The 125,137-nt window shown below is 43.9% G+C and overlaps 1 long non-coding RNA gene across 1 annotated transcript; it reads right to left on the bottom strand.

The window, feature by feature from the left end:
- Nucleotides 1-3,809: 3,809 nt before the first annotated feature.
- On the bottom strand, nucleotides 3,810-66,605 carry LOC130293945 (uncharacterized). The gene is made up of 3 exons (XR_008848329.1): nucleotides 66,386-66,605; nucleotides 53,220-53,252; nucleotides 3,810-4,413 (listed from the first exon to the last, which is right to left on the bottom strand). It is a non-coding gene; the product is annotated as an uncharacterized LOC130293945 (long non-coding RNA).
- Between the last annotated feature and the right edge of the window lie 58,532 nt (nucleotides 66,606-125,137).

Here is a 125,137-nt window from a genome sequence, read left to right as displayed (position 1 = left end):
GGCAGGGGGAGAGAAGCGGGCAGCCATGACCTCTCTCCCCCTGCCTTTCCTGGGGGTGTATCGGGGTATACGCATGCTCACACACGCACCCTCATTTTACCAAGGATATTTGGGTAAAAAAACTTTTTTTACCCAAATATCCTTGGTAAAATGAGGGTGCGTGTTATAGGCCGGTGCGTGGTATACCCCAATAAATACGGTATATAAGGTATATATAAGAGTAACAATGTATACCTAGGGTATATACAGGAAAAACATTGTTTATAAGAGAATAGATAGTGTATACAGGAAAGGTGTTGTATATATGAAACACCTTTCATCTTTTGTTTTCATTATTCATATCTGTTGTCACCTTCCGGGATTTGTTCTATTGGAGTGACCAGAAATTTTTTAAAACATTGTTTAAAGTAACGTGGCGAGATATGCTGTGTAGAGCAAAATTATTCTTCACGTTACTTCTGTGTTTGTTGATGCAGTTTCTCAGGGATTGTGTTGTACGGCCAACGTATTGAAGACCGCATTCACATTCAATTACATAAATAATGAAAGATGATCCGTAATTAACAAATGTATCAATTTTAAATTGTTGCTTTGTAACATTAGAGTGGAATATATTTTTTCTGTGTGTGATATGATTACAGAATTTGCATATCGATTAGCCACATTTACAAGCACCTTTTAAGATTTCTTTGGATAATAAAATAGTGGGGTTACTTGTATTCTTAGAATTTGTGGATTCTTTAAAATGGCTGGGAGCCAAGATATTTTTTATAGAGCGAGCTTTTTTGAAAGTAATTCTAGGTTTGGCTGGCAATAGGGGGCACAAGTAGGGATCTTGCAAAAGAATGTGCCAGTGTTTTTCCAGTATTTGTTTTATTTTACGGGGATCACTGGAAAAGGTAGTAATGAAATTACGTTGCCAGTCCATTTCTGCGTTTTGTTTATTTCTTTGAGTGAGGCAATCATCCTGTGTTAGCAAGCTTGCCCGGTTTTTAGAGGCTTTAGTTAGTGTTTTTGGGTAATTTTTAGCTCTGAATCTTTCAGCTATAATCTTGTTCTGTCTTTCGTAATCGTTTGAGGTTGTGCAGTTTCGCCTGATCTTTTTAAATTGGCCGAATGGCACATTAGTAAGCCGTTTTTTATAATGGTTGCTGTGGAAATGTAAATAACTGTTATTATCAACATTCTTGAAGTATCATTTGGTGATGATAGTTTTATCTGGAGTGAGTGAAATTACTACATCCAGAAAGTCGGCATCATTCGAAAAGGTAGATTGTGTGAAGGAGAGACCCCAATTATTATTATTAATATTAGTAAGACAAGTTTCTAAAAATGTACTGGATCCTTTCCATACAATAAAAATATCCTCTATATAGCGTTTATAAAATAGACAGTTTTTAAAAAGTGGATGTTTATAAATTATAGTTTCCTCAAATAGTCCAACAAATAAATTTGCAAAACTTGGGGCGATACGTGTCCCCATCCCTGCAAGTTTTGCGAATTTGTCAGACTATTTGTCGGACTATTTGAGGACACTATCATTTATAATTCACGCCCCCTCCCATAGGCTTGCATTGAGGGGGCGATCACGGGGCCGGAGCATTATGATGTCACGGCTCCGCCCCCGTGTGACATCATAATGCTCCGGCCCCGTGATCGCCAGTCATCAGACCTGGAGCTAACATGCTCCGGGGAGTGATGGTAACGGGGTGCTGTGTGAAAGATCACGGGGGTCCCCATTGGCGGGACCCCCGCGATCAGGCATCCTATCCCCTATCCTTTGGATAGGGGATAAGATGTCTTAGCACAGGAGTATCCCTTTAATCTCCATTTGTTCATCGGCCCTCGTTCGTTACTTAGCGATATGTCAGAATTATTCTATTTTCCATTTTAGTATTGTTGTTCTGTACCTGGGAAAGCCATGTTCCGCAATCTTACATTCTGGAGAACACCTATTGCCATCCCTACGTGCACCGCAAGCCTCGTTTCTGTATGCGTTCAACCTCATGTTACCATCCTTGTGCTGGCCAAGACTCCCTTTCAAGATCGCTCACGGAAACTTTTCAAATTCTGGTTGCGAAAATTGATTCAACATATTTTTTTAAACCAGAAATGACAACCCATTTCTATTTTAACTTAAATATGTTACCCTTAATGTTTTTTACTGTTGTGTTTTTCATGACATATTTTAATTATATGCAGTGACTGTCACGTGTCTATACTCGTCCCCCAAATTTTAAATAGTTTGGCGGTCTTTTTCTGTAAATATACTTCATATGTATGTCTGTGTAACTATGCCAATCTGAGAAAGGGTTATTCCCGAAACGCGTCATTGGTCAATAAAGAACATTTTCCTTTAGACATTTCCTGACTATGTAATTTTATGGGGAAAGCAGCGCCTAAAGAGGGACCATTTTTTGGTTTCTTTCTCCAGAAGAGGATTGGAAGAATGTCATATGGTCAGATAAAACCAAAGTAAAACTTTTTGGTAAAAACTCAACTCATCGTGTTTGGAGGAGAAAGAATGCTGAGTAGCATCCAAAGAACACCATACCTACTGTGAAGCATGGGGGTGGAAACATTATGCTTTGGGGATATTTTTCAGCAAAGGCACCAGGACGACTGATCTGTGTAAAGGAAAGAATGAATGGGGCCATGTAGCCTGAGATTTTGAGTGAAAACCTCCTTCCATCAGCAAAGACATTGAAGATTAAATGTTTCAGCATGACAATGATCCCAAACACATTGCCCGGGCAATGAAGAAGTGGCTTCGTAAGAAGCATTTCAAGGTTCTGGAGTGGCCTAGCCAGTCTCCAGATCTCAACCTCATAGAAAACCTTTGGAGTGAGTTGAAAGTCTGTGTTGCCCAGCGAAAGCCCCAAAACATCACTGCTCTAGAGGAGATCTGCATGGAGGAATGGGCCAAAATACCAGCAACAGTGTGTGAAAACCTTGTGAAGACTTACAGAAAACTTTTGACCTCTGTCATTGCCAACAAAGGGTATATAACAAAGTATTGAGATGAACTTTAGTTATTGACCAAATACTTATTTTCCACCATAATTGGCAAATAAATTCTTTAAAAATCAGACAATGTGATTTTATGGATTTTTTTCATTCATTATGTTTCTCATAGTTGAGGTATACCTATGATGAAAATTACAGGCCTCACTCGTCTTTTTAAGTGGGAGAACTTGCACAATCGGTGGCTGACTAAATACTTTTTGCCCCACTGTACATCATATTTTGATAGTTTGAACATTTACGCATGTGGCAATACCAAATATGTTTATACATTTTTTTTATTACACTTTTTTGGGGGCAAAATGGGAAAAGGGGGGGATTTACATTTGGGAGAGGGGCTTATGTCTCCATAGGGGACTATTTATAGCAATTATTAGATTGCTAATACTGTTCAGTGCTATGCATCGGCATAGCACTAATCAGTGTTATTGGCGATCTTCTTCTCTGGTCTGCTCAGTGTCAAACCGGAGAAGATCCCAGGATGACGGCCGGACCAGGTCAGAGCACCTCTGGCCACCATGTTGGATTATTGGATCCGATCATCCATTCAAATTGTCGCATTACCACAGATGCAGTGATCTGTATTTATCACAACATCTGAGGGGTTAATGCGGACATCAGCACAATCATTGATGTCCGCCATTACCAAAGGGTCCCTGGTTGCTGATAACAGCCATGACCTGTTGTGCATGTACAGGACGTAAATGTAAGTCTTGGTGTGCTATGTCCCATCATATTGACATAATGATGATAAAAAAAAAACATGAAGAACATTGCAACCAAACTTTTATTTTTTTTGTAGTATTTTATGCAAAGACGGTGGCAAACATGACAGATTTGAGCTGTGTATTTTGGAGCTGAAGGTTCACTAATCATCTGTACACTTCTCAAGAAGGTTCACCAGATATCGGTGCACAGAAAAAGGTGGGGCTCTAACAATCCCTACAACTTTGATCCTGTTAGGGTCCCAAATACAGTCTTCTTCTAATCCACTGAAAACCATGCCGCAATACTTTGGCACCCATGCAGTATCATACCCTTTGTTGCGCCATGTTTTCTGCAATGGATGGCCCTGATGATCTATCATCTTTACTCTACCTACATTTACTCTCAACTTTAAGATAACCTGATTCCAACGTTCGAATGGAGGATACCCAGCTGCTTTCTCTATATCTCTGCTGACATAGATACCTTCCCCTAACATTCCATCAATTGACCTCTTAAAACCATTCTCAATAATCTGGATGGCGGCATCTAATGTGGTGCCATGGAACATCACATAAATCCTTCAATTTTTTGGTTTATCATTACTGCGAAGTAAAATTTCACAAAAGTTGGGCAGACTCTCTTCCTCCCAAAAGTCTTCATTATATCCATAGGCCATGTCCTCTGTAAAGAAAAATATGTATAAGTCTTGGTTTACACAACATTTTTTTGATCTTATTTTGGTGCAAACACTATTATGCATGAAAATACCCTTAAGGACCACGGGTTTTTCCATTTTGCACTTTCGTTTTTTCCTCCTCACCTTTTAAAAATCATAACCCTTTCAATTTTGCACCTAAAAATCCATATTATGGCTTATATTTTGCGCCACCAATTCTAATTTGCAGTGACATCAGTCATTTTACCCAAAAATCTACGGCGAAACAGAAAAAGTAATCATTATGCGACGAAATTGAAGAAAAAATGACATTTTGTAACTTTTGGGGGCTTCCGTTTCTACACAGTACATTTTTCGTTAAAAATTACCCCTGATCTTTATTCTGTAGGTCCATACAATTAAAATGATACCCTACTTATATAGTTTTGATTTTGTTGAACTTCTGTAAAAAATCATAACTACATGCAGAAAAAATGTATACGGTTAAAATTGTCATCTTCTGACCCCTATAACTTTATTATTTTACCGCTTATGGGGCGCTATGATGGCTCATTTTTTGCGCCATGATCTGAAGTTTTTAGCAGTACAATTTTTGTATTGATTGGAGTTTTTGATCGCTTTTTATTCATTTTTTCATGATATAAAAAGTGAACAAAAATACGTTATTTTGGACTTTGGAATTTGTTTACGTGTACGCCATTGACCGTGCGGTTTAATTAATGATATATTTTTATAGTTCAGACATTTACGCACGCGGCGATACCACACATATTTATATTTATTTTTATTTTTATTTATATGTTGTTTTTTTTTATGGGAAAAGGGGGGTGATTCAAACTTTTATTAGGGAAAGGGTTAAATGACATTTATTAACTTTTTTTGACACTTTTTTTTTTGCAGTGTTATAGCTCCCATAGGGACCTATAACACTGCACACACCGATCTTTTACCCTGATCCCTGCAAAGCCATAGCTTTGCATTGATCAGGGTTATCGGCGGTCGATTGCTCAAGCCTGCATCTCAGGCTTGGAGCAATCAATTGCCGAGGGGACACGCCGGAGGCAGGTAAGAGGACCTCCGCTCATGTCCCAGCTGATCGGGACACCGCATTTTCACTGCGGTAGTCCCGATCAGCCCCGCTGAGCAGCTGGGCAACTTTCACTTTCGGTTTAGACGCGACGTTCAACTTTGAACGCCGCGTCTAAAGGGTTAATAGTGCGCGGTACCACGATCGCTGCCGCGCGCTATTAGCCCCGGATCCCGGCTTCAGATACATGCTGGGACCGACCCGATATGATGGGGGGTCACCACGTGACCCCGCGTTATATCCCGGGAGCCGGCCAAGGACGTAAATATACGTCCTTGGTCATTAAGGGGTTAATAAGAACATTTTATTAACTTTTTATAGAAATCATGGCTTATAAAATGATGGCTTTGTCCCAGCTGAAGCACAGGCATGGACAAAGCCCAGTAAGTGAGGGTGGGCTAGCACTCCTCTGTGCTCTCTCCTGTCTGATAGAACTCCTTTGTGCTTGTCTAATAGTACTCCTCTGTGCTCTCTCCTGTCTTAATGGACTCCTCTGTACTCTCTCCTGTCTGATAGGACTCCTCTGTGCTCTCCCGTCTGATAGCACTCCTTTGTGCTCTCCCTTGTCTGATAGCACTCCTCTGTGCTCTCTCCTGTCTCATAGTACTCCTCTGTGCTCTCTCCTGTCTGATAGTACTCCTCTGTGCTCTCTCCTGTCTGATAGCACTCCTCTGTGCTCTCTCCTGTCTGAAAGTACTCCTCTGTTCTCTCTCCTGTCATGGACAAAGTCCATTAAGTAAGGTTAGGCTACCACTCGTCTGAGTCTGATAGTACTCCTCTGTGCTCTCTCCTGTGTGATAGCACTCCTCTGTACTCTCTCCTTTCTGAGAGTACTCCTCTGTGTTCTATCTTGTCTGATAGCCCTACTATGTGCTCTCTCCTGTCTGATAATACTCCTCTGTGCTCTCTCCTGTCTGATAGGACTCCTCTGTGCTCTCTCCTGTCTGATAGCACTCCTCTGTGCTCTCTCCTGTCTGATAGCACTCCTCTTTGCTCTCTCCTGTCTAATAGGACTCCCCTGTGCTCCCTCCTGTCTGATAGTACTCCTCTGTACTCTATCCTGTCTGAAAGTACTCCTCTGTGCTCTCTCCTGTCCTATCAGACACAGTGGAGTGCTAGCCCACCCTTCCTTATTGGACTTTGTCCATGTCTGTGCTTTAGCTTGGATAAAGCCTTGATTTTATAGGTCATCATTTCTATAAAAAGGAAATACAATTTTCTTATGAAGTATATTACAAAGGTTAATGTTTTGCTAAGATTTACAACAAGAAGGTTAATTTCCATAAGAATATTGATGAATCTACAAACTTTATGAAACCATGCTAACAAATGTCTGTATCCGGTTTAACATCCGGCTTTAATAAGCACAATGACCTTTGTACTAATAATGGACATGTGTAACACTTGAGCATATAAATATGTATCACAGTTTTGCTCAAAAGTTTGCCTATCTATATATATATATATATAACTCAATGGCCCTCATTTACTATTTCAAACCCGAAATGTTTTGTCGGTTTGTGTGCCAGATTCTGTCGCATTGCACCAGAAATTCTGTCTGCGCCAGAATTTAAAAAAAACATTTTGCTAAGAAAAGCTGAAGAAGGGGTGTGGTCACTTGGGAAAGGGGGCGTGGTCTCCGAAAAGGGGCATGTTCCAGACATTTTCACAAAAACCCAACATATTTAATAAGGTTTCCACATAACATGTGGTGGATTTCAGCTGAGGAAAACCCTACAGATCAGGGAATGTGTAAAAAAAAAAGCAAAGTGGAAGGAAAGTGGAAAATGAAGGAAATCTTAGTAAATACCGTGGAAAATAAATTGTAGGGAATTAAAACCCACAAAGAAACCTACACTCCACTCTTAGTAAATAAGGGCCAATGTGTGTGTGTATGTATGTGTGTATGTATGTATGTGTGTATGTATGTGTGTGTGTATGTGTGTATGTATGTGTGTATGTATGTATGTGTGTGTGTATGTATGTATGTGTGTGTGTATGTATGTATGTGTGTGTGTATGTATGTATGTATGTATGTGTGTGTGTTCCAGCATCACGTCCAAACCGCTAAAGATATTAACATGAAACTTGGCACACATGTGACAACAATATATGAGAACGGGATATGAAGTCAAAAGCTTCCTCTGTTGATTTTCCTCCACAACAAGGATTAGGAAGGAAAAACCGGGCAACGCCGGGTACTCAGCTAGTTTATATATATAAAACTCAACATGTGTGTGTGTATGTATGTGTGTATGTATGTGTGTATGTTCCAGCATCACGTCCAAATGGCTAAAGATATTAACATGAAATTTGGCACACATGTTACTTATATGTCAACAACAAACATACCCCCATCTGCCGGGGTCAGGGTTTTCGTTTAAAGTCCCATACAAGTCCATGGGAAATATATTTTACCGCATAACTTCCAAACGGCAGGAGATATTTCGATAATACTTGGTCACATGTTACTTATATATCCACTTAAAATATAGGATAGTTAATTTAACCCTTAACTACCCCCATTTGTGAGGGTCTGGGTTTTTGTTTAAAGTCCCACGCAAATCTACAGGAAATGTATGTGGAGGATACGATATGAGGATGGGACATAAGGACAGGATATGAGGTTGGGATATGAGGACGAGATATGAGGACGGAATAGGAGGTCGGGATATGAGGACGGGATAGGAGGACGAGATAGAAGGAAGGGATAGGAGGACGGGATATGAGGACAGGATAGGAGGACGGGATAGGAGGTTGGGATAAGAATGGGATAGGAGGACGGGATAGGAGGTCGGGATATGGGGACGGATATGGGGTCGGGATAGGAGGACGGATAGGAGGTCGAGATAGGAGGACACGATAGGAGGTTGTGATATGAGGATAGGATAGGAGGTCAAGATAGGAGGACGGGATAGGAGGTCGTGATAGGACGGGATAGGAGGTCGGGATAGGAGGACGGGATATGGGGACGGGATATGGGGTTGGGATATGACAACAATATATGAGGATGGAATATGAAGTCCTCCTTTGCTGATTTTCCTCTCCAACAAGGATTAAGAAGGAAAAACCGGGCAATGCCGGTGTTACGATTCGGCAGACTGGATGTGGATCCTCTGTGTCAGCGAGGGATTGGCGTGGACCGTACCGGTGGACCGGTTCTAGGTTGCTACTGGTATTCACCAGAGCCCGCCGCAAAGCGGGATGGACTTGCTGCGGCGGTAGCAACCAGGTCGTATCCACCGGCAACGGCTCAACCTCGCTGACTGCTGAGAAGGCGTAGGACAGAAGGACTAGACAGAGGCGAGGTCAGACGTAGCGGAAGGTCAGGGCAGGCGGCAAGGTTCGTAGTCAATGGTGATAGCAAGAGGTCTGGAACACTGGTATGGCAAACACAGTAAATGCTTTCTCTAGGCACAAGGGCAACAAGATCCGGCAAAGCAGGGAAGGGGAAGTGAGGTTATATGGACGTGAAGCAGGTGGAAGCTAATTAGACTGATTGGGCCAGGCACCAATCATTGGTGCACTGGCCCTTTAAATCTTAGAGAGCTGGCGCGTGCGCGCCCTAAAGAGCGGAGCCGCGCGCGCCAGGACGTGACAGCCGGGGACCGGGACAGGTGAGTAGCTTGGGATGCGATTTGCGAGCGGGCGCGTCCCGCTATGCGAATCGCATCCCCGCCGGCAGTGTCAGTGCAGCGCTCCCGGTCAGCGGGTCTGACCGGGGCGCTGCAGAGAGGGGAACGCCGCGAGCGCTCCGGGGAGGAGCAGGGACCCGAAGCGCTCGGCGTAACAGCCGGGAACTCAGCTAGTTATTAATAAATAAACCATTTTTTTTAAGAAAACATAAGTAAACAAGCAAAACACATTTCTATCATTACTTATGGAATTCATAAGTTATAGGTTATAACAGAAAGACACAATCATAAAAAAAAGACACAATCATAAAAAATAAAAAAAACAGCAACAAAGATGAAGATGAAAAATGACCCCTGTTCAAAAGTCTGCATACCCTTATTTCTTGATACTGTATATTGCTCCGTTAGCATAAATGACAGTGTGCAGTCTTTTGTTATGGTTGTATATAAGGTGTCAAATTCTTGCAGATCGTATAGCTGCCAATTTGCATCCTGTTCATGCAAAGTCTTCCTGCATGAATTGCCTGTTTGAGATTCCCTCAGAGTGGCTTGATGATATTAAAGGAGTACTTTAATCTCCGAAATTCATGTTTCTGGTCCCTCGAGCCTGTTTGAGGCCGGGAAAGTTAAAGTGCAACTGTGATGAGTTTTTAGGCCCCCGACTACTACAATGTTGTTACAGATGTCCATAATGTGAGTGTAACCATACCTTTATTGCTTTTCCTCCTTCTTTTATAACTTATATAATACATTTATCCAGCGGTCAGGCACAGTCGGATATGCTTGGCTCCGCCGCCACGCCTATCCTCTCCTTTCAGTGCTGGGATCGCTGTGTAGTAATACACAGCGCATGCGCCCCTCCCTTCCTCTAGTACTGCACCTGCGCAATGTGCACATAGGCCACGGGAGCGAGCGCTTGCTCTATTAATGCAGGGTGGTAGTGCGTGCACATCAGTAGGGGCGCTTGTGCTGTGGATGCACTGTGTCTTACTACACAGCAATTCCAGCGCTGAAAGGAGAGGATAGGAGTCGTGGCGGAGGGGCTTTGCGAACCCCAAGCCACGCCTATCCGACTGTGCCTGACCTCTGGATAAATGTATTTTATAAGTTATAAAAGAAGGAGGAAAAGCAATAAAGGTATGGTTACACTCACGTTATGGACATCTGTAACAACATTATAGTAGTCTGGGGGGCTAAAAACTCATGACAGTTGCACTTTAAAGGTGTATTCCAGGTTAAAAACATTTATATATATATATATATATATATATATATATATATATATAGATAGATAGATAGATAGATATATATATATATATATATATATATATATATATCAACCGGCTCCACAAAGTTAAACAGATTTGTAGATTATTTCTATTAAAAAAATCTTAATCCTTCCAGTAGTTATCAGCTGCTGATGTTGAGTTGTTCTTTTCGTTCTGACAACAGTGCTCTCAGTGCTGTCACACCTCTGCTTGTCTCAGGAACTGTCCAAAGCATTAGAGGTTTGCTATGAGGATTTGCTGCTACTCTGGACAGTTCTTGAGACAAGCAGAGGTGTCAGCATAGAGCACTGCTGTCAGAAAGAAAAGAACAACTCTACTTCAGCAGCTGATAACTACTGGAAGGTTTAAGATTTTTTTTTAATACAAATAATCTACAAATCTGTTTAACTTTGTGGAGCCGGTTGATATATATATATATATATATATATATATATATATATATATAATGTTTTTAACCTGGAATACACCTTTAAAGTTTTTTAATAGAAGTAATTTACAAATCTGTTTAACTTTCTTGAGCCAGATGAAAAAACATAAAATAAAATAAAAAAGTTTTTTCCTGGACAGCCGAAGTGGAGAAGTTATGAAATTTTCAAAACTTCAATTGACTTAATGTGAGTTGCCCAAACGGCTTTGCTAAGTTCGTGTGACTATAAAAGAATGTGTACCAACAACAAAGTATAGAAACAATATATAGGTAAAAGGTATAGTGGAGAGCAGCACACCTTATCTTAGATGCTGGTGCAAGCAGCCGAATAGACCTCGGTCACAGGTCTCAAGGTAGAGGCAAAAAAATGGTTGCAGCACTCAAATACAGTGAAAAAAATAGTGGTAGCTTTAATCCATCAAAAGTTACAGATGCAACGTTTCTGCTGCCAGTGCAGCCTGTTTCAAGCATACAGAGTGACTGAACAATCTAATATATATGTGGTATTCAATTAACAAACAATTACAATCAATATTAAAAAAAAATTAATATAACATACAAAAATGTGAATCATCAAAAAGTGCAAATATAGTAAAGTGCATTCCATAGGGACAACAACTGAGTCGTCAGTATAATACAGTGGTTAAAATCTCTGTGCACATTAAAAACACATGGTAATAACCATAAGAACGCTTGATAAGACAAATATACATATTCATATCACCTGGAGGGCAAGGAATGGCGGAATGGGCGCTCACCTGGATGAATTTTAGATCTTTCTCACTATGTTGTGCCTCTGCAAAATGTTTCGATACCAGGAGGTCCATACGTCTCTTTCTAATAGTGTAACGGGGTTGATTGAGTCTCGTCTTGAAGTCCCATGTGGTCTCCCCAACATATAGGAGACCACATGGGTACATCAAGACGTAGACCACAAAACTAGAGAAACAAGTCAAATAATGTTTCAAATGATATACTTTTCCTGTTAATGGATGTGTGAAACTAGAGCCTTTGATCATGTAACTGCAATTGACACATTGCCTGCAAGGGAATGACCCCCTGCTAGCGACGGTCAAGTACATCTGAGAATCCGGTTTTAATGATACATTCGATTTTACCAATTTGTCTTTGAGATTTGAATTTCTGCCATAAGACATCAGAGGTCTAGAGTGGAATTCTGTAACATTGGGAAAGCTGAGTTTCAGCAAATCCCAATGTTTATTGAGTATCTTAGATATTTGATTAGAATCTTCCCCGTATGTAGATACAAAAGGGATTCGAACATTGCTATTTTTAGTTGTTGATTTTTTAATCAGAGATTCCCTATCAAGTCGTAGCGTCTTGTTTTTGCACTCTTCCAATAAACGTTTGGGATAACCCCGTTTACGGAAATTTTCAGACATTTTAGTTAAAGATGGTTCTATTTGTTCTTCCAGGCCGATGATGCGTCTCGCCCGCACCATTTGACTGGCCAGGAGAGACCGCACCATCGGCCTGGGATGACAGCTGCTATAGTGTAGCACAGAGTTACAATCGGTTGGTTTAACATACAGACTAGTCACCAGTTTGTCACCCACTATTGTAACGTTGGTGTCCAAAAATTGTACTGTAGTCTGTGATGATGTCAACGTAAATTTAATGTTGTGGTCAACTGAATTCAAATGTTCAAAAAAAGAGTCAAGTTCAGTGCAGGAGCCAGACCAGATAAAAAAAACGTCGTTGATATAGCGCCACCACCCCAGCACATGGCTGGAGTGGTGGGACGCATATACCGACTTTTCCTCCACCACCGCCATGTACACGTTAGCATATGTGGGTGCCACATTTGTGCCCATGGCGGTGCCGGAGGTCTGCAAAAGAAATTCCTCATTAAACGAAAAATAGTTGTTATAAAGGATAAGTTTCAAAAGTGAAATAATAAACTCAACTTTAGTAGGTGAAAAATCTTGGGAAACAGATTCCCTAATAGCCTGCACACCTCCATCATGCGGGATGGAGGTGTACAGGCTTACAACATCCAGGGTTGCAATAATGGTGTTTGAGGGAATTGTAATGGAGGAGATTTTTTGCAGAAAGTCAGAAGTATCATGCAAGTAAGATTTAGATGTCATTGCATACGGTCTTAGAACCTGGTCGGCAAAGATCGATAAGTGACTGGTAGCCGAACCCCGGCCGGAAACAATCGGTCGGCCGGGTTTTTTTTTCCAGTGACTTATGTATCTTAGGTAATATATATAGTAAAGGTATTACTGGAAAAGATACATATAGATAATCATACAGAGTTTTATCGATCACTTTCTGAATTAGAGCATCATCAAGAACATTTTTAATCCTAAGATTAACTTCCTTAGTATGGTCACGAGGTAACTTAGAATAAGTATGACTGTCTTGTAGCTGTCTATGAACTTCTTGTATATATTTATCCCTGTCCATGACCACGATCCCGCCACCCTTGTCAGCTGGCTTGATGACGAGACCGTGGTCATGGACAAGGGAATTTAGAGCTTCAATTTCTCGTCAAGTTCGGGTGTTTTAGACGGGTTTCTACTGATCTCAACTGTTGGATCTCACGTTGTACAGTTTGACATATGTATCTAAAGTACATCATCAGTGTGAGAAATAGTTAGGTCTAGAAAATTGATTCTCTCTGATGAGGCCTCCATTTTTCTAAACCTAACTATTTCTCACAGTGAGAATAAAATTATCACCTCTACATTCTTCAAAACAGTCGATGTTAACAGTTATTTGGACTTTAATAGTGGACATTACAGACAGTGGCTAAAGAACGTACCATACAGTCAGTTTCAGCGTATCAGGAAAATTTGCACAGAAGATCTCACGTTCATGCAAGAAGCTAAAATTCTTGAAAACAGGTTTAGAAAAGAAATATCCAAAACCCATTATCAAGCAAACATTCAAAAAAGCATCCAGCAAATCGCAATCTAACTGTCTGATCTCTGCTAGGCCAAATAATAAAAACCAGAAAAGCATGAAGAAATGCAAAAAACCAACTTCATCGCCACATATAGTGATTCTGCTAACAAAATTCGGAAAGCATTAAAAAAGAATTGGCATATCCTACTAAATGACATCCATCTGAAAGGCAAGATTCCAGAACAACCGAGAATTTCTTTCGGTCGAGCCCCCACCTTAAAAAACCTTCTAGCCCCTAGCCAGATCCGGCAACATAAAGAGAAAAATCGCTTACCTGTTGGAAGCTTCAGATGTGGGCAAAAAAGATGCAAATGCTGCAGGGAAATACAACATAATGTGAAAGTAATTACATCAAACACAACAAAAGAGAAACACCAACTCAAGCACAGACTTACCTGTCAGTCGTCTTATATCATCTACCTCATCGACTGCCTGTGTGGCCTACAGTATGTGGGTCGAACAATACAACCGTTGCACTGCAGAATGAACAAACATAGACAGAAAATAAAGAACAAATTTCAATTGCACGGCCTCTCTAGACATTGTTCTATGGCTCACCCAACCGTATCAGAACCAATCAAGATAACCCCCATTGACGTTATATCTGAAACATGTTCAAATCGATTTGAGACACTCAAAAAACGAGAAGTGTTTTGGATGTATAAGCTAGAAACCATCTCCCCTCGTGGTCTTAATGAATTTGTTGAAACTATAATCTAATTACAAGATTATCCTCCCTCCTTCACTCCCCCACCCTCACGGAAGATGAGTAATACGGGCCTCCAGCGCTGTCTAATCCTCATCCAACCCGGGAAGGACCGGACCAGTAAATAGAGCATGCAGACCAATGCTTCACACCAAATTATAAATTTAATAGGGGCACCCTCAGATAGAGAAGAAAACCGTATATCTTGCTAATGTAACTCCCAAGCAACATTCCCACCAGATACAGAAAATACTCGCCTGCGCTGTCCACATTGTTACCGATCTATTTGCCCTCTATGGATACAATATTATCTATGCACTCCCTACATCACAAACAAATCCACACCAGATATGGATAATGTCCATTTACACTGGGAATACCGGAACCGATATTATCTGCACCCCGTCGGATATATCCGGACCTACATTATCTAAGCATGCGCGACATGCAGGCCACACACTAAGGATCTCCAGCGCTGCAAATTGAAATAAACTCCAGCGCTGTTAAGGAAATACATTAATATACTATACCTATACAGTAGCTGCAAGTCTACTGTTACACATATCTAAAATGATGCTCATACGTTAAACCCGGATCTCCGAAGCAAGAGATGGACTCCCGATCACATGACATAATACTGAAATGTGGCAGCATTATGTCAAACAACAAAGACTCAATTAAAACTCTCCCATGTACATGTTCTATTGCACAACATATCAGCATCATTAATTTTATCTTAGTTTTATCTTAGTTTTATCTTTTTTCACTGTTATATAAAAAATGTTTATGTCTATCCTTCAGCTGACCGTGACCCGCTGACCCGGTAGCACTCAGCTGTTCTGTGTATTTAAAACTGGCGCCTTGTATGTTTGTGATCTTATAGCCTGACGAAGAACCCGGTTCGGGTTCGAAACTTTTAAGTTGCACCCTAAATAAAAACAGCCTCTTTTTAACTAGGCAGTTTTTAAAATCTTTATTTCCGAATCACCATACCAACCACACCGGAGGAGGCGCCGTATCTCATCCCAGTTTTTTTCTCCCAATTTCTACACGTCTAAACCGGACCTGCCAGTCACGGTTAAGGATACAGAGGCAGCCACCTACCTAACACCGCCGTACGCTAGGATCTCAGACTCGGCATATCAATGGCATCATGCGATTCTGAAGGCAGACAAAGGTGTTGTGCCCGCAGCACAACCCGCTACGGTAAGGGGCATTAACTCGCACGTGCCCGCTATACACCGACGGTATCACACTAGGAGCGCGCCTCTTTTTTCCTTTTCTTTTCATTCCTCAGGGTGGGTACTTTCTGTAATGGTGTCACCTGTGGGTAATTTTTGTATTTTCCTCTGAATGTATGTAACCATAAGCTACTGATATGCAAACAGACCTCTATGATATCTGAGCCTTGTTGTGCGCCCACCCAGCACGTTACCCCATATGTGGATGTTTTCCATAGTCAGGAGAAAAAGCCCTCCAAAATTTGTAACCCTATTTCTCCCATTACCCTTTTGAAAATGTAAAAAATTGGGTAACCCCAGAATTTCTGTGTAAAAAAAATCTAATTTTTCAATTTACGGCCCACTGTTCAAAAAACCTGTGAGGTGTAAGTACTCACTGTACCCCTTGTTACCTTCCTTGAGGGGTGTAGTTTAAAAATTGTGGTCACTTGCTGTTTTTTTTTTTTTTTTTTAGATTTTATGTCAGAACCTCAACCATTGCAGTGCAAAGCACCACTTTAGGCCTCAAATCTCATCAGTGCTGTCTCACTTCTAAGCCCTTTTTTGCACCCGCATGATGCTTTTCCACCTTCTATGGGGTATTTTCTTATTCTGGAGAAATTGGGCTACAATTCTTTCACTTTTACAGCCCACTGTTCAAAAAACATGTGGGGTGTAAGTACTCACTATAACCCTTGTTATGTTCCTTGAGGGGTGTAGTTTCTAAAATGGTTACACCCCCGACTTCAATTCCAACAAATTTTTCACTCCAAATGCCCAATGGCGCTCCTACTATTCTGAGCATTGAAGTGCACCCGCAGAGCACTTTACATCCACATATGCGGTATTTGATTTCTCAGGCAAAATTGCACTACAAATTTTGGGGGCCTTTTGCCCTATTACCCCAATTGAAAATGAAACATTTGGGTTAACATTATCAATATAGTGCGAAAAATAATAATTTTCACTTTTACGGCACACTGTTCAAAAAAAAAACTGTGAGGTGTATACTCACTGTAACCCTTGTTATATTCCTGAAGGGTTGTAGTTTCCAAAATGGTGTCACATGTGGCGGGTTTCTGCTGTTCTGGCTCCATGGGAGGTTTGTAAATGCACATGGCCCCGACTTCAATTCCAGCTAAATTCTCTCTCTAAAAGTCCAATGGCGCTCCTTCTGTCCTGAGACCTGTAGTATGCCAGAAGAGCACTTAACGTCCACATATGGGGCATTTTCTTAATCGGGAGAACTTGGGCTTCAAATTTTGATGTTCATTTTCTCGTATTACACCATGTGAAAATGAAAAATTTGGAGTAACACCAACATTTTAGAGTTAAAAATAAAATTTTTCACTTTTACGGCCCACTGTTCAAAAAACCTGTGAGGTGTAAGTAATCACTGTAACCCTTGTTACGTTCCTAGAGGGGTGTAGTTTCCAAAATGGTGTCACATGTGGGGGGTTTCTGCTCTTCTGGCACCATGGGAGGTTTGTAAATGCACATGGCTCCCCGACTTCAATTTCAGCAAAATTCTCTCTCCACATATGGAGCATTTTCTTAATCGGGAGAAAAGGGGGCTTCAAGTTTTGGGGTCCATTTCCTCCTATTAACCCTTGTGAAAAAGAAAAATTAGGGGTAACACCATCATTTTAGTGTTAAAAAGCTTATTTTTCCTTAGAGAGTTTCAAAGTTAGAAAATGCACAATTTAGATGAAATTTTAGGATTTTTCACCAAGAAATGATGCAAGTAACGACGAAAATTTACCCCTATGTTAAAGTAGAATATGTCATGAAAAAACTCTCTCGGAATCAGAATAAAAGGTTAAAGCATCCCAGAGTTATTAACACATAAAGTGACAGTGGTCAGAATTGCAAAAAAAGGGCTGAGTCCCTAAGGGGAAAATAGGCTGAGTCCTTAAGGGGATAAAAACTACAGGCTGTGGCGCAAAAAATAAACAAAACTCTGTATGTGGAAAAATTAAAACATTATAGGGTCAGAACATAGCAATGAACAGATTTTTTTAAACTTTATTTTTTCCATAAACTAAAACATAAATTAGAATCGTACTGACAATAGAATAAAGTTAGAATGTCAGTGTTAATGTATTGTGAACGCTGAAACAATCATTGCCCCACTTTTTTTTCATTTGCCCTACATATAATTATTATTATAATTTTTTTTTTTTTTTTTTGCTGCATGATACAGTGGGGATCAAAAGTTTGGGCACCCCAGGTAAAAATTTGTATTAATGTGCATAAAGAAGCCAAGGAAAGATGGAAAAATCTCCAAAAGGCATCACATTGCAGATTAGTTATTCTTATAATATGTCAACAAAAGTTAGATTTTATTTCCACCATTTACACTTTCGAAATAGCAGAAAACAAAAAAATGGCGTCTGCAAAAGTTTGGGCACCCTGCAGAGTTAATATCTTGTACTGCCCCTTTGGCAAGTATCACAGCTTGTAAACACTTTTTGTAGCCAGCCAAGAGTCTTTCTATTCTTGTTTGAAGTATCTTTGCCCATTCTTCCTTACAAAAGTCTTCCAGTTCTTTGAGATTTCTGGGCTGTCTGTCGCGCACTGCTCTTTTAAGGTCTATCCATAGATTTTCAATTATGTTGAGGTCAGGAGATTGTGAAGGCCATGGAAAAACCTTCAGTTTACACCTCGATGTAATTCCCCGTGGATTTTGAGGTATGTTTAGGATCATTATCCATTTGTAGAAGCCATTCTCTCTTTAACTTCAGCTTTTTCTCAGATGGCATCAAGATAGCATCCAAAATTTGCTGACATTTTACTGAATCCCTTTTTCCTTCTACTCGTGAGATGTTCTCTGTGCTACTGGCTGCAATACAACCCCAAAGCATGATTGATCCACCCCCATGCTTAACATTTGGACAGAGGTTCTTTTCATTAAATTCTGTTCCCCTTCTTCTCCAAACGTACCTTTGCTCATTCCGGCCAAAAAGTTCAATTTTAATCTCATCGGTCCACAGAACTTCTTTCCAAAATGCATCAGGCTTTGTCTATATGTTCTTTTGCAAAGTTCAAGCACTGATTTTTGTGGTGAGGTTTTCTTCTGATGACTCTTCCATGAAGACCATATTTGTACAAATATCTCTTTATAGTGGAATAGTGTACCACAACTCCAGTGTCTGCCAGATCTTTCTGGAGGTATTGTGCAGTCAAACGTGGGTTTTGAATAGTTTTTCTCACAATCCTGCGAGCTGTTCTGTCTGATATTTATCTTGGTCTTCCAGATCTTGCTTTAACTTCCACTGTTCCTGATGACTGCCATCTCTTAATTACATTACGAACAGAGGATATTGACATCTGAAAACATTTTGCTATCTTCTTATAGCCTTCTCCAGCTTTGTGAACGCCAACTATTTTCAGTTTCAGATTTCTAGACAACTGCTTAGAAGAACTCATGGTGCTTTGTTGGGGCAAGGTCAGATGAGTCTGGGCATTTAAAACCTTTGAGATTGACATCACCTGCTCTTCCCAGATGATGATTGAGAACAATCCATGACACTGGCAGGTCTTAGCTTTGCAAAGGGGGCAGTGCATACTAAATTCTGCAGGGTGCCCAAACCTTTGTAGACGCCATTTTTTTGTTTTCTGTTATTTTGAAAGTGTAAATAATGGAAATAAAATCTAACTTTTGTTGACATATTATAAGAATGTCTTATCTGTAATTTGATGCCTTTTGGAGATTTTTCCATCTTTCCTTGGCTTCTTTGTGCACATTAATAAAATGTTTTACCTGGGGTGCCCAAACTTTTGATCCCCACTGTACATTATATGATAAAATAAAGCTCACCAATGAAAAGTACAGTGGTCCTTCAAGTTACAATATTAATTGGTTCCAGGACGACTATTGTATATTGAAACCATTGTATGTTGAAACCATTGTATGTTGAGACAATAACTCTATGGAAACCTAGTAATTGGTTCTGAAGCCACCAAAATGTCATCCAGAAATAGGAAAAAGTGAGGATTAAAGAAAAATATGTAGATAACTAATACAGATAAAGCAAGTCCTTACATATAAAAGTAGGAAAGAGCTGCTGGGAGCTGCAAATCACTGTCTATGTGGACAGGAGCTTCTTCAGGGTCATGTCCTAAAAAAGTAAAAATGGAGCCGCCCTTACCCGGTGTCCAAAAGGAGCAGCTAATCCTGGCACAGGTAAAGAGCTGTACAGAACATGTAGTACTTCCCTGTACTGTAGGGGGTGCTACCAGGCAGGAATTCAGTGCATGCACTTCAGTAATACAGGGGTTTTACCAGTGAAATGCCCATTCTGATTGGCCAGTTCATTTTAGATTTGGACTGTCCGTAGCATTGTATGCTGAGTCTGGCTTCAAGTTACAATGGTCCTGAAAAGATCATTGTACGTTGAAACTATTGTATGTTGAGGACATTGTAAGTTGAGGGATCACTGTACAACTGTAATTTCCTAGTACGGGATGTAGCTCCGTACTGTACTTCTGCCCTGTCAGGCAGAGTCCCTGCGTGTCCTTGTGGCTCTCCTGCAGCAAATCCCACAATTTCTACAAGTTATGTGAGGTTATGTATTATAAGTGTAATATACCTTTAAATCTTTGTACCACATGATTGTATTTTTACCCAGAAAACCCCAGTGACCAGGTGACCTCCCAGGTGACCTATGGGCTCCTTGCACAGCCCCGCTATATAATATGGGGAGGAGCTGCAATCTCCCTCTTAGCTCTCTTTCCTGCTGAGGTCCAGTGCAGTCGTCTCAGTGTGTGTGTCCGGAGCATTGGAGGCCTCAAGCCTAAAGTCTGCAGCCCCCTTGTCAATTGCAAGTAAGCTAAAGTCTTCTAATTGTCAGTCATCAAGTCGATCAAGTCAAGTGTACTGTTTAGACACCGTGGCTGCACTAAAGTCTTTCTAAGTACTGCAAGTCCCAGTAAGCCTGCGAGATCCCCCTGTGTCACTAGCCACCTCTCAGGGATATTGTCTGAACTGTATAGACTGTACCATCTGTCTTACCTCAGTAAAGCAACCGCTACCCCTAACTTGGCCTTGGAATCTTTATTGCCCCTACCTAACTTAGGATTAGTGTTACTACCTTCGGGTGGTTATAAGGCCAAACCACGCCCTGGCATCACAAGAAGGGGTTAATACCATCTACCCCTGTGGCCATAACATGTGCCCCACATCTACCTCACACTAAACCCGTGGTGGACCACACAACTTTGTCTGTGGAAAAATATAAAAGATCTTAGAATGTGAGATGGATGGAAACGTAAGCCACAAATCAAAATTCGAGGGGTTGTAACGAAGATACGGAGTCAAGCAATGACTTCAAGAATGACTTTAACACTCATGTTTCAGAAGACAGGAACACCTGTGGATGTGGATCCGCTGGACCTGTGTGGCAGGTGACTCAGACCGTACCAGGGAGCGGAGTCTAAGGTGTCGCTGGTATTCCCCAGAGCCCGCCGCAAAGCGGGATGGACTTGCTGCAGCAGGCGCCACCCAGGTTGCTACCCCTGACCACACAGGCTGCTAAGAAGATGCGAGACACGGGAGGGATAAGGCAGCTCGTAGTCAGGTCAGCAGAAGGTCAGGGCAGGCGGCACAGTAGCGTAGTAAAGACGTAGCAGGAGGTCAGTAGGCAGACGGCAGAGGGGCAAGGTCAGGTCACAGAGCAAAGGATCAGATACATGGCAAGGCAACTCTCAGGAATGCTTTCTTTTAGGCACACTGCAACTAAGATCCGGCAGGGAAATGAGGAGGGTGGAGGAATTTATCAATGAGCCACAGGTGAATTACACTAATGAACGCACTGGCCCTTTAAATCTTAAAGCTCCGGCACGTGCCCGCCCTAGGGGACGGGGACGCGCGCGCCTGAGCAGAGAGGCAGAGGCGGGGGCAGGAGAAACACCAGGTGAGTGATGCACTGGAGCTCGCATGCGGGCGTGTCCCGCGATGTGAGTCCCAGCCCCGCCGGCAGCAGCAGGTAACGGGACCATGCGCTCACGGCCAACATGTGCGGCCGGAGCGAAAATCGTAACAAAGAAATGCTAACTCCACATGGTGACAGTAGCTACTTTGCCTTCTGTGATCCACTATATTGTACCTACATTGGGGGGACATTTGTCATTGTTGCTTTGGTGAGTTCTGTAGTTAATTTTTTTGCTTTAGTTTTGCTTACGTGTGACATATGTATCATACTATCACAGGGAGTAGATAAATTTGGAGCACAGAAGCAAAACAAAAAGCCGCAGAAGAGACTTTTGTGAGACTTTTTTTGCGACTTTTAACTCCTTTACTCAATAGCTTGTTTTGACCTTAATGACCAAGGCAAATTTTCTAAATCTGACATGCGTCCACTTATTTGGCAATAACTTTGGAATGCTTTCCTTTATGAAAGTGATTCTGAGAACGTTTTTTCGTGACATATTGTACTTTACATTAGTGGTAAATTTTGATTTATATATTTAGCGGCTTATGTAAAAAAAAAATTATGAAAAATTTTCATTTTTCTAATTTGATATTTTCTGCTTGTACGACAAATATCCATGCCACACCAAATTAATGATTAATTCACATCTACAATATGTCTACTTTATGTTTCCATCATTTGGTAACATTCTTTAACTTTTTTAGAATGTTGGAAGGTTTATAAATTTTGTAGCAATTTTCCAGATTTTCAAGAAAGTTGCAAAATCTGATTTTTCAGGGACCAGTTCAGTTCTGAAGTGGAATTGAGGGGCCTGTATGTTAGTTACCCCTGTAAATCACTCCATTTTATAAACTGCACAAATTAAAGTAGTCAGAATGACATTATAGAAGTTTATTAACACTTTAGGCGTTTCACAGAAATAAAAGCAAAGTGGAGGCGGAATTTTAAAATAACATTTTTTTGTAGATTTTTCATTTTAATCCATTTTTTTCTGTAATACAGTAGATGTTGACAAAGAAATATAACTCAAGATTTAATTCCCGAATTCTGCCATACTTAGAAATATCTCATATGTGGCCTTTGTGCGCTACGTGTCCCTCACACAGGCCTCAGACATGAAGGAGTGCTGTGTGGATTTTGGGGCATCCTTTTAGTTTAGGATATTTTGTTGACATCATATAAAATTACAGGGGCGTTGGGGGGCAAAAATATTTTTGGGAGACAAGTTGATGCTTTCATTGGTACCATTCTGGGGTACATGTGACACTGATCTTTTTTTTTATTTTATTTTTTATGAGGTGGTATACATAAAAAAAATCTATTCTGGGGTTTCTTATTTTTATTTTTTAGGTCGTTCCTCATGCGGTATAAATAACATGTTAACGTTACACTGCAGGTTGATGCGATTACTGTGATACCAAATTTATATACTTTTTTTTATATTTTAGTTCATTTATGGCATAAAAACTTTTATTTTTAAATCATGTTTATAAGTCGCCGCATTCTGTGAGCTGTAACTTTTTACTGATGCAATTGTGTGAGGACTCTTTTTTTGCAGGACATGTTGATTTATTTGAGGGGACTATTTTTGGGGGTGTATTATGCACATATATAATTTATTTTATTATTTTTTTTGTTTTTTTCCCATTTTATATTTAATTTTTTAAATTTTTTTACTTTTTAATTTTTTCCACTTTTTTCACACTTTAGTTTTTTTACTATTACTACACGTAATTCAATGGAGTACACATCTGTACTCCATTGAATTATGCCTATGTCTGTCAGTACTGACGGGCATAGGATAGATGAGTCCCTACCTTAGGTAGGGACTGATCACTCATGTTGCCATGACAACGGAGGCCAGTGTAAGGCCTCCGGTTGCCATGGCAACCATTTGCGCTCTGTTTTCACTTTGCAGAGTGCCGATCAGTGACAGAGGGAGCTACCTCTGTTACCCTTATAGACGCTGCGGTCTCAGCCTCTACAGGATTAACCCAGGATCGGAGCGCAGCCCTGATCCTGAGTGCCCGCGGGTGGCCTCCTCTGATGGAGCCCCCCTCACCACCAATCGCTTCACACAGTGAAGCGACAGAGGAGAGGGGGGAAGGAGGATACCTGCACCCGATCCCTGCTATTGGTCCGTCTGCACTGACGGACCAATAGTAGCAATCGCCAGCAGTTGCAAACTGTCACAGCAGTTTATTCTCATCAGGTACATGTACGAGGTTTTGCGGGAAGTCATCCCTAATCACCACCCACATGATTTTGCGGGAAGGGGTTAAAATTTGCTCATGTACAAGAGTTTTGTACTCCAGGTCAGACCTGTGACTTTTTGTAAGGGGTTTGCAACTTATTTTTGCCTACGTGCGACTTTTGCACATCATAAATTTGTGACCACTGGAAGTGAAAATTGAAATTTGTTTAGGCTTTTTGTAACTTTTTGCTTACCCATTGGCATAAAAAAGTGCTTAGGTGCATGTGCGACTTTTTGTGCACCCGGAGTAAGACTCTAAACACCTTGATAAATGTACCCCATTGTGTTTAAAGGAAATTACAAATGTTTGTCTCACATTATATTTTTAAAAGTTTCGGATGAAACTTTAATATCAAAGAAAAATATCAGCCCCACCAAACCAGTCTTTATACCTGGGAAAAGTTAAATACAAATTGGCTGTCCTCTAAAACTGTCTCCAGTGTCACCTTATAAGGGTCTATTCACACGTACAGTATTCTGGGCAGGTTTGATGCACAGATTTGCTGTACAGGATTTCCTGCTGCAAATCGCAATGTAAACTGAATGACTGAACTCAGCTTGAAATCCTGCGCATCAAATCTGCGCAGAATACTGTACGTGTGAATAGCCCATAAAGGAGGCTTTTTTTTTAGTCAATACATAACTAGAATCCCCTCCAAAAGAAAGATACGTGTCACGATGCCGGCTGGCAGGTAGTGGACCCTCTGTGCCAGAGAGGGATTGGCGTGGACCGTGCTAGTGGACCGGTTCTAAGCCACTACTGGTTTTCACCAGAGCCCGCCGCAAAGCGGGATGGTCTTGCTGCGGCGGTAGTGACCAGGTCGTATCCACTAGCAACGGCTCACCTCTCTGGCTGCTGAAGATAGGCGCGGTACAAGGGAGTAGGCAGAAGCAAGGTCGGACGTAGCAGAAGGTCGGGGCAGGCAGCAAGGATCGTAGTCAGGGGCAACGGCAGAAGGTCTGGAAACACAGGCAAGGAACACACAAGGAACGCTTTCACTGGCACTAAGGCAACAAGATCCGGCAAGGGAGTGCAAGGGAAGTGAGGTAATATAGGGAAGTGCACAGGTGAAAACCCTAATTGGAACCACTGCGCCAATCAGCGGCGCAGTGGCCCTTTAAATCGCAGAGACCCGGCGCGCGCGCGCCCTAGGGAGCGGGGCCGCGCGCGCCGGGACAGAACAGACGGGGAGCGAGTCAGGTAGGGGAGCCGGGGTGCGCATCGCGAGCGGGCGCTACCCGCATCGCGAATCGCATCCCGGCTGGCAGCGGGATCGCAGCGCCCCGGGTCAGAGGACGTGACCGGAGCGCTGCAGCGGAGGGAGTGAAGCGAGCGCTCCGGGGAGGAGCGGGGACCCGGAGCGCTCGGCGTAACAGTACCCCCCCCCCTTGGGTCTCCCCCTCTTCTTGGAGCCTGAGAACCTGAGGAGCAGACTTTTGTCAAGGATGTTGTCCTCAGGTTCCCAGGATCTCTCTTCAGGACCACAACCCTCCCAGTCTACTAAAAAAAAATTTTTCCCTCTGACCTTTTTGGCAGCCAAAATTTCCTTGACCGAGAAGACGTCCGAGGAGCCGGAAACAGGAGTGGGAGGAACAGATTTGGGAGAAAAACGGTTGAGGATGAGTGGTTTGAGAAGAGAGACGTGAAAGGCATTAGGGATACGAAGAGAAGGAGGAAGAAGAAGTTTATAAGAGACAGGATTAATTTGACACAAAATTTTGAAAGGACCAAGATAGCGTGGTCCCAACTTGTAGCTAGGGACACGGAAGCGGACATATTTAGCGGAGAGCCATACCTTGTCTCCAGGGGAAAAAACGGGGGGAGCTCTTCTTTTCTTATCCGCGAACCTCTTCATGCGTGAAGAAGCCTGTAAGAGAGAATTTTGGGTCTCTCTCCATATAATGGAAAGGTCACGAGAAATTTCATCCACAGCGGGCAGACCAGAGGGCAAGGGGGTAGGGAGGGGGGGAAGAGGGTGACGGCCGTACACCACGAAAAATGGGGATTTGGAGGAAGATTCAGAGACCCTGAAGTTATACGAGAATTCGGCCCATGGAAGGAGATCTGCCCAGTCATCCTGGCGGGAGGAAACAAAATGTCGCAAATAATCACCCAGGATCTGGTTAATTCTTTCTACTTGTCCATTGGACTGGGGATGATATGCAGAGGAAAAATTTAATTTAATCTTGAGTTGTTTACAGAGAGCCCTCCAGAATTTAGACACGAATTGGACCCCTCTATCCGAGACAATCTGCGTAGGCAACCCGTGAAGACGAAAAATGTGTACAAAAAATTGTTTAGCCAACTGAGGCGCAGAAGGAAGACCAGGAAGAGGGATGAAATGTGCCATTTTGGAGAATCGATCAACGACCACCCAAATAACGGTGTTGCCACGGGAAGGGGGTAAATCAGTAATAAAATCCATACCAATCAGAGACCAAGGCTGTTCGGGGACAGGCAGAGGATGAAGAAAACCAGCGGGCTTCTGGCGAGGAGTCTTATCCCGGGCACAGATAGTGCAGGCTCGCACAAAGTCCCCAACATCCGTCTCCAGAGTCGGCCACCAATAGAAGCGGGAGATGAGTTGCACAGATTTCTTGATGCCCGCATGACCTGCGAGATGGGAGGAGTGACCCCATTTGAGGATTCCGAGGCGTTGGCGTGGAGAAACAAAGGTCTTTCCTGGAGGAGTCTGCCTGATGGAGGCAGGAGAAGTGGAGATCAGGCAGTCAGGTGGAATGATGTGTTGCGGAGGGAGATCAACTTCTGAGGCATCCGAGGAACGAGAGAGAGCATCGGCCCTAATGTTCTTATCGGCAGGACGAAAGTGAATCTCAAAATTAAATCGGGCAAAGAACAGAGACCACCGGGCCTGGCGAGGATTCAGCCGTTGGGCAGACTGGAGGTAGGAGAGGTTCTTGTGGTCGGTGTAGATAATAACAGGAAATCTTGATCCCTCCAGCAGATGCCTCCATTCCTCAAGTGCTAATTTAATGGCTAGAAGCTCTCGATCCCCGATGGAGTAGTTCCTCTCCGCTGGAGAGAAGGTCCTAGAGAAAAAACCACAAGTGACAGCATGCCCGGAAGAATTTTTTTGTAGAAGAACAGCTCCAGCTCCCACTGAGGAGGCATCAACCTCCAATAGGAAGGGTTTGGAAGGGTCAGGTCTGGAGAGCACGGGAGCCGAAGAAAAGGCAGACTTGAGTCGTTTAAAGGAGTCTTCTGCTTGAGGAGGCCAGGACTTGGGATCAGCATTTTTTTTGGTTAAAGCCACGATAGGAGCCACAATGGTAGAAAAATGTGGAATAAATTGCCTGTAATAATTGGCGAAGCCCAAAAAGCGTTGGATAGCACGGAGTCCGGAGGGGCGTGGCCAATCTAAGACGGCAGAGAGTTTGTCTGGATCCATCTGTAGTCCCTGGCCAGAGACCAAATATCCTAGAAAAGGAAGAGATTGGCATTCAAACAGACATTTCTCAATTTTGGCATAGAGTTGGTTGTCACGAAGTCTCTGAAGAACCATACGGACATGCTGGCGGTGTTCTTCTAGATTGGCAGAAAAAATTAGGATATCGTCCAGATATACAACAACACAGGAGTATAACAGATCACGAAAAATTTCATTGACAAAGTCTTGGAAGACGGCAGGGGCATTGCACAGTCCAAAGGGCATGACCAGATACTCAAAGTGTCCATCTCTGGTGTTAAATGCCGTTTTCCACTCGTCCCCCTCTCTGATGCGGATGAGGTTATAGGCGCCTCTTAAGTCCAATTTAGTGAAGATGTGGGCACCTTGGAGGCGATCAAAGAGTTCAGAGATGAGGGGTAAGGGGTAGCGGTTCTTAACCGTGATTTTATTAAGACCGCGGTAGTCAATGCAAGGACGTAGGGAGCCATCTTTTTTGGACACAAAGAAAAATCCGGCTCCGGCAGGAGAGGAGGATTTACGGATAAAGCCCTTTTTTAGATTCTCCTGGACGTATTCGGACATGGCAAGAGTCTCTGGGGCAGAGAGAGGATAAATTCTGCCCCGGGGTGGAGTAGTACCCGGGAGGAGGTCGATAGGGCAATCATAAGGCCTGTGAGGAGGTAGAGTCTCAGCTTGTTTTTTGCAGAAAACATCCGCGAAGTCCATATAGGCCTTAGGGAGACCGGTTACTGGAGGAACCACAGAGTTACGGCAAGGGTTACTGGGAACCGGTTTTAGACAGTTCTTGGAACAAGAGGACCCCCAACTCTTGATCTCCCCAGTGGACCAATCCAGGGTTGGGGAATGAAGTTGAAGCCAGGGAAGTCCAAGGAGAATCTCCGAGGTGCAATTGGGGAGGACCAAAAGTTCAATCCTCTCATGATGAGATCCGATGCTCATAAGAAGGGGCTCCGTGCGGAAACGTATGGTACAGTCCAATCTTTCATTATTTACACAATTGATGTAGAGGGGTCTGGCGAGACTGGTCACCGGGATGTTGAACCTGTTGACGAGAGAGGCCAAAATAAAATTTCCTGCAGATCCAGAGTCCAAGAAGGCCACTGTAGAGAAGGAGAAGGCAGAGGCAGACATCCGCACAGGCACAGTAAGACGTGGAGAAGCAGAGTAGACATCCAGGACTGTCTCACCTTTGTGCGGAGTCAGCGTACGTCTTTCCAGGCGGGGAGGACGGATAGGACAATCCCTCAGGAAGTGTTCGGTACTAGCACAGTACAGGCAGAGGTTCTCCATACGGCGTCGTGTCCTCTCTTGAGGTGTCAGGCGAGACCGGTCGACCTGCATAGCCTCCACGGCGGGAGGCACAGGAACAGATTGCAGGGGACCAGAGGAGAGAGGAGCCGAGGAGACGAAACGCCTCGTGCGAACAGAGTCCATATCTTGGCGGAGTTCCTGACGCCTTTCAGAAAAACGCATGTCAATGCGAGTGGCTAGGTGAATAAGTTCATGTAGATTAGCAGGAATTTCTCGTGCGGCCAGAACATCTTTAATGTTGCTGGATAGGCCTTTTTTGAAGGTCGCGCAGAGGGCCTCATTATTCCAGGACAATTCTGAAGCAAGTGTACGGAATTGTACGGCATACTCGCCAACGGAAGAATTACCCTGGACCAGGTTCAACAGGGCAGTCTCAGCAGAAGAGGCTCGGGCAGGTTCCTCAAAGACACTTCGGATTTCCGAGAAGAAGGAGTGTACAGAGGCAGTGACGGGGTCATTGCGGTCCCAGAGCGGTGTGGCCCATGAGAGGGCTTTTCCGGACAGAAGACTGACTACGAAAGCCACCTTAGACCTTTCAGTGGGAAACAGGTCCGACATCATCTCCAGATGCAGGGAACATTGGGAAAGAAAGCCACGGCAAAACTTAGAGTCCCCATCAAATTTATCCGGCAAGGATAAGCGTATCCCAGGAGCGGCCACTCGCTGCGGAGGAGGTGCAGGAGCTGGCGGAGGAGATGACTGCTGAAGCTGTGGTAGCAACTGTTGTAGCATAACGGTCAGTTGAGACAGCTGTTGGCCTTGTTGCGCTATCTGTTGTGACTGCTGGGCGACCACCGTGGTGAGGTCAGCGACAACTGGCAGAGGAACTTCAGCGGGATCCATGGCCGGATCTACTGTCACGATGCCGGCTGGCAGGTAGTGGACCCTCTGTGCCAGAGAGGGATTGGCGTGGACCGTGCTAGTGGACCGGTTCTAAGCCACTACTGGTTTTCACCAGAGCCCGCCGCAAAGCGGGATGGTCTTGCTGCGGCGGTAGTGACCAGGTCGTATCCACTAGCAACGGCTCACCTCTCTGGCTGCTGAAGATAGGCGCGGTACAAGGGAGTAGGCAGAAGCAAGGTCGGACGTAGCAGAAGGTCGGGGCAGGCAGCAAGGATCGTAGTCAGGGGCAACGGCAGAAGGTCTGGAAACACAGGCAAGGAACACACAAGGAACGCTTTCACTGGCACTAAGGCAACAAGATCCGGCAAGGGAGTGCAAGGGAAGTGAGGTAATATAGGGAAGTGCACAGGTGAAAACCCTAATTGGAACCACTGCGCCAATCAGCGGCGCAGTGGCCCTTTAAATCGCAGAGACCCGGCGCGCGCGCGCCCTAGGGAGCGGGGCCGCGCGCGCCGGGACAGAACAGACGGGGAGCGAGTCAGGTAGGGGAGCCGGGGTGCGCATCGCGAGCGGGCGCTACCCGCATCGCGAATCGCATCCCGGCTGGCAGCGGGATCGCAGCGCCCCGGGTCAGAGGACGTGACCGGAGCGCTGCAGCGGAGGGAGTGAAGCGAGCGCTCCGGGGAGGAGCGGGGACCCGGAGCGCTCGGCGTAACAATACGCCAATCTATAGATCAGACTGGGAGGTGTAATTCTGCAACAGTTGGAGACACCCTGTTTGGAAAACACTGCTGTAGTCAGATGGGGTTCAGAGCAGGAATCTGATGCATACAGCAAACTAAAGGGCAAGTGATGGAAGAAGAAAAAGAGGGTGAGAGATAAAATAAAGGGGCGCATGAAAAGAAAAACCTCTCGGCCCTGCCCTGTGCCCACAACAGATTTTTCTGTTGGAAATAATTCAGAAACATACCCTTAGTTTTGAATGCAGAGTTTTTCTTTTCATGCCGTCGATTTTTGTTGTTTTTGACACAGATTATACCCCACTAAAAGAGGCTTGTCTACATCCTGGCCATCCAATATGGTTTCTGCTTAGCGGAATTCCGCATGACACTTTTTAAAACAATATGTGGAAAATGCCATGTATGTTTAGGGAAGTGGTTTATGGAAATGTGGAATAAAATTGGAAACTTTTAGGGGTGGGAATGGTGCCGATTTTGTCATGCAGTTTTACATGCAGATCCCATGCTGAAAACTATTGTGAAAATAATTCATGTAAAAGAGTCTGGAACCTGCTCAAGGGTACGTTCACACGCTTCTACACATGCAAGGGTACGTTCACACGCTTCTACACATGCAAGGGTATGTTCAAACGCTTCTACACATGCAAGGGTACGTTCACACGCTTCTACACATGCAAGGGTACGTTCACACGCTTCTACACATGCAAGGGTACGTTCACACGCTTCTACACATGCAAGGGTACGTTCACACACTTCTACACATGCAAGGGTACGTTCACACGCTTCTACACATGCAAGGGTACGTTCACACACTTCTACACAAGCAAGGGTACGTTCACACACTTCTACACATGCAAGGGTACGTTCACACGCTTCTACACACGCAAGGGTACGTTCACACGCTTCTACACATGCAAGGGTACGTTCACACGCTTCTACACATGCAAGGGTACGTTCACACGCTTCTACACATGCAAGGGTACGTTCACACGCTTCTACACATGCAAGGGTACTTTCACACGCTTCTACACACACAAGGGTACGTTCACACGCTTCTACACATGCAAGGGTACGTTCACACGCTTCTACACATGCAAGGGTACGTTCACACCCTTCTACACATGCTAGGGTACGTTCACACGCTTCTACACATGCAAGGGTACGTTCACACGCTTCTACACATGCAAGGGTACTTTCACATGCTTCTACACACACAAGGGTACGTTCACACGCTTCTACACATGCAAGGGTACGTTCACATGCTTCTACACATGCAAGGGTACGTTCACACGCTTCTACACATGCAAGGGTACTTTCACACGCTTCTACACACACAAGGGTACGTTCACACGCTTCTACACATGCAAGGGTACGTTCACACGCTTCTACACATGCAAGGGTACGTTCACACCCTTCTACACATGCAAGGGTACGTTCACACGCTTCTACACATGCAAGGGTACGTTCACACCCTTCTACACATGCAAGGGTACGTTCACACCCTTCTACACATGCAAGGGTACGTTCACACCCTTCTACACATGCAAGGGTACGTTCACACGCTTCTACACATGCAAGGGTACGTTCACACGCTTCTACACATGCAAGGGTACGTTCACACGCTTCTACACATGCAAGGGTACTTTCACACGCTTCTACACATGCAAGGGTACGTTCACACGCTTCTACACACACAAGGGTACGTTCACACGCTTCTACACATGCAAGGGTACGTTCACACACTTCTACACATGCAAGGGTACGTTCACACACTTCTACACATGCAAGGGTACGTTCACACGCTTCTACACATGCAAGGGTACGTTCACACGCTTCTACACATGCAAGGGTACTTTCACACGCTTCTACACACACAAGGGTACGTTCACACGCTTCTACACATGCAAGGGTACGTTCACACGCTTCTACACATGCAAGGGTACGGTCACACGCTTCTACACAGGCAAGGGTACGTTCACACGCTTCTACACATGCAAGGGTACGTTCACACGCTTCTACACATGCAAGGGTACGTTCACACGCTTCTACACATGCAAGGGTACGTTCACACGCTTCTACACATGCAAGGGTACGTTCACACGCTTCTACACATGCAAGGGTACGTTCACACGCTTCTACACATGCAAGGGTACGTTCTACACACGCGCTTCTACACATGCAACGGTTAACCTGCTGCTGGTCACCAGCATGTGAACATACCCTAAAAAGGGGAAAAAAAGGAGGCAGCTGAGACTAATGATTGTCTTCAGAGTCACATAACCCATGTACATGACCTCAGGCACTGGACTGGTGGAATTCAATTTAAGTAAGAGATTAAAAATAAATATTTTTTTTTCAGGCAGGTTCCAGCTTTTAATACATATTTATATATTCCTGAAAAAATCTTTAAAGGGGTTGTCCAAAAACAGAAAACCAAAGCTAATTTCTTCCAAAAACAGTGCTACCCCTGTCCACAGATTGTGTCTGGTATTGGTGATGAGCAGCATTGCCCATATTCCAATTCACGATATTTTGCGAATATATAGACCAATATTCATCCTATACTCATGAATTCCGCGTATTCATAATATTCGCATATGTGAATATTCGCATTTGTGAATATTCGCATATTCGACAAAGAAAACAGTGAGGGGGTGGGCAACTTTACTATTGGTTGCTAGGGATGTTGTTGACAATTTCTGACAAGTGTATTTGCATCATTTTAATTGGCCCACAAGTGAAAAGAAGGAATATGCAAATATTAACATATGCAAAAATAAAGCACATATTCGCAATTTCGAATATATTCGCAATAAAAATTTGAAATGCTAATATTCGCGCCCACCACTATCTGGTATTACAACTTGTCTCTATTCACTTCAAAGGAACTGAGCTACATTACCGCACACAACCTGGAGACATGGGTGGCGCTGTTTTTTTTTACGTAATTATCTCTGATTTTCTCTTCCTGGATAGCTCCTTTACTGAAGCAGATGATTATGGCATAGGAAACTGATGCTAGAACTGATCCTATTCATTTGAATGGGACAGTTCACCATCATCAGCGTCTCAATTTTGATGCCGGATGGTTGGACACCCCGGAGGGCACTGGACGGGGAACGCAGCTTGCCGCTGTGCAAAAACAATGGATGCAATACAGGTGATGACAACTTGTCATCAGTTGTGGCATCAGTTGTGTCTAGATTTAGGATGAGTTCACCTATGCCGGACATATGTGAACCCAGCCTTAGAGGGTTTAGAATAGAGCCATTTAAAACATACAAATTTTGTTCAAAAAGTTTGATTTATTTTTAAAGTAGTACAATAATAATAAAGCATGTAAACATTGGGTATTATTTTAATCGTATTGACCTACAAAAAAAATAAAACATGTAATTTTAACCATTAAATGCACTGCGTAAAACCAAAACCCTCCAAAAATAGCAAAATTGCGTTTTTCTTTTTAATTTCCCCACAAAAAAAATATTTTTTGGGTTGTGCCGTATGTTTTATGGTAAAATAAAAGGTGCCATTACAAAGTACAATTGGCCTTGCAAAAAACAATCCCTCATATAGGTCTGTGGATAGAAAAATAAAAAATAAGTTATCCATTTTAGAATGTAGGGATGCGTAGAAAAAAGACCTTGTATTCCAGGCGCTGCCAACTCAAACATCCAAGGTACTTTTGAAAGATCACTTTTATTAAATTACTAACTGAGTACCCGGCGTTGCCCGTTTTTTCCTTCCTTATCCTTGTTGGGGAGGAAAATCAACAAAGGAGGAAGCTTTTGACTTCATATCTCGTCCTTATATATTGGCCCTCATTTACTATTCTAAACCCGACTTGTTTTGTCGGGTTTTTTTGTCGCATCTTTGTCTGTGACATGTCGCAGACATCGTGCGCCAGTCTGCGACACGATGCAACATTTTTTGCCGACGAACCCGATTTGGATTTTCCCAACCCCGAAAAAGGGGTGTAACCCGACATTTCTGAGCTTTCCCACGTATTTATAAAGCTTTCCAACCCCAATTTGTTGAATTGTTGTGGATTTTTTCCCGACAACTCAGAGGAGTTGGAAACCAAGCCAAAAAAACGCATATGCGACAAACAGGATGCGACACAATAATAAATACCAGGGGAAAAAAGCAATCGGGTAAGAAAGCAACATAGACTTACAACCCGGTTTTCTAAGTAAATGAGGGCCATTGTTGTCATATCTCAACCCCATATCCCGTCCTCATATCTCAACCTCATATCCCGACCCCATATCCCGTCCTTATATCTCAACCTCATATCCCGTCATCATATCTCAACCACATATCCTGACCTCCTATCCCATCCTCATATCTCAACCTACTATCCCGACCTCCAATCCCGACCTCATATCCCATCCTCATATCTCGACCTCCTATCCAAACCTTTTATCCCCGTCCTCATATCTCAACCTCATATCCCATCCTCATATCCCATCCTCATATCCCAACCTCCTATCCCAACCTCATTTCCCGTCCTCCTATCTCGACCTCTTATCCCATCCTCTTATCCCGTCCTCATATACCGTCCTTATGTCCCATCCTCATATCCTGTCCTCAGGTGGGACTGATTTGTGATGAAGATATTGTAAGCTGAAAATAGAATGGGACGTGGCTTTGTGGGACTGGGCGTGATTTGCAAGCCAGACCGATGCACAAAAAGGGTAGATAATAAAAGGGTTGGGGCTTAAAATGTGGGCATGTCTTTGTGAGATGGGGTGTGGCTTACAAGCCAGATTGACACATTCACCAGGAGATGCAGAGCGGAGGAGTAAAGTACAGGAAGTCCCATATACTTGCATGGGACTTGAAACAAAAACCCATCTTTTATATAAGAGTGTAAGTAAGGGTTAATTTAAGTATCATATCTTTTTATATGACATATAAGAAATATGTGTACCAGGTATTATTGAAATATCTCCAGCCATACGGAAGTTATGTGGGAACATACATTTCCCATTGATTTGCATGGGACTTTAAGCAAAAACCCCAACACTCACAAATGGGGGTATTTAAGGGTTAAATTAATTATTCTATATTTTAAGTGGACATATAAGTAACATGTGATCAAGTATTATCGAAATATCTCAAGCCGTTTGGAAGTTATGCAGTAACATATATTTCCCATAGACTTGTATGGGACTTTAAACAAAAACCCCGACCCTGGCAAATGGGGTGAGTAAGGGTTAAATTACCTATCCTATGTTTGTATATAAGTAACATGTTTGCCAAGTTTCATGTTAATATCTTTAGCCGTTTGCCCGTGATACTGGAACATACACATACACACATTGAGTTATATATATATATATATATATATATATATATATATATATATATATAGATAAAACAATAAAAATAATAAAAGTTACAGATAATCTGTAACTTTAATTTTTTTTTAATTGTTTTATAATTTAATAAAAGCGATCCTAGCCTGGATCTTGCAAAAGAACCATGGACTGATATCTTGAGTTGACAGCGTCTGGAATACAAGGTCTTTTCTCTATGCATCCTTGCATACTTTAACAGGACAGATTATTCTAAGCCCTGCAGACCATCCGACTGAAGCAGCAAACTCCATCAGTATACCTCTACATTGAGGTGATATGCTTATACCATTTCTCTATGAGGTGAGCGGCCCCCTATAAGGGTCTTTACTACTTGTAACAATCTCTAGCCACCTTACCTAAGGGTAACACACAAGGAGCCGTACGCGGTCTTCTCTTTTCTTTCGACATTGCTACATGAATTTTAGAAGGCAAGGAGGCAAAAATTAAACTGGGCCATCCTTAAAGTGTTACTGTCATTAGAAATAACTTTATTCCATTTAATGCTTCCTTAAAAACTAAGCATTTTCCTAATATAATTCATAAAAAAAAAAATGATTTCTAAAGATGTGAAATAAATATTTAAAAACATGGCCACTCTGTTTTTTTTAATTATGAAAATGAACCCTGGTATCTAGGGCTCTTTGGTCTGCACTAACAAGAAAAGGACCAAAATTCTGAAGTGAGGGGGAGTGGGACGTGGTTTTCTCTACTCTGCTCACTCAGTACAGTGTATCAGTGCAGCTTTCAACTGTGTGAGGAGAACACCTGTGAGATCCAGACAAGATTCAGACAGCTTGCAGCCTCTTCAGGAGAAGCATTCCCATGCACAGTGACAAGCAATACAAGGTTCTAAACTATTATATAGAGCATTCTTGGCTGCATTAGAGTTATATAGAGCATGCAGAAAGCTGTACAAGTGTATAAATGTTTGTGCAGACCTCATGACAAGGGAGAAGGGAGGAGAGGGAAGCTCATCATGCTCCAGGGGAAACACCCCCAGCCTCTGAGAGGAATGCAGTAAGATTCATTACAGGAATACATAGATCAAAAGGTACTTTGCGCATTAAAACATGCAAATTATTATGCTACAGGTCTTAAGGCACATAACTACACTGAATAAAAAATGGAAATTGAGGCTCAGGGTCAATGAATATTGGATGATGATATGTTTATTATAATAAAATATATATGATAGTTAAAGTGTGTGCCGAACCTCACAGGGCCCTATTGGGTGAGCAAATACACAATAAAAATTCACAATAGATATACAAATATAATACGGTAATTGTAATTAATATCAACAGGTAATTAGTAAAATTCATAAAATTGTAAAAAATTTACAAAAAATATAATATAGTATCCGATAAAACAGCCAAAATTATCCACAGTGTCCGATAAGCCAGCCGAAAAAAATAGAGATTTTCTTGAGAAATTGATCTAATAGTTCAGATGGTGGGTACCATGAAAATAAAGTGCATATTAATCTCTTAGTAGTTTTGTTCAAATGAATCCCCTTGTATGTGAATCGTTTGTAATCCGATGTGTACGTTCTGGCTCTTTGTGAAAAGAGCCCGCTGCTAGAGACTGGGCAGTCTCAATGATATGCAGCGATGTCTGAAGTGAGCTTATAGGGAGGATACAATGTTGCTAGACAAGTGATACTATGTATGCATACAATTGTGTAAAGGGTTTAGTTCTCTTGAATGAAACACCTGCTGCTAGAGATTTTGCGGTCTCAAAATATGCAGTGGGTTTTTACACCGTGGGTATAGGTGTTATTTGAGTAGCTTGGGTCCCAGGAAACTAGTTGATAAGAGCCTCTCCTACTCTTTATACATAACTACACTGATTAAATTTTTTCTTACTAATGACAGTAAAGCTTTAAGGCCCAAATGGTGGGCAAATAAACAGGGGACTGCAGCGCTTCAAAAATACAGCATAGCTGTATACATAGTACCTGATGTGGCGCTGGTGGTCCCGGCTTGGTACAGATGATGGTTGGCTGTTAGAGACACGGCTTGTCTCAAAAGATACAGCAAATTGTAGAGGATCCGATCTTTGTAACGGCTCTGATAATTATCCCGGTGTAGCGTATCCTCATTGCTGGAGCGTTGCGCATAGGTTTGATGTGCCAAAAATTTAAGGGTTCTGCCTCTGGGATATTGGCTGTATGGAGTGGCACTCAGAAGGGAAAGCTGGATGCGTTTCAAGTCCTCCGTAGGACTTTTCCTCAGCAGCTAAAAGTTCCTCAGTTTTATTTATTGCATTTTTTACACCGTGGGTATAGGTGTTATTTGAGTAGCTCAGGTCCCAGGAAACTAGTTGATAAGAGCCTCTCCTACTCTTTATACATAACTACACTGATTCAAGCGTTTTTTTTCTTCTTACTAATGACAGTAAAGCTTTAAAGGGGTATTCCAGGAAAAACTTTTTTTAATATATCAACTGGCTCCAGAAAGTTAAACAGATTTGTAAATTATACAATAAAAAAGAGGTAGCGTGCACTCACCGCGGGTAAACAGCTGCAGGCCCAAGGTCCGGGATCACCACGGCATAGACGAAGACGGTAAGGGGCGCTCAGAGGCTACGCCGGCTGTTTCGGACGTAGGAACGTCCTTCTTCCGGCCTCCGGAAGAGGCCGGAAGAAGGACGTTCCTACGTCCGAAACAGCCGGCGTAGCCTCTGAGCGCCCCTTACCGTCTTCGTCTATGCCGTGGTGATCCCGGACCTTGGGCCTGCAGCTGTTTACCCGCGGTGAGTGCACGCTACCTCTTTTTTATTGTATTATTGGATACTTTATCTAGTGTGTGCACCCCGCAGGTGCTGCTTTGTTATTTATCGGGTCCGGAGGCTGCCAGTGTATACCAGCGGTATCGTATAACTGCACGTTTAGCTGCACGGTGTGCTCTCTCCTCCTTCAGTGGTTTTAGATTTGTAAATTACTTCTATTAAAAAATCTTAATCCTTTCAGTACTTATGAGCTTCTGAAGTTAAGGTTGTTCTTTTCTGTCTGAGTGTTCTCTGATGACACGTGTCTCAGGAACCGCCCAGTTTAGAAGAGGTTTGCTATGGGGATTTGCTTCTAAACTTGGTGTTTCCCGAGACACGTGTCATCAGAGAGGACTTAGACAGAAAAGAACAACCTTAAATTCAGAAGCTCATAAGTACTGAAAGGATTAAGATTTTTTAATAGAAGTAATTTACAAATCTGTTTAACTTTCTGGAGCCAGTTGATATATATATATATATATATATATATATATATATATATAAAAGTTTTTTCTTGGATAACCCCTTTAAGGCCCAAATGAGCTGTGTCCTTAAGAGGTTAACATTTTTTCTTTTTAAAGTATTTTAGACTTTGTTTTTTCCTTGTACTAAAATAAGTCACTTTAGGGGAGATTTATCAAAACCTGTGGGAAGGAAAAGTTGACTTGTCGCCCATAGAAGCCAATCAAATTGCTTCTTTCATTTTTGAAAAGGTCTCTGAAAGATGAGAGAAGCAATCTGATTGGTTGCTATGGTCAACTTTTTCTCTGCAAAGGTTTTTATAAATCTCCTCCTTTATTTTTAAACTTAAACTTTCATTGGGCATAGCAGTATTGGGCTATGTTCACATGGTGGAACGTCTGCACAGAAAATTTCCCAGCACGGACATTTTGCATTTTGCGCAAACATTTTGGTGCAAAAAAGTTTCCGGCAGATATTCAAAGTGTTTTACATAAGAATGATCCAAGGTTTACATTAGTCACACCAGTTTTGCAAAAGGTTATGTAAATATCATGATTTACATTATATTTTCAAAGGGGTGAGAGTCCATTTTACATTAAAAAAAATTCACTTGTTTTTTTTTCTTCTTGTTTTTTTACTTTTTGGGGGGAAAATTTGTTATTTAACCTTTATTGGAAACTGTTAAAGGGGTATTCTGGCAAAAGGCACCTTGTCCCCTATCCAAAGGATAAAGGATAAGATGTCTGATTGCCAACCGCAATCTTCGTGCAGCACCTGCATTCTATAGCGAGCTGCTTCTTCAGTCTCAGTAACCTCTTTGTTTCCGGGACTGGAAACATGAGGTCACGACATGCCCCCTCATGGCGTCACACCAGCCCCCTCCATTCATGTGTATGGGCGTGACGGCCTTAGGATAGGGGATAAGATGCCTTTGGCCGGAATAACTGTTTAATAAAAAAATGTATATATGTGTGATTTAAAGGGATACTCTGGCCCTAATACATTGTATCCCCTATCCAAAGGATGTCTGATCGCTCAGAAAGGTGGGTGCTGAATGACAGATTGCGGAGGGCCAAAGCGGCGGGACCCCTGCGATCAGACATCCTATCCCCTGTCCTTTGGATAGGGGATAAGATGTATTAGGGCCGGAGTACCCTTTTAACCCCTTCCCTAATAAAAGTCAGAATCCCCCCCCCCTTTTTCCATAAAAAAACAACAACAAAAACACTAAAACATATGTGGTATCACCACGTGCGTTAATGTCCACACTATAAAAATATATTATTAATTAAACCGCACGGTCAATGGCATACGGTAAGTCACAAAAATTTCAAAGTCACTTTTTATACCATAAATTAATAAAAACCGTTCAAAAAGTCTGATCAAAACTAAAATGATACTGATAAAAACTCTACTCCACGGTACAAAATATGAGCCCTCATACCGTTCCGTACGCGGAAGAAAAAAAGAAGCTATTAATTTTCCTGCATGTAGTTATGATTTTTTTCCAGAAGTACGACAAAATCAAACCTATATAAGCAGTGATAGGGTAGTCAAGTTGATTTGTTTTATTTGAATCTAATATATGCTTTATAATGCTTTATGTAGTCTAGTTATGTCTGAACTTATAAACCACATGATAGATATAAAGTGCACAGACAATGTTGTGGTTTTCTTTATCTTGTTTTTAACCTGAAGGAGATTGGATGTACGCTCAACCTTTTACAGAGACATAGGGAAAATTTGTACTTACCTGTAATTTTACTTTCCATGAGTCTGAAGGCAGCACAGAAGGTTAATAGCTCCTTCCAGTTCATCCTAGGACCGCCCAACTAGCAAACAATTAAGAGAATTAACCAGTCCCAGGTCAGGCCTGGCTATAGCCATCCATCAGAACCCCATCCACTTTGTGTTATTGAATAGACTCAGTTCTGATGCAAAAAGATGATATTTAGTAGGGAGGGTTTGTATGTGCTGCTTTTAGACTCATGGAAAGTAAAATTACAGGTAAGTACAAATTTTCCCTTCCATATTCGTCTTCAGGCAGCAACATAAAGGGGGGGGGGATACTTAAATGAAGTCAGCATTAAGCCCCACTGTGCCAGAGGCTCAACCGCAGTTTTGGTTGTCCAGAGAGTAGATTGAGCTCTGATGGAATCCAGTGGCTCAACTCCTGCGATTAGAGATGAGCAAAGTTATAGTAATTCAATTCGTCACGAACCTCATGACTCGGTGGTTGCTGACTTTAGCCTGAATAAATTAGTTCAGCTTTCAGGTGCTCTGGTGGGCTGGAAAAAGTGGATACAGTCCTATATGTATTTTATCCCAACCTGCTTGCGAATGTTATCGCAATCAGGAAAGAGACCTTGTAGGACAATCACTTAAGGTCGACTTACTGCAGAGGCTTAGACACTACCACTGAGGAAGACATATGACTGGTCTGCTATCCGTTAAGGAATTTATTGAGACATGGACCCTCAATGTATTTGCTCATAGGCTTTTCTTGAATCCATCTTGGAGGAAATGCAATATGACTGCAAATGAAACCTCTTCTAGACCCTCCTCCAGAACGTGAACTTTCTCTAGAGTGTCGAGTAGAGCGCATTTAAGGATGCTCTTTCGGCTGAAAGACGAGTAGATATCACTTCCTCCGATAAACCCATCATATGGAATCTATCCTTCTGAAACTCCACACAGTCAAAGACAACCACTCCAGCTTTGGATGAAGGAACTGTTCTGTGTCAGCAGGTCCCTGTGGGGAGGAAGTTTCCTTTAATTGCAACAGGAGGGAAAACAAAACCCATCTTGGCCAGTATGGCTATCAGGATCACATCTGGCTTGTCCATCAGGATATTCCCTGTGACTGGAGGCTGGAATAGATAGATGTAGAGGCCTCTCCACAATATCGTCAGGGCATCCAAGATGTCTGGTTGGTCTCTGAAATTCAGAGAAGCAAATTTAGCAACCTTTTGGTTTTCTATGGTAGCCCTTATGTTGTAATCAGGTAGACCTCTCTTGCTGACTACTTGGCAGAAGTATACTTCAGTTTTGCTCGGCTGATCCGCCTGGACATTCAGAGTGCCCTTTATGTGACCGCTGGGATACTGGACACAGGGCTAAAAAGTAGCAAAAATATCCAAGTTCACTGGCCTTATTTCCCTCAGGCTGGCTGACATCAGATTCTTCCCATGTCCAGCTCTTCTGGACTCAAAGATCCAACATATGTTCGGATTCATAGGCATCTGTTGTGAGCAGGACCACATTCACAACTTATTGGGAGATTTTCTTTTTGGAGAGCCATGATCTGAGACTCCTGCGTGTGCGACTGACTGCCTGAGCAGGGAGAAAAAATTATGGAGATTCCTGTCCCAGGGAGACAGAACTTCCTCCTAAAAATTTCTAAGGCTGTTTGTAGAATGTGACTTAGCTTCTTCAGTGAGAAAACCAGCAGGAGTCAGGTGCCCGGGTACAGTACCACATGAATCCCCAGAAGATGAAAAACAGCCACTACCACAATGGCTTTACCAGCCAGGGAGTATATACTAATGGCTGGGCCCGGAGCTGATAGTAAAGCACTCCTTTTTTTAAACCGGATGGCCACTCTGATATTCCGCTGAGGATGGATGTATGGGCACATGTAGATAGGTGTCCATAACACATGCAACCCTTTCTCAGGCTGACAGGAATCCAGAAAGTCTTGCACCAACCATGGATGGCCTTCTGACATCAAACTATGATTTGGTTTGGGAGTCATCTCCCTGGTTCCTTTATCCTGTGCCCTTTTGCAGAACACTGGCTCTTGGAGAAGAAGTTTCGCCCTTTAGAGGACCAGGACTAAGATGGTTGCCATTTGGCAGCTTTGAAAAGACCGAGTTCCTCATTTCCTTGGAGGAACTCTAGGATCTTTATATACTGCTGACCCATCAGACAACAGGGCTGATTCTCAAATGAGATTCTAAGCACATCTAAGGGGAAATCACATAGGACGTCTGATACTGACCTAAGTGATGACACTTGGGAGACAATTCTTCTCCAGGTACCTTGTCCTCAACATCTCTGCTCAGCCGGACTACTCACGGTGGTAGAGTTGGATATCTGAGGACACCAGTGACTTTAAATAGTAAAGTAACAGCAGAGTCTGTCTTACATGGATTCTACCAATGTTTGGACTCTGAGTTGAACCTGGAGTCCATCTCCAGTCAGCATAACACTGCTCAATGTAAAACAATCCATAGGAAAGTAGATACATTCTAGGGCTAGGTGAGCCAAACATATTAAACTAAATAAGAAAAAATGAAACAAGGAAAAACCCAAGGGGGCCAAGAAGAGGAGAGGGAAGAAGGACAAGGAGCAGAAGGGCTCCAGAGGGAAGAGGGAGGGGGAAAGAAGAATGAAAGGGAAAAGGAGTGTGAGACTAGGAGACCAGAGGTCTAAGGACACAAGAGAGATCACTGGGGAGGAGATATGGAGGTAGGAAGCCCAAACTGCAGAAAATGGGGAGAGGCAGCAAAATCCATCCAGAGGCACCAGCGCTTAATATACTGTTCCGAGGACCCATTCAAGTCAGCTAGACATTCCTCTAGGCCCTGGAGATAAAGGATCTCCCTAAACCAGTCGGTAGCAGTAGGGGGGGAAGCGGATTTCCATCCAACGTCTCGGTATTACTCTCCTAGCAGCCGCCAGAAGTACGCCAAGACTCTTCCGCAAGGATTCAGAAGAGCCAGGTAACATAGATAAAAGGAGAGCCTGTGGAGTATTCGCTACCTGGGTGCCAGTTATATCGCTAATTAGGGCCCGGATAGAGGACCAGAAGTTGGTTAGCAGGGGATAGGAGAACCACACATGTGACAGCGTACCTAAATCTTGGCCACACCTCCAACAAACATTGGGGACCGATGGGTAGTAGCGATGGAGCAGGGCCGGGACCGTGTACCATCTCGAGAGTATTTTATAGTTAGTTTCTTGTAAAACTACCGCTTTGGAAGCCTTATGACAAAGCATAAACGAGGTTACCCATTCCTCAGTGCTGGGGGTGTAGTCAAGCTCAGCAACCCAACCCCATTGATAGGGGAGTAGAGCACGAGAGTCCCTGGTACGGAGCATGACGTAAAGCAAGGATATCGTATGGGTGGGTCTAGCAGTAATCAAACAAAGATGTTCAAAAGGTAAAGGCTCGCCATGTGTCATAGAAATGTCAGAGTTGATGATACTGAAACACACACAAGGCGGAGGGCACAGTATCACCTATGATATCAGAGATCGATTTCAAGGAAGAGGGATGGAGGACCTTACAGGGGTACTCCGGTGGTTAAGATTTTTGGCTATATTGCATCTTCTTTTAATGTTCATGTTTTTTGCAATTGACATGTATTATATGTTTGTGTAGCATGCGTCTTTTTTTCTTACCTGTTTGTGGGCGGCATGACGTGCGTCAGAAGAGGACGGCTCCCGGGAACCTACGGAAGCCGGTAAGTTGATCTGAAGGGCTACAGTCTGAGACTGTGGTCTCTAAACTGTAGCGCTACAGATGTTGCAAAACTACAACTCCCAGCATGCCCAGACAGCTGTTTGGGCATGCTGGAATATGTAGTTTTGCAACAGCTGGAGGGCTGCAGTTTGAGACCACTATACAGTGGTCTCTAAACTATATCCCTCCAGATCTTGCAAAACTACAACTCCTAGCATGCCCACATAGCTGTTTGCTGTCTAGGCATGCTGGGATTTGTAGTTTTGCAACATCTGGAGGTCCACAGTTTGGAGATCACTGTGCACTGGTCTATAATCTGTAGCCCTCCAGATGTTGCAAAACTGCAAATCCCAGCATGCCAAGACAGCAAACAGCTGTCTCGGCATGCTGGGAGTTGTAGTTGCGTACCTCCAGCTGTTGCATAACTACATCTCCCAGCATGCACTTCGGTGATCAGTACATGCTGGGAGTTGTATTTTTGCAACAGCTGGAGGCACACTGGTTGGAAAATACTGAGTTAGGTAACAGAACCTAACTGAAGGTTTTCCAACCAGTTTGCCTCCAGCTGTTGCAAAAGTACAACTCCCAGCATGCACGGTCTGTCAGTAATGCTGGGAGTTGTAGTTTTGAAACAGCTGGAGGTTTGCCCCCCCTCCCATGTGAACTTACAGGGTACATTCACACGGGCAGGTTTACAGTAAATTTCCTGCTTCAAGTTTGGGCTGCGGCAAATTTTTCGCCGCATCGCAAACTCCTTACGGGAAACTCACCGTAACACGCCAATGCAAATGTACCCTAAAAACACTACACTACACTAACACAAAATAAAGGGTAAAACACTACATATACACCCCCTTTCACTGCCCCCCCCCCCAATAAAAATGAAAAACGTCTTGTACGGCAGTGTTTCCAAAACGGAGCCTCCAGCTGTTGCAAAGCAACAACTCCCAGCATTTCTGGACAGCCACTGACTGTCCAGGCATGCTGGGAGTTTAGCAACAGCTGGAGACACCCTGTTTGGGAATCACTAGCGTAGAATACCCCTATGTCCACCCCTATGCAATCCCTAATTTAGTCCTCAAATGCGCATGGCGCTCTCTCACTTCGGAGCCTTGTCGTATTTCAAGGAAACAGTTTAGGGACACATATGGGGTGTTTCCGTACTCTGGATTTTGAGGGGGCTTTTTCTCCCCTTATGAAAAGGAAAAGTTGGGGACTACACCAGCCTGTTAGTGTAAAAAAATAAAAAATTTTACACTAACATGCTGGTGTTGCCCCATACTTTTTATTTTCACAAGCGGTAATTAAAAGGAAAAAAAGACCCCCAAAATATGTAACTCAATTTCGCCTAAGTACGGAAAAACCCCATATGTGGGCGTAAAATGCTCTGCGGACGCATAACAATGCTCAGGAGTGAGAGCGCACCATATACATTTGAGGCCTAAATTGGTGATTTGAACAGGGGTGGCTGTTCTGACATATACGCAAAAAAAAAATACACACATGTGACCCCAGTTTGGAAACTGCACCCCTCACAGAACGTGACAAGGGGTATAATAAGCCTTAACCCCCCACAGGTGTTTGCCGAATTTTCATTAAAGTTGGATGGGAAAATGAAAAAAAGAATTTCACTAAAATGCTGGTGTTACCCTAAATTTTTCATTTTAACAAGGGAAAATAGGAAAAAAGCCCCCCAAAATTTGTAACCCCATCTCTTCTGAGTAAGAACATAACCCATATGTGAATGTAAAGTGCTCTGCTGGCGCACTACAATGCTCAGAAGAGAAGGAGCGCCATTGGGATTTTGAAGAGAAAATTTGTCCAGAATTGAAGGCCACGTGTGTTTGCAAAGCCCCCATAGTGCCAGAACATTGGACCCCTCCCACATATGATCCCATTTTGGAAATTACACCCCTCACAAAATGTTATAAGGGGTACAGTGAGCATTTACGCCCCACAGGTGTCTGACAGATTTTTGGAACTTTGGTCCGTGAAAATGAAAAATTCAATTTTTCATTTGCACAGCCCACTGTTCCAAAGATCTGTCAAACGCCAGTGGGGTGTAAATACTCACTGCACCCCTTATTAAATCCTGTGAGGGGTGTAGTTTCCAAAATGGGGTCGCATGTGGGGGGGTCCACTGTTCTGGCACCACGGGGGGCTTTGTAAACGCACATGGCCCCTGACTACCATTCCAAACGAATTCTCTTTCCAAAAGCTCAATGGCGCTCCTCCTCTTCTGAGCATTGTAGTGCGCCAGCAGAGCACTTGACATCCACATATGGGGTATTTCCATACTCAGAAGAAATGGGGTTACAAATTTTGGGGGTCATTTTCTCCTATTACCCCTTGTAAAAATGTAAAATTTAGGGAAAAAACTGCATTTTAGTAAAAAAATATATTTTTTTCATTTACACATCCGACTTTTACAAAAAGTCCTCAAACATCTGTGGGTAGTTAAGGCTCACTGTACCCCTTGTTACGTTTCTTAAGGGGTGCAGTTTACAAAATAGTATGCCATGTGGGTATTTTGTGCTGTAATGGCACCACAGGAGCTTCATAAATGCGACATGCCCCCAAAAAAACATTTCAGCAAAATTTGCTTTCAAAAAGCCAAATGTGACTCCTTCTCTTCTGAGCATTGTAGTTCGCCAGCAGAGCATTTTACGTCCTAACATTGGGTATTTCCATACTCAGAAGAGATGGGGTTACAAATATTGTGGGGCATTATCTCCCATTACCCTTTGTAAAAATTGTAAATTTGGGGAAAAAACTGCACTTAAGTGAAAAATGTATTTTTTTAATTTACACATCCAATTTTAACGAAAAGTTGTCAAACACCTGAGGGGTGTTAAGGCTAACTGGACCCCTTCTTACGTGCCTTGGTGGGTGTAGTTTCCAAGATGGTATGCCATGTGGGGTTTTCTTATGTTCTGGCACCATAGGGGCTTTCTAAATGTGACATGCCCCCCAAAAAACATTTCAGAAAAATTCACTCTCCAAAATCCCATTGTTGCTCCTTCCCTTCTGAGCCCTCTACTGCGCCCGCCGAACACTTGACATACACATATGAGGTATTTACTTACTCGAGAGAAATTGGGTTACAAATTTTGGGGGCTTTTTCTCTTATTACCACTTGTAAAAATTTTAAAACTGGGTCTACAAGAACATGCGAATGTAAAAAATGAAGATTTAGAATTTTCTCCTTCACTTTGCTGCTATTCCTGTGAAACACCTAAAGGGTTAACACACTTACTGAATGTCATTTTGGACCCTTTGAGGGGTTCAATTTTTATAATTGGGTCATTTGTAGGGTATTTCTAATATGAAGGCCCTTCAAATCCACTTCAAAACTGAACTGGTCCCTGAAAAATTCCGATTTAGAAAATGTTGTGAAAAATTGGAAAATTGCTGCTGAACTTTGAAGCCCTCTGATGTCTTCCAAAAGTAAAAACATGTAAACTTAATGTTGCAAACATAAAGTAGACATGTTGTGTATGTGAATCAATGTATAATTTATTTGGAATATCAATTTTCCTTATAAGCAGAGAGCTACAAATTTTAAAAAAATGCTAAATTTTTAATTTTTTCATAAAATTTTTGAATTTTTCACCAAGAAATGTTACAAGTATCGACAAAATGTTACCACTAACATAAAGTAGAATATGTCACCAAAAAAAATCTCAGAATCAGAATGAAAGGTAAAAGCATCCCAGAGTTATTAATACTTGAAGTGACAGTGGTCAGATGTTCAAAAAATGGCCGGGTCCTTAAAGGGGTAGTCCAGTGGTGAAAAACGTATCACCTATCCTAAGGATAGGGGATAAGTTTGAGATCGCGGCGGGTCAGACCGCTGGGGCCCCCTGCGATCTCTCTGTACGGGCCCCCGGCTCTCCGGCCAGATAGCAGCTGTCGACCCCCGCACGAAGCGGCGGCCGACACGCCCCCTCAATACATCTCTATGGCAGAACCGGAGATTGCCGAAGGCAGCGCTTCGGCTCTGCCATAGAGTTGTATTGAGGGGGCGTGTCAGCCGCCGCTTCGTGCGGAGGTCGACACGCCCCCTTCCCGCGGGCCCCAGCGGTCGGACCCCCCGCGATCTCAAACTTATCCCCTATCCTTAGGATAGGGGATAAGTTGTTCACCACTGGGTCACCACTGGATTACTCTTTTAAGGTATATTTGGGCTGTGTCCTTAAGGGGTTAAACACACCCAAAATTGCAGCAACATTTCACTACTAAAATGGAATTTCTGCCACATTTTATTGCCTGTTTTTCTGAAAGTATAAAAATGCCTTGCGAACAGAACCTGAGAAGTGCCATAATATATTTTTCCACGCTACAGCACTATGCTGAAAACATAGTGCAGGATCGCACTAGTAGGCAAAATCAATCACCGGGTGGCCCAGGATTGCAGAGGATCCTATGCTGCACTGTAAACAGGTCAGCTCTCCAGGGGGCATGGCCTAGCCAGGCTACACAGCTTCAGCAGCAGGGGAGGGGTGAAGAGATGGACAGTAACCCTGCAATAGCCGAATTCGGACTCCATTTAGGCCTGACAAGTCATGGCCATGCAGAGGGGTTCCACGAGTCAGGACCCCAAAGTCTGGCAGACCCGCAGGTTTAACGAGATGGCGCTCAGGGGGGTAGGGCTTTTCCAGTGGCCCCATCTAAGAGAATAGGAAGGAAAAAAGACAGATTAGTTGGTGGGCAATAGAAGGTATACACCTGACACCTGACTGGAGGACAGAAAAAAAAAACACAAAGTGGAAAGGGTTCTGATGGATGGTTATAGCCAGGCCTGGCCTGGGACTGGGACATATTCTACTTTTTTCTTCGATACTTGCATCATTTCTTGGTGAAAAATTCCAAAATGTCTTGAAAAATTTGAACATTTTGTATTTTTCTAACTTTGAAGCTCTCTGCTTGTAAGGAAAATAGACATTCCAAAATTTTTTTATATTGATTCACATATATAATATGTCTTCTTTATGTTGGTATCATAAAGTTAACACGATTAAACTTTAGGAAGACATCAAAGGGTTTCAAAGTTCAGCAGCAATTTTCAAATTTTTCACCAAATTTTCAAAATCGGAATTTTTCAGGGACCAGTTCAGTTTTGAAGTTGATTTGAAGGGCCTTCATATTAGAAATACTCTATAAATGACCCCATTATAGAAACTGCACAAGTATTCAAAATGACATTCAGAAAGTTTGTTAACCCTTTAGTTGTTTCGCACGAATAGCAGCAAAGTGAAGGAGAAAATTCAAAATCTTCATTTTTTACACTAACATGTTCTTGTAGACCCAGTTTTTGAATTTTTACAAGGGGTAATAGTAAAAAAAAGCCCCAAAATTTGTAACCCAATTTCTCTTGAGTAATGAAATACCTCATATGTGGATGTAAAGTGCTCTGTGGGTGCACTAGAGGGCTCAGAAGGGAAGGAGCGACAATGGGATTTTGGAGAGTAAATTTTGCTGAACTGGTTTTTGGGGGGCATGTCGCATTTAGGAAGCCACTATGGGGCCATAACAGCAAAAAATAAATAAATAAATAAAAAAACACATGGCATACTATTTTGGAAACTGCACCCACCAAGGCACGTAACAGGTGGTACAGTGAGCCTTAACACCCCACAGGTGTTTGACGACTTTTTGTTAAAGTCGGATGTGTAAATGAAAATAAAAACATTTTTCACTAAAATGCTGGTTTTTCCCCAAATTTACTATTTTTACAAGGGGTAATAGGAGAAAATGACCACCATTTCTTCTGAGTATGGAAATACCCCATGTGTGGACATCAAGTGCTCTGATGGCACACTACAATGCTCAGAAGAGAAGGAGCGCCATTGAGCTTTTGGAGAGAGAATTTTCCACAGCAAAAACTTGAAGCAGGAAACTCACTGTAAACCCACCCATGTGAATGTACCCTGTACATTCACATGGGGGGAACCTCCAGCTGTTGCACAACTCCCAGAAAGTTAGAAAGCTGTCTCACCCGCTGCCATAGACTTACATTGAGGGGGCGGAGCGTGATGTCACATAGGGGTGGAGCCGTGACGTCATGATACTCTGGCCCCGTGATCAGAAGTCATCGGACCCGTAGCGGATGTTCGCTCCGGGGCCTGATGAGAGCGGGGTGCTGCGTGCGAGATCGCGGGGGTCCCCAGCAGGGATAGGGGAAAAGTTGTCAGCACGGTAGTACCCCTTTAAGTACCAGAACGCCCTTGGTCCCTAAGTGGTTAATTGTAATCGACATATATATAATCTGCCTTTTATGCCTTATATGTATGACATAAGCACATGTGATTAAAGGAGCTTGCACAGTCTGCACAGGGGGTGAGTGTCAGAGAGCTGTAACCAAGTATTATGTGGTTGATTCTTTTCTGTCATTTAGCTGAACTCACTTTCACCACTCAGACCATATACCTCACATCACAAGAAAGTGACACCTTGTAAGAGTAGAAGCGGCCTACTCTATCAGTAGGGTATCGCTTTAATCGTATGGACCTACAGAATAAAGCTAAGGTGTAATTTTTACCGAAAAATGCACTGCTTAGAAACGGAAGCCCCCAAAAGTTACAAAATGCAAATTTTTGGTCACATCCCAGGAAAAAATGGAATAAAAAGTAATCAAAAAGTCACATATAAGCAAAAGTGGTACGAATAAAAACCACTGATATTGAGCCCTCATATTTGAGAAATGAGAAAGTTATAGGAGGTCATAAGAGGGTAATTTTAACCCCTTAAGGACATAGCATTTTTCCACTTTCGTTTTTTCCTCCTCACCTTTTAAAAATCATAACCCTTTCAATTTTGCACCTAAAAATCCATATGATGTTTTTTTTTTTTTTTTTGCGCCACCAATCAGTCATTTTACCCCAAAATCTATGGCAAAATGAAAAGAAAAAAATTATTGTGCGTCAAAATTGAAGAAATAACACCAATTTTGGACTTTTTTAAAAATATTATTGTATATAAGAGAGGAAAAACAAACCGAAAAAGGGTAACCTGGAAATGTTGTTGGTTGTTGTTTGTTTTTATGGATTTTTAATAGGTAAAATAAAATTGTGTGTTTTATGGAATATCCTGCTTGAAGTGCTGAGGATTTTTACCTTTTCTGAGGTTTCCTGTGTGCTATAATATTTATGTTTACACTGTTCACCAAACAGGGTCAGTAACATTATATTTTCTGCAGGCGACAATACCAAATATGTTTGTTTATTATAATTTTTTTTTTTACTTTTTTTTTATTTGTAACATGGAAAAGGGGAGTGATTCAATTTTATATTGGGTAAGAGGCTAATTTACATTTAAAATTTTTGTTTTTTAAACTAGGGGAACATTTATAGTCATCTATTGACTGCTATGAGCCTAAGTTTTCACTTGTTTTTTTTTCTGGCAGTCTTTCTGCCAAAGTCAGAAGTGGATCCATACGGGAGGAGTAGTGTAAGTCCTTCCTTTATATGTCCCTTTTTTTTATTTTATTTTTTTTATTATTTTCATACTCTTCTGGCTTTGGAAACTTAGCCTGACTGTTCAGTACAGACTATACAAGTAGATGGCAGCAGAGCGGCACAGAGCAGGTAGGGGACCTCCGGCCGCCGTCTTCCCTCATCACACTGCGAGGGGGTCCAATGAGTATAACCAAGTGCACAATATTTCGATGCCCTGATTACTATTAATTATGGCATCTAAAGGGTTAATGGCAGGCATCAGCATAATCACTGTTTTCCACCAATATGGCTTACTGTAAGTAACTTACTGCAGCACGATGTGCATTTTCATCCCCTAGGGCAGTGGTCTCCAACCGGCAGACCTCCAGATGTTGCAAAACTACAACTCCCAGCATGCCCGGACAGCCGTTGGCTGTCCGGGCATGCTGGGAGTTTTAGTTTTGCAACATCTGGAGGTCCGCAGGTTGGAGACCACTGCTCTAGGGGTTAAACATGTGTAATGCTGCAACAGTGTGCCTACGTAATATACTGCACAACCAACTATTCATTTGTCACATGACTAGGCAGATATGAAAGACAGACATGAGACAGATATGGGATAGATAAATATATACCCAAACACAGCAGACCAAAGTATATAAGTAACAAACGTTTGAATTTTTATTAGTACAAAAACATTTATAAAATACCATAAAAGACATGAATGGGGAGGTATATTGGATACACAGACAAGAGAAAGCGAGTGTGTCCTAATCACATAACGTTAGTACAACTAAACACATGGTAGCAAGGTGCTAAATATTATATATTAGTAGTAGTAGTATAGCAATAGTAAAAAGTCTCTAAAATCGAGTACAAAAATACAGCAATAATTAGCAAGTATATCAGCCAAAAACATAGAATGCACCCTGCCTGGACACCTCACCTTAGCCCCAAACGCGTTTCACACTTGCTTCCTCAGGGGGCGTGTCATGTGGACTAAGTCCTTATTATGTATATCCTGGATAGGCCAATAGAAACACTAATAAAACTTTCCTTACACCTGAATAAAACAGAGGTTTTATGGCGTCTGCCATATATGGTAACATACTCATGCTGACCTCCGTCATTATACTGCGTCCAGTGGCGAGGGTGTGGAGTCAGCCGGATGAACGCAATACGAGGCACTTCCGCCTCCGTCACTGCTAGGGATCATGTGACTCGTCACATGACCGGGAGGACGCCGGAGGCTGCAATCTGCCCCTCTGCGTCATAGTATACCGGTCATGTGGGGAGTCACATAACCGCGGCGTGACGTACCTGCGTGGTTTGCAGGCGTCGTTACCATGGTGACCAATCGGCTGCTGCCGGAGACCAAAAATCGCTAATACACAAACGCAAATCAACAGATAGTGACACAGATAGGTAAGAAGCAAAGCCACAGTGCAGAAAAAGTGACATGAATGAAAAAATAATACAGGTGAAAAAATGTGTGCACACTTACCACCACCAATTAGAAAACCAGCACCAAGTTAATCTGGAAAATATATAATATTAATTAGCAAATTATGCCAATAGAATGAACATATAATAATTATGTATCTGTGTATAATATAATAGTCATGTGATAAGGTGTATATAATATAAAATCTATGTGAATACAAGGTGATAGTCATGTATAATAAAGTGACAGGATAGAATACTTTGCATATCAAAAATTGCAGAAGACTATAGAGTGTAAATACTAGTGACAACATACAGATATTATATCTATAAGGAAAAAAGGTTAGACCATATCAAAGTGAAGTGTAAATCAAAAATGACGATGTGCAAACTATAGCGTGTCACATAATAACTCATGGATAGTATTAGGTTATACATAAAGTGTACCATCCATAGGTGAAATATCTATATGGAAATAAAGTGTTGACGTGATGATTACTGTCACAGACAGTGTTAAGACATAAATAGAAAATGAAAGTGTATTGTGGTAGCCCTTGGGGGGTGTATGGTAGTGGTGGTATGGTATTGGTAGATGAGGGGTTAATGTTAACCCTATAGTTCGTGACGCCAGGCTGAGGGCTGGTATGCTGAGGCAATGCTCTGGCCTATCGCCGCCCTTCCCAGTAACGATAGGTGCATGAAATGACTGAAGGTACACAAGATAATTGAACTTGAACGTGAACAACTTTACTTAAGTGCTTGCGATATATCCAAGGCACAGTAACAGTCTCATAGAAACAGTCCTTATATCGCTCAGTGACTGACAATTGTTGCGGACCTTGAGGTAAACTAAAGTCTCTGAATTTAGGGTAGATATTGCAGATCCGTCTGGATTTAGGGGTTAAATTAGGTCCGGTGATGCTGCAGAGTGTCTGGGAATTGATACACTCTCTATTTAGAATTGTTCAGTCGTTGCCGCAAGGCTCGGGCCTAACTCACTGCGATAATTGCTGCGCAGATCCTTCTCTCATGAAAGCCCGGGAACAAGAGCTGTTGCTAGCTTGCTTGCACAGGAACAAGAGAGCGAAAACATGGCTGCCGCTCCCTTATATGGGCAGGGGGCGGGGTGAATCTGATTGGTCCGAACATCTGCCATTCACCATTACACAGTGTAATGGGATTGCATACGTCATAGGAACCTCCAAAGGTCCTTAAGCAGAAAACCATAGAGTTTACCTAGTCACGTGACCCGCAGGTCCTGCAACAATATGAAAACAGGTAATTAACTATTTATTTACATATATATCACTATATTTACATTAACCTTATATAAATTACTGGACTATTAGTAGAAATAGAGGCGACAAGGGGTAGACTACATAACAGGGATCCCTACATCCTAGGGACTCTGGCTATGGGGACCCAAACACATAAAGGGACCTCATAAAATGCGGTACAGGGACACCACAAACCCCTCGGCCTCGATGTCTGTCCCCTGAGACAGAGGGACTAGGACTAAAACAGGATGCTATAAAACAGGATGATCTGTACATTTGCTATACATCCTAAGTAGACTAAACACATTTACATTCTTTTGATACCTTCCCTAGTATCTGAATTAGGCAATTAAAAAATCTATCTAGACATTTTAAGGCTATCTAGACATTTAAATGCTATCTAGACATTTGAAGAAGCTATCTATCCTTTAGTTTCTAGCTTCCTATACAACTTTATCAAACTTATTATACATTTTGAAGCTTACTAGATAATTAGGCAGCTATCTGACATGTAGTTGCTAGCTCCTAAGACATTTTATTAGCTCTCTATACATTTTTATGAGGCTAAACTAAACATTAGCACATACTTCTATACATAAGGCTAACTAGACATTAGTACAGATTTCTATACCTTTAGTTTCAAGCTGACTAGACATTTGTATTATCTCACATATTTTATTCGCCAACAATAAGTTACCTGTTAGTTAGTACACGAAAGGTATACTGGCTAGCCGGAAGCTAGGTCACAGTAAGGGTGGCTGCTAGGGTCTGTCAGCTAAACGCTACTTACCCCTAGAGCACTTTCAAAACAACCTACTAGGTTATTCTTAGAATTACGCGTTTAATTCTGTATTAGCAAGAGCACCTACTGGCCAGGCAGAGCATCTCACACACGCAATGAATAAAGAAAAGAAGTTTACCTAACAGTGGCAGGAATTGGGTATCAATATGCTACTGTTCCTAAGTGTTTTCTTGAGTGAGATATTTATTTAGATTTTTGTGTATGTACTAGAGAAATTTGAAGTAGTACCTTAAGTTAGTAATCTAGAGTACTATGAGTGCAAGTACTATTTTAAGAGGGAATCATCCCTACCATTTTTGTGGAGACAGGTGCTAGCGATGGGCGACAGCAATAATACTACCCTCGGAGGAGCCGAGGTGTCCCCTATTGAGTTACCTACTAAACACCTTTAGCTTTTTATACATTTGTATGTACAAGAATTATATATATTTTTAGTGTTGAGTGTACACATGCAGTACATCGATATTTTCTGTGTACAGCTCTGACTTACTTTGTATGTACATAGACATTTGACTATCTTTTCTATGTACAAACCTTACTTACTATTTATGTACACAGATACAAGGATATCTTTCTGTGTACAGAACCATATACATATTTACTATACATTTATCAACACTCCAACATATTTCAGGTGCATTCACCCGATAAGTGAAACATTTATCATAAGAGTTCTTATGAAGCTGGTGGTATATACATGAAATAGACGTGTAAGGATCAGCAGTCCACCTACATTAGGAGTCCATTTGAGGAAAAATATACAAAGTGGTGTGTAAGGATCAGCAGTCCACCTACACTAGGAGTTCAATGGAAAAGTGAACACAGCCTTAACCACAACTCAGCCGGGTACAGTCCTTTATAAATCTCCTACAGGCTAGGAGTCTCTTGACTTAATAGTCAGGTACAAACTTAGTGGTTACTAGTGTTGAGCGGCATAGGCCATATTCGAATTCGCAAATATTCGCGAATATATGGACGAATATTCGTCATATATTCGCGAATATTCGCATATTCATAATATTCTCGATTTATTTTCGCATATGTGAAAATTCGCGTATGTGAAAATTAGCATATGCGAAAATTAACATAGACAAAATTAACATAAGCGAAAATTCGCATATGCGAAAATTTGCACACCAGTCTCACACAGTAGTATTAGAGCCTTCTTTACACCACACAAGCTGGAAGCAGAGAGGGATGGTCACTGTGATGTGTACTGTGAAAAAAAAACAAAAAAAAAAACAAACGAATATTCGTAATTACGAATATATAGTGCTATATTCGCGAATATTCGCGAATTCGCGAATATGCGATATTCGCGAATATAATTCGCATTGCGAATATTCGCGAGCAACACTAGTGGTTACATTGCTGGACTTTGAACTGGAACAACGTAGCACAGTCCTGCTAGGCACAATTCTTGAACTTGGTTGCTGTAAGACAAAAATGGTTAGACAGAAAACAATAAGACATTACTTTAGAGTCTCTTTAGAAGATGGTCTTCTTCACTCTTGTAGTGCCTCTCCTGGTTCCCCTATATCTGCCAACATCAGGGGCAGGGTTAGAATTAACATAGCTTTGCCACACCACATTGGTGAGGATGGAGTTGTGGATGGCAGCTTGAGAAGGGGTTATAGGCTTACTAGCTGGGATCAAAGTGGGGCAATAGGGCTTGAGCACCATCTCCAAATTAGGAGCAACCCATGACCCTTTCCTTGGTACCTCAGGAACTGGCAAACTCTCACTGCTCCGAGAGGGCCTTGGTACATTGGTGGATACCCCAGGGTTAGACAAACTCTCACTGCTCCGAGAGGGCCTTGGTACATTGGTGGATACCCCAGGGTTAGACAAACTCTCACTGCTCCAAGAGGGTCTAGGTACCGACTTGGGTGGCCGCAACTTTGGCCTATTTTCTTCACCCTGTGCAGAACTTGACTCTCGACGGTATGAAGAAGATGAAGAACTTAACTCTTTGCTGTACATAGAAGATGATGCACTTGATTCTCTGCTGTACATAGAAGATGATGAACTTGACTCTTGAAGCTCCTCCTCCTTGGGTGCGCTGGTGGAGGCTTTAGGAGCAGACCTTTTCGGCCTCAAGTTGAAGGGATCAGACTCCCAATCCGTTGATGGGAAATATTTGAAAGGAAGCTGTGTTGGGGCTGTTGGTCTGGTGACCGCTGCAGCCCATTCTCTAGGAAGGCTCTGGATGGGGGTGTACTCCACAATTTCACCCACCTTCAAGGTGTTGAACTTCTTATGGATATATGACCTTTGCACTGCTCGCCGGTTTACGAGGATGGTCTGCCCAGTGTGGCAGTCAAGGAGTGTTCCATTACCTCTGACCTTGTCAAACTTGGCCACAGCTGCTCTTCTTCATTCTAATGGCTCCTCCCCTTCTCAGGGGTGATCCCATTTACGGATGTACAATGCCTCCATTTCTTTGAAATTTTCTTGATACCGCACTCTTCCTTCATAAGGCAAATGTACGTCCTTTGGAGCATGGAGTACTTTGTGTTGGGCCTTTAACTTCTCCATCAATTCGGACAGCTCGGCTTCCTGACGTTCCCTTTCCCTTTCTGCAGTTGGGATTGGTGGGAGTGGTTTTCCAGGTAACGGTTGAAGTACTCTGTGCATGTACTCGATCAGCTCCGGCTTATCTCCGAACACCCATTGCGGCAATTTTGGTGAGCACGGTCGTGCACTTGGCAAGCTTGATCGAGGAAGGACCTCAGGGCTGGAGGAGGAAGAATAGGCCGCCTCTGGCGGGGTACTCACAGCGGACTCCCGACGGGATCTCTGCCCACGAGCCCCAGGTCCTGTGGTGAGGGGACAATCTCACCGGTGACGGACCTCCAGGTGTCCCTGCACTGTTTGCTGGAGGTGACTCTGACCAATCGTCATCATCATCAGGCAGTGGGGGAAGATTGCAGGCCCCCTCTTCGTCTAATGACAACCGCTGCAGACGGTCAGCAAGCTCTTGAAAAAGTTGGGCTGCGACTGCCACAACTTTCTGTGTTTCCGGCGCCATTTTGCCAACTTGACCATGTGGAACGCTGCTCTCCGCCATGTCTGTACTCTCCGGCTCTCTCTGCAGACTGGAGAGGTTGCTCTGTGTGGCGTCTTATATAGTGGGCTTCTCTAAAATGGCGCTGGGCAGGAAGGACACTATCGGTCCAGCCCCAACTTTCGGTCCCTCCAGAAATGACTCCTGCATCTCTGAGTTCCCTTTTGGCTGGGATACAGCAACTTGGCGTCCACGCCCAGGGGCGGGGCGTGGCGTAGCGCGGGCTTTCTTCGCGCGCTTTTCCGGCAGCAGTTCGGCTCCGCCTGTGCCGACCGGACCAGAGGATCGCAGCATGAACTCATTGCGCAGTTTACACATTTCAACTGTAGACAAATCTTCGCCTCCCCCCTTACTTTTCTCTTGGCCCCCTTGTATGGTGCACCGCAAGCACCGTTCCTGTACACAGCAACACGGTTTGCAACACATGAGTAATGTTCGTTTTCTGGGGGGGAGTACACTTTCACTAGTGGCAATAGTAGGCACACACCCGAATCCTGTTCGTGACACCAAAAAGGCTTTGTGGTAGCCCTTGGGGGGGGGGGTGTATGGTAGTGGTGCTATGGTATCGGTAGATGAGGGGTTAATGTTAACCCTATAGTTCGTAACGTATGCTGAGGCAATGCTCCGGCCTATCGCCACCCTTCCCAGTAACGATAGGTGCATGAAATGACTAAAGGTCCACAAGGTGATTGAACTTGAACTTGAACAACTTTACTTAAGTGCTTGCGATACATCAAAGGCACAGTAACAGTCTCATAGAAACAGTCCTTATATCGCTCAGTGACTGACAATGGTTGCGGACCTTGAGGTAAACTAAAGTCTCTGAATTTGGGGTAGAAATTGCAGATCCGTCCTGATTTAGGGGTTAAATTAGGTCCGGTGATGCTGCAGAGTGTCTGGAAATTGATACACTCTCTATTTAGAATTGTTCAGCTGTTGCCGCAAGGCTCGGGCCTAACTCACTGCGATAATTGCTGCGCAGATCCTTCTCTCATGAAAGCCCGGGAACAAGAGCTGTTGCTAGCTTGCTTGCACAGGAACAAGATAGCGAAAACATGGCCGTTGCTCCCTTATATGGGCAGGGGGTGGGGTGAATCTGATTGGTCCGAACATCTGCCATTCACCATTACACAGTGTAATGGAATTGCATACGTCACAGGAACCTCCAAAGGTCCTTAAGCAGAATACCGTAGAGTTTACGTGACCCGCAGGTCCTGCAACACTATAAAAACAGGTAATTAACTATTTATTTACATATATATCACTATATTTACATTAACCTTATGTAAATTACTGGACTATTAGTAGAAATAGAGGTGACAAGGGGTAGACTACATAACAACAGGGATCCCTACGTCCTAGGGACTCTGGCTATGGGGACCCATACACATAAAGGGACCGCATAAAATGCGGTATCAGGACACCACAGTATTATATTATAAATATATATAAAAAATGATTCTTTAAGATTTATTAAAACAAGAAGAAGGTCTCAGGCAGGGTGCATAACAGTTTATTTATAATCTTGCACTATATATACATGTTGGCCGAGGATTCAGATGACTTTACAGGTGGGGGAAGCCTACAGAATCCGGGTCTGATGACGGGGCCGGTGATCGTGACTTCACAGCTCCACCCCCTCAGTGCAAGTCTATGGCAGGGGGCGAGACAGCTGTCATAGACTTACATTGAGGGAGCGGAGCGTGACGTCACATGGGGGCGGAGCCGTGACGTCATGATACTCCGGCCCCGTAAACGGAAGTCATCAGACCCGGAGCGGATGTTCGCTTCGGGGCCTGATGAGAGCGGGTTGCTGCGTGCGAGATCGCGGGGGTCCCCAGCGGCGGGACCCCGCACGATCAGTCAACTTATCTCCTATCCTTTAGATAGGGGATAAGTTGTCAGCACGGTAGTACCCCTTTAAGTACCAGAACGCCCTTGGTCCCTAAGTGGTTAATTGTAATCGACATATATATCCCGCCTTTTATGCCTTATATGTAGGACATAAGCACATGTGATAAAAGGAGCTTGCACAGTCTGCACAGGGGGTGAGTGTCAGAGAGCTGTAACCAAGCTAAGGAATAAAGCTAAGGTGTCATTTTTACTGAAAAATGTACTGCTTAGAAACGGAAGCCCCCAAAAGTTACAAAATGCAAATTTTTGGTCACATCACATCCCAGGAAAAAAAATGGAATAAAAAGTAATCAAAAAGTCACATATTAGCAAAAGTGGTCCGAATAAAAACCACTGATATTGAGCCCTCATATTTGAGAAATGAGAAAGTTATAGGGGGTCATAAGAGGGCAATTTTAACCCCTTAAGGACATAGCATTTTTCCACTTTCGTTTTTTCCTCCTCACCTTTTAACCCCTTCCCGCTATTGGACGTATGCATACGTCCAGGCGAATTACACGTTCGCGCAAATGGACGTATGCATACGTCCAAGCGATCTCCTGCTCTGCCGCGGGCAGCGCAGGAGATCGCGGGTGGGACTCAGCTGTCAATCACAGCCGGAGTCCCACCGCAGCTGCCGGGGCCGCGATCGCGCCGGTCCCGGCAGCATTAACCCCAGAGATGCCGTGATCAGTTCTGATCACGGCATCTACGGTGTTTGCAGGGGGAGCGCTCTCCCCCTGCCCATCAACGGCGGCGGCGCGATAAAATAAGGGGGATCGGGGGTGTCCAAGACACCCTCGATCCCCCTTGAAGAGATAGGAGTGAGGTGGCAGGGTTGCCACCCCTCCTATCCCTGCTATTGATCGGCGGAGCGGCCGACCAATAGCAGACTGGGGGCGGGGGGGTTAAAGTTCGGTTCCCCCCGCTATGCCCACCCATCGGTGTCCGGGCACAGCGGGGGGAACCGTGTAGCAGTGGCGGCGGCGGCAGCGGCGGTCACTTACCCGGCGGAGGCTGTGATCACGGCGGCGGTGGAGGTGAGTATGACGCCGCGTGTCCGGGAGTCTGTTGCCTAGCAACATCTGCAGGGCGACAGTTTAGAGAGTGGTCTCTAAACTGTCGCCCTCCAGATGTTGCAAAACTACAACTCCCACCATGCCTTGACAGCTGTTTGCTGTGTTGGCATGCTGGGAGTTGTAGTTTTGCAAGATTTAGAGGGGTTCAGGCTGGAGATCACTGACAGTGGTCTCTAAACTGTAGCCCTCCAGATATTACAAAACTACAACTCCCAGTATGCCCAGACAGCAGTTTGCTGTCTTAGCATGCTGAGATTTGTAGTTTTGCAACATCTGGAGGGCCACAGTTTAGAGACCACTGTCAGTGATCTCCAGCCTGAACCCCTCTAAATCTTGCAAAACTACAACTCCCAGCATTCAGGAACAGCAAATGGCTGTCTCGGCATGCTGGGAGTTGTACTTGCGTGCCTTCAGCTGTGACATAACTACATCTCCCAGCATTCCCTTTGGCAATCAGTACATGCTGAGAGTTGTAGTTCTGCAACAGCTGGAGGCACACTGGTTGGGAAATACCGAGTTAGGTAATAGGTTCTATTACCTAACTCAGTATTTTCCAACCAGTGTGCCTCCAGCTGTTGCAAAACTACAACTCCCAGCATGCACGTTCTGTCAGTGCATGCTGGGAGTTGTAGTTTTGCCCCCCCCCCCCCCCCCCCACCTCCCATGTGAATGTACAGGTTACATTCACACCGGCGGCGGATTACAGTGAATTCCCTGCTTCAAGTTTGAGCTGCAGCAGCCGCAGCTCAAACTCCTAGCTGGAGACTCAGTGTAATCTGCCGTCAGTGTGAATGTAACCTAAAAACACTACACTGCAGTACACTAACATAAAATAAAGAGTAAAACACTACATATACACACGTACACTGCCCCCCCCCCCCACCACCCCTTCCCCCCCAATAAAAATGAAAAACGTATCCTACAGCAGTGTTTCCAAAACGGAGCCTCCAGCTGTTGCAAAACAAAAACTCCCAGCATTTCCGGACAGCCATTGACTGTCCAAGCATGCTGGGAGTTTAGCAACAGCTGGAGGCACCCTGTTTGAGAATCACTGGTGTAAAATACCCCTATGTCCACCCCTATGCAAACCCTAATTTAGGCCTCAAATGCGCATGGCGCTCTCACTTTGGAGCCCTGTCGTATTTCAAGGCAACAGTTTAGGGCCACATATGGGGTATCGCCGTACTCGGGAGAAATTGCCTAACAAATTTTGGGGGGCTTTTTCTCCTTTTACCCCTTATGAAAAGATAAAGTTGGGGTCTACACCAGCATGTTAGTGTAAAAAAAAAACATTTTTGTACACTAACATACTGGTGTTGCCCCATACTTTAAAATTTCACCAGCGGTAAAAGTAAAAAGCCTCCAAAATTTGTAACGCAATTTCTCCTGAGGACGGAGATACCCCATATGTGGGCGCAAAGTGTTCTGGGGACGCACAACAAGGCTCAGAAGGGAGAGTGCGCCATGTAAATTTTAGGTCTAAATTGGTGATTTGCACAGGGGTGGCTGATTTTACAGCGGTTCTGACATAAGTGCAAAACAATAAATACCCACATGTGACCCCATTTTGGAAACTACACCCCTCACGGAATGTAACAAGGGGTACAGTGAGCATTTACACCTCACAGGTGTCTGACAGATCTTTGAAACAGGGGTCTGTGAAAATGAAAAATAAAATTTTTAATTTGCACAGCCCACTGTTCCAAAGATCCGTCAAATGCCAGTGGGGTGTAAATTCTCCCTGCACCCCTTATTACCTTCCGTGAGGGGTGTAGTTTTAAAAATGGGGTCACATGTGGGGGGGTCCACTGTTCTGGCACCACGGGGGGCTTTGGAAATGCACATGGCCAAATTCTCTCTCCAAAAGCTCAATGATGCTCCTTCTCTTCTGAGCATTGTAGTTCGCCCCCAGTGCACTTCACGTCCACTTATTGGGTATTTCCATACTCAGAAGAGATGGGGTTACAAATTTTGGAGGGTATTTTCTGCTATTATCCCTTGTAAAAATGTAAAATTTGGGGGAAAACAAGCATTTTAGTGTAAAAAAAATATTTATTTTTTACATATGCAAAAGTCGTGAAACACCTGTGGGGTATTAAGGTTCACTTTACCCCTTGTTACGTTCCCCAAGGGGTCTAGTTTCCAAAATGGTATGCCATGTGTTTTTTTTTTCTGTCCTGGCACCATAGGTGCTTCCTAAATGCGGCATGCCCCCAGAGCAAAATTTGCTTCCAAAAAGCCAAATGTGACTCCTTCTCTTCTGAGACCTGTAGTGTGCCAGCAGAGCACTTTTCATCCCCATATTGGGTGTCCTCTGAATCGGGAGAAATTGGGCTTCAAATGTTGGGGGGTATTTTCTGCTATTACCTTTTTTTAAAATGTAAAATTTTTTGCTAAACCAAGCATTTTTGGTAAAAAAAATAATTTTTTTTTACATATGCAAAAGTCGTGAAACACCTGTGGGGTATTAAGGTTCACTTTATCCCTTGTTACGTTCCTCAAGGAGTCTAGTTTCCAAAATGGTATGCCATGTAGTTTTTTTTTTTGCTGTCCTGGCACCATAGGGGCTTCCTAAATGCGACATGCCCCCCGAGCAAAATTTGCTCTCAAAAAGCCAAATATGACTCCTTCTCTTCTGAGCATTGTAGTTCGCCCGTAATGCACTTCAGGTCAACTTATGGGGTACCTCCATACTCAGAAGAGATGGGGTTACAAATTTTGGGGGGTATTTTCTGCTATTAACCCTTGCAAAAATGTGAAATTTGGGGGGAAACACACATTTTAGTGAAATTTTTTGTTTTTTTACATATGCAAAAGTCATGAAACACCTGTGGGGCTCACTTAATTCCTTGTTACGTTCCTCAAGGGGTCTAGTTTCCAAAATGGTATGCCATGTTTTTTTTTTTGCTGTTTTGGCACCATAGGGACTTCCTAAATGCAACATGCCCCCAAAAAACCATTTCAGAAAAACGTACTCTCCAAAATCCCCTTGTCGCTCCTTCGCTTCTGAGCCCTCCACTGCGCCCGCCGAACAATTTACATAGACATATGAGGTATGTGCTTACTCGAGAGAAATTGGGCTACAAATTCAAGTATAAATTTTATCCTTTTACCCCTTGTAAAAATTCAAAAATTGGGTCTACAAGAACATGCGAGTGTAAAAAATTAAGATTTTGAATTTTCTCCTTCACTTTGCTGCTTTTCCTGTGAAACACCTAAAGGGTTAAAAAACTTACTGAATGTCATTTTGAATACTTTTGGGGGTGCAGTTTTTGTAATGGGGTCATTTATGGGGTATTTCTAATATGAAGACCCTTCAAATCCACTTCAAACCTGAACTGGTCCATGAAAAATAGCGAGTTTGAAAATTTTGTGAAAAATTGTAAAATTGCTGCTGAACTTTGAAGCCCTCTGGTGTCTTCCAAAAGTAAACACTTGTCAATTTTATGATGAAAATATAAAGTAGACATATTGTATGTGTGAATCCAAAAAAAATAATATTTGGAATATCCATTTTCCTTACAAACAGAGAGCTTCAAAGTTAGAAAAATGCAAAATTTTCAATTTTTTCATCAAATTTTGGGATTTTTCACCAAGAAAGGATGCAAGTTACCACAAAAATTTACCACTATGTTAAAGTAGAATATGTCACGAAAAAACAATCTCGGAATCAGATTGATAAGTAAAAGCATTCCAGAGTTATTAATGTTTAAAGTGACAGTGGTCAGATGTGCAAAAAAGGGCTGCGTCCTAGAGGTGAAAATGGGCTATGTCCTTAAGGGGTTAAAAATCATAACCCTTTCAATTTTGCACCTAAAAATCCATATGATGGATTTTTTTTTTTTTTTTGCCCCACCAATTCTAACATCAGTCATTTTACCCAAAAATCTATGACGCAAATATTGTGCGTCAAAATTGAAGAAAAAACACAAATTTTGGACTTTTTTTTTTATATTATTGTATATAAGAGAAGAAAAACAAACCGAAAAAGGGTAACCTGGAAACATTGTTGGTTGTTGTTTGTTTTTATTGATTCTTTATGGATTTTTAAAAAGCTGAAATAAAATTGTGTGTTTTATGGAATATCCTGCTTGAAGTACTTAGGATTATTACCTTGTCCGAGGTTTCCTGTGTGCTATAATATATTTTATGTTTACACTGTTCACCAAACAGGGTCAGTAACATTATATTTTCTGCAGGCGACAATACCAAATATGTTTGTTTATTCGAATTTTTATTTTTTTTACTTTTTTTTTGTAAAATGGAAAAAGGGGAGTTATTCAATTTTTTTTTATTGGGAAAGAGGCTTATTTACATTTTAAGAAACTAGGGGACCATTTATAGTCATCTATTGACTGCTATGAGGCTATGTTTTCACTTGTTTTTTTTTCTGGATCCATACGGGAGGAGAAGTGTAAGTCCTTGCTTTATATGTCCCATTTTTTTTTTTATACTCTTCTGGCTGTGGCTCAAAAACTGCAGGGGCAGTATTCCAAAAATTGCCAGAAAAAAAAACAAGTGGAAATTTAGCCTGACTGTTCAGTGCAGACTAATACAAGTAGATGGCAGCAGAGCGGCACAGAGTAGGTAGGGGACCTCCGGCCGCCGTCTTCCCTCATCACACTGCGAGGGGGTCCAATGAGTGTAACCAAGTGCACAATATTTCGATGCCCTGATTACAATTAATTATGGCATCTAAAGGGTTAATGGCAGGCATCAGCATAATCACTGTTGTCCACCAATATGGCTTACTGTAAGTAACTTACTGCAGCACGATGTGCATTTTCATCCCCTAGGGCAGTGGTCTCCAACCGGCAGACCTCCAGATGCTGCAAAACTACAACTCCCAGCATGCCCGGACAGCCGTTGGCTGTCCGGGCATGCTGGGAGTTGTAGTTTTGCAACATCTGGAGGTCCGCAGGTTGGAGACCACTGCTCTAGGGGTTAAACGTGTGTAATGCTGCAACAGTGTACCTACATAATATACTGCACAACCGACTATTCATTTGTCACATGACAAGGCAGATATGAAAGACAGACATGAGACAGATATGGGATAGATAAATATGGGATGCACAGAAAGATATGGGACATATATCCAGAACTTACCGTGCACTTGTGTTAGTGGTGGAGGTGCAGTGTGGTGTACAGTCTGGCACAGAAGATGATGGTAGTGGTTATTATAGAATACTGCACACTGAGGACTGAGGAAAAGGGGGAGGCTGCAGCAAAGTACAGGACAGAGCTCTCCCCTCTATGCTCTGTGAGGTATCTGCTCTCTGGTTTACCTCTCACTACTGTGCCTGGAGAACTGGAGCAAGGAATACATGTGCTGGCTGAGCAGTAAGTAGGAGAGGGTGGGGCCTGATGGCGGGGATGGTACAGGGGGCGTGGCCTGACACTGCTGCTGCCCATACTGTGCTGGATACAGGCAGTAGAATATTTACACTGATCTAGACTTAACAATGTTTTCTATGGGAGCTTCAGGTACAGAAGGGAACTGTGCAGACTCCTTTCCTGAGTGTACTGTGTGGACTCCTCCCCTGAGTGTACTGTGTGGACTCCTCCCCTGAGTGTACTGTGTGGACTCCTCTCCTGAGTGTACTGTGTGGACTCCTCTCCTGAGTATGCTGTGTGGACTCCTCTCCTGAGTGTACTGTGTGGACTCCTCTCCTGAGTGTACTGTGAGGACTCCTCTCCTGAGTATACTGTGTGGACTCCTCTCCTGAGTATACTGTGTGGACTCCTCTCCTAAGTGTACTGTGTGGACTCCTCCCCTGAGTGTACTGTGAGTACTCCTCTCCTGAGTATACTGTGAGGACTCCTCTCCTGAGTGTACTGTGTGGACTCCTCTCCTGAGTGTACTGTGTGGACTCCTCTCCTGAGTGTACTGTGTGGACTTCTCTCCTGAGTGTACTGTGTGGACTCTTCTCCTGAGTGTACTGTGTGGACTCCTCTCCTGAGTGTACTGTGTGGACTCCTCTCCTGAGTGTACTGTGTGGACTCTTCTTCTGAGTGTACTGTGTGGACTCCTCTCCTGAGTGTGCTGTGTGGACTCCTCTCCTGAGTGTACTGTGTGGACTCCGCTCCTGAGTGTACTGTGTGGACTCCGCTCCTGAGTGTACTGTGTGGACTCCTCTCCTGAGTGTGCTGTGCGGACTCCTCTCCTGAATGTGCTGTGAGGACTCTTTTCCTGAGTTTGCTGTGTGGACTCCTCTCTTGAGTCCACACAGTACACTCAAGAGAGGAGTCCACACAGTACACTCAAGAGAGGAGTCCACACAGTACACTCAGGAGATGAGTCCACACAGTACACTCAAGAGAGGAGTCCACACAGTACACTCATCTCCTGAGTGTACTGTGTGGACTCCTCTCCTGAGTGTACTGTGTGGACTCCTCTCCTGAGTGTACTGTGTGGACTCCTCTCCTGAGTGTACTGTGTGGACTCCTCTCCTGAGTGTACTGTGCGGACTCCTCTCCTGAGTGTGCTGTGTGGACTCCTCTCTTGAGTGTGCTGTGTGGACTCCTCTCCTGAGTGTACTGTGTGGACTCCTCTCCTGAGTGTACTGTGAGGACTCCTCTCCTGAGTATACTGTGTGGACTCCTCTCCTGAGTATACTGTGTGGACTCCTCTCCTAAGTGTACTGTGTGGACTCCTCCCCTGAGTGTACTGTGAGGACTCCTCTCCTGAGTATACTGTGAGGACTCCTCTCCTGAGTGTACTGTGTGGACTCCTCTCCTGAGTGTACTGTGTGGACTCTTCTCCTGAGTGTACTGTGTGGACTCCTCTCCTGAGTGTACTGTGTGGACTCCTCTCCTGAGTGTACTGTGTGGACTCTTCTTCTGAGTGTACTGTGTGGACTCCTCTCCTGAGTGTGCTGTGTGGACTCCTCTCCTGAGTGTACTGTGTGGACTCCGCTCCTGAGTGTACTGTGTGGACTCCTCTCCTGAGTGTGCTGTGCGGACTCCTCTCCTGAATGTGCTGTGAGGACTCTTTTCCTGAGTTTGCTGTGTGGACTCCTCTCTTGAGTCCACACAGTACACTCAAGAGAGGAGTCCACACAGTACACTCAAGAGAGGAGTCCACACAGTACACTCAGGAGATGAGTCCACACAGTACACTCAAGAGAGGAGTCCACACAGTACACTCATCTCCTGAGTGTACTGTGTGGACTCCTCTCCTGAGTGTACTGTGTGGACTCCTCTCCTGAGTGTACTGTGTGGACTCCTCTCCTGAGTGTACTGTGTGGACTCCTCTCCTGAGTGTACTGTGCGGACTCCTCTCCTGAGTGTGCTGTGTGGACTCCTCTCTTGAGTGTGCTGTGTGGACTCCTCTCCTGAGTGTACTGTGTGGACTCCTCTCCTGAGTGCGCTTTGTGGACTCCTCTCCTGAGTGTACTGTGCGGACTCCGCTCCTGAGTGTGCTGTGCGGACTCCTCTCCTGAATGTGCCGTGAGGACTCTTTTCCTGAGTTTGCTGTGTGGACTCCTCTCCTGAGTGTGCTGTGTGGACTCCTCTCTTGAGTGTGCTGTGTGGACTCCTCTCTTGAGTGTGCTGTGTGGACTCCTCTCCTGAGTGTACTGTGTGGACTCCTCTCCTGAGTGCGCTGTGTGGACTCCTCTCCTGAGTGTACTGTGCGGACTCCGCTCCTGAGTGTGCTGTGCGGACTCCTCTCCTGAATGTGCCGTGAGGACTCTTTTCCTGAGTTTGCTGTGTGGACTCCTATCCTGAGTGTGCTGTGTGGACTCCTCTCCTGAGTGCGCTTTGTGGACTCCTCTCCTGAGTGTACTGTGCGGACTCCGCTCCTGAGTGTGCTGTGCGGACTCCTCTCCTGAATGTGCCGTGAGGACTCTTTTCCTGAGTTTGCTGTGTGGACTCCTATCCTGAGTGTGCTGTGTGAACTCCTCTCTTGAGTGTGCTGTGTGGACTCCTCTCTTGAGTGTGCTGTGTGGACTCCTCTCTTGAGTGTGCTGTGTGGACTCCTCTCTTGAGTGTGCTGTGTGGACTCCTCTCTTGAGTGTGCTGTGTGGACTCCCATCTTGAGTGTGCTGTGCAGAGTCAGCACTGCTATGAGGCTATGTTTTCACTTGGGTTTTTTTCTGGATCCATACGGGAGGAGAAGTGTAAGTCCTTGCTTTATATGTCCCCCTTTTTTTTTTTTTTTTTTTTTTTTTTATACTCTTCTGGCTTTGGCTCAAAAACTGCAGTGGCAGTATTCCAAAAATTGCCAGAAAAAAAACCAAGTGGAAACTTAGCCTGACTGTTCAGTGCAGACTAATACAAGTAGATGGCAGCAGAGCGGCACAGAGTAGGTAGGGGACCTCCGGCCGCCGTCTTCCCTCATCACACTGCGAGGGGGTCCAATGAGTATAACCAAGTGCACAATATTTCGATGCCCTGATTACTATTAATTATGGTATCTAAAGAGTTAATGGCAGGCATCAGCATAATCACCGTTGTCCACCAATATGGCTTACTATAAGTAATTTTATTTTTAACATTGAAGTCTATGGCTGACGGATGAGCCTTTATGTCATCCGTTTGCACCTGGTTTATAATATCCGTTATTACTTCTGAGCATGCTCAGAAGAGGAGACATCAGCAGACTCCTGCAGTGCTGAGGGACTACTACTACTCCCATCATGGAACATACTTGTTTGCAGACTCCCACAGTCAGACAGTAATTCCCTGGCTGCGGGAGTCTGCAGACAGCTGGGGAGGCTACATTAGTGTTTGTATTACTAACCCAATAATGGCACAGAGTCTGTTCCATGATGGGGGTTGTAGTACAGGGGCTGAGGGATTGATCGCAGGGATTTAAAAATGGGAGTTAAAACACACGATACATCACAGGGTTGCGGACCATGCCGCTTGCTCCCCTGATTAATAACTTCTGATCTCATCGGGTCTCAGAAGTGAGACCCGATGCAATCAATCCCTCAGCCCCTGTACTACAACCCCCATCATGGAACAGACTCTGTTCCATGATGGGGGTAGTAGTACAAACACTAATGTAGCCTCTCCAGCTGTCTGCAGATTCCCGCAGCCAGGGAATTACTACTCCCATCATGGAAACAAGTCTGTTCCATGATAGGAGTAGTAGTCCCGGAGTCTGTAGGCAGAGGTGTTAAAAAAAGTCGTACATGAGGGATATCAGGTCTTAACGGATGAATATTTTTTCAGCCATTAGCAGCCATTATTTCATCCGTTATTATACATCCGTTTTTACACAGAAAACGGATGTTTAAAGGGGTTATCCAGGAAAAAACTTTTTTTTTAATATATCAACTGGCTCCAGAAAGTTAAACAGATTTGTAAATTACTTCCATTAAAAAATCTGAATCCTTTCAGTACTTATGAGCTTCTGAAGTTAAGGTTGTTCTTTTCTGTCTAAGTGCTCTCTGATGACACGTGTCTCGGGAACCGCCCAGTTTAGAAGCAAATCCCCATAGCAAACCTCTTCTAAACTGGGCGGTTCCCGAGACACGTGTCATCAGAGAGCACTTAGACAGAAAAGAACAACCTTAAAGGGGTACTCCGGTGAGAACCTTTTTTCTTTTAAATCAACTGGTGGCAGAAAGTTAAACACATTTGTAAATTACTTCTATTAAAAAATCTTAATCCTTCCAGTACTTAGCTGCTGAATGCTACAGAGGAAATTACTTTCTTTTTGGAACACTGATGACATTACGAACACAGTGCTCTCTGCTGACATCTCTGTCCATTTTAGCAACCATGCATAGCAGATGTATAGCAGATGTAGGCTATGGGCAGCATGGTAGCTCAGTGGTAACTTCAGCAGAGAGAACTGTGCTCGTGATGTCATCAGAGAGCATTCCAAAAAGAAAATAATTTCCTCTGTAGTATTCAGCAGCTAATAAGTACAGGAAGGATTAAGATTTTTTAATAGAAGTAATTTACAAATATGTTTTACTTTCTGCCACCAGTTGATTTAAAAGAAAAAAGGTTTTCACCGGAGTACCCCTTTAACCCCTTAACGACGCAGGACGTATATTTACGTCCTGCGCCGGCTCCCGCGATATGAAGCGGGATCGCGCCGCGATCCCGCATCATATCGCGTGGGTCCCGGCGCTAATCAGCGGCCGGGACCCGCGGCTAATACCACACATCGCCGATCGCGGCGATGTGCGGTATTAACCCTTTAGAAGCGGCGGTCAAAGCTGACCGCCGCTTCTAAAGTGAAACTGAAAGTATCCCGGCTGCTCAGTCGGGCTGTTCGGGACTGCCGCGGTGAAATCGCGGCGTCCCGAACAGCTGATCGGACACCGGGAGGGCTCTTACCTGCCTCCTCGGTGTCCGATCGACGAATGACTGCTCCGTGCCTGAGATCCAGGCAGGAGCAGTCAAGCACTGATAACACTGATCACAGGTGTGTTAATACACGCCTGTAATCAGGATGAGAGATCAGTGTGTGCAGTGTTATAGGTCCCTATGGGACCTATAACACTGCAAAAAAAAAGTTAAAAAAAAGTGTTAATAAAGGTCATTTAACCCCTTCCCTAATAAAAGTTTGAATCACCCCCCTTTTCCCATAAGAAAAATAAAACAGTGTAAAAAAAAAAAATAAATAAACATATGTGGTATCGCCGCGTAGGTAAATGTCCGAACTATAAAAATATATCATTAATTAAGCCGTACGGTCAATGGCGTACGCGCAAAAAAATTCCAAAGTCCAAAAAAGCGTATTTTGGTAACTTTTTATAACATTAAAAAATGAATAAAAAGTGATCAAAAAGTCAGATCAAAACAAAAATCATACCAATAAAAACTTCAGATCACGGCGCAAAAAATTAGTCCTCATACCGCCCCGTACGTGGAAAAATAAAAAAGTTATAGGGGTCAGAAGATTACATTTTTAAACGTATAAATTTTCCTGCATGTAGTTATGATTTTTTCCAGAAGTGCGACAAAATCAAACCTATATAAGTAGGGGATCATTTTAACCGTATGGACCTACAGAATAACGATAAGGTGCAATTTTTACCGAAATATGCACTGCGTAGAAACGGAAGCCCCCAAAAGTTACAAAATGGCGTTTTTTTTTCGATTTTGTCGCACAAAGATTTTCTTTTCCGTTTTGCTGTGCATTTTTGGGTAAAATGACTAATGTCACTGCAAAGTAGAATTGGCGACGCAAAAAATAAGCCATAATATGGATTTTTAGGTGGAAAATTGAAAGGGTTATGATTTTTTAAAGGTAAGGAGGAAAAAACGAAAGTGCAAAAACGGAAAAACCCTGAGTCCTTAAGGGGTTAACTTCAGAAGCTCATAAGTACTGAAAGGATTAAGATTTTTTAATAGAAGTAATCTACAAATCTGTTTAACTTTCTGGAGCCAGTTGATATATAAAAAAAAGTTTTTTTCTGGATAACCTCTTTAATAACGGATAAATGGTCAGAGTGTGAAAGGAGCCTAAAAATCTGCACTTGTTTCTGCAGCAAAATCTTCAAGACTGCATATTTTTGGTAGGATTTAACTCCCCCATTGACTTCAAATACACAACAAACCCAAAACATTTCCAACACAAATAGAGATTTCATATCTGCAAAGCAGCGGACTTTCTATATAGATTTTGTGCAGATTTGTTTTTAAAATCTAAACCACATCCTTTTTGCTGTAAAGGCCTTTGCACACTGAGGAGGAAACTCAATGAGATTCTGTTCACTCTGAGAAAATGACTACGAGATTGAAAAGAAAAAGATGAACTCCTCTACTTCTTTATATAGATATTCTGTCAACCTCCCGTTGACAGAATATCATTTTTTTCTTAAGGGGAGAAAAAAATGATGCATGCACTATTTTTTTAAAATCCGTTAAACTCCCCGACCAACCCCACGCAAGTCGATGGGATCCGTTAGGACCCAGTGGTGACCTGGAAGAGTCAGTTGTGATCCGGCCTGTCATGATCTTGTTAAAATGTATAATCCTCCCAGTTCACTGCCCCCATCATGACAAACCACCCCCTAACTTTTTTTTATTATTATTTGTTAGTTTTATACCTTGATATTGCTCTGTATTTTCTGCTTTTCTGCATTTTCAGATTCACAGACTGGGAAGGGGCGTTAGACAGCAGGTGTGACATCATCTGAAACCATACAGGGGAGAACTTCCTCCCTCAGTCTGCTACACACAACCCAGAGCAGTTCAATGTAAGATGAGCTCTGATTGTATAAGGCTGCACACACTCCCATCAGCATTTCTTGAGTTTGGACTTCTGCCAGGCCAGCAGGAGTCCAAAGTCTGTGCAAGAGATGGGGGGAAATGTGCTCTGGACAAGTAGGGAGACACCTAGTGGCAGCTTTTTTAAACACAAATAAAACATAGAAAACTTCATTTTTTTTAAATCAAAGTACATTAGAAAGATTTTTTTCTTACCATAAGGAGTGCAATAGCAAAAATTAGTTTTAATAATAGTGCCCATTTAATCCCTATTCCTTGCCTGCATTTCGTGAACTCTCGGTTTGACCTTCTGTTTCTTGACTACCCACTGCTGAATTGGACCTGTCACCTGCATACTGATATTTGCCCTTGCCTGTTTTGACTCTGATTCTGGTTCTGTTCTTGTATTGCACTCCCCTCTTGGCTTGTCCATGGTTAACTCATTGTTTGTTAATTTGGTACCATCTTCTTAAGTGTTGCTAACCCTGCCTGGCCGTCCACCCTTGACACCAATGCACTTAGCGGAGTGTAGAGATCATCACACAGATGGGGCTGCCATTTATAGCAAATCACACTAAGGTAAAAACATTGGTTTGACCTAGTGTGACAGATTCCATATACAGTGTGTGTGTGTGTGTGTGTGTGTGTGTGTATGTATATATATATATATATATATATATATATATATATTCTAAAGGACCATAAAAAGATCTTAATTTTCATTGTCATATATTATGCTGCACAAAATTCATAAGGGTTCACAAACTTTAAGCACCACTGTATACACTATGAGTTGTACCTCCAATGATGCCATGTGGGCACCGACAGCTGGGGCAGTAAAGGGTCCTTAATAATAAATTGAGCATTACATTCAACAAAGATGCATAAGAAAAATAACTGATTTATAGTGAAATAATTATTTATTTTTTGGCAGATAAAACATTTAATGATTGTGCCTTTATTGTGTACATCTACAACAACCTATTTAGATTCTGCTGATGTTGGGGCGAGCCTGAAGCAATGCCCACCACCTTTATTCTTTTGGGATCCCAAACACAATCCTCTTCCAGCCCACTTTTAACCATTCCACAATAAGATGGCACCCAGGCGGTATCGTAGCCATGTTCATGCCATGTCTTTTGCATAGGGTGTCGTTGGCGATCAATCTTCTTTACCTTACCAACATTGACTCTAAGCTTCAAGACAACCTGATCTGTTTTGTCATCCAGAGGGTATCCAAGAGCTTTCTTTTGGTCTCTACTGACATACACCCCTCTTCCCAGCATTCCATTTTCTGATTGCTTGAATCCAGTTTTAATGATTTGTTGAGCTGCAGTATATGTGGTGCCGTGGTACATTACATAGATCTTCCCTTCAATTGGCTGATTATCGCTGAAAAGAACCACTTCCTGAAATCCAGGCAAAGACTCCTCTCTCCAGATATCTTCACTGTAGGCCATGATTACTATAATAAAGAAAGGTGATATAGTGAGTGGTAGGTAGCATGGACCTATACAATGATCAGTCATGTTTCAATAACAAATTTACAGCTGAATTACATAGACCAAAATTAGGTCACACAACATTGCAAAGTACATAAATATAGGATTTCTCATTACAGCTGACATATTATACATACTGTATGTCAGATTTGTATTGTGACTGGACATGTAAATACTTCACTGTAGTTTTGTAGTTTACCTTGGGTTCTGTTAGAAGGATGATTGTTACCTCAGTAATAATCTTTCTTTTCCAGGAGCTAAAATACATAAAATAAACCTAATTACACAAATAGAAACAAAGCACAAGAAAGAAAATCAGCGTATGGTTAAACAATGATTTGTGTTACTTGTTGCATTTTCACATATGTTTGGTTTTTTCTGTTTATTTTCAGAGACAATTACAGTTTAGTTGCACTTATGCTGTTAACTATACAGACATATCCAATAAAACAAAGCTTATACCGTCCATTGTAATATTTTTTTTAACAGAGCCTATGGACAATGGGGGGTATTTATCAGAGGATTTATGTGTTTTTTTTTCACGTAACTTTGTTGCAATGCTTTGGCGCAGTGTATTTTTGCGCCAAAGTTTGGTGCATTCTCTCCACTGTCATTTTTACAACTTTCTTAAAATCACACGGTCCTGTGTGTGATTTTAACTTTAGTCAGTAATTCATCATTTGCGCCAATCGATCGATTGGCGCAATTTTGCGCCTTTAGGTTTTTTTGGGGGGCAATTCACCCCCAAGAAATTTTGCACATGGAAAACACACTTAGCAACATCAGAAAATGTAAACAAAGGCAAATTCCAATTTTTAAACAGGGATCAATTTATGTGAGCGGGTAAAGCACTAAAATTGTAGCCGACAATAATAAAAAATTTAGTGTGTGTGTTTTTCACTTTTTTTTTTTGTACATTTTTTAGGTAGTACTACTACTCCCAACATGGAACACACTGTTCCATGATGGGAGTAGTAGTACCTGTACTAATAGACAGATCGCCCGCTGCGATCCTCCTGTATGATGTATAGATGCAGCCGGACGCTCTTCTATGGTCCCCTGCACTGCCATATATATACACCTATTCATATTTCCTCCCAGATGGTTCCAGCCAATCACAGCTCTCTGTGAGAAATAGGAATATGTGTATATATACGGCCGTGCAGGGGACCATAGGAGAGCGGCCACTGCATCTATTCATTATACAGGAGGATCACAGCGGGTGTCAGGAGTGATACCCGCTGTGATCTTTCCATAACTGCAGGTACTACTACTCTCAACATGGAGCACACACTGCCTCATGCTGGGAGCTGTAGTAACTGCATTAATAGACAGATCGCGGCGGGTGTCGGAAGTTACACTCGCTGCGATCTGTTTATTAATGCAGATACTACAGCTCCCAGCATGGAGCAGAGTGTGCTCCATGTTGGGAGTAGTAGTGCCTTCTTAAGGACACATCACAGTAGATGTCACTACTGACACCCACTCTGATCATCCTGTCTATAGCAGAGATGGAGCGACTGTATACATCGCTCACATCCCTGCTCTGCACTATACTCCGGGCCGGCCACTCATTCATATTTTCCTCAGAGCTGTGATTGGCTGTAACCATCCGGCCAATCACAGCTCTGGGTAGGAAATATGAATGAATTATGTTATATTCACATCACTGGCCGAATTATAGTGCAGTGATGTGAGCGCTGTATACAGCGGCATCTGTGCTATATAATGGACGATCGCATCGGGTTTCAGGACTGAGACCCGGGGCGATCTGTCTATTACTACAGGTACTACTACTCCCAGCATGGAGTAGTAGTACTACCTAAAATATTTAAAAAATAGAGAAAAAAAAAGTGAAACACACACACTTTATTAAAAAATAATAAAAAGTTTGTTGTAAAATATATACATTTCGTTTAATAAAATGTTTTCCATCACTGCAGCATCCTTTTTTTTTTGGTACCCAAAAAATTTTGGGTAACAAAAAAAAAACGCCAAAAGGTGACAAAAATGCCATTTCCACACCAATGAAAAAACGCCAGAAAAACGCCAGAAAAAACGCCAGATGCAGGACATTGCACTGGCGATTTTTCAGGCATTTTTTCAGGCGATTTTTTTTAATCCCTAAAAACGCAGGACAAAAAACAAAGTGGGAACTTAGCCAAAGGCAAATTCCACACAAAGGTAAAAATGCAAGAAAAAATGCTAGAAAAAACGCCAAAACGCAGGGAAAAACTGTGGCAGTTTTTCTGGCGTTTTTATGCCACAAAAATCGCAGGGCAAAAATCTCAGTGGAGTCTTAGCCTCGAGTTGAAAATAAAATCCATTTCACATGGTGGCTATAAACCCCACAAAAGAAAATATCTCATGTCGCTTGCTGATATACTGCAGGAGGGACTCCGAAATGGCTGCTCTACAGGGGTAAAATACGCATCCTCTGTGGCGGTAAGTTCTGTGTAAAAGGCGCTGTGAACAGCTGATTTCAACATTTCAGCCAAAATTACTAACAACTTGCACCAAATGATAAATTTGGTGCATGTCCACGAAAACCAAAGTGAAAAAAAAAAGGGTCAAAACAAACTGTCAACAGGCAAAATTGATAAATACCCCCCAATACGTACACTTTGGAGGCATCCATCAGAGGTATACATTAGGAAATCCTTCTCACATATAATTCTAACATTCACTGCATTTGCCATGTGAATACAGGCAAATGTAGGGAAGCACAACTATAGTAAGTACAGTAACCCCCCGACATGCAATGGCCCCGACATATGATCAAATCGACATACGATGGCCTCTCAGAGGCAATCGCATGTCGATGTCAGCATCGACATACGATGCTTTTATATGTCGGGGCCATCGCATTAACTGCTATTCGACAGCGCAAAATGCTTAAGCTGCTGTTTAAGCATCCCGGACAGGTTCACTTACCTATCCCCGCTGCTCCGGGTCCACTCCGTGATCCTCCGGTGTCTTCTGCATCTTCTCCGGGGTCCGGGCCTCGCTTTCCGGCGTCGTTATTACGTCGTGCGCACGCCGTCCCAGCGCAGCAACGTAATAACGTCACCAGAAAGCGAGGCCCGGACACCAGAGAAGATGCGGAAGAATCTGGAGGATCCTGAAGAAGATGCCGGAGCAGCAGGACAGCATCGGGAGCCCCTGGGACAGCATCGGGAGCCCCTGGGACAGCATCCAGAGCTGTGAGGACGCGGTCCGGAGCGGCGGGGACAGGTGAGTATTAAATGCACTTTTTACATTGCACGAATCCCTCAACATACGATGGATTCGACAAACGATGGGTCGTTTGGAACGAATTACCATCGTATGTTGAGGGACCACTGTATTATGATGGCCATCCATTCCTGCATTAAAGGTGTATTCACATCTAATAAAATTCTCGTATATTACAATGATGCCATACCATTTTGAGAGGGAGGGTTTGGACATAAGAGCATATTGCCTGCAGAGAGTCACTCCCCCCAAACAGTGTGGCACTCCCCGCTAAAAGCGCAGCTCTGCAGGGAAAATCTGTAAAGGAGCACAACCAGCCCTGCTTCTATATTCAGAGTGTTTAATAACGGCTTATATATAGAGAGAAGAACAAAAGAAGAGTCCTAGGCACTGATGGACAAGAGGGTGGGGGTGAGGGCAGTTAAATACTGTACATATGTTTGGGACGATATGTTATGCACATTGTTGACAGTAAATTTAACCGTCAAAATCAGTGCCAGGCAGCTGCTGCTGAGGCAAATAACATCATGGCATGCATTGAAAGGGGCATATATTCTTATAACAAAACCAGTTCTACCACTCGACAAATCACTACTGATACTACTACACATGGAATATTGTGCCAAGTTTTGAGCACCAAAAGTGATACATGGAATGGGTGGTCTACAGTATTCAGAAAGATTATCAACATTAGATCACCCTTTTCTGAATTAAATAACCATAATAACTGTGTATAAATATATATTAAAGGCCAATAGAGAGATGTATCTTATAATCTATTTGTACCTAGGACCACACAGGGATGCGCTGTTTCATAGATGGCTATGCATTCCGTATATACTCCGCACAAAGAATGATCTGTGTGCGGACTCGGGCAGGGAAGAATCTGCAGCACAATATGCACGTGTGAAAAGATTCTTAGGGCTCGTTCAAATGGGCAAATTTTATTGGGAACTTGCAGAATGTTTCCTGCTGCAAGCTTGAATGGAGTATTATATCTCCAACAAGAAAGGGGCCTAGCCAGAAAAGGAAAAGCCACCACTGGTTTGTGAAAAATACATATACACCCACAAAAGAAAACCAGTAATGAAAAATATACTTTATTTAACATATATGCAATTTGACATACATTTAAAATCGTAAATTTTACACGCCCCCTGACGAAGCACAAGCGAAACGTATGTTGGGGTTGGAGGTGGTAGGTAGGCAGTGCATGGCAGGATGTTACTTACTTTTTGTATTTTTGTTCTAACTTTGGCATTTATACTTTTGTAACAAATCTCTTTTATGCTTTATATCAATTGATTTACTGTGTACTTTGGTCCTGTGGTTGTTTCCTTGTGTCTTATCTCCACTTATACGTGCATTTTCCCTGGACTCCATGTATCTGCCGTACCTTCTCCACTTTTCTGCAGTTGCTCTTGTGGTGCCTTGATTTTATACTTTTTTTATATTTTAAATTTATGTCAAATTGCATATATGTTAAATAAAGTATATTTTTCATTACTGGTTTTCTTTTGTGGGTGTATAAGCTTGAATGGAGGCAAGCTCTCTGCGTCAGATTTTTGGCAGCAGAACTTCTGCAAACCCCATTGAAGTCAAAGGGTTCTCTGCAGTGGAAATTCTGCTGATGAAAATCTGTCACAGAAAGCTGGCCTCTATTCAAACTTGCAGCGGAAAATAGTCCCATAGACTTTCATTGCATTACATTTACAATGCAAGTCTATTTTACCATGGAGTTTCAGGGAAGTTGGAGAGGGAATCCTGCAATAACAACAAAATAAGAGGTACCCTCTGATATTTAATCGGCGAGGTTTCAACCCCTGATCTTCTGAAGGAAAAGGTTGTGGGGCTCCAGCAAGTGCCTCATCTCTACAGGCTACAACTGCTTCCTTATCAGTGCCAGACCCCAACCTATCCTACGGATCAACCACCAAAATGAAAACCCCATGTGCATTTAAAAAAAAAGTAAGCCTCTACACTCAGCACTATGTATCTCTGTGACTATTGAAAACAGAAGAGCTGCTCATATGTACTCACCAGATGTTAGAGGAAGCAGGACTGCAGCAGTTTTTCCGCACATCTCCACCTTTTATTAAGTATCTAAAAGTTTCTGTTTCATTTTTACATCAGCAAAGTTCATTTTTCCTAGAGCTGAAAGGCTAAGAGATATGTTAACATCGCAGAGCTAAAAAAAAGTTGTGTGGTGTTACGTCAAACATACATGACACATAACCAGGGAATTTATGGAGGAAATGGACAAAGTACATTCTAAATAACTCCACAAGGAAAGTGAACAAAAAAACCTTGTTTAGGTTTGATTTATACATTTTGCATTTTTGTTGTAGTTTTATGAGCCATATACTGGAGTGAACACAATGTTTTTGTTCTGCATTTAAAAACATGTTTTTTGTGGTGCTTTTCCAGGAATTTTTAAAGCTCTAAAAGAAAACCTATAGAAAAAAAAACAACACCATACCTACAGCAGGCTGTGTTTTTTAAAATGTAATTGTCATACAAAATACCACAAATCAATGTCCTGTTTTTGTAGGCATCCTTATATTTTACTATAAGCTTTTTACTAACATTTGAAAATTAGGATAAACAGACAAGGTTTAAATGTAACGTGTCATTAGAAAATTACCTATTGTGTGAACATGACCATATTTTTAATAAACATGTTTTTAATGGGGAACTCCGGTACATAGGGGATACAGTAAGTGTCTAATCCTGGGGGGGGGGGGGGGTCTGACCACTGGGACCTCCATGATGTCCTGCTCAGCACCCCGGCTCTCTTTATGCAAGAAGCGACCTCTGCTCCGTGCACAGATTACTGTTGACCATTGCACAAAGCGGTCTCTCATAGAGATACGTAGAGGAGCATGTCGGCTTCGTGTGATGGTCGACAGTAATCCGTGCGCGGAGCGGAGAGATTGTTCTGTGCAGGGAGAGAGCCGAGAAGACCTACTCCCCCTCCCCCGCGCGATCAGACACTTATCTCCCATCCTGTGTAGAGGGGATAAGAGTTCCTCTTTCAGAATCTGTGTGGATTTATTTTTTTATTTTGCTATGTATATTAATAGTCTGGCCATGAAGCCTGATATAAAGCTGAGACTTTGTGTTCTATACAGATCACTTCTAAGCAGTGTCCTCCTTATCAACACCTTGAAAAACCTAGGACATTGTCCACCATGCCAAGCAACAGAATGTCCCCCTTATGATTCTCTCATTGGATGCTGAAAAGGCATTTGACCAAATTTCCTGGTCTTCTCTCTCTGCCACCCTTAATCACATTGGTCTGGGCCTAATCTTTACATCGAAAATGATGTCCCTCTACCAGACCCACTCAGCTCGCCTAAAAATCTACGGTTCCCCTTCCCATCCTTTCCGTTTTCATAATGGAATGCGACAGGGGTGCCCCCTGTCCCCTCTTTTATATGTCCTCATCATGGAACACCTCCTGGCGTCGATTCGACACAACCCGGATATCTACGGCATCACGGTGGGGAGGGTGCACATATAAATGCTAGACCTTGGCTAATGATCTTTTCATATACAATACCAATCCTCACATCTCTCTTTCCTTTTTTGCTATCGTAGATATCGGCTTTGGGGTCTGGTAAAATTTTTAAATAAACACTTTCAAGTCCGAAGTCCTAAATGTCTCCCTGCCCCAACCTGTGGTCGATACTCTCAAGTTGAATTTCCTATTTACATGGCCTCGCTCAGTTGTCACCTATCTGGGTATAAAATATACCATCTGATCTGTCCCAGTTTTTCAACTGCAACTTTACACCCCTCCTTCACCACTTCACAGATTATTTGTCCTTCTGGAACCAAAAAGAATTTTCTTGGTTCGGTAGGATTAACATTCTCAAAATGACTCTTCTCCCTAAATTACTTTACCTGGTCCAAACTATCCCCATTCACATCCCCTCCTTCTACTGGTGTGCTATGTAGCAATGCTTCAGTACCTTTGTTTGGGCTTCTGGACATCCTAGGATCAGTCAGGGCATTCTTTTCCATTATAAGGAGGCAGGGGGTGTGGGTCTGCCAAATTGCCAATTATACTATTTGACGTCTATGCATGCCCGCCTACTGGACTCTGCTTCTAAAATTTGGGTGCAGATTGCTCGCAATATTTATCCACCCTCCTTTTCAGTGCTCCCCTGGTTGTGGCCTCTACCCCCAGCCTCCTTTTTGCAACTGTCATTCGTTCTCACCCTTATGTCTCTCTGCTACACGTAGCTCCTGGGTCGACCCAGCGGGCCATCTTTGCCCGGTCACTGACCAACAGGATTTCCCCCGGGACTTACCACCTGGGGTTTCCTGGGAGGAACTAAGGCCAATTCTCTCCGATCCACACATTTTTGCTACTAATGGCCTGAAACCCTTTGCCTCTCTATGCTTTGAGGGAGCCCCTCGCACTAGGGGTTTGTATGAATACAACCAACTACAACACTTCTATGTGTCAGTTAAACAGAGCCATAAATGATATTGTAATTTGACCTCTTAGGAACACCTTTGATTTACTCCTCTGCCCCACCACACACTATTGGTCTTCTCTATCGGTTTCTGCTCTCTGGCTCTTCCACCGACCGGCCCCCATTTTGTGCGGCCTGGGAGGAGGAACTGCGTAAACAATTCAATACCACCCAGTGTCAAAAATGTTTCTACCTTACTCACAAATCAGTTACAGCCTGCAAAGCACAGGAGACCAATTATAAAGTTATGCCACGATGGTATAGAGTCCTCGCTCAGCTTCACCACTGGTAACCCACAGTTCCAGAGACCTGATGGTGTTGTGGACATCCTGTAGGCACCATGACTCATGCATGGTGGGCTTTCCCCTCTCATTAGCCTACATCCTATTCACCCTGTTTAGTTTAATTGCACATTTATTGCTCTATTTTGCTATGGTTCCTGTACTACCTGAGCTGTACCTTGTTGAGCAATACTTGAGCAGTCTGTGAACCTCTGTTATGTTGTGGTTTTTGTTTTGTGTCTTTGTTTCTATTCAAAAATTAGTAAAACTTTTAATGAGAAAAAAAAATAAAAAAATATAAACATAACAAAAAATCTAGGTGATAGATTTACTTTAGTAAAGACACATTTTAAAGGGGTTCTCCGGTGATTACACATCTTATCCCCTATCCAAAGGATAGGGGATAAGATGCCTGATTGCGGGAGTCCCGCAGCTGGGGACGCCCGTGATCATGCACGCGGCACCCCATTTGTAATCAGTCCCCGGAGCTGTCACGCCCCCTCCCGTAGTCTTGCATTGAGGGGCGGAGCGTGACGTCACACGGGGGCAGAGGCGTGACGTCACACGCCGCCGACCCTGTACTCGCCCGTAATCAGACCCGGAGCGAACACGCTCCGGGGACTGATTACAAATGGGGTGCCGTGTGCATGATCACGGGCGTCCCCAGCTGCGGGACTCCTGTGATCAGGCATCTTATCCCCTATCCTTTGGATAGGGGATAAGATGTGTAAGCACCGGAGAACCCCTTTAACCCTTTTACTCAATAGCCTGTTTTGACCTTAATGACCAAGGCAAATTTTCAAAATCTTTGGAACGCTTTCACTTATGAAAGTGATTCTGAGATAGTTTTTTCGTGACATATTGTACTTTACATTAGTGGTAATTTTTGCTTGATATATTTAATGATTTTTGTAAAAAAAAAAATTTTTCATTTTTTAGATTTGATATTTTCTGCTTGTAGGACAAATAGCCATGCCGCACCGATTTAATGATTAATTCACATCTACAATATGCCTACTTTATGTTCCTATAATTTGATAAACATTCTTTTACTTTTTTAGAATGTTAGAGGGTTTATAAGTTAAAGGAGAACTCCAGAATATAAAAATAAAGATGTACATACCTTCCTTCGCTCCCCCGGGGCCTCCGGTAACCGTCTCCGGTCTCCGCCACGATCCTCTTCCTGGTTGCTGGTGGTCGGCGAGTCTTACTGCGCTCAACCAATAACTGGCCGCAACGAAGTCCCGACTCGGCCGGCGATAGGCTGAGCGGCAGTGTGACATTTTCGGCCCTGGCAGCAGGTGCCGGTGTAGTGAAGAATTTTGTGTCTTGAAGCGTTCTCACACTACAGCTCAGCCTATCGCCGGCTGAGTTGGGACTTCACTTCGGCCGGTGATTGGCAGAGTGCAGTATGACTCGCCGACCACCAGCAACCAGGAAGTTGATTGTGGCGGAGACTGGAGCCGGTTACCGGAGGCCCCGGGGGAGCAAAGGAAGGTATGTATATCTTAATTTTTTTACTGCCGGCAGTATGGGGGACAATATTTACATTCTGGAGTTCTCCTTTAAGTAGCAATTTTCCAGTTTTTCAAGAAAATTACAAAATCTGATTTTTCAGGGACCAGTTCAGTTCTGAAGTGGAATTGAGGGGCCTGTATGTTAGATACCCCCCCTAAATAACCTCATTTTATAAACTGCACTCCTTAAAGTAGTCAGAATTACATTAAAGAAGTTTATTAACCCTTTAGGCATTTCACAGAAATAAAAGCAATGTGGAGGCGGAATTTTAAAATGTCATTTTTTTGTAGATTTTTCATTTTAATCAATTTTTTTTTCTGTAAAACAATACGTGTTGACAAAGAAATAAAACTCAAGATTTATTCCCCGAATTCTGCCATACTTAGAAATATCCCAAATGTGGCCTTTGTGCACTACGTGTCTCTCACACAGGCCTCAGACATGAAGGAGTGCTGTGTGGATTTTGGGGCATCCTTTTAGTTAAGGATATTTTGTTGGCATTATATAAAATTACAGGGGCCTTGCGAGGCAAAAATATTTTTGGAAGACAAGTTGACGCTTTCATTGGTGCCATTCTGGTGTACATGTAACATAGTAACATAGTTCATAAGGTTGAAAAAAGACCAGAGTCCATAGAGTTCAACCTATATCCCTAATGAGTCCCTACTTAGTTGATCCAGAGGAAGGCAAAAAACCCTCATAATAGAGGTAAAAATTCCTTCCCGACTCCAAATATGGCATCAGAATAAATCCCTGGATCAACGTTCCGTCCCTATAAATCTAGTTTACATAACCAGTAATGTTATTATTCTCCAAAAATGCGTCCAGACCCCTTTTGAACTCTTTTACAGAGTTCACCATGACCACCTCCTCTGGCAGAGAATTCCACAGTCTCACTGCTCTTACAGTAAAGAACCCCCATCAGTGCTGGTGTAGAAACCTTCTTTCCTCTAAACGTAGAGAATGTCCTCTTGTTATAGCTCCAGTCCTGGGTATAAATAGATCATGGGAGAGATCTCTGTACGGTCCCCTGATATATTTATACATAGTTATTAGGTCGCTCCTAAGCCTTCTTTTTTCTAAACTAAATAACCCTAATTCTGATAATCTTTCTGGGTACTGTAGTCCTCCCATTCCCCGTATAACTCTGGTTGCCCGTCTTTGAACCCTCTCCAGCTCCACTATATCTTTCTTGTACACTGGTGCCCAGTACTGTACACAGTATTCTATGTGTGGTCTGACTAGTGATTTGTACAGAGGTAGAATTATTTCCTTGTCATGGGCATCTATGCCCCTACTGATGCGCCCCATGATTTTATTAGCCTTGGCAGCAGCTGCCCGACACTGGTCATTACAGCTATATTTACTATTAACTAAGTCTCCTAAATCCTTTTCCACGTCAGTCGTCCCAAGTGTGCTCCAATTTAAAACATATTCCCACCCCGGATTTTTCCTCTCCATGTGCATTACCTTACATTTATCAGTGTTGAACCTCCTCTGCCACTTCTGAGCCCAAACCTGTGACACTGATCGTTTTTTATTATATTTTTAATGAGGTGGTATACATTTAAAAAAATCTATTCTACGGTTGTTATTTATTCTTATTTTTAGGTCATTCGTCCTGTGGTATAAATTACATGTTAAAGTTACACTGCAGGTTGATACGATTACGGCAATACCAAATTTATATACTTTATTTTATAATTGAGTTCATTTAAGGCATAAAAACTATTTAAAAAAAACCAAATCATGTTTGTAAGTTGCCGCATTCTGTGGGCTGTAACTTTTTTATTTTTTCACTGACTCAATTGTGTGAGGACTCTTTTTATGTGGGACATTTTGATGTATTAGGGGTGTATTATACACATATATAATTTATTTTATAATTTTTTTCACATTTTTTTCTTTTATTTTTCACATTTTTTCATTTTTATTTTTTACTTTTAAAATTTTTCCCACTTTTTTCACACTTTTTTTTATTTTTTTTTACTATTTTACACATAATTCAATGAAGTACACATCTGTACTCCAGTGAATTATGCCTATGTCTGTCAGTATTTACTGGCATAGGATAGATCAGTCCCTACCTTAGGTCACTCATGTTTCTCTGATCACTCATGTTTCCATGACAACAGAGGCCTGTGTAAGACCCCCGGTTGCCATGGCAACCATCAGCGCTCTGTTTCCACTTTGCAGAGCGCTGATCAGTGACAGAGGGAGCTCCCTCCCTCTGTTACCCTAATGGATGATGCAGTCTCAGTGACCGCAGCATCTACAGGGTTAACCCAGGATCGGAGCTCTGATCCTGAGTGCCCACGGGTGGTCTCCTCCGATGGGGCCCCCCTCACCACAGATCGCTTCGCACAATGAGGCGAAGGAGGAGAGGGGGAAGGAGGTGACCCGCACCAGATCCCTGCTATTGGTCCGTCTGTACTGATGAAACAATAGCAGCGATTGCTGACCGGGGACCACTGCAATTGGTCCCTGGTCGGCTTCAGGGAGGCTCAGCTGTGCAGCACTGCCGAGCTCAATAAACTGTCACAGCGCCCGGCTGCGCTGTGACAGTTGATTCTCATCGGGTACATGTACGTGATGTTGCGGGAAGTCATCCCTAATCACCACGTACATGTACCTTGTTTTGCAGGAAGGGGTTAATACATATTTTTTTGGACAAAGTTAAAAAGCAAGGATGGTTTTGCTGCCAAGGCGGCACCCAGGTTGCTACCCCTGGCACGACTCGTCCACACAGGTTGCTGGGATGTGGCGTGGCACAAAAGGAAACTGGCAAGATGAGGTCAAAGTAGCAGTAGGTCAGGGCAGGCGGCACAGGTGCAGGGCCAGGTAACGGAACAAGGATATCAGAAACACAGTATGCTTTCACTAGGGCAAAAGGCAACAAAGATCCGGCCAGGAACAAAGGGAGGAGCAGATACTTAAAGACAAGGTGCAGGTGTAGACACTTAACCCCTTCATGACCCAGCCCATTTTCACCTTCATGACCTGGGCATTTTTTGAAAATCTGACCACTGTCACTTTAAACATTAATAACTTTGGAATGCTTTTACTTATCATTCTGATTCCGAGATTGTTTTTTCGTGACATATTCTACTTTATTTTATCGGTAAAATTTCACTGATATTTGTATCCTTTCTTGGTAAAAAATCTAAAAATTTCATGAAAATTTTTAAAATTTAGCATTTTTCTAACTTTGAAAGTCTCTGCTTGAAAGGAAAATGGATATTCCAAATAAATTACATATTGATTCACATATACAATATGTCTACTTTGTGTTTGCATTAAAAAATTGACAAGTTTTTACTTTTGGAAGACACCAGAGGGCTTCAAAGTTCCGCAGCAATTTTCCAATTTTTCTCAAGATTTTCAAAATCTTAATTTTTCAGGGACCAGTTCAGGTTTGAAGTGGATTTTAAGGATCTTCATATTAGAAATACCCCATAAATGACCCCATTATAAAAACTGCACCCCCCAAAGTATTCAAAATGACATTCAGTAAGTGTTTTAACCCTTTAGGTGTTTCACAGGAATAGCAGCAAAGTGAAGGAGAAAATTCTAAATCTTCATTTTTTACACTCGCATTTTCTTGTAGACCCAATTTTTTCATTTTTACAAGGGGTAAAAGGAGAGAAATCACCCTAAAATTTGTAACCCAATTTCTCTCGAGTAAGGAAATACCTCATATGCGTATGTAAAATGTTCGGTGGGCGCAGTAGAGGGCTCAGAAGGGAAGGAGCGACAATGGGATTTTGGAGAGTGAGTTTTTCTGAAAGGGTTTTTGGGGGGCATGTCCCATTTAGGAAGCCCCTATGGTGCCAGAACAGTGGACCCCCCCACATGTGACCCCATTTTGGAAACTATACCCCTCATGGAATGTAATAAGGGGTGCAGTGAGCATTTACACCCCACTGGCGTTTGACAGATATTTGAAACGGTGGACTGTGCAAATCAAAAATTTTATTTTTCATTTTCACAGACCACTGTTCCAAAAATCTGTCATACACCAGTGGGGTGTAAATGCTCACTGCACCCCTTATTACATTACGTGAGGGGTGTAGTTTCCAAAATGGGGTCACATATGGATATTTATTGTTTTGCGTTTGTCAGAACTGCTGTAACAATCAGCCACCCCTGTGCAAATCGCCTCAAATGTACATGGTGCACTCTCCCTTCTGGGCCTTGTTGTGCGCCCTCAGAGCACTTTGCACCCACAAATGGGGTATCTCCGTACTCAGGAGAAATTGCGTTACAAATTTAGAGGGTCTTTTTTCCCTTTTACCTCTTGTGAAAATGAAAAGTATAGGGCAACACCAGCATGTCAGTGTAAAAAATTTATTTTTTTACACTAACATGCTGGTGTAGACCCCAACTTCACCTTTTCATAAGGGGTTAAAGAAGAAAAAGCCCCCCAAAATTTGTAAGGCAATTTCTCCCGAGTACGGCGATACCCCATATGTGTCCCAAAACTGTTGCCCTGAAATACGACAGGGCTCCAAAGTGAGAGAGCGCCATGCGCATTTGAGGCCTGAATTAGGGATTTGCATAGGGGTGGACATAGGGGTATTCTACGCCAGTGATTCCCAAACAGGGTGCCTCCAGCTGTTGCAAAACTCCCAGCATGCCTGGACAGTCAATGGCTGTCCGGCAATACTGGGAGTTATTATTTTGCAACAGCTGGAGGCTCCGTTTTGGAAACAGTAGCGTACCAGACGTTTTTCATTTTTTGGGGGGAGGGGGGCTGTGTAGGGGTATGTGTATATGTAGTGTTTTTTACTTTTTATTTTAGGTTAGTGTCAGTGTAGTGTAGTGTTTTTAGGGTACAGTCACATGGGCAGAGGTTCACAGCAAGTTTGCCGCTGGAAGTTTGAGCTGCAGCGCAAAATTTGCGCCATCTCAAACTTGCAGCACTCACTGTAAACCTCCGCCCATGTGAGTGTACCCTGTACATTCACATTGGGGGGAGGGGGCAAACATCCAGCTGTTGCAAACTCCGAGCATGCCCTTTGGCTGTCCGTGCATGCTGGGAGTTGTAGTTTTGCAACAGCTGGAGGAACACTGGTTTGGAAACACTAAGTTAAGTAATAAACTTTCAAGTGTTTTGCAACCAAACTTAGTGTTTCCAAACCAGTGTGCCTCCAGCTGTTGCAAAACTACAACTCCCAGCATGCATGGTCTGTCAGTGCATGCTGGGAGTTATAGTTTTGCAACAATTGCAACAGCTGGAGGCACTGAGGTAGGAAACGGACAATGTTTCCCAACTAGTGTGCCTCCAGATGTTGCAAAACTACAACTCCCAGCATGCCCAGACTGCCAAGGCATGCTGGAAGTTGTAGTTCGGCAATATCTGAAGGATCAGATGTTGCTGAACTACAACTTCCAGCATGCCTGGGCAGTCTGGGCATGCTGGGAGTTGTAGTTTTGCAACATCTGGAGGTCCACAGTTTGGAGACCACTGTATAATGGTCTCCAATCTGTGCTCTTCCAGATGTTAGAGAACTACAACTCCCAGCATGCCTGGACAGACTGAGCATGCTGAGATTTGTAGTTTTGCAACATCTGGAAGAGCACAGATTGGAGACCATTATACAGTGGTCTCCAAACTGTGGACCTCCAGATGTTGCAAAACTACAACTCCCAGCATGCCCAGAAAGCCAAAGGCTGTCTGGGCATGCTGGGAGTTGCAGTTTTGAAACTCTCAGAGGCAGCAGTGAGATCGCTTTACGGCGATCTCACTGCTGCCAATGAAGATGCCGCACTGCTGCCGGAAACTCACCTCCGGGACGCAGCGCAGCCAGGACCGCATGGAGGACGCCGGGACCGCATGGAGGACGCCGGGACCGCTCGGGACACCGCTCCGACGGGTAAGTGACGCCGGGGGACGGGTCAGGGACACTTAGCAGAGCAGTGTGTGTCCCGATCCCCGTGATCGGGACTCACACACCGCGCTGCTAAGTATTTTCATAGCGAAACGCTGCTATCAGCTAGTCAGATTTGACCAGCTGATAGCAGCGATCGCTGGGGGGGGTGGGGGATGAAACCCCCCGTGGTCGCACGGTAAGATGGCTGGCTATCAGTGATAGCCACCATCTTTCCGGGCGCTGCGGGATGCCGCGAGTAGCGGCAGTAATATCCATGACGTACCTGTATGTCATGGGTCGGGAACACCTTGCCACCCATGACGTACAGGTATGTCATAGGTCGGGAAGGGGTTAAAGGGGTTATCCAGGAAAAAACTTTTTTTTATATATATCAACTGGCTCCAGAAAGTTAAACAGATTTGTAAATTACTTCTATTAAAAAATCTTAATCGTTCCAGTACTTATGACTTTCTGAAGTTAAGGTTGTTCTTTTCTGTCTAAGTCCTCTCTGATGACACCTGTCTTGGGAAACGCCCAGTTTAGAAGCAAATCCCCATAGCAAACCTCTTCAAAACTGGGCGTTTCCCAAGACAGGGGTCATCAGAGAGAGACAAAATAGAGCAACCTTGACTTCAGAAGGTCATAAGTACTGAAAGGATTAAGATTTTTTTAATAGAAGTCATTTACAAATCTGTTTAACTTTCTGGAGCCAGTTGGTATATAAAAAAAAGTTTTTTCCTGGAATACCCCTTTTATTAAATGGGTACTAGCCCTTTAAATGTAAGATCCCTGGCTTACACGCATCCTAGGAGGCCAAAGAGGTGAGTGACGGGCTGGGATTCACATGCGGGTGCGAGGACATGACAAGAGAGCGCTCACGGCCAGCGCGTCTGGCCGGAGAGCAGATGTTACAGGATACCACCAAAATATGTGGAAAAAAAGTATATTGGTTAATATGTAATCAATAAGCCTTAATCAAACACTAAAAAATAGCTTTAAATCAATTGGTAGGTAGTATTCTCAGGGAATTTTTCAAACCCAGATTCATCCATCACATTAATACTGCTCAAGAGTCTAGTGGCAGCATGCTTTATACCACTCACACTGACACTCTGCTTCATACTGGGCTAATTTTGGCCAAACAGGCCCATAATTGCCCTGTGTAACAGGGCCTGCGATCAGCTGATGAATAAGCAAATTCTTGTTCGCCATCTGATCGTGTGCTTTTAACAAGTTTAAAAAAAAATTGTCAACCACACATTGCCTTTATACATTGGGAAATGAGAAAAACGACTGACAGGCGTAAAGAGCCACATACAATCACTTGCTCTTCCCACCTAGTACTGAGCCATGTTAGAACCAGTAAATGAGCTCTGATCTAGTATATTGGCACTCATATCAGGTAGGGGTTGGACTGTGTGAGACAGCCCATAGACTTGAGCACAGCTATAGAAATCCATTTCATGAAACTCCTGATTATTCACTCCACCGGAAAACATCTTATCCCCTATCCAAAGGATAGGGGATAAGATGTCTAATTGAAGGGGTTCCGTCGCTGGGGTCCCCTGTGATTTTTGCTGCAGCACCCCAGTTAGCGAACTCTGCTCTGTGACGGATGACTGGTGACTACAGCCGCCACGCCCCCTCCTATAGACATGAATGGAGGGGGCATGGCGTGACGTCACGAAGAGTAGCGGACTGACTGGCAAGTCCATTCAGACATTGTCCGAAGGCCCAGCCGGGAAAAGGGCCCGCTGTCCGCCACCTGTCATATAAAATCTAAAACATTTTTTTTTTAAATAGCTAGGCCCGGCACGGGTCTGTGTGGCTCCAATGTCGGAGCCAGGCCCGGAGCTGTTACAGTTATTCTGCTCCCAGACAGCCACTGTAGTGGTGGCCCTTTAAGAGAACCGCAGTGAATACCTGGAAGCGGCGCTTAGGTCACGTGAACTTCACATCTAAGCTCGTCAGTACCGGAGATCACTGCTGCCGCCGTAGACCAGTGCACTCGCCCTGCTTGTCCTCAGTGTACGGAGTCCTGCTTGTCCTCAGTGTAAAGAGCCCTGCTTGTCCTCAGTGTACGGAGCCCTGCTTGTCCTCAGTGTAAAGAGCCCTGCTTGTCCTCAGTGCACAGAGCCCTGCTTGTCCTCGGTGTACAGAGCCCTGCTTGTCCTCAGTGCACAGAGCCCTGCTTGTCCTCGGTGTACAGAGCCCTGCTTGTCCTCGGTGTACAGAGCCCTGCTTGTCCTCAGTGTACGGAGCCCTGCTTGTCCTTGGTGTACAGAGCCCTGCTTGTCCTCAGTGCACAGAACCCTGCCAAAGAAGTGCCCTGATCCTGCCGAAGAAGTGCCCTGATCTCTCTGCCGGCTTTCTAAGTCTGCATGGACCCAAAAACAGGCTAGCCTGGCCAGGTGGGTGGCTTATGAATTGTATAGTTGTATGTATCTTCTACCTGCCTTTCACAGCTCCCTACATGATGGCACAGTCTCAGATGTAAGTTGTATGTGAAATATAACTTATATCTCTGACTGTGCCATCATGGAGGGGGCCATGGAAGGCAGGTAGAAGATGGAGTAGGCTTTCCAGCAGCACAGAGTATTTCAGACAGTCTGCCTCACTACAGTTCCCTCCAGAAATACTCTGTGCTGCTGTGCTATTTCTGTAATTAATCTAACAGGCCTCTGCCTCACCCAAGCAGGGGGCAAAAAAGGTAAAATGTGTGGCTTATGAATGGACTAGTTGCTATTTCTACCTGCCTTTCACTGCTCACTATATGATGGCACAGTCAGAGACATGAGTTATATACAGTATCTGACTGTGCCATCATGTAAGCGGTGAAAGGTAAGGTACTCTGGTGGAAAACTTTATTTTTATTTTTTATTAACTGGTGACAGAAAGTTAAACAGATACTTCTATTTAAAAAAAATGTATCCTTCAAGTACTTATTAGCGGCTGTATTTTCTAATTATTTTCTTTTTTGATTTTGTTTGTGTCACGACTACAGTGCTCTCTGCTGTCCATTTTAGGAACTATCCAGAGCAGGAGAAATTTCCCATAGCAAACATATGCTGCTCTGGACATTTCCTAAAATGGACAGAGGTTTCAGAAGAGAGCACTGTGGTCATGACAGAAAAGAAATCCCAAATAGAAAATAATTTCCTTTGTAGTATACAGCCGCTAATAAGTACTGGAAGGATTAAGAATTTTTAATAGAAGTAATTTACAAATCTGTTTAACTTTCTGGCACCAGTTGATTTAAAAAAAATAATAATAAGTTTTCCACCGGAGTACCCCTTTAACCTCTTAAGGACCCAGGACGTACGGGGACGTCCCTGCACCCTGGGCTTTAAGGACGTCCCCGTACGTCCTGGCATTTTCCAGTCCTTGCCGCGCGCCGGGCAGAGATCGGAACCGGATGCCTGCTGAAATGCTTCAGCAGTTGCAGTTGCAGTTTTGCAACTTCTGGAGGTCCACAGTTTTGGGACCACTGTGCCCTTCCAGATGTTGCAAAACTACACATCCTTAGCATGCCCTTACTGTCCAGGCATGCTGGGAGTTGTAGTTCTGTAACATCTGGCCCTTCAGATGTTGCAGAACTAAAACTGCCAGCATGCCTGGACAGTTTTGGCATACTGGGAGTTGTAGTTTTGCAACATCTGGAAGGGCACAGATTGGGAACCACTGTATTAGTGGTCTGCAAACTGTAGTTCTCCAGCATGCTGGGAGTTGTAGTTCGGCAACATCTGCCCCAAAGATGTTGCCGAACTACTACTCCCAGCATGCCTGAGAATGTTTGGGAGTTGTGGTTTTGCAACAGCTGGAGGCACACTGGTTGGGAAACATTGTCTGTTTCCTAACTCAGTGTTTCCCAACCCATGTGCCTCCAGCTGTTGCAAAACTATAACTACCAGCATGCATTGATAGACTGCGCATGCAGGGAGTTGTAGTTTTGCAACAGCTGGAGGTCCACCCCCTGTGAATGTACAGGGTACATGCACATGGGCAGGGGGCTTACAGTGAGGGCTGCAAGTTAGCAATGCAGCAAATTTTGCGCGGCAGCTCAAACTCGCAGCGGGAAACTCGCTGTAATCCCCCGCCCATGTGACTGTACCCTAAAAACACTACACTACACTAACATAAAATAAAAGGTAAAAACACTACATACACATACCCCTACACAGCCCCCCTCCCCAATAAAAATGAAAAACGTCTGGTACACCACTCTTTCCAAAATGGAGCCTCCAGCTGTTGCAAAACAACAACTCCCAGTATTGCCGGACAGCCGTTGACTGTCCAAGCATGCTGGGAGTTTTGCAACAGCTGGAGGCACCCTGTTTGGGAATCACTGGCGTAGAATACCCCTATGTCCACCCCTATGCAAATCCCTAATTCATGCCTTAAATGTGCATGGCGCTCTCACTTCGGAGCCCTGTCGTATTTCAAGGCAACAGTATAGGGTCACATATGGGGTATCGCCGTACTCGGGAGAAATTGTCTAACAAATTTTGGGGGTCTTTTTCTCCTTTCACCTCTTATGAAAAGGTGAAGTTGGGGTCTACACCAGCATGTTAGTGTAAAAAAAATATTTTTTTACACTAACATGCTGGTGTTGCCCTATACTTTTCATTTTGACAAGAGGTAAAGGGGAAAAAAGCCCCCCAAAATTTGTAATGCAATTTCTCCCGACTACGGACATACCCCATATGTGGGCGCAAAGTGCTCTGGGGGCGCACAACAAGGCCCAGAAGGGAGAGTGCGCCATGTACATTTGAGGTGATTTGCACAGGGGTGGCTGATTGTTACAGCGGTTTTGACAAACGCAAAAAAAACAAAACCCCACATGTGACCCTATTTCGGAAACTACACCCCTCACGGAATGTAATGAGGGGTGCAGTGAGAATTTACACCCCACAGGTATCTGACAGATCTTTGGAACAGTGGGCTGTACAAATTAAAAATTTTGTACAGCCCACTGTTCCAAAGATCTGACAAACACCAGTGGGGGGGGGGGGGAGTAAATGCTCACTTTATGCCTTGTTACGTTCCTCAAGGGGTCTAGTTTCCAAAATGGTATGCCATGTGGGGGTTATTTTGCTGTCCTGGCACCATATGGGCTTCCTAAATGCGACATGCCCCCCGAGCAAAATTTGCTCTCAAAAAGCCAAATATGACTCCTTCTCTTCTGAGCATTGTAGTTCGCCCGTAGTGCACTTCAGGTCAACTTATGGGGTACCTCCATACTCAGAAGAGATGGGGTTACAAATTTCGGGGGGATTTTCTGCTATTAACCCTTGCAAAAATGTGAAATTTTGGGGGGAAACACACCTTTTAGTGATTTATTTTTTTACGTATGCAAAAGTCGTGAAACCCCTGTGGGGTATTAAGGCTCACTTTATCTCTTGTTACGTTTCTCAAGGGGTCTAGTTTCCAAAATGGTATGCCATGTGTTTTTTTTTTTTTGCTGTTCTGGCACCATAGGGGCTTCCTAAATGCGACATGCCCCCGAGCAAAATTTGCTCTCAAAAAGCCAAATATGACTCCTTCTCTTCTGAGCATTGTAGTTCACCCATAGTACACTTCAGGTCAGCTTATGGGGTACCTTCATACTCAGAAGAGATGGGGTTACAATTTTTGGGGGGTATTTTCTGCTATTAAACCTTGCAAAAATGTGAAATTTGGGGGGAAACACACATTTTAGTGAAATTTTATTTTTATTTTTTTACATATGCAAAAGTCGTGAAACACCTATGGGGTATTAAGGCTCACTTTATTCCTTGTTACGTACCTCAAGGGGTCTAGTTTCCAAAATGGTATGCCATGTGTTTTTTTTTTGCTGTTCTGGCACCATAGGGGCTTCCTAAAGGCAACATGCCCCCCAAAAACCATTTAAAAAAAACGTACTCTCCAAAATCCCCTTGTCGCTCCTTCGCTTCTGAGCCCTCTACTGCGCCCGCCGAACACTTTACATAGACATATGAGGTATGTGCTTACTCAAGAGAAATTGGGCTACAAATATAAGTATAAATTTTCTCCTTTTACCCCTTGTAAAAATTCAAAAATTGGGTCTACAAGAACATGATAGTGTAAAAAATGGAGATTGTGAATTTTCTCCTTCACTTTGCTGCTATTCCTGTGAAACACCTAAAGGGTTAAAACGCTGACTGGATGTCATTTTCAATACTTTGGGGGGTGCAGTTTTTATAATGGGGTCATTTGTGAGGTATTTCTAATATGAAGACCCTTCAAATCCACTTCAAACCTGAACTGGTCCCTGAAAAATTGTGACTTTGGAAATTTTGTGAAAAATTGGAAAATTGCTGCTGAACTTTGAAGCCCTCTGGTGTCTTCCAAAAGTAAAAACACGTAAATTTTATGATGCAAACATAAAGTGGACATATTGTATATGTGAAAAAAAAAATTATTTGGAATATCAATTTCCTTACAAGCAGAAAGCTTCAAAGTTAGAAAAATGCAAAATTTTCTAATTTTTAATCTAATTTTGGGATTTTTAACCAAGAAAGGATGCAAGATACCACAAAATTGTACCACTATGTTAAAGTAGAATATGCCACGAAAAAACAATCTCGGAATCAGAATGATAACTAAAAGCATTCCAGAGTTATTAATGTTTAAAGTGACAGTGGTCAGATGAGCAAATAATGGCCGGGTCCTAAAGTGTAAAATGGCTGGGTCCTTAAGGGGTTAAAGGTGAGTGGAGGCTGGAGCCAAGTTGGACTGGGTATTACAGACAGAGATCCCAAGTTGGCACAAAAAGGAGGAGGATAGTTCAGTGTTTTTAGGTGCTGGGTCGGTTGGGGTCAGCTCCTCTCCCTAGCTTTTTTACAGACCCTGACCCTTACTAATCATAATGTTTGACATGTCACATGACATCTGTGACATGTCAAAAGTTTTTTTTTTTTAAATGACCTCAAGTTTTCCTCATCATGAAGAGGTTAAAAGGATGTGTAGCAAGAATGTATTCTCTGTAGGTCAGTTTTTGTTTCATTCTTGTGACAGCTGAGCATGGACTTAAGTTTCGTTTCTTTGGAAATGTACATTTTGGAAACTCCCTTAAACTGGTAACTAGAAAAGAATAAATATTTTCGCAGCAATGCTCAGAATTACAGACTGGTCAAACCAGATCCGTGTGAACAAGCCAAATGATTGCCAGAGGGGAAACATGGAGCCCAATGCAAAATCTCTAACATGGCCACCACCTACCATTAGCCACTTATCACACTGGTAACTTCTTATGTGGCAAAGTTCTAAGGCTCGGGTGTGACGGCTGCCCCTGCATCTGATATGTGTACGACAGTGGCGATAGCATCGACGGGATCTTTCCCGCTGCGTTAAGTGAAAACAGTCCACTTCCATAGCCTCTTCGGCAAGAGGCAAAGAAGACACTAGGGGTGGATGGTGGTACACGGGTGCCAGACGAGGTAAATGCCATGTTCGGGCAGGTTCTTTTTCCAAAGGAAGTTCTTCCTGCCTCTCGGCAAAACACTCGTAAAGTCAAGTGGCTAAATTGATAAGCTCGCTCCGGTTAATCAGAGAATCTCGTGCAGCGAGAGCATGCTTGATTCTAGAGGAAAGTCCTTTTTTAAAGGTAGCACACAAGGACTCAGGGTTCCAAGTGTGGTGTCCCGGTACCGTATCCTATCCGGTACCTGCGTGTGTGGGTCCCCTTAGCCAGAGTCCCTAGGACGTCGGGGTTCCCATTGTCTAGTTCACCCCTAGTCACCTCTCATCCAGATAGTTATTGCTCCCATAGCTTACTTAGGAAGCATGTAAATATTATATAAATGCCCAATAAATAGTTAATTACCTGTCTATCGCATAGCAGGACCTGCGGGTCACGTGGTTAAGTGAACTCTATGGTATTTCTGCTTTAGGACCTTTGGAGGTCCTTGTGACGTAGCCAATCCCATCACTCATTGTAACAGTGAATGACGGATGTTGGGACCAATCAGATTAGCCCCGCTCCCTGCCCATATAAGGGAGCGGCGGCCATCTTCTCGCTCTCTTGGGCTCTTGTTCCTGTTCAAGCAAGCAAGAAGCATCTGCGCTGCTGAGATCTGTGAGTCTAGACCTGAACCTTGCGGCGACGGCCGATAACTTCTAAATTCTGAGTGTATCAATCCCCACGCACTCTGCAAGATCCCCGGACCTTATCTATCCCCTAAATCCGGACGGATCTGCAATAATTACCCTAAATTCAGAGACTTTTAACATCACTCAAGGTCCGCAACAGTTGTCAGTCATTGAGATATATGAAGACTGTATTCCTGAGACTGTCATTGTTCATTGGATGTACTGCAAGCACTTAACTAAAGTTTGTTCAAGTACCTTGTGGACCTTCAGTCATTTCATTTCATGCACCTGTCATTTCTGGGAAGGGCGGCGATAGGCCGGAGGATTACCTCAGCATACTAGACCTCAGCTTGGCGTCACAAACTATAGGATTAACATTAACCCCTCATCTACCGAAACAATACCCCCACTACCAACACCCCCCCCCAAGGGCTACCACAGAGCCTTTTTGGCGTTGCACGAACAGGATACGGGTGTGCGCCTATTACAGTCGCCATTAGTGAAAGTGTACTCCCCAGAAAATGAACTTTATTTATGTACTGTGACTTATACTCTGGAGTAAGGGGTTGCGCACACGGTGCTGTGTGGAGGAAGTGCGCATGTAAAGTAAGGGGGGAGGCGAACAGTACAGGGGAGCTACAAGTTAGCGCGGGACATCCCGGCGCAAGTGATCCAGAGACCCCCCCCCCCCCCCCCACCAAAGCTCTCGGTGCCACGGCGGCCATTTTGTTGGAGTCTAGTGCCTCCTCCTCCTCCTCCAGACCCCTCAGTCCTCCTCCATTCTCCTCCAGACCCCTCTCTCCTCCTCCTCCTCCAGACCCCTCTGTCCTCCTCCTGCAGACCACTCTTTCCTTCTCCATCCTCCTCCTCCAGACCCCTCTGTCCTCCTCTATCCACCTCCTCCAGACCCCTCTGTTCTCATCCTCCAGACCCCTCTGTTCTCCTCTATCCTCCTTCAGACCCATCTATTCTCCTCCTCCAGACCCCTCTGTCCCCCTCCATCTTCCTCCTCCTATATACTCCTCTGTCCCCCTCCATCTTCCTTCTCCAGAGCCCTCTGTCTTCTTCCATCCTCCTCCTCAAGACCTCTCTGTCCTCCTTGATCCTCTCCTCTAGACCCCTTTCTCCACCTCTTCTAGACCCCTCTGCCCCTACCCCTTGACTCCTGAGGCCATGTAATTTGTGTGGAATGTCAGCAAATTCCGCACATTTGAATAATCTGGCAGGCACTAGGACTGCTCAGAAATGCACCCGTAGATGGCAATGCATTTCTAAGCAATATTCGCAAAAGAATAGGGATTTCTGCAGCAGAAACATCTGCCGAGTAGATTCCACAGTGTGCACAGTGCAGCAGACTCCCATTGAGAGCAATGAAACTCTGCTGCAGCGGAATGTCCGTGCGGAATACTCCTGCAGAATTGCACATGGACATTCCGCCATGTGAACATACCCAGCTCCTCTGTTACACTCCCCACCCACAACCCAAATCACTGCCAGACTTCTCTGTACCCCCCTCTCGCCACACCTAACTAAGTCCTCTCCAAGCTCCTCTGTCACCTTTCCCCAGACCCCTGATTAAAATAGATTTGTATATGATCGGAGTATGTATGATATTTGATGTGTAAGTTTGATAGATGTGTGTATTATATACACATCTGTCATACATACGTACACACATCTATTGTATACACATCTATCATACATACGTACATCTGTTTTATATACACACATCATACACTCATCTATCATACATATACACACAAATCTATCATACACAGATCTATTATACATACACACACATCTTACATGCATACACACAACATACATACTCACATATCTATCACATATCACATATACATCTTTCACACATATAATACATACACATATCATACATACATACACACATCATACATAATACATACATAACACATAACACAAACAATACATAAAAAAGAGAAAAAAAAGTGTAATTTCAGCTACCAGGTTGTATGCTAGGTCGGTGCTGTAGTAGTTTTGAGTATATTTGCTGGTAGAAGAGCAAGGACTGTGGAGAGCGGGTCATGTCCCGTGTATCAGAACAAAGGAAAAAAGAAAGTTGCCTCCAGCTCATCCAAGGAAAACAGTGCTTGTAGTATTAAAACATCAAACTTTTAATCTGTATGCATTAAAAATAAAAAAGGTGGATGACAATCATAAAAGAGAAGCGAAAATCCAACACATTTCGAGCTACATTTAGCTCTTCATCATGGCTAGATGTAGCTCGAAATGTTCTGGAGTTACGTTTCTCTTTTATGATTGATGTCCACCTTTTTTATTTTTAATGTTTACAGATTAAATGTTTGATATTTTAATATCACAAGCTAGGGCTGGGCGGTATACCGGTTCATACCGAATACCGAAATTTTTGGGCTGCACAATATGAATTTTTCCCATACCACAATACCGATTGGGCCCCTCCCCCTTGGGAATGAATTATCAGCCCAGCGCTGCGCTGTCCCCACATCGGGGAACTAATCATACGTGACCCGCCTGCTCTGTTCTGCTCCCCCCCAATTAATTATTAGCCCAGCGGGGTACTACTCACATATGTCACCCGCAAGCACTGCCCTCCTCCTCTTTGTTGGGGGCTGCTGGCGATGGAACTCTATACTGTACGCCAGTGGTCTCCACCCTGCGGACCTCCAGATGTTGCAAAACTGCAACTCCCAGCATGCCCGGACAGCCAACGCTGTCCGGGCATGTTGGGAGTTGTAGTTTTGCAACAGCAGGAGGTCCGCAGGTTTGAGACCACTGCTGTACGCTGTATCCCTATGCCAGGGCTGCAAAAGATAAAGAAAATAAACTTTAACTTACCTACGTCGGCCTTACACTGGGGACTGGAACGTTTGAGAGCCGTCAGCCTATCACTGGCCGCAGCGAAGTCCCGCCCCGGCCAGTGATAGGCTGAGCCCACTGTCATGTAAGGATCTCTGGACGGCTTCTTACATGACAGAGGGCTCAGCCTATCACCGGCCAGGGCGGGACATCGCTCCGGCCGGTGATAGGCTGACGGCTGTCCGACGTTCCAGTCCCCAGCGTGAGGCCGACGTAGGTAAGTTAAAGTTTATTTTCTTTATCTTTTGCAGCCCGGGCATAGGGATACAGCGTACAGCAGTGGTCTCAAACCTGCAGACCTCCTGCTGTTGCAAAACTACAACTCCCAGCATGCCCGGACAGCGTTGGTTGTCCAGGCATGCTAGGAGTTGTAGTTTTGCAACATCTGGAGGTCCACAGGTTGGAGACCACTGGTGTACAGTATAGAGTTCCAGCGTCGATGTCGGCCCACAACAAAGAGGAGGAGGGCAGTGCTTTACATATGTGAGTAGTACCGCGTTGGTCTGATAATTAATTGGGGGGGAGCAGAACAGCGCAGGCGGGTCACATGATTTGGTGGGGGGAGCAGAACAACGCTGGCGGGTAACATGATCTGGTGGGGTTGGGGAGCAGAAGAGCACTCGCGGGTCACATGATTTGGGGGAGGGGGGTGAAAGAAATACTGTTATATGCCGTGGAACCGCCATAAGTAAAAAAAATACCATGATACACATTTTTGGGCATACCGCCCAGCCCTATTACAAGCACTGTTTTCATTGAAAGAGCTGGAGGTAACTTTCTTTTTTCCTTTATTCTGATACATAATATATATATATATATATATATATATATATATATATATATATAGATATCCATACACACATCATACATACATAACACACACACACAGCTCAAGGCCTGGGACCCCCCCGTTCCTTGGATAGGGGATAAGTTATTTTTCACCAGACTACTCCTTTAACAGAGGGGCCTACCCAAACTATATGGAAGCAACTATTAACAGTGGGGCCTACCCAAACTATATAGGGGACTTCATATAGTTGTGGTAGGCCCCTCTGTTAATAGTTGCCCCTATAGTTGTGGTAGGCCCCTCTGTTAATAGTTGCCCACATAGTTGTGGTAAGCCTGGGCCCCTCTCAGAGAGGCCTACAACTATATGGGGGGGAAACTATTAGCAAAGAGGGGCCTACAACAATTATATGGGCCGGGGCACAATTTGCCACTATATAGATGTTGTACGCTCCTTTCTGCTGTTTGCCGTTGCCCCCAATGCTGCATCAATGCGCAGCGGCCATGCGCAGGGGTGTAGTTAGAAATCACAGGGCCCCACCACCACTCATCACCCCCCTGCACCACTCATCACCTATCCCCCCTGCACCACTCATCACCTATCCCCCCTGCACCACTCACCCCCCCCTGCACCACTCATCACCCCCCTGCACCACTCATCACCCCCCCCCGCACCGCTCATCACCCCCCCTGCACCACCCATCACCCCCCTGCACCACTCATCACCCCCCCATGCACCACTCATCACCCCCCCATGCACCACTCATCACCCCCCCCCCCCCCCGCACCGCTCATCACCCCCCCTGCACCACCCATCACCCCCCTGCACCACTCATCACCCCCCCATGCACCACTCATCACCCACCCTGCACCACCCATCACCCCCCCCCCCTGCACCACTCATCACCCCCCCTCGGCACCACTCATAACCCATAACACCAACTCCATCCCCCCGCGCAAGTTCACCTACCTTGCCAGGGATTGGAGAAACCATGTGAGGCTTCTGCTCCTCCTGGTGCTGGACGGGGAGGATGAAGGAGATCGCGCAGGGACATGGACAGGTCAGGTGATTGGAGAAGACGTGCGTGCCTGTGCGGGGCACGTGACGTCTGTACTCCAATCAGCCCTTGGCCTGTCCGGCTCTGCCATAATTCTTAAGGGGCCCGCGCCCTAGAAATAAATGTGCGGGCCCCCGGGACTATGAGGCCCGGTCATAGTCCTTGCGGGCACCCAGCGGTCAGTGAGTGACAGTAACAGTCACTCACTGACAAGCAGGGCCGCTATCAGGGGGGTGACAAGCCATAAAAAAAAATAAAAAAAGTCCAGGGACATTCGGGCCCCCTGAAGCTCCGGGCCCTATACAAGTGTATGGGCTGTACCCCCTTGATGGCGGCCCTGCATACACACACATCATACATATATAATACATCATGCATACATAATATATACATACATAATACATATGTAATACACATCATACATACATCCAACCCCTCTTCCTTTCCCCTTCCCCTCTGAGTCACCTTACCGCACACTCTCCTGACCTGCAGGGCACGCTGACTCCAATCTGCTAAGGTGTGCTTTGCATCGGCCTCCACTTCTTCCTCATGCCGAGGTATGGCCATTCGGCATCAAGAGTTGTTGGCAGGGCCATCTCAGGGGGTGGAAGCAGACGCGCGGGGCACGTCCATTCCCAGCAGCCCCTGCGTCTGCCGTTAGCGCAGCATTGTGTGGGATGGGGAGGTGTAAAGTGCGGCCGGAGGAAGGGGGAAGTGTGCGCGGTCAGAGAAGTAGGGCAGGGCGGCCGGAGAAGCAGGGCAGAGCTGCCAGACAAGGGGGCCAGAGCAGACAGAAAAGGGGGGCAGAGCAGCCGGAGCCGCACACAAAAAATAAAGTTAAACATTGCTCCGAGACAGACGGCCAACAGGACGGCCCTGCCCAATGGCCAGTCCGGGCCTGGTTGTAGGGTATCGGGAGTGTAGCTGTGCGGTGATTAAAGGGTGTTTGTTAACCCTTGCTATTCGTGATGCCAGGGTGAGGGCTCCTCAGTAATGCTTGTCCTACCGCCACCCGTCCCAAGAGTGATAGGGAGGTAGATAATAATAGAATGTCCACAACCAGAAAGTTTTCTGAAACAAGTTTAACTTGTACTGAGGATTTTCTGCAAGCTTCATAAACGGAACAGTCTCTATGCATACAACTGCTTTCTTTGGAGATTGACAAAGTTTGGGACTTTAGCAATTTAGAGTCTTTAAGGTATTGTGCGCTGTTCTACTGGATTTAGGGGATTTAGTTGCGGTCCAGTAGTCACGCTAGCTTTAGCGGGGGTAGTTTAGAACTCACGTTTTTAGTTCAGCTGAGGCCAGTAGGTTTTCAGGCCTAGCGCAGCTTTGAAAGTTGCGCAGATCTGTCCTGCTAGTCCGGCATCCACGAGAGCAGCAACCCAAAAGAGCGATAATTGGCTACAGCTCCCTTATATGGCCAGGGGCTGGACTAGTGCTAATTGGTCCATTACTTGTGTCAATCACCATTACAAAGGATTGTGGGTAACATGTGACCCAATGACCTCCAAAGGTCCTCCAACATATCATAGAGGATATTAACATGGTCACATGTCCGAAGGTCCTACCACGCTAAACAAGGTAAGTACATTATATACATTATTACTAAATATACACATATATTAACATTAGAGAATTAGAGTAGAGAAGAGGTGACTAGGGGCTGTCCCACCTGAGGGACCCTACCTGAGCACAGTTACTGACTTTGGGGACCTCTACACTGGGTACGGTATGAAATACAGTATCGGGACACCACAAACCCCCTTACTTAAAATAAGTCGGCCTTCACGTCTGTCCCCTAAGACAGAGAGACGAAGTGAAGGTCGGGTAACAACATTATAACCCTACTTAACATTTTTTCCTTTTTAGGTACACACATTTGGTTGGGTAAACTCATGAACAGGATTGGTTGGTTCATGAATTTAGTAACAGGATGATATTATTCACATGAGTTACATCCTACTTAACATTTTTTCTAAGCTTACTAGACAATTTAAATCTCACTATACATTTTTGCCATGTTAGCTACCTGTTTAGTACACTGGAAACTTTACTGGCTTGCCTGAGGCTGTCTACCAATAAAACTGGCTCCTAGGGTTCATTGGCTACACGCTCTTATCCCTAGAACACCACAGATAAACCTTAAACCTAGGGTACCTTCAATTTACGTGCATTATTTTTAGCTCGCAAGAGCACCTACTGGCCAGGCAGGGCATTCCGCACACTTAGGAGAAAGAAGAGTTAGTGTACATAACAGTGGCAGGAATTGGAAAATGAGCTACAATTCCCAAAACATTTACTTGAGTGAGAGATATTTGTTTTGTTTGTTTGGTGTACTAAGTTTAAGTGAGGCAAGTACACTTGAGTGATTATTTTTGAGGTACTATGTGTGTAGTACTAGGTAATTTTCCCTGAGTGGACCTTTGAGACCGACGCAACACCACCTCTTGACTCTCAGGAACCTCTCGAAAGACAACTACCTGGAAACTTCGACCCCTGAGGGACCCGCTTGAGGACTGGAAATAGGAGTCATATCTTCTGCTGGACTGGTGTGACCCAAGAGGCTTGGTGAAGGGAGTCCTGGAGTGCTTGGAGCTGGTACGAGAGTACTTGGAACTATCACTGGAGGGCACTCAGCGCCAGGAGAAGAGATCAAAGCCGGTTGGGTTCAGGCCGGACACTGTACCCCAAAGAACATTGCAGGCTTACGAGAGGAGAACAGCGAAACATCCATTGTGGGGTGGATTCCTTCTCCTGGAACATACTCTCTCGCTGGCCTTGCTTCTGAAGGAGCTGGTAAAGGCGGTTCAGGCAAGTCGTCCTTCATGCACAGTTTTATCCTATTTCGTTGGACTACTTGTGGCTGGAACCCCTCCTTCTGCACCTCATAAACATCTGCGTCAGGATATGGCATCGCCGTAATAGTGTAATGCTCCATCTCCCACAGAGAATCCAGCTTGTGTAACCGAGGAAACTTTCTGAGCCAGACTCTATCCCCAAGTTGCAGTGGCTGAGCAGATGCATGCCGGTTGTAATCCTTTTGCTGCCTGTACTGAGCCTCGCCCATTTCCTTCTCCACAATGTCCTTAGCTTCCTCAATCCTCCTTTGATGCTTAGAAACCGAGTTTTGAAAGGTCTGAGGGGAGTTGTTGAAAGTCGCTTGCAACCCAAAGGCTCTATCTTTAGGCGGTTGACTGTGTCGGCCCATCATCAGAAAGAAAGGAGTGTACCCGGTGGAACAGTGGATAGTATTATTGTAAATCTCCAACAGTTCAGGCAGAAGTCGAGGCCACTCTTTATCTTTTGAAACAGATGCTGCCCTTAGCATGTGGATGAACACCTGATTAATTCTCTCACACAGCCCGTTCCCTTGAGGGTGATATGCAGTGGTCCGGAGCTTCTTGCAATCATGGAATTGGCAGAGTTCCTGAAACAACAGAGCCTCCAATGTGGTTCCCCGATCAGTGAGGACCGATTCAGGACACCCGAGAGGTTGAACCCAATGGCTGTAGAAGACCTGGGCAGCCGTTCTGACAGTTAGATCCTTGACGGGCACAACGACCACCCACTTAGAATAATGATCCACCATAGTCAGGGCATAGGTATATCCTGATCGAGTAGGGGATAACTTCACGTGGTCCAGGGCAACCAGTTGATCTCTCAGTACGGATGGGATGCAGTGGGGCTCTTGCGTCCTTGCGAGGATTCTTGGTGACACTACAGATGGTGCAATCGGCACACCACTTTTCAATATCTCCATGCATCCCCACCCAATAGAACCTCCTTTGGCCTCGGTCTTGTGGACCCCGAAGTGTCCCGACTGGTCGTGATAGGCATTCAGAACCATGGTGGCATCCCTTCGAGGGACCAAGATCTGATGCAGGCGTTCCCCAGAGACTGGGTCTAAGAAATTTCAGCATAGCAGTCCTTTGTGGAGGAATAGACGATTCCTCTGTCGCCACAACCGCTTCAACTCCAAGTCCCCCTGCGTCTTGCGGACCCTAGTCGGCACTCTCTGGTGCAGACTGCAGAGGTCGCTGTGCAGGGCTCCTTTTGTATTGGGCTTCGCCAAAATGGCCACCGGCCGGAAGGACATCATCGGTACAGCCAAGACTTCCGGTCTCCCAGGAAACAACAACTGTGAATTTAAGTTCCCTTTCGGCTGCGATACGCCGTGGCGCAGCACGGGCTTTCCTTGCGCGCTTTTCCGGCAGCAGGTTAACTCTTACATTGCTGACCGGACCAGAGGATCGTAGCATACATTCACTTCTCACTTTACACATTTTTGCAGCAATTAAATTTTCACCTCCCCCCTTACTTTTCGCGTATGCTCTTCCGTACATTTATGTGGTGGTTTGTAACACATGGGTACAGTCTTTTATACAGGGGGAGTACACTTTACTTGGTGGCAACAGCTGGAGGCACACACCCGTATCCTGTTCGTAGGACGCCAAAAGCTATGTGATAGCATGGGGGATGTAGGGTATGGGGAGTGTAGCTGTGCGGTGATTAAAGGGTGTTTGTTAACCCTTGCTATTCGTGACGCCAGGGTGAGGGCTCCTCAGTACTGCTTGTCCTACCACCACCCGTCCCAAGAGCAATAGGGAGGTAGATAATAATAGAATGTCCACAACTGGAAAGTCTTCTGAAACAAGTTTAACTTTTACTGAAGATTTTCTGCAAGCTTCATAAACGGAACAGTCTCTATGCATACAACTGCTTTCTTTGGAGATTGACAAAGGTTGGGACTTTAGCAATTTAGAGTCTTTAAGGTATTGTGCGCTGTTCCACTGGATTTAGGGGATTTAGTTGCGGTCCAGTAGTCACGCTAGCTTTAGCGGGGGTAGTTTAGAAGTCACGTTTCAGTTCAGCTGAGGCCGGTAGGTTTTCAGGCCTAGCGCGTCTTTGAAAGTTGCGCAGATCCGTCCTGCTAGTTCGGCATCCACGAGAGCAGCAACCCAAGAGAGCGATTATTGACTACAGCTCCCTTATATGGCCAGGGGCTGGACTAGTGCTAATTGGTCCATTACTTGTATCAATCACCATTACAAAGGATTATGGGTAACATGTGACCCAAGGACCTCCGAAGGTCCTCCAACATACCATAGAGGATATTAACATGGTCACATGACCGAAGGTCTTGCGACGCTAAACAAGGTAAGTACTATACATTATATTAGATATACATTATTACTAAATATACACATATATTAACATTAAATAATTAGAGTAGAGAAGAGGCGACTAGCGTCTGTCTCACCTGAGGGACCCTACCTGAGAGTAGTTACTCTGAGTTTGGGGACCTCTACACTAGGTAACGTATGAAATACGGTACCGAAACACCACATGAACAAAGCCAGACTCACCACCCAATGTCATAATATATAAAGAAACAATGAAAAATTATTATTTTGCAGGTGTGCACATAAAAAATATACATAAAGTAGGCGGCCTCCCAGAGAGGGTTGTGTGGCATAATTGCGGTATTGTGCCGGCATTTTGAAAAAGTCACCTTTTAATCACATTTATTTTAAAATAAACTTGTGTGAGCATACCACTCTTCATCGTTGGTAAAGTGAGAGAGTGCTGGGGAATGGAGGGAAACATGTAAGTATTTGTAAAGAGAGATGTTCTGTAGGAGAAATTTGTGGTGTGGGACAATACCTGGTTTGCATCCTGTGAGATTGCGGCGCCGGCGTGGACTGAATGTGCATACCGGGAGCGAGCTCACTAAGCAGGGCATCCCGGCACGTCACTTCAGGATTGGGGGGGGGGGGGTGAGGGGGATATTATATTGGGGAGGTATGTAACAGAGAGGATTGAGGATGTGATGTGGATGGTATGAGTATTGATAAGCCGGTTGGATGAAGGGGATCCTGTATAAGGAGGGGGGGGGGGGGCCCAAAGAAAAAAAAAATATTATATATATACATATATATATGTATATATTAAATGAAATATGAATGAGTGTTTGAAATATATTGGAAGAGGAAAAGGAAGGGATAGGTTGGGATGGACGTGTGGCTGGGGTGTGTGTGTGGAGGTCTGCTAAAGAATAAGGAGATAGACTGGGGCAGAAATGGCCAGTGTGCAACAAAACACAAAGTATTAGCGTTCGATACATTCATTTAGTTCTTCCGGATGCAAACAGCACAGTTGAAAAATCCAATATGCTTCCCTTCTGTTTAAAGTTTGAGTTCTGTTCTCGGAGTCAGGTGGAACCTGTTCAATTCGTGTAATTCTGATAGCGGAGAAATCTTTATTGTGTTTTTCGGTCAGGTGGCGGGACACACATGGCTTTAAATATCCTGTTATAGCCATGACTATTGAGGCGTTTTCGCAGTGGCTGTGTTGTTCTCCCAATATACTGTACCCCACAGATGCATTTCATAAGGTAAAGGAAGAGCTGCAGTTCAAGGGTGTTTTGATGGGAAAAGAGGTGGTTCTAGAAGTGAAGGTGCTTGTATTGTGGGTGATGCTTTCACAACAGAGACAGCTTTTTTGGCCGCATTTGTAGGACCCCTTAGGTAGAGGGGTGAGGGTTTGTTGAAGTGACACCTTTGCTATTTTCTTTTTCAGTCGGCTTGGCGCCAAAATGTTCCTCAGTGTTTTGGCTCTGCGGAACGAAAATGCAGGTGTAGTGGGAATCAACTTCTTCAGAATAGGGTCTTGAAGGAGAATATGCCAGTTTTTTTTTTTTATATATATATATTTCGAATTTCTTGGTGTGACTGATTAAATGTAGTGATGAAATTGGTACCAAATTCAGTGTTTCCATTTTCTGATTTTTTGGCTTCATGGATGCTTGACTAGAAGTGTTGGTTGGTGGTGGCAGTAAGGAGATCTGACTGCTGGATAGATTCCGAGTAAAGGCATCTTTCAGAATGGCAGTACGGTAGTGTTTTTGCTTGAAATGGTCCTGTAGGATTTTGGATTGTGCCCTATAATCACCTACTTGGGTGCAGTTCCTACGTATTCTGCGATACTGACTGAACGGTAAATTCTGCAGCCAATTTTTATAATGGGCGCTTTTAAAGTCCAAGAAACTGTTTGTGTCGACCTCTTTGAAGTGGCTGCCAGTTTTAAGCTGACCATCATGGTGGCTTACCTCCACGTCTAGAAATACTATCGACTCTTGACTCATGTTTGGGCTGAATTCCAGACCCAATTTATTGTTGTCAAGATGTGTTATGAATTCCTCCGCTCGTTTTTGACCTCTGTTACAGATGACAAACAGGTCGTCTATGTATCGTTGGTAGTATAGGATGTCTCTGTTGTATTCAGTGGATCCATGGATGTATTCGACTTAGAAGCCCCCCATAAAAAGATTGGCATAGCTGGGGGCCACACAGGTCCCCATTGCTGTACCACATTTCTGGTGGTATGGGCAGCCTTCGTGGCTGAAAATATTGTGGGTAAGAATGGATTTTAACCCTTTAAGAAGGAAGTCAATCTGTTTTTTCTCAAGGTTTCCAGTTTTGTTTAAGAAATCTGCTGCAGTTTTTAGACCGTGTTCGTGGCGGATATTGGAGTAAAGTAAAGATACGTCAAGGGTGAGAAACATGTAGTGTGGTTTCCAGTTGATGTCCATAAGATTGTGAATGAGACTTGCTAAATCTTTCTGGTATGATGGAAGGGTTGGTTCCGAAACTTTGTAAGAAGAGATCAATGAAGTGTGATAATTGGCTGGTCAGTGATCCGATTCCCAATATTATTGGTCTGCCTGGTGGACATTGTAAGTCTTTGTGAATTTTGGGTAGGTAGTAGAAAAATCCTATCCTAATCCTGGTACTGTAAGAAATAGTTTTTCGTTTTTGTAAAACATACCCTTGGAGTGTGCTGTGGTGATTGGTTGCATGTAATCGCGATTATATTGTAGAGACAGATCTTCATGGAGTTTCGTGTAGTACAATGTGTCTGATAGGATTCTAGTGGCTTCCTTGAGGTAGTCATCTCTATTCTGGATAACTACCCCTCCTCCTTTGTCCGCACTTCGTATGACCAAATCCTGGTTATTTTTCAGGGATTTCAGGGCACGGTTTTCTTCTTTGGTCAGGTTCTTGTTAGCCAGTCTGTGGTGGGTAAGCTTGTGAGTTCTTTGAGAACTAGGCTGTAAAAGGTGTGTAGATGGTGACCTTTATGATGGTGGGGGTAAAAATTTGATTTACCCTTGACCTTCTGGTGTATATAAGAGTTAGGTAGGGTTTCCTCAGTGAGGATGGTCGATATGTTTTTAGACTTTTCAATTTCAAAATGTCTTTTTAATGTGAGTTTCCATATGAAAGAGTTCAGATTCAGGAACACATCAAAATCATTTATTGGTTGTGTGGGGCAAAAGGATAGTCCCTTGGATAAAAGTGACTGTTTGGCTGTTGTAAGTAGATGAGTAGATAGATTGAAGATTTTGATCATTTCAACTTGTTTTTCTTTGAGGTTTGTATCTGATGTTTTGCGTTGTTTGTTTCTCTTTTTTCCTCCTCCGGTTCCTCTGGTCCTCCTTTTCTTTTGGTTGATGTTTTCATTATGGGTGTACCTAGTATTTGGTGATTTTGTTGAGTTTAGCAGTGTCCATTTCCAGTGTTGGGGGAGGGGGGTAGGGGGGTTCTGGTTGGGGGATAGTAGTTCAGCAGATGAGCTGATGGTCAGTAGGTGCCAATCCACAGTGTTCTGGGTCAAATGGAGAGTCTGCGCTACCTAGAGCAGATATTATAGACTGTGCGTCCGGGGGGGGGGGGGGATATGGTCATATACTGAAAGTGTGGAATCCTGGAGACTGGTTTATGAGTCCAATTTGATGGGTGTAAGAGGATCAGATGATTCAAGGGCTTCCAAAGTTTTTTTTTTTTTTTTTATTAATGCACGTGGGGTATCTTTATTCCTTGTAGTGGATACAAGGTCAGTAGTCTTTTGGGAGAGTTTTCAGTATTCCTTTTGCTAGTGTAGTTGGAATTGCGGAATGTTCTCACGTTGTTTTGGTGTTTGTTCATATGATGTTTATCTGTGGGTATCTGGTGTTGATGATCCATGTTGGATCCCAAAGTTGTTGTGGGGGTGCGTTGGCTACTTTCTAGGAGATGGATACGTAAGAGGTAAAACTCATAAAAATATGTGGTTGCTAAAGAACGCTTATTGGTGCTTATTGGTGCTTATATAAACTTATATATACTTATAGGCATCAAGAAGGGTTCTTTAGTAACTACATATTTTTATGAGTTTTATCTTTTACATATCCATCTCCTAGAAAATAGCAGTGTACACTGTACCTAACAAATATTGGGTATCTATCTGCCATACAAAATACGGGCACTCCGTACCATCATAATTGGAGAATTTGCATACATTCATGTGCTACTCAACATTCACCTTTTATTTTTATATATGTTTTGAACAAATTTTATATCTGTGTTTTTTAGTACTAATTTATTGGACCTGTATATGCCAAAACACGTTGTCCTTTCTTTGCAAATAAAATATTTATTGTCCTGTGCCGGCTTGAGTCTGTCGTTTCGTGACCACCTGTGAGCAGTGCCCCCAAAACCGTATTTTTCCTACTTCCACTCTCCACACTAAGGCCAACGTGAGGGTGTGGTAAAGGAGACATGCCTGCACAGCACATTTATGTTCAGTACAGGAACTACACCCTCACATAATTCGGCTGTGACACCTCTTAAAACTTTTAACGCAGCAGCGTCCGCGGCTCTCCAGTCCTGAAGCCTTCCTATACATACTCGCAGGCCGTGCTCCTCCTGCCTAAGTGTGTAACTGTTCGGGGAAGACAGACAGTATACCCACGGACGCCCTGATGCCCAGTCGGGCCCATATGCCACTGTGCTCTCAAAGCAGCAGTGGCATTCATTTTAAAAAATGAAAAAATTATCAGCGGCTTAGACTCGGGACTATTGGCAGAACACCTGAGGCTATAGCGTTGCCCCTGGGAGAGACCTACCAGGTAATGCATTTTAGAGTTATATGCATTTTAGAGTTAGGTTTACTTCATGTTTACTGCCTGCTACTAATAAAAAAAAAATAAAAAAAAATGCCCCTTTCCCAATTAAAGCCCTGTATTATCACCAAAAAAGATCAAAAACACAAATCATATACATAACAGGTATTGCCACGTCCATAATGATGTGTACTATAAAACTATAATGTAAATTATCCCACACGGTGAACGACATCAAAAAGCACAAAATTCGCCAATTTTGGTACAAATAGCAAAATTAAAAAGATGAAAAGGTAGCACGTAGCGTAAAAATTATACCAATAAAAAGTACAGCTCATCCCGCAAAAAATAAACCCTTACTCTATGGCGTCAGACGAAAAATCAAAAAGTTACGGCGGTTGGAAAATGAATGGCAGTAAAATAATTTTGCTCAGAAAAGGAAAAATAGCATATAAAGCTATATAAAATGGGTATCGCCATAATCGTACTGAGCCACAGAATAAATATAACATCACTTTTTACCACACAATGTACACCATAAAAAAAATAAAAAAATGTTTGGAGTGTTTCACAAAAAATGCTGCATATAAAGCTATAAAAGCCATCACGCCCCTTCCCATAGACATGAATGGAGGGGGGCGTGGCATGATGTGACGTCCCCAGTTCCAGAAACTGGAGGTTTCTGAAACTGTAGATTCAGCACCCGCATAGAATGCGGGTGCTGCAGGCAGATCGAGGGGGGTCTCAGCAGCGCCCCCACGATCATACATCTTATCCCCTAAAATATTTTTGCCCGGAATAAGCACACTGTGACTCAGCAGTAACTACACTGAGGGAACTCCTCTCCAACTACACTATATAGGGGAGACTTTAGGGATTCCCATTGACAGGCAGGGTCACATGGGGTTCATTGCCCTCTCTTTAGGGGACAGTAACACATGAATAACATATATACAGATAACAACAATAGAATTAATTAGAGAAAAATTTATTGCTTCTCACCAAAGTGCAAACATAATCAACAGTACAATAAGTCCATTGATGGGCCCAGTACAATAAGTCCACTGATGGGCTTTGTGCTGCAAAGATGCCCAAAGCAGTCCGAAGCCACATGCCAGCCATTGGTGCTGGGACACCACACCAGTGGCGGATCCAGGGGGGGGGGCAACGGGGCAATTGCCCCCCCCCCCCGAGATTGCAGCATGCAGCACCCGCCCCACCACCTTGCATGGTGGAGCCGAAGCTGTAAGCTCCAGCTCCACCATTCACTAAACTTTCACACGCTGTGATTACACAGTGTGTGAGCTGCGGGGTCACGATCCACTAGAGGCCGGCGCGATGACGTCACATCATCGTGCCGGCGCCCGGAGATCCTGTCCCCGCAGCCCGCATACTGTTAAGTACTGAAGAGTATGCTCAGGGCCCAGGGGATTTGGGGAACTATATCGTACAGGAGGAGGGGGAGGGGGATTTAAAAACTTGCGAAAAGGGAATATTTAATGGGAGGGGCTACAGGGCAATGCACAGGGGGCATTATATGGGAAGAGCACATGGCAGGGGGCCCCCCCTGTGCTGTGCCCCTCACATATAATGCCCCCTGTGCTGTGTCCCACACATATAAATTATATGTGTGGGGCACTGCACAGGGGGCATTATATGTGAGGGGCACAGCACAGGGGGCATTATATGTGAGGGGAACAGCACAGGGGGCATTATATGTGTGGAGCACAGCACAGGGGGCATTATATGTGAGGGGCACAGCACAGGGGGCATTATATGTGAGGGGCACATGATGGGGGCATTATATGTGAGGGGCAAAGAACGGGGGCATTATATGTGAAGGGCACAGCACAGGGGGCAATATATGTTAGGGGCACAGGACAGAGGGCATTATTATTATGTGGGGGGAACAGGACGGGTCATAATTATTATATGTAGGGGCACAAGATGGGGCATTATTACTATATGTGAAGGCACAGAGTGTTTTGTATTTCAGAAGTATAGTGTATATGATGTGGAATTTCTGGGGTGGTACGTTTTTTATGGGCCACATAACATTTGGGTATTTTATTCAGAGGGCGCACTGCACAGCAAGTTATATTCACAGAGTGCAGTGTGTGGTAGTATTCAATTTAGAGAACACAGTGTTTGGCAGTATTATATTCAGAGGGTGCAGTGTGTGGTAGTGTTATATTCAGAGGGCACAGTGTGTGATAGTATTATATACAGAGGGTACGGTGTGTGGCGGTATTATATACAGAGGGTACGGTGTGTCGCGGTATTATATTCAGAGGGTACAGTGTGTTGTATATTCAGGAGGTACAGTGTGTCAGAATTATATTCAGAGGGTGTGGCGGTATTGTATTAGAAGAATACAGTGTTTGGCAGTATTATAATAATTATTGTTTTCATATAGAGGATCAGAATCCGCTGACATAGTGAGGAGACGTCTGGGCATCAAGTTCTGCAGAGAGAAGATTTAGCTGGAACAAGTCCCGTGGTAAGTACATCTGAATTAGATAAGGAAAGACTATAGAGAAGACGTCACCTGTAGTCACTGATATCATTCTGTATCCTCCTGTGTGTGTCCCATCAGAGCTGTAGTCACTGAAGAAGTTCTCCAGTAATGATGGGTGAAACAACAACCCCCAGCATCCCCTTACCACTGCTTAGGTCATACTGGAAGCTGTAGTTTTAAATGGTAAAAACTTCTTTAGCACTTTCCCATTCTGTGGCAATTGGTATATTTGATAATTATTCTGACATGTGAACACGGCCTAAGAGTCTTAAACAAGGTTAGGACTGTATGATACATTTAATAATATTGTAAGTTCCATGAGCAACACCTTGTTTTCTGTCCGCCAACACAAAATACTCTAATAGTGCCCCTCCCGAGACTCGACTCTGGATCCGCCCCTGCACCACACTATATCTTCTATGCTTTCTTCAATCAAGTCTAAGTCTAGTCAAGCTCACCAAAGTCAAGTCCCAGGCAGATAGTCTGTCCAAGACAAGTTCAGACCAGTTCCAGCATGCCAAGAAGCAAGTGTGGTTCTTTGTTGCACCCTTCAGCGAATTTTGCACTACAGTGAACTGTTCCTGTTTATACTGCAAATTCCTTTAGTAAAGTTAAAGTAGTTTCCCTAACCTAGCATTTGGGGTATTTTTTTGCCCAGCTGAATTTACTGTTAACTAAAACTCCTAAGTCCTTTTTCATGTGGGTAGTCCTCAAATTTCTAAAAATTTTTGCAATAAAGCATTTTCTAGGATGTGGTTTGCAATATTTTTTCTTTTTCTTTTTTACAGTAAAGCGAAACAAAAATGATCCAAATGTAATATCATACTGTGTTTCCCTGAAAATAAGGCACTGTCTTATATTTATTTCTCTTCAAAAAGAAACATCATGGTTTATTTTCGGGGGATGTGTTATTTTTAAATTCCTAATTTTTATTCCTCCTCATTCCATATGGTACCCACCTGGCCTGCTCTCCTTCCCATGCAGATGCACCAGAGTACTGGGAGGAAGTGGCTTTCGCTTCCTCCCAGTGCTAGTCAACCGCAGGGACTTGGGACCCGCTGCCCCCGCACAAATGTCACGTCCCGCTGATCAGCTGGGACACACTGCCCTGCATGTCAGCTGCCGTCCTGGGACCCGCTGCCGCCACTGCACCGGAGTCACGTTCCACTGATCAGCTAGGACCCGCTGCCCAGCATGTCGGCTGCCGTTCCAGGATCAACTGGGACACGGGACCCGCCACCACTGCAAGGACATCCTGTCAAGGTACCTGTCAAGAGGGGCTGGCCGTCTTCATTAGCTTCAATAAGCCATGCCTGCCACCATGGCTTATTTTCAGGTTATGGCTTATGTTGAGAGACTAGATAGAACTGCTGGTATGGCTTATTTTATGGCTACATCTTATTTCCAGGGAATTGTAGGAATTGTACTGACATATAGAATAAATTTAGCATGGTAAAATTATTGCCCCACAAAATGTAAAGTTTTTACCTACAAATATTTTTTGTGGCTTTGTAATAAATTATATGGTAAAATAATGTTTTCCAGTATACAGGACAACTGAACCAACTCTGTCAGTGGAAAAGTAAGAACGTTATGGGTCTTAGAAGGTGAGGTAGAAGAAAACAGAAGACAACAATAAAAATTTGGAGGGGGTCAAAGTGGGGATGTTGGGTATAAGTCATAGGGTTCAGAATAGAGATGAGCGAATCGAAGTTGACGAACCCTGAATTCGTTACGAATTTCATGAAAAATTTGATTCGCAATTAATGCGAATATCGCCGCGATTCTATTGCGAATCGGTTCATTAAACTCCATTTTACAGCGTTCCAGGCTATTGGAGAGCTAAGATGGCGGTTCCACATGTGAGTACATGGGGCAGGGGATTATGGGAGGGTGGGAAACAGCGGCGGGAATGAAGGTAGGCGGGCTGACCCTGAATCACATGTGAGATGCAGCCTATCAGTGTTCACTGACCCCTGTGATGTCACAGCCCCTATATAATCGGCGGCCATCTTGCCTCACTTCATTTCATCTATGCAGTCAGATGGAGAGGACGGGACTGTGTGTGTGTGAATAGCTCATACCACAGCGTTACACTGCAACTGCTAGTCACATCAGCATTAGGGAAAGGCAGGAGTGCAGAGTGCTGTGCTGTTACACTGAGAAGGATCATTGATAGCTAACCCTCCGATTCACGTTATTGAGCATTGCAGCAGAGAGGGGCAGATAGCTGTCAGCTGCCTCATACAGATCTCCAAGCTGTCTGAACTTTCTGAAGCATCTTATCTCCTAATTTTTCAGCCGAATTGAGTTTATTTTTATTTTTTCCACAAATCTTCTGCTGCTCAGAATTGTGTGACAGAGTGCAATTTAGGGTTTAATCCCTGGATTTTTTTTTTTGTGGTGCTGCACTGTTGGGTCCTGCTGCTGTTCAGAAATACGTGATTGTTCAGTGGACTGTAGTGCATTTGTACCATTTTTTACCTGTTCATCTGTCAAGGGGCTACATACTGTGCAAGTCCAAACAATACTATTCACTGGCTGTTTTTTTATTAATAGTTTTTTTCTGCGCATAGTTACTCATATAACTGCCCTCATCAGTGCATACCGCATAGGTACATGCAAGTATTGTACCATTTAGCACCTGTTAAGCTGTCAAGGTGCTCCATACCGTCAAAGTCCAAACTGGTGTTTTTCAAAAATACAGAGTTTTTTCTGCTAATAGTTAGGCATATTACTGCCCTCATCAGTGCATAGCGCATAGGTACATCCAAGTATTGTACCATTTAGCACCTGTTAAGCTGTCATGGTGCTCCATACTGTCAAAGTCCAAACCATAGTATCCTCCGGCTGGTGTTTTTCAAAAATACAGAGTTTTTTCTGCTAATAGTTAGGCAAATTACTGCCCTCATCAGTGCATAGCGTGTTTTTGTAAAATCGAGTCAAGAACAGTTTCTGTGAAGGTCTGTCATGTGTATATACACTTTGGCTGTGCTGTCAGTCTTATTTACAGAAGCCAATCAGATCGTTTTGCAGAAGGCTTTTCCTCTGCAAAGGTTTTAATAAATCTCCCCCTATATGCCCCGGTCTGACCTCTATATGACAGAACCCATCACCAATCACCCAGCACCCATCCCCCATCAACAGTCACCCCTCACCCATCACCAATCACCCATCACCAATCACCCAGCACCCATCACCAATCACCCAGCACCCATCACCAATCACTCATCACCAATCACCCAGCACCCATCACCAATCACCCAGCACCCATCACCAATCACTCAGCACCAATCACCCAGGACCAATCACCCATCCCCAATCACCCAGCACCCATCCCCAATCACCCATCCCCAATCCCCAATCACCTATCCCCAATCCCCAATCATGCAGGAATCTCCTCACAGCTCTGGTTCTTACACTGAAGAGATAGACACCACACTAATACTGTATATGCTTACATTCTACAATATACTAGAGTTGGCAAAAAAAGAATTATAAATATACAAAGTCGGCCAGGCATAGCACAGCATACAGGATGGAGGCAGGGAAGCTTCGCATACTAGCAATGTGGGGCAATACCTAGAAAATGGAAAGACCAATTTTTGTATACTGCACTGTAACCTAGTGTATTGGGTTTAGTGCGAGTAAACAGCCTGTCAGTTTCCCTTTAATTATAAACCGTACCCCCCTTAATTCCCTATATACTGTGCCACCATTCATCTATTAATTCCCTATATACTGTGCCACCATTCATCTATTAATTCCCTATATACTGTGACACCATTAATGAACTATATACTGTGCCACCATTAATGAACTACATACTGTGCCACCATTAATGAACCATATACTGTGCCACCATTAATGAACTATATACTGTGCCACCTTTAATGAACTATATACTGTGCCACCATTCATCTATTAATTCCCTATATACTGTACCACCAATAATGAACTATATACCGTGCCACTGTTATTTAACTATACCATGCCACCACAAAGGGTGCGTTCACACGTGCGTATTTTCTGCTGCAGATCTGCTGCAGATTTGCTTTAGCAGATTTCTCTTCCCATTGTCAATGGGAAGCAAAATCTGCAGCAGCAAAATCTGCAGCAGATCTGCAGCAAAAAAAGGCACATGTGAACGCACCCTAAGGATCTATACACAGTGCCAGCATACATAAAAATATAATGTTCCAATATAATGAAATATATACTGTGCTTCCATAAATTCCCTATATACTGTGCTTACATTCCTACAATAATTCCCTAATAATGTGCTTCATGCAATACATACAAGCACATAACATAAAGGCACATACAGTACATAGGTAATATACACACATACAGTACATAGGTAATATACACACATACAGTACATAGGTAATATACACACATACAGTACATAGGTAATATACACACATACAGTACATAGGTAATATACACACATACATAGAGACACTGACACATACCGGTACAAATATACATTAAGAAACATAAATACACAGACACACATATAACATGGAATATATACGGTACTAAAAGATATAGCCAATAAGCACATCATACATACAGGTACACACATACAATCACTCACAGATATATACACACATACATAGATTCACTTGCTCACATATATATATATAAACACACACACATACATACATACATACACACACATAGATTCACTTGCTCATATATATACACACACATACATACATACACACACATACATAGATTCACTTGCTCATATATATACACACACATACATACATACACACATACATACATACACATACATAGATTCACTTGCTCACATTATATACACACACACATACATACATACATACACACACATACATAGATTCACTTGCTCATATATATACACACACATACATACATACATACACACACACACATACACACATACATAGATTCACTTGCTCATATATATACACACAAATACATACATACACACATACATACATACACATACATTGATTCACTTGCTCACATTATATACACACACATACATATATACACACATACATACATACACACATACATAGATTCACTTGCTCACATTATATACACACATACATATATACACACATACATACATACACACATACATAGATTCACTTGCTCATATATATATATATATATATATATATATATATATACACACACATACATTCACATACATACATACACACAAACATACATACACACACATACATTCACTTGCTCACATATATAGGCACATACATAGAGATAGACACACACACACACACACACACACACACACATATATATATATATATATATATATATATATATACACCTCACACTGACATACAGTCACTCAATATATACACAGTCACTTACACTAAGGCCCCAGCCATCGCTCTCTGCACAGGCACATACATAGAGATGCACACAAACACACACACATAAATATATATACATACACACACACTGAGACACAATCACTCACATATATTTACAGTTACTTACAGTAATGGCTGCATAGACTGGTTTGTGTCCGGACATGCTGTGGGCGGGGCTTCTCTCTGCCTCTCCTGCTCCTGTCTCCTCCGTGTGGAGAGAAGCAGAGAAATGGCAGATAATACCAGGGTGAGTGGCGCCCCCTTCCTGCAGGGAGGGCACAGCACCCTCCATTAAACCATATGCAAATCTCCCCAGCAATGGATCCTTTTTACTTCACCTGTCACCCTTAATCTGTAGATCCTTTTGTGAGGGCACTAGAGGGGCAGGTGAGGAAAAGGGCAGGGGCTCCAGCCCCCTTTCACTCCTATGTGTGCACGTCCCTGGTGTAGCGTATTGTAATACCCTCATAAACGCACTAAGTATGTCAGGCAGAGAAGTGCCAGGACGTGCACAGAGGAGTGGCAGAGGCCTAAATACTTCAGGCAGAGTTGGCAGCAGACTTGGGGCGAGTGGCAGCAGGAGTCGCAGTGAGAGGCCTGAGCTCCCTTTATCAGCCAGCGGTCGTGTCTCCACCAGCAACCCATCTGCTGTCGTGGATTGGTTAATACGCTCATCCACATCATCACAAGTGACATCTGTCCGGGCAGTATATCTGCACACATTCACTTATTTATTTCTTTTTTGTCTCACTGTGTCACTTTTTGCGTGTTGTGTGTTCACAGGATTTGTCAGGATGCGGTAGCCCTTCTGGGTGTCCCTCCTGGCGGTCTAGGGGAGGTGTGTGTGGCCATTAGGTTCCGCACCTCCCTGCAAACACCCCGGGTACTCCTGCTTTGGCAGGGTACCTACCGTAATCGGCTCTGCGGGCAGATACCTTGGCCAACGCCAAGGGGGATGCCGGGAGCATTTGTGGTCCCCTAGTAGCTTCGGCGAAAAGGGACATCGAACCTGGAACCTCGCAGGTACCTTTTGGTCCGGAGGTGAAGGGTAAGGTTTGTTGGGGGGCCTCTCTCCTATCGGAGAAGGGCTTGCGATAGACCGCATCCTTTGTGCACGTTTTTTTAGTGTAACACGTTTGCACTTTTTCTTGCACTTTGGGTGAATCGAAAGCACGTTCCTCGGCTTTAGATAGAAAAAAACAAGTGACATCTGACACCCCCAGTCAACAGTCGGTGGGTTCCTCAGACACAACCCTCAGTTGGCATGGCCTGGGAGCAGTCCCTGTCCTCCCATTGCCTTTGTCCTATGCTGTTCCCTCTCCTAAAGAAGTATCTTATGCTGTGGGTTCAGCTCCACTATTTACTGAGGACAATCTAATAGAGCACGGTCAGCAGCTACTGGACAGCCAAGAAGGGGAGGAGACATGCTTTGCTTGCTCCGCTAGACGGCCAAGTAGTGATGCGGAGAGTGACTTGGGAGGCGGTGTTGCAAGTGTTCAGGGTCCTGTAGCAGACACTGTTGGGGAACCTGAGGAGGACATCAGTGACGTGCACACAACTGTTGATGATGATGAAGCCGATCGCAATTGGGAGCAGGGTGCAGAAGGGGCTTCATCATCATCAGGAGAAGAGAGTTGCAGGTTGCCCTTGAGGCAGCAACGGTTGGCAGTCAGCGTGGTGGCAGTAGTGGAAATTCAGGAGCCAAACGTGCCCGGGGGAGACCACCTGATTCGCGGCAGCCTACCTTTCCGGGAGGTAGTGGAACAGGAGTTCCTGGAGACCGCACCAGTAGCAGTCCATTAGTGCGGACTGCGGGTGGGAAAATCAGCTACTCGGCGGTGTGGAAGTTTTTCATAAGGCATCCGGAGGAGGTTCACGTAGCCACATGCAAGATCTGTCGGCAGAAGGTGAAGCGTGGCCATGGTCCCAATGTCGGCACCACGGCCCTGCGTCAACACATGCTTCGCCACCATAAAGTGGCCTGGGAGAACCGTGGCTCTGATGTAGTGGTCCAGCCTGCTGCATCACCCAGTGGCCATCCGCTCCCTCCTTCATCCAGCCAAGGCTCCACCACCTCAGCCGAAGGGAGCTGTGTGTCAAGCCCTCCTTCTGTCGCTCCTGCTTCTCCCGCTTTTAGTCAGCCATTCCGCCAACAATCCATCGGCAAAGCCATGTCCAAGAGACAACAGTATGCGCCCACTCATCCAACGGCGCAGAAGTTGAATGTGCTCCTGTCCAAGTTGCTGGGGTTGCAGTCCCTCCCTTTCAAAGTGGTGGACTCTGCACCTTTCAGAGAATTGATGGCTTGTGCCGAGCTGAGGTGGAGAGTCCCAAGCCGTCATTTCTTTGCGAAGAAGGCAGTACCAGCCCTGCATAAGTTTGTACAAGAGAAGGTGGGCTAGTCCTTGAGCCTGTCGGTGTGTTCAAAAGTGCACAGCAGCGCCGACTTGTGGAGCTGTAACTACGGGCAGGGACAATACTTGTCTTTTACGGCTCACTGGGTAAATGTGGTTCCTGCACAGCCACAACAGCAAATTGGACAGGTCCCACCGCTTCCTCCTCCACGCTCTCGCTCCCAGGCAGTTGGTCCTGTTACAGTGTGCAACGCCGCCTTCTCATCCTCCACCCTGTCCTCGGCCTCCACTGCACGGCCAAATCTCGGTGGCCCTTCATCGTACCATGTGTGTAGGGCACGGCGGTGTCAAGCTGTTCTTCACATGATTTGCCTTGGCGAACGGAGTCACACAGGGGAGGAACTGCTAAAGTTCATTCGTAAACCAATTCGAGTATGGCTTACTCTACGAAATCTGAAAATGGGAACCATGGTGACCGACAACGGGAAGAACATTGTGTCCGTGCTGCGACAAGGAAGTGTGAAACATGCGCCCTGCATGGCACACGTGTTGAATCTGGTTGTCAAGCGCTTCCTCAAGTCTTCACCCCATTTGCAAGACATCCTGAAAATGGCAAGGAAACTGTGCATGCACTTCAGCCACTCGTACACCGCCAAGCACACCTTCCTTGAGCTGCAGCGTCAGAACGGTATCTCACAACATAGTCTTATTTGTGACATCGCCACACGTTGGAATTCCACCCTCCATATGTTGGACAGACTATACGAACAAAGAAAAGCCATCACCGATTTCTTGATGATCCAAGCAGATAGGAGTACTCCCCTGTGTAACTTCAATGTGAACCAGTGGCAGCTCATACGTGACACCTGCCGTTTGCTGAGGCCCTTTGAGGAAGCCACATTATTTGTGAGTCGCCCAGATTACGCCATGAACGACGTAATTCCACTCCTACATTTCCTACAACAAATGATTGAAATCATGGCTGGTCACAGCAATGGAGATGTTGCGCCTACATCTCCAGGCTACATGGGCCCTGTGGGGCTGAACTGGAGGAGGAGGATGATGAGGGGCCGAGCAGAGCACAGTTTAATTTGGATGGGATGGCCGGTGTTTCTAGTCTTCGGACAGGAGAGGAGGAGCAGGAGCAGCCAGAGGGTTATGAGGAAGTTGAGACAGAGGACCCAGACACACCGTGGTAGTATGCAGTGGATATGGAGGCAGGTAGTCCCTCCGAGTCACTGGCGCAAATGGCACGATGCGTGCTCAGTTGCTTGGGTAGTGACCCCCGAATTGTCAAAATTCGTCAGCGGGATGACTTCTGGATTTCCACCTTATTAGACCCTCGCTACCGTCCCAAAATGGGGGCCTTTTTACACCCACTGAGAGGGAGGACAAACTGACCTACTACAGAGAGTTTCTATGTAGTCAGTTGACTGTTGCCTATCGGCCACATGGTCCGTCCACTCGCAGGTCTGACTCGGGGGGCCCTCTGCACTCACCTTCCACTGCCATGGCTGCTGGGGAGGGGAGGGGTGGCAGGAGCAGTACCAGCTCAATCAGCAGCACCCTGTGTCTACAGTCGCTGATGAGTAGCTTTCTTCACCCGCATAGTGAAGCAACTCATCAGCAGCAGGTAGACATGGAGCAGGACCTGAACCAGCAGGTGGTGGCATACCTTGACATGGCCATGCCAACAACTATTGAAGATCCGCTGGACTTCTGGGCAGCCAAACTTGATTTATGGCCACAACTAGCAGAGTTTGCCCTGG

The sequence above is a fragment of the Hyla sarda genome, chromosome 10, assembly GCF_029499605.1.
Source record: "Hyla sarda isolate aHylSar1 chromosome 10, aHylSar1.hap1, whole genome shotgun sequence".
NCBI lineage: Eukaryota > Metazoa > Chordata > Amphibia > Anura > Hylidae > Hyla > Hyla sarda.
This window is presented reverse-complemented; position numbering and strand designations above follow the sequence as displayed.